The sequence below is a fragment of the Pleuronectes platessa genome, chromosome 9 (genome assembly GCF_947347685.1).
Source record: "Pleuronectes platessa chromosome 9, fPlePla1.1, whole genome shotgun sequence".
In the NCBI taxonomy this organism is placed as follows: domain Eukaryota; kingdom Metazoa; phylum Chordata; class Actinopteri; order Pleuronectiformes; family Pleuronectidae; genus Pleuronectes; species Pleuronectes platessa.
The window spans coordinates 18,856,116-19,000,294 of NC_070634.1; the positions used below are offsets into that span (position 1 = coordinate 18,856,116).

General features: G+C 41.1%; 6 protein-coding genes and 3 non-coding genes across 9 annotated transcripts; 2 read left to right on the top strand and 7 right to left on the bottom strand.

The window, feature by feature from the left end:
- Positions 1–20,194: 20,194 nt before the first annotated feature.
- mfsd8l1 (major facilitator superfamily domain containing 8-like 1) lies at positions 20,195–28,834 on the bottom strand. The gene is made up of 11 exons (XM_053430658.1): positions 28,581–28,834; positions 27,131–27,316; positions 26,859–26,921; positions 26,049–26,168; positions 25,836–25,915; positions 25,378–25,744; positions 24,502–24,575; positions 24,078–24,291; positions 23,721–23,843; positions 23,355–23,485; positions 20,195–22,082 (listed from the first exon to the last, which is right to left on the bottom strand). The coding sequence occupies exons 1-11, from the start codon at positions 28,654–28,656 to the stop codon at positions 22,002–22,004; spliced, it is 1,515 nt and encodes a 504-aa protein (XP_053286633.1). The 5' UTR covers positions 28,657–28,834; the 3' UTR covers positions 20,195–22,001.
- Positions 28,835–31,481: 2,647 nt separating this feature from the next.
- Positions 31,482–34,662, bottom strand: polr2h (RNA polymerase II, I and III subunit H). The gene is made up of 6 exons (XM_053430550.1): positions 34,465–34,662; positions 33,722–33,813; positions 33,331–33,414; positions 32,836–32,929; positions 32,583–32,666; positions 31,482–32,002 (listed from the first exon to the last, which is right to left on the bottom strand). Exons 2-6 carry the CDS (start codon positions 33,792–33,794, stop codon positions 31,885–31,887), a joined length of 453 nt encoding a protein of 150 aa, XP_053286525.1. The 5' UTR covers positions 33,795–33,813; positions 34,465–34,662; the 3' UTR covers positions 31,482–31,884.
- A 1,420-nt stretch (positions 34,663–36,082) lies between these two features.
- LOC128448544 (lisH domain-containing protein ARMC9) lies at positions 36,083–60,211 on the top strand. Its single transcript, XM_053431242.1, has 26 exons — positions 36,083–36,229; positions 37,032–37,121; positions 37,680–37,805; positions 38,185–38,355; positions 38,748–38,903; positions 39,009–39,101; positions 40,448–40,469; positions 41,203–41,360; positions 41,628–41,726; positions 42,623–42,658; positions 44,873–44,907; positions 44,994–45,105; positions 45,866–45,958; positions 47,207–47,297; positions 48,203–48,326; positions 48,817–48,956; positions 49,934–50,010; positions 50,290–50,364; positions 50,640–50,730; positions 50,901–50,953; positions 51,823–51,921; positions 52,811–52,926; positions 53,746–53,915; positions 54,382–54,487; positions 56,903–57,042; positions 59,583–60,211. The coding sequence occupies exons 2-26, from the start codon at positions 37,047–37,049 to the stop codon at positions 59,603–59,605; spliced, it is 2,481 nt and encodes an 826-aa protein (XP_053287217.1). The 5' UTR covers positions 36,083–36,229; positions 37,032–37,046; the 3' UTR covers positions 59,606–60,211.
- An 8,028-nt stretch (positions 60,212–68,239) lies between these two features.
- Positions 68,240–71,600, top strand: b3gnt7 (UDP-GlcNAc:betaGal beta-1,3-N-acetylglucosaminyltransferase 7). Its single transcript, XM_053430464.1, has 2 exons — positions 68,240–68,537; positions 69,750–71,600. Coding segments are annotated over exons 1-2 (1,236 nt in total). The 5' UTR covers positions 68,240–68,535; the 3' UTR covers positions 70,984–71,600.
- A 5,876-nt stretch (positions 71,601–77,476) lies between these two features.
- ncl (nucleolin) lies at positions 77,477–84,966 on the bottom strand. The gene is made up of 16 exons (XM_053430706.1): positions 84,807–84,966; positions 83,684–83,788; positions 83,489–83,594; positions 82,977–83,081; positions 82,435–82,653; positions 82,200–82,337; positions 81,866–81,949; positions 81,570–81,693; positions 80,806–80,942; positions 80,541–80,667; positions 80,286–80,422; positions 79,950–80,079; positions 79,510–79,652; positions 79,005–79,131; positions 78,449–78,768; positions 77,477–78,220 (listed from the first exon to the last, which is right to left on the bottom strand). Exons 1-16 carry the CDS (start codon positions 84,822–84,824, stop codon positions 78,159–78,161), a joined length of 2,082 nt encoding a protein of 693 aa, XP_053286681.1. The 5' UTR covers positions 84,825–84,966; the 3' UTR covers positions 77,477–78,158.
- Positions 79,210–79,347, bottom strand: LOC128448783 (small nucleolar RNA SNORA57). The gene has a single exon (XR_008339811.1). It is a non-coding gene; the product is annotated as a small nucleolar RNA SNORA57 (small nucleolar RNA).
- Positions 81,243–81,380, bottom strand: LOC128448770 (small nucleolar RNA SNORA57). The gene has a single exon (XR_008339799.1). It is a non-coding gene; the product is annotated as a small nucleolar RNA SNORA57 (small nucleolar RNA).
- On the bottom strand, positions 82,757–82,893 carry LOC128448772 (small nucleolar RNA SNORA57). Its single transcript, XR_008339800.1, has one exon. It is a non-coding gene; the product is annotated as a small nucleolar RNA SNORA57 (small nucleolar RNA).
- Positions 84,967–89,934: 4,968 nt separating the features above from the next.
- On the bottom strand, positions 89,935–93,637 carry nppc (natriuretic peptide C). Its single transcript, XM_053431462.1, has 3 exons — positions 93,398–93,637; positions 92,054–92,336; positions 89,935–90,466 (listed from the first exon to the last, which is right to left on the bottom strand). Exons 1-2 carry the CDS (start codon positions 93,488–93,490, stop codon positions 92,064–92,066), a joined length of 366 nt encoding a protein of 121 aa, XP_053287437.1. The 5' UTR covers positions 93,491–93,637; the 3' UTR covers positions 89,935–90,466; positions 92,054–92,063.
- Between the last annotated feature and the right edge of the window lie 50,542 nt (positions 93,638–144,179).

The window sequence follows — 144,179 nt, forward strand, 5'->3', positions numbered from 1 at the left end:
CAAAGATAAGACAGAAATGACAACTGATTTACAAATCTGACAAGTTGTAAGATATTCATTATTAATAGGCACTTGTTTTTTTTTCAAATACTGGTATTACCAGAGCAATATATCCCACACACAGCCCGAGACTAACATGCTGCTTTTCAGCATCTTTATTATATAGTTAAACAGGTGAAAACATAAACTCAACACAACTTAATTTGCCAGCATTTTCTGCATTTTCTCAGTTCAGTTTTTCAGCTTGTTACAGTCTCTGTCCCTGTCTCTGTCTCTGTCTGTCCTTTACGAGCTTCTCTCATGTGCGTCTCAGCCTTTGTGTGTCTCTGTCCCACGTGTGTCTCAGCTGTGCCCTGGTTCACCTGGAGCTGCTCTCTGAGCCACCTATTATATTATAGTAGTATATTGTACCATATCTTTTTAATATTTATAAGTAGTAAGAGTTGTGTAAGAGACATGGATGTTAATCTCTGTAAATTGTGTGTTTGTAATTCATACATTTTATATAAATATAGTTTTCTCATTATGAACTTTCCAAATCCACAGTAATATGTACTGAGTAAAACAAAAGGACAGAACAGAACAAAATATACAGCAGCTTAAATTTACTCCACATTATTTATGTTGAATAAAAATAAACAAACATTTACATTATATACATATAATCATAATAATATGACATTTATATGTAATATGTATTTGCCAAAAGCCACTATTGTATAAACTCAATACTCGTTGATAAGTATTAGTTATTTTTTTATTTTCAATTGCTTTTCCAACTTACAAATAATGACCTTTCTTTGTTTCTGTGTAATAAAGTCGGAGGTTCTGCTTCTGAATCAATTTCTTTAAATCAAGAGATGAAAAATAACGAATCTAACTTCAGGGATATCGCACTGTCCCCTGTAACCTGTCCTGAAGCATAGGAATGGATGGGTTCATTTGAATTTTAGCTGAAGTGAATATAATTTCCTATGAATCACTCTTTTATCCAAATTTTTGTTTGAAATAAGTTGTATATAACAATAAAAGTCCTCGAGTTCTCTTTATTATTGTTTAATTTCCATTGATTGGTTTTAATTGTAAATATCTTTGCAATAAAATTATTTCATCATTCAGAATTCCAGGAATTCCTCAATTAACTTGTTTTTGATCATTACAAATTCTTATTTTCATTTGTCCTTTTTTACTTTTTTGTATCACTACCCTTCTAAGGCACAACATGGGTCAAAAATGACCCGTATTCATTTCACATGTTATTTCATGCATGGCTGTGCTTCTTTGCTATATCTTTTAAAATCTATTTATTTAATCATTTAATATTACAAAGTATTAATTAAAATATCTTGTTTTTGATTACCACAAATCATTATTTTCATTTTCTCTGTCTTAATTTTTTAACTAAAATAGTTTTTGTATTACTACAACAAGTTTACACACGTGGGTCAAAAATTACCCCTTTATGCGAGTGTGAATTTGATAGGAACCTATGATATGTACATGTTTGTAGTTAGGAACATGTTTACTGTGGACAACTTTTCATATGCCACACTTTTCAGAACTACTTGTCAGAACGTAACGGGCTGCTTTTGCACATCTGATCTTGTAAGTCTTATTTTACAATTGTTTTACCTAAGAAAGTATTTGATATCCTGTGAAAAGATAACTGCACATAGTCTGGCATATGAAAAGTTGTCCACAGTAAACATGTTCCTACCTACAAACATTTACAAATCAAAGGTTCCTATCCAATTCACACTTGCATACCTGGGTCATTTTTGACCCATGTGTGTAAACTTGATGTGGTAATACAAAAACTATTTTATTTAAAAAATGAAGACAGAGAAAATAATGATTTGTGGTAATCAAAAACAAGATATTTTAATTAATACTTTGTAATATTAAATGATTAAATAAATAGATTTTACAAGATATAGCAAAGAAGCACAGCCATGCATGAAATAACATGTGAAATGAATACGGGTCGTTTTTGACACATGTTGACCCTAGTGATACAAAAATGATTTTTATTTAAAAAGTAAAAAAGGACAAATGAAAATAAGAATTTGTAATGATCAAAAACAAGTTAATTGAGGAACTCCTGGAATTCTGAATGATGAAGTAGGTTTATGGCAAAGATATTTACTATTAAAACTCCATCGGGTCATTTTTGACCCATGTGTATAAACTTGATGTAAAAATACTAAAAATCTTTTTGTTCATAAATTGAGAAAGATAAAATTAAAATAATGATTTATGGTAATCAAAAACAAGCTATTTAATGAATACTTTGAATATTAATTATGAAATAAATTGATTTCTAAAAATATAGCAAAGACACACTCAGCTGTGCATGAAATAACATTGTAGATCAAAACGGGTCATTTTTTACCCATGTTGTGCCTTAGAAGGGGTTTGCATAGCTTGTGTATCAAAGGGTTAATGATACTCAATCTTATCAGCAGCATGTGAACAATACGTATAGTCAATATTTTATTTAATAACATCTTTCACTGTCATTTCTGTGAGGAGGAACTCACTCTGACCTGAGGAACAGAACCAACGCGGCTCCTACGGCCATTAAAAGTCATTTCAAACTAGGGTCTTAAAGATATAAGAGCCTCTATCATCTGCATACAGACCCAGAAGCAAACCAGTAAATGTCTAGATATAAAAAAAAACTAAGGACGAGAAGATAAATGAGAACTTGGGGCAAAACCAAGAGTGAATGTTTTACAGTCAGTGATAAACGCACTTGGAGATACACATGTAAAGCTGAGACATTATAAAGGCTAAGATTGGAATGCAGATTCTGAGAAATTAAGCACAGCACATGAAAGCAAATGAGGTTTGTTTTAATGAAAACCAGACTCAACAAGGTCGACCCTCAAAGTTTATATTATGTAGCTTCATTTATTAATTCATCATTTGAGACCTTATTTGTGTCCAAACTGATCTGTGTCTGAGTGAGGAAAATATCATTACTAATTCAGGTAAATGCCTAAAATAAACATGATCAAGATATAAAGCAAATAACACCTGTTGCTTGATAGTTATAGTCAATGATCATGATATTTATTTAACTTGTGCTTTAGCTCGAACATAAATGCTAAGGAATAATTGTTATATGTTTACTGTAATTACTGTGCTTGCTTCATGGCAACATTTATTTATCAGTGATTTCTGCTTTGAGTTCAGCTTTAGTTTGTGTTTCTCCCTGGTTCCTCTTCATTTAGTTGATTTGAAAATCTGACATTAATATTTTAATAAAATGCTCAAGTGCTACATGAGATGCTCTCAGACAGAAATGGCCCTGAGTGGATCAGGATTATTATAAATGTAATTTAAATAACAAAGAGTGGGGGTTCCTCAGGGCTCTATTCCAGGCCCTTTGCACTTTGTATTTTACAAAGTTCTAGTTTGGTAATACTTTATACCAGTTATCTTGTGTAACACTCAACACTACATGTGATGTAGCTGATTTATAAATCTGTTATTTAAAGATTGTAAATGATCGATACTAAGACAAATACACACTTTTAAGTAGGAAAATGTACATGTAAATTATATATATATACAGAGCTCCCCTATCCAGCCTCTGCAGGTATTACCTATCGATCAGCAGATGTCATCTCTCAATCAGGCTATACTTATCAAGTGGAGTATAACTAATTTAGATGGAAATACTTATTTTTAACTATCTATCACATATTTACAACATTGATTAGAAGAAACAGTTTGTATAAGAAAAATGGCTGATAGAGCTAGAAAGAGCAGCAATGACAAATTAATTGAGGCTCAGTAATGGTAGAGTATGTAAGTAAACAAATTTTATATCAAGCAGTCTTGTTGTAACGCTTTAAGTAACCAGAGGTGTCAAGTTACGAAGTACAAATACTTCGTTACCTTACTTAAAGGGGACATAATATGAAAATTCCACTTTTTTACTGCTTCTATACATTCATTTGGGTATCTGGCATGTTTCTTAACCCAAAATCTCTGGAAATAAACAACTCACGCGGCTTGTTGTGCTTCCTCTATGTCAGGTCCCAAACCTTTTTTGCGCTTCGGACCGGTTGGATGTCAGAGAATATTTTCACGGACCAGCCTTTAAGGTGTGGCTACGGACCCTCACTACGGAGGCCCTCTGGTACCGCCTCTGGTGACATCGGAAGATTATTTTTTAATTTAACGACATCAACGAATTTTTAATGCGTGGCCTCAAATTAATTATTGCGTGGTAAGTTACTAGCAAGACGGACACGGACGGATATTCGTTAATTAAAAAATATTCCACCGATGTCACTAGAGGTGGATGTGGCGGATAAATACGAAAAAATAAAATGATTTACGGCTAGCATAAAAACTGGGATATTTTCTAGATATAATAATAATTGTGAACTGATGTGTATTCTTATGCAACTTTATTAGCAGCGTCCTCGTAACATGGCAATGAATAAATCACAAATAAAAAAATATATATAAAGTGCATGAAAACAAAAAGCTAACCACAACGCTGAATCAGTGGGAGCCCTGAGCCTGTTTCTCTGCAACAAGGCGGTCCTAATGGCTAATGGGTGACACCCAAGTGTGTTGCTGATGTCCAGTCTTGTATTTTGTATTGGTTGCCGTCACAGTAGAAAATCCCTGCTTCGCACAGATATGATGTCGGAAATGGCAACAGAGTTTTTACGAGCTGTTGTGGAGATCTCAGGGTATTCGGCCATGACTTTAATCCAGAACACCGGCAGAGTTGTTTTCTCGAACATACTTTAAGGCCGCCATCATTTGCAATCTCCAGCAACTGATCTTCCTTTTGCACAGACATGCTGGATTCACCTGGTTTGTTGACAAATGGGTCCGACAAATACCGCGTGGGTTTGTGTTTAGCGAAAAAATCACGTGACTGAGACAAGCGTCTTTACATGCGTAACTCGCAACTCTCCGAGTCATAACGGAGAGGATCCGGTCATTTTCCAAAATAAAATGCTGTTCAGAATCAGATAATAAATGAAACGGAAATAATGTAAATTGTTTGTTCTTTCTGTGCGGCCCGGTACCAAATTACCCACTGCCCGGGGGTTGGGGACCACTGGCCTAGTGCATCCCACATTTTTCAACATAACCTTTTTAATAAAACATTTTAGTCATTATTAGAAAAAAAATGGAAAAAGAATTCCCCTTACATTACTTTTAATTTTATACTTTAAGTAGTTTTGAAACCAGTACTTTTACACTTTTACTTAAGTAAAAAGCTTGAGTTGATACTTCTACTTGAGTAATGAATGTGAATACTTTTGATACCTCTGTCAGTAACGCTTTTATTACCAAAATATCAAAGCAACATCAATCAAACTTATAAAACTCACACTAATTAAATAACAGTTTTTGTTTATTTTAACTAACTAGTCCAGATTTGTTAACAGTCCATGGGAACAGAGAGGGGTGTGTCCGTTTGTTGCTCTTCACGAAGTCCAGTGAGGCGATCTTGCTGGTTTGTGGCTTCTGTTGTTGTGCATCTGGCAAGACTGGGCCATGGCTGCTCATGCTGAAGTCATAAGGTAGGCTCTCTGGGGGCTGCCTTTTGAAATGTTTTAGCAGTGTTGGGTCATCATTGATAAGTCATTATTAATAATGACCACACAGTGACCAACAGTAGCCGTAAGTTGGGTCCAGGGGCATGTTTCACACCTAGCTGTGTAGATGTGAATGAGTCTGGGAGGCTGACTTCAGGAAGCTCTCCTTTGTCTTCAATCTGATCTGATCTGCTACGACTTAAAACACGTGAAGCGGGATTTGAAAAATCGGCGAATCTTCTTGAAAACACCTGCAATAGAGGATGATAACTTTGTCTTTGGTTTATTTTGTGTCTTTTTCTGTCTGCACTCATTGAATTTAATTTCGGATGCTTCATTCATGTATATTCTGGACTTTTCCTTGTCCTTAGGTTGCATTAGTTTTTTCTTCGGACTGGATACAACTTTGATGAACGCAGCAGTGTCTTTGTGATTTGCAAGTGACTTATTGAATTTAGAATTGGATGTGTCTTTCATTTGAATTCTGGACTTTCCATTGCGCTTAGCTTTCTCTGGTGCTTTCTGCAGACTTCCTTCAGCATTGATGGAAGCAGTAGTTTCTTTCTGATGTGAAAGTGAATCCTTGGATTTGGTAGAGGATGCTACTTCAATACGCGTTGTAGACTTTGCCTTGGTCTTGGGTTTCACTGGTGGTTTCATCAGTCTACACTCCTTACTGGTGCTAGTGGCAGTTTCTTCCTGAACTGAATGCAAGTCATCCAAGTTAGTTTTGGCTGCTTCTTTCGTGTGAGTTTTCGACTTTCCATTGCGCTTCGGTTTCTCTTGTCCTTTCTTCAGATTGCCTTCAGCATTGATGGAAGCGGTAGTTTCTTTATGATGTGAAAGTGAATACTCGGATTTGGTAGAGGATCCTACTTCGATGCGCGTAGTACACTTTGCCTTGTTCTTGGGTTTCACTGGTGGTTTCATCAGTTTGCACTCCTCACTGGTGCAAGTGGCAGTTTCTTCCTGAACTGATTGCAAGTCATCCAAGTTAGTCTTGGCTGCTTCTTTTATGTGAGTTCTGGACTTTCCATTGCGCTTCAGTTTCTCTTGTCGTTTCTTCAGATTGCCTTCAGCATTGATGGAAGCGGTAGTTTCTTTATGATGTGAAAGTGAATCCTCGGATTTGGTAGGGGATCCTACTTCAATGCGCGTAGTACACTTTGCCTTGTTCTTGGGTTTCACTGGTGGTTTCATCAGTTTGCACTCCTTACTGGTGCAAGTGGCAGTTTCTTCTTGAACTGAAGGCAAGTCATCCAAGTTAGTATTGGCTGCTTCTTTCATATGAGTTCTGGACTTTCCAGTGCGCTTAAGTTTCTCTTGTCCTTTCTTCAGATTGCCTTCAGCATTAATGGAAGCGGTATTTTCTTTATGATGTGAAAGTGAATCCTCGGATTTGGTAGGGGATGCTACTTCAATGCCTGTAGTACACTTTGCCTTGTTCTTGGGTTTCACTGGTGGTTTCATCAATTTGCACTCCTTACTGGTGCAAGTGGCAGTTTCTTCCTTAACTGAAGGCAAGTCATCCAAGTTAGTATTTCCTGCTTCTTTCATATGAATTCTGGACTTTCCATTGCCCTTAGGTTTAACTGGTGCTTTCTTCAGAATGGATCGAGGTTTGATGTAAGCAGCAGTTTTTTTCTTTCCGGAAAGTGCTTCAGCGACTTTAGTAGTCGATGCTCCTTCACTCTGCACAACGAACGTTAACCTGCTCTTGGGTTTCACTGGTGGTTTTGTCATTGTGCACCCCTTACTGCTGCAAGCAGCAGTTTCTTCCTGAACTGAATGTGAGTCATCCAAGTTAGTATTTGATGCTTCTTTCTTGTGAATTGGGGACTTTAACTTAGACTTCACGGCTGGCTCCTCCCGTCTGTTTTCCTTATTGGTGTTAATAGAGGTTTCCCTATCGAGTCTTCCTTGTTGGGTCAAGTCACAATTTTGAGGGAAATGTTTTCTTTGAAAAAAACTATGCCAAAGTGCATTCTCTGTGGTGATTCTTTTTTCCGGATCTACTTCCATCATCTGCTTGAAAAGGTTTACAAAGGCTGGCATCTCCTCATTTTCAGCAGTATTCGGGCGATCCTTCATTATCTCATCAAGACTTTTAAACAAAAAAGAAGGGTGTTCATTGTGGGTTGTTGAAAGACCATTGACATGACAGTCACACTTTTCACGTAGCTCCCATGAAACCGATTGGACATTGTGAAAAAAAAAGTTTGTGCTGTAAATTCCAGACTTTAGCAGTTTGTCCTCTGGCTGGCCCTGCAAGCGCACCATTTCTCTTATTCGATCAAATTCGCACCTTGCTGAATAAAAGTCTTCGCCAAAGAACATGAAGGCTACAATACAGCCAAGAGACCACATGTCTACAGCCTCAGTTAGAGGGAGGCCCAGAATGACTTCAGGGGCCCTATAATCAAGGGTCTGTATTTTGTAGCCAGTGGTCAGTTTGTCGACAGGTAAAGCCAAACCAAAATCAATAAGCTTCACCTTGAAAGGCCAGCGTTTATGGTTAACCAACATCACGTTGTCTGGCTTGAGGTCCAGATGTACCAAACGTATTCTTCGGAGAGTGTTGAGAGCCATTACTAACTGTTGTGTGACTTCTTGAATCTCTTTCAGATGCATTGGCCTACCACTCTGAAGGATTAAATCATCAAGGGTCATGTCAAGCTTTTCAAATTCCAATATATAATTTTCCTTTGTTACGAAATGCCTGTTAAGGCTGGCTATGCTCTCATGTCCGCCATGCTTCCTGAGTTCGGTAAGAGCCTTCAACTCATTTTCAGCATACCAGCCAAATTTTTTGGGAATGACCTTCACAGCAACTATCTTCTTGGTGTCTAATGCAAAGCACTTGTATACTTTACCAACAGCCCCTGACCCTAGTTCCCTCAGAACCCTATATGTGTTGGAAAGAAAGTTTTTGGCTGACATTTTTGCTGCTATGAAAAGTTCAACAAAAGTAATTCCAACTGTTTGTAGCTAGCAGTTTGTTGATAGGCAGAAAAATATGTCTCACTATCTTCTTCCTCATTTGGTACTCATTAGGTCTATTCTCTTTGTTTATACTTCATAGTTCTTTATGAGGTTAGAATTGACCTTGATGTTATAGATTAAAACTTCCCTTTAACCCTTTGATTCAAAAGCTATGCACACCACTTCTAAGGCACATCATGGGTAAAAAATGACCCGTATTGACCTACAATGTTATGTCATGCAAGGCTGAGTGTTTCTTTGATATACTTTTGGAAATCAATTTATTTCATCATTTAATATTCAAAGTATTCATTAAATATCTTGTTTTTGTTTACTACAAATCATTATTTTCATTTTATCTTTCTCAATTTATGAACTATGTATTTTTACATTAAGTTTACACATATGGGTCAAAAATGACCCAGGAATGACCCGGATTTTAAGTCACGATTTCTGTGTAGATGTCTTCAGGTTGCGACTCTTGTCAGGCATGTCTAGTTTGGACTCTATTTGACCAAAAATGTCCAAGATACAGAAGCTCTTGTTTTGATGGCGTTTAACTTTGTTGCCACGCCAGGGTCACACAGTGTGACGAAAAATCGATCTTTGAGTAAGTTTAGATCTTCATCTTGTTGTGATGACACTCAACTAAATTTTAAGTTGATCTGATGAAAGCTCTACGACGGGAACATCAAAGTAAAAATGTGGAATATGGCCAAAATGGCCACTAAATCCAAAATGGCGGGCTTCCTGTTGCGTTTTTAATAATGCTCCTTTAGGCTTTTTTCACGTTACACCTTTGTCACGATTTTGGTAAAATCCTGTGTGGCCTGATGGAATCATACTTTTTATTAAAAGCTAAAGCTTCACGTGGCCTGGATACATAAGTTATTTACCACGGTAGTTTGCCTGGTGTGATCTGAAAATAGAATACTTGTAGAAACCCAATAATATAGTGCATAATATAATGATATAGTTTTTATTTGGTAGTTGTGTGATATTAAGATTAAACTCAACAGTGAATACTATTTAAATGGTTAGTGGTAATATGCAACACAAATTTTAGTGAACTCCGTGTTTCTGAGTTCTTTTCATTATTTTGTTTAATTTCTACCTCTGCTAAGAAAGTTATGGTTTCCTGTCGGCAGGATAACGCAAAAACTTCTGACAGATTTCCACAAAACTTTGTGCAAGGTTGGGACTTGGGCCAAGAGGAACGAGGAACACATTTTTGGGGGGCAGATCTTCACAAAGGTTGATTTTTTTCATAGCAAGCATTTTTTCTAATTTTCTGAGGAAGGATTTATGGATCTTGATGAAAAGATGTACCCTATCTGGCACATTTAAGGGACTGTCATCTATGAGAGCGTGCACCGGATTTAAATGTGGTTTCATAAGGGGACTGTTGTGGTCGCTACACTACTGTTTTTGCCACCTAGCACCTTGGGGTTCATCAGATTTGCAGGAAATTGCTGTTTCCCAGTCTAAAAAATTACAATCAGAATCTAAGCTTGTTTAAATCCTGACCACGATCATCCTTAACCAGACATTAAAAATACAGTAAACTACATGAATACATTGTCCAGTTCATTGTCCTTTACTATTTATAAAACATATTTAAATAACCACATGCAGCTGCCCGGTGACTTTTTAAAGAGGACGGATTCGATGTCATGTACTTTCTAGGTTGTAGTGTGCAGCTGTATCCCCTCGTCACGTGACTACAAAATGACCAGTTGTTCAAGGCCCTTTCATTTATTTTGAATATCCATTGTTAAGTCAGATCTAGAAGAAATTGTTTTTCAAAGTTGAGGTTGGAGGACTTGGACTACAGAGGATAAAGACTTGATGCATGAATCACGGATAAGGGACATACAGTGGAACAAGAGTTGGCAAAACAAAGAGCATTAGAGCAGCAGTGTTGTGACAAGTCTGCGAAGTAAACAAGAATGAAGTCATGGATCACCAAACCAAAGGAGACTTCATGAGGAGAATGACTAAATAGTGAAAGTCCCTTATAATCCCTTCTTGTTTGTTTGTGCCCAAAACCATTGCAGTCAATTTCTGACACAACAACATTATAGAGCATGAAAACTGGAGAAAAACGATTAAGTTGAAGTGAAATGGGAAACTGTGGCTGGATTATTGAATCCAGGAGGGTTAGGGGCATTTGTCTGTGGTTAATTTTTATCTTTTCTGAAAGTTTAGAACGAGGTTATTGAGAGGCCACAGCGGGGCGGTGTTATGAGGGGTGGTGTTATGCTGTGTAATTGTGCAGTATTTGTCTTGGCACCGCTCCGGTGTGATTGCACTGGTGTTATCTCAGCGCCGCATGAGAGCAACACTCTGCCGTAGCATTCTTTAATTTGACCAGACGTTAATTGGCCTGTTTTGCATCGCGAATGCTCTGCGCCGTGACGGCCGTGACGCGGGATGTCCGGCGCCCTCGCACCTCGCCCTCGCTGGACGAAAGCAGCGAGGTCGCAGGTGACAGCTGTGGGCGTGAGGCGAGACGGGAGAGGAGTGAGGGAAAGCAGAGGAGCGGGGGGGTCTCACGGCCGTGTCAGGGGTCCAGAGCTGGAGTTTGTCACCTGCTCGGCTTGGCATGCAGTAGGACTAAAGCCCCGCCGCCCCTAAACCCCCCCCCCCCCCCCTTGCTCTGTCTCCCTCCACCTCCCCCTAATTGGATTTAATGAGCGATTTAACAACACAGCACTGCCCGATCAAATCAAACTGCTACTGTCTGCCACGCTTAATCCTGGGTCACTGCTTTGTAAAGCCAGCGTGTCCTGGGACGCTCCACTCTGCGAGGCTCCTCACACCGTCTCCCCCCCTCCTCCCTCACCCCCTGTCTGTTTCTCTTACCGCCCACCCTGATGAAACCAGGACAGGCCTGAGAAAGCCCCATATCCATAAACCGCACTAAGTAAGTCTTTTTCACCAGGTCACTTGTATTTGGAGAAGGACGTCCTTGACTGGTGGTTGCTGAGCAGAGGGTGTGATCACGCCTATGGGTCAAAAGGACTCTCCGACACCTCGATGTCATCTCCAGAAGTTGGAGTTGGTGGAGACATGATAGACGAATGGTGACCTTGAGCAAAACGTTCCATTTGCATGTATATGAGAAGCTTGAGTCTGTGAGCTTTTACTCCATTTTTGAATTAATAGTTTTATAACCGCTGGTTTTCGTTTGTTGATTATTTCTATTCTATAATAGGCAATAAAAGGGTGAGCAACAATTTCTACAACATGTCAGCTGCCTTCATCTTCCCTGGATTCAATTTCTCCCCCAACCAAACGAACTTCAATGAAGTTAAAAGTAGAGTTTATTTAAATTTAACACATTTCAGACTTCTCCAATCCATCTACACTTAAAACTGCATCACCAAGTAACGATAAAGAAACTTTATTATGATGTTGAATGTGACTGAATTCGCAACTTGAAGCAACTTTCACACGTCTTAAAATGATTGATTTGTTTATGCCATGTGGGAATGGATGCAAAGCAATGGCTGCCTGCACAGGGCCGATTGTGGACTTAGAAAAACTCTGTAAGACTTCAGTCATCGTTTTTATGAGGAGTACATACGATCTGAAGTAAAAAGGATAAAAAGGCCAATTGAAGACACATTTATTCGCACATGGATGTTGTTTGAACTTCAGCACAAAGCATCTAAACACTCTGTGATCTACATGTTTCCCTTATTTTCTACTTTCCTCCGACTTTCTTCCAGTCTTAATAACTTCCAGTAGATCCAGGCTTCTGATTACAGCCCAACCGTGACTCGAACATGACTCCAAAGCTGCAGGTTTTTTCCCTCCTCGTTAAAATTTCTCACATTTATGACGTTAAATCCAAAACGGTCGGGCTTATGAAACACACTCATCACTTGACTGTTTGTGATATTTTCCCACTCCCACTCTCACAGATGTAGGATTACTTTCTCGGTGGGATGATAAAAGATTTTGGAGTTAAAGCGGTGGAGCCGGGAAGAATCCATGCATTGCGAGGGACGAAGACGGTGGCAGCTTCACGGCAAAGTCGTGGTTCAGCTGTGAGAGATTTGTCACCGCAGATTGGCAAAGCTGCTTCTCAATTTATAATGCCAAAAGCAGCTTAATTATTAGGTCAAAGGAGAAAGGCCCAGGAGCTAGGGGAGGGAGGGACTCGATGGGGTTGGTGCGAGGTTCAACATGTCATTATCCCTGCATTTGTTTGGGGGTGTGATTGCAAACGCACCAAGGTATTATTTTCTGAAAGCGTCCTAATCCATAACAACTCCTCCACCCCACCGTACAGACAGCCATGTTATAAATGCAATCATCTACACCTTTCATTTTACACTGTAAAACAAAATGAGTATTTTATGGAGGGATACCTTTTGTTGGTCCTCTTTCTTGGCTCATGTTATTGAAAATTTGTACATGAATATTCTAATATATTTGGAGGAAAACCTTTCTGTATTATAAAAACTGTGCGAAAGCAGTAGTGTTATTTTTTTATTTCATTTTATTAAACAAGGACAATGCACAAAAACACTAATCTGCAGTCTTTTGGCAGGTTAAACAACAAATACTAAAACATTGTTTTGCATACAACACCATCAAAGTCACTATCACACAAACAGTTATACAGACAAATCCACGAGTACACATCAACATATTCTAGCACATTCACTCAATATATCAGGGACAAATTGCCATTCAACACATTCAAAAGTCTGAATCTCGATCAGATTAATGTTGACACAGGTTCCAATTAAGATTCTGCACCTGATCCTGTGGGGGTCCTAACGGGAAAAACCTTTCTCAAAATTAAAATGTGGAGTTAAACAGGGATGAACTTACAAAGTAATGATTATTTCATCAGCCAATCCAATTTATCGCATGCTTAAATCCAAGTGAAAATTCATCCAGTGCTTAAATTTACATTTACCAGTGTATTGAGTGCTTCAATTTGTAAAGTAGGGGACATTTTATGGGGATGCTTGTAGATGTAATAATTTTATATAAATACCCCCCCCCCCCCCCCCCCCCTCAATTTACTGTATTACCAGTTTCTGTGGAAAACTGACCCTGCTGCAAATGTTGTAGATATTTCTAACGATGTATAGAGACGGAGTAAAGAGAAGCTGCAGTTTGTAGTCACAGTCTCTCACAGGTCACGGCCATTCGCACCTCAGAGAATCACAGCCACACAGATGATCAGGGGTCAGTCCGAGAGAAAACGTCTCTTTGCATTTTCTTTCTATTACAAAGTTCAATGTGTCAAATTTTCTAGTTATAGTCCATATTGACAAATCACACTTTGTCTCATGGGGCTAAAGTCATGTTGAGCTAGTTGTTACTAGAGTGGCATAGGAAGAACGCAGTTGATGTCTTGCTTAATCATTAAATTAAATGTTTACAGGCCTATATTTCATAAATCGGCTCGTTACACCTATATTGTAGAAATGAAATTTAAAATGTCACTGAGCTATATCTTCATTCAGGCGCATCAGAGCTTATAGATTATAAAAGTAAAGCCACAGTGGCCCATATTCTATTTCTGGCATTTCTACATTGTAAGCTAGATTGTCAACACACAGATGCTGAAATCCTGCCCGACAACTACAATATGTCACGAGCAAAAAAACAAAGCTGGCCTTACTGTTGTCATGTAACTCGAGTTGACCTTTCCAACCGAGCCATCGGCTGTGACACGTCTCGACAAACAGCACTGTTTGTCTGTGAGGGAGGAACATTATCTGTGGCTCAGTACCGATATAAAAGAACATGTTATATCGAGTTAATATAAGAAGTTCAAATGTTATCTAACGAGGAATTTAATTGTATTTAATTATTCAGAGCTATTATATGTGAACGTATCAGAATAAATGTGTGCATATACAGTGCCTTGCATAAGTATTCACCCCCCTTGGACTTTTTCCCATTATGTACTGTTACTAACTGGAATTCAAATAGACTTAAATAAACTTTTTCCCGTTTGATCAACAAAACATGCATAGTACTTTGATGGTGCAAAATAAATTTTATTGTGACACAAACAATAATGAGAACAAAAAAGTTGACATCTGTTGGGTGCATAAGTATTCACCCCCCTGTGTCAATACTTGGTAGAACCCCCTTTCGCTGCAATTACAGCTGCAAGTCTTTTGGGGTATGTCTCTACCAGCTTTGCACATCTAGAGATGGAAAGGTTTGTCCATTCTTCTTGGCAAAAAAGATGAAGCTCAGTCAGATTGGATGGAGACCGTCTGTGAACCGCAATCTTCAAGTCTTGCCATAGATTCTCTATTGGATTGAGGTCTGGGCTTTGACTGGGCCATTTTAAGACATTAACATTCTTTAATCCAAACCATTCCTTTGTAGCTCTGGCTGTATGTTTAGGGTCATTGTCCTGCTGGAAGATGAACCTCCGCCCCAGTCTCAAGTCTTTTGCAGACTGCATCAGATTTTCTTCAAGGATTTCCCTGTATTTGGCTCCATCCATCTTTCCCTCTATTCTGACCAGTTTCCCTGTACCTGCTGAAGAGAAGCATCCCCACAGCATGATGCTACCACCACCATGTTTCACTGTTGGGATGGTGTGCTCAGGGTGATGGGCAGTGTTGGGTTTTCGCCACACATAGCGTTTTGCATTGAGGCCAAAAAGTTCAATTTTGGTCTCATCTGACCAGAGCACCTTCTTCCACATGTTTGCTGTGTCTCCCACATGGCTTCTGGCAAACTCCAAACGGGATTTTTTATGGATCCCTTTCAACAATGGCTTTCTTCTTGCCACTCTTCCATAAAGGCCAGATTTGTGGAGTAGACGACTAATAGTTGTCCTGTGGACAGATTCTCCCACCTCAGCTGTGGATCTCTGCAACTCCTCCAGAGTAACCATGGGCCTCCTGGTTGCTTCTCTGATTAATTTTCTCCTTGTCCGACTCTTCAGTTTGGGTGGACGGCCTCCTCTTGGTAGGTTTGCGGTTGTGCCATATTCTTTCCATTTTCTTATGATGGATTTTATGGTGCTCAGAGAGATGTTCAAAGCTCTGGATATTTTTTTATAACCTAACCCTGATTCATATTTCTCCACAACTTTATCCCTGACCTGTTTGGTGAGCTCCTTGGTCTTCATGATGCTGTTTGTTCAGTAATGATCTCCAACAAACTCTGAGTCCGTCACAGAACAGGTGTATTTATACTGAGATTAAATTGCAGACAGGTGGACCCTATTTACTAATTATGTGACTTGCAAATGTGACTTGTGAATGCAATTGGTCGCACCAGATCTTTGTTAGGGGTTTCACAGTAAAGGGGGTGAATACATATGCACTCAACACTTTTCAGATTTTTATTTGTAAATAATTGTGAAATCCATGTAATATTTCCCCCCACTTCCAAATGATGCACTATTTTGTGTTGGTCCAATACATAAACTCACGATGAAATAAATTTTAATCTGTGGTTATACCATGACAAAATGTAGAAAAGTCCAAAGGGGGTGAATACTTATGCAAGGCACTGTATGTAGATGCAAATATTTAATGGGACAGGCATCATTTGAATTTTGTATCAAGTTTGTGATTCAAGCAAAAGCAGAGCAGAGTCTGTTGTGCTTGGGAGAGTAAACATAAAAGAAACCTTCTCACGTAATGAACATTGTTTGCATTATACATTCCCCTCTTTAAGCTCCGCTCCAGTTCATACTGTGCAGCAAACATCTGCACGCTCCTCTCTGTGTGATTATTATCGTACTATAGTCGTTATACCTCAATCTTTCATGTCCTCTGTTGTGCACGGAAGATCTGAAGAAGCCACTTAAAGTCAGAGCAATCTATGTGTGATGGTGGGAGCCTGTATCGCAAACCGACGCCCTGTTATTCACTGCAGTAGAACAGACACAAATATTCATGTGCATATATTAACTAGCTCCTGTGCAATCTACGGCAGAAGCCTCAAGCCGCCTTAATCTCCCTGCCAGTGCCCTGTCTCTCTTTTTTATTCTCTTTGCATTCCTCTCTCTCTCTTTTTTTTCCTGGATGCCGTTCTCATCCGCCCTCCCCGAGTTTGCCCAATTATCCCCTCGGTTCAGCGGCAGGGCACTGGGTCACGACACTGGCTTGATTTTCACACTGTTCCTTCTACTGAACGCCACATCAAGTTAATCAGGGTTAACAATTGCGGCAGTGCCTTGCTGAGCAGGGCTCCCATCGGCTTAGCGTGGCCTGGCTCGGGTGATACAGATGGGCGAGTAATCTGTTCTGGGAGCAGAGGGGACAGATGAGGGGCGGAGGTACATGGTGGTTAGCTGGGCGGGGTGTGGGCATGTGGGATAGTCGCGGTCAGGACGCAATTAAAACAGAGACACCAGACTGAGGAAAGTTTGTGATGAAAAGTGGAGATGAAAGTTTAAGATCTGGAGGCAGGACTGCACACAGAGAGGAATGACGTTGGACGGGAGTTGCTGGCAACCCCTAGTTTTTGAGAAGTACTGTAAGTTAGCGTTTTAAAGTTAAGTGACATAATGTACAACAATGATGTATTTTATAAGGTCTCACTGTTAAATAGCTGCTGCCTCCCACAACATCGGCTTTTTGGTTCTAACTACCAACATTCACCTTTTAGAATGAGCAACTGTAGATGCCTCAATAATAGACAACTTTCATGTGACCAACTGTTGGGGTAGAAGTGTGGGTATGTATCCATCTATGTATCAATCTATGTATCTATCTATCTATCTATCTATCTCATCAGAGAAATAGCAGAAGGTAGTAACGCTGCAGTAATGAAAAGCAGAAATTAGTATTCTCTTCCCAGAGTTTCAAACTAATTAACCAGTTTTTGAAGGTGTAAAAAAAAAAAAAGAAGAGACATAAGCATTTCAGATCTCTGCCGCTCTCATCCCATGGACCACACAGGTCAGGGACTTGAAACGGAACAAGTGCAATGTCAAAAGGTCAAAGAGACCATCAGAATTACAAATCCACACTAAGTGTATGATGTTGCGGGATCAAAGTGTCTGGGGGGAGGGGAAGAACGCAATTAGAAGAACTAGAAAACTTCCTGTGCTGAAGATGGCTGAAGCGTGACCCATCTGGCCAAACAGAAACTCTTAGAGCAATAGCAGCTGCCTAGCTTGCACAACACGGCCCAGGGTGCACCCGGCTATAGGCAGAGATAATTATTCATTCAGTCAGAAGAGGCATTACACCCTGCTTTCCAGACAGGACCAATGAAGAAGAAAAACTTTGCTTTTCACACAACCCTGGGTGACAGAAATGGAGCTGAGTTGGCCGCAGGACTTCCGTGTTTTCCAGGAACCAAACAAAACTCCCGCTCTTCACTTGACCTTTTCAACTGTGAAGAAGCCGGCCTGTAAAGAGTAACTTTGGAGTGTGAGCGTCGGGTGTTTTAACCTTAGTTGCGGCAGGTTTTCTGTACCAGTGCACCCTTTCACTCCCCCATTATACCACAGCTCCAGCACTCTGCTTCTCCCATCTCTTTCACGAGCGCCTCGCTTTGAAGATGTCGCACCTCTTCGGAGTGACGCATGTATTATTAAAGCGGGACCCGAGTGCGATCCATGCAGGGACACTCACACACGTTCACGGGTTTCTGTCACTGCCACCATTTTGATTTGAGCGTGGCCGCGGCAGTTTTTTGCACAAACATTAAGAATTTGTGACACCGGAGCACGAGTTAATATTTCATACTCCCGGCAGCTCAAAAGCTCAGAAGTTCTAACTTGAGAGCACTTCTTTCCATTTGTTACCCATCTCCTCTCGCTTCATGAAAGTCTTATTATGACCACGTTGATGGTATTATTCTTGAACTACTAAGTTGTCCCATGAACAGGGGAGGGGTCTTGTAAAGTGCACGAGAAAGGGCAAGAAAAAAGGTAAGGAAATGTGGGAAAAGTTGTGCCTGGTGCTACGCTGTGGCCCTGTCCACACTCCTGATTATAAAATATGTATGCAAGGCTGGGCGGCAAATGTCCTATAAGCTCAAGTGTCGCAGTGCATCATCCAAACTCATCCCAGCCCAGAGTGTGAGGGTCAATCTGTGATCAGGATCGAGATTGAAGGGAAAACAAAAACCAAAGTCCCACTGAACTCCACTTGCCCTCGTTGGCCCTTGCAGTCGCACGAAAATACAGTTCACCGAAAGTTCACGTCTGTTATCGTTGCCGATTTTTTTTGGGCTGTATGTGCCTCGTAACCATATCCCTGTGATTGGCAGTGGAGGAGGAGGAGCGAGCTCGCCGAACTTACCCTGACAACTATTGTTAATATGACACACGGCGTGTTCTCCACATCTGACCCTGATCTGCAGGGTCGCTGTTCGGTCAGACCGCCGCTGCAGGCCAAGTGCGGTGGATGTGTGTGTGTGGGTGGGGGTGTGATGAGGGATGAGTGGGCAATCCAGTTGAGAATTAAAAAAAAAAATTCTAAACCCCAAAATATCTCTGTTACTGGCTGTGTCATAACATTTCGGTGTCTGCCCCAACCAACATCAAGACGGGTTCAACGGGAGTTCACTGGGAAGGCTCCGCCCCCTCGCCACTACGTCAGGGGTGAGATGGCGTGTTGTCATGGCCAAGAAATACCTCGGTTACCCTCTCTCTGCTGGTTCCATCAGCGAGGCCACAGCGACGCACCGTGGTGCCGCCACCTCCACTTGATGAGGCCTGTAGCTTCAAAAATCTGATGCTTCCATTAGCACTTTTTATTTTTTTATTATAAATAATTTTTTTAAGTATATCAACTATAAAAGTACTGCATTTCTTGTTGGCTATTATTTTGTTCTATATGTAAATAATTATTAAATTCAGTTATTTTATCAGCAACTAAAAACATCATATACACAGTGAATGAATGAACTTCGTATGAATTAACTACTTTTTGCCTATTTACTAAATGTATGTGAATACGAAAATAAGAATTGTGTTTTTCGAAAATTATGCTTTTGGAATACAATGTTGCAAACACTTAGAATTTTTAGTGATTTTTTAATTATTAATTTAAGTCAAATGTATTCAGTTACAAGCTGACAATATTTTTGGGAATTATTTAAAACTTGCTTATTAAAACATACATACACTAATACAAAGATAAGATAATATAAAGATAAGAATTGTTTTTTATACTATTTCATTTAAAATTATTTAATTTGTGTTACATTTAGATAATTTAGCTAAATAATAATAAATTAAATAAGTTACCACCATCTCTGGTCAAAACAACCATTGGACCCGGTCATGTTGAAGGACCGAAAGGTTCAAGAAACAACAACAAGGCCAGAGTTTGATTACTTAAGTACTTTTTAATTTGTATTTAAATACAAAAGAAATGACCCCTAAGATTTTCCAAATATAATTTTGTTTTTGAAAATATAAAATTGTGCTAAATTCTAAGTGCAGTATACACTCTTCACTATCCTTGACATCATATATAAACAAATATATATATATGTTGTGCACTGTTACTTGAAAATTAAATCATCAAATATGAACAAATATCAATCACAATAAATAAATATTAAAAAAACATTTTCAATAAAATTCGTTTTGATGACTAAAGCAGGCAACACTTTATTTAATCTATTTAGAGCCTTTATATAGAAATATAAAAAACACCTAACATACATGAATATCAAGTATTTTATTTAACACAGCAATTATCACAATAAAGTATTAATGAAATATTCTTTGACCCCTTTATAAAAAAGTTGATACATATTTAACTAAAAAAATATATAAAAATTTAAAGAGGTAGTGTGAACATGTCATGATGAATACATGTCAGATGCCAATAAACACCCACATAATGATATCAAAGTTTAACTTTTATTATTGATTTTATTATACTACAATTATATACAGGTATTGTTATGAATATAGTATTTTTTTGCTTAGATCTTGTAATTACTGTGCACACAAGCTCAGTTTCCAGAGAAAAACAAAACACAAAAGCCAGTGAAATATGATGAAAGTTTGTTTTTGTAAGGACACAAGGAATAGAAAACGTTATGTATATGTTAGGTGGCCATAAAAAAACTTAATGAAGAAATATGTGACAAATAAAGAAATAAATACTCACATTTTTGTGAATATATAAGCTAAAAAGAATTATCAAGGTGTACAAAACAAAGTACAAATACAGTGATTGACATTTTTTTCCGCTTCAAAAACTAAAAGGCTATTTTTATTGCCGATAAAGATTCTTCCCCCCCCCCCCCCCCAAGTGTGTTTTTGGTAAAAGTGCAAACTAAATAACAAGAATCTTCATTCATCTCATCGGATTCATTAGTTATGGGAAACACATACAATAGATTGAAACAAAGACTAAGAGCGCCCACCAGTGTTAACAATATGTACTACACCGCCAACAAATAAATCACAAATTTGTATTTGCACTGCTCAGCTCTTTTCAAAGCAGAAAACTTGTTTTATTATTTAACAACCTTTATCATTTAAGAGCTACTTTCAATTCAGTTTGAATGAATATCTGCATTTGGTTTGTATATAGATGGTAGAAGGTCCCTTTATTTTTAGATTTAATTTACTAATAGATATGAAGTGTAACATCCAGTTGTGCATTAAAGCTTTTCATCACCATTAAACTGGTACAAAGTATATTAATTGAATTATGTTGGGTTAGTGTTAATCACATTAAACACATTGGTTCAATGATAGTTCACTCTGAAAAATGAAATAAATAAATACAACCTGCAAAGAAAATCTGAGTTTTTGTAAATATTTAGGTGTTTTCAAGCAGATAAACATATCACACGTAGGTGAAATGGACGTAGATTGAAATGTTACATCAAAGTTGAAATCATTTTATAGTCTCTGTTAAAGTAAAAATCTAGTCAGACCTTTAAATATTTCACTTTCCAGTCATCTTTACAGAAACTCAAGAAACTTACTTTAAATACACAGCTTATTTTATTTCAAATGTCTGTTTTTCCAAAATATAAAGTTATGATTAAATTAATAAAGTTATAAGATTATATATTGCAACACAAGGTCAGTTCAAATAAATCCAGAAACATTTAGCATGTGAATTAATTTAACAGTTAAACATAATTTGTGATTCTGCAGAATCCTAAAGGACTGCCGAGGCTTGCACAAGTGGTGCTACTGTGACGCTATATTTCCATGGGAAATATATAAATGTATATAAATATAAAACAGTACTTTCATCTGCCTCCACACACAAAGTCCAAGGTGGTGACAAGTGCTGTTGGGTGTGTGCCAAGAAAATACAAGTTAAGATGCAGGAAGACGGGATATAATACTAGTGGTATTTACCCGTCTCGTACAAATTCATATTTTACATTTATGAAAAACAAACATTATAGATTTTTACGAATGTGACACCAAGTCCTTCAGCACTGCATCCGTTATCATTTTGCAAACAGCTACCTTCCATGTTGATTGTTCCTGTTGGATTAAGCACGGCCGTCTGGGCCGTCAGTTTCCTCCTCAGCAGCAGGTTCAACCATACGGTCGAAGGAGAACGCCAGCATAATCTGTGTTGTGAATATTAGATCAGAATTAATACAATGCAAAATGCAATGAGCTGGTTTTTAATACCCCCCCTCCCAAAGTTTTTTTTACAGATTGAATCAAAGGTTTATTTTCCTCTTTGACATCGAGGTTTTAACAAAGAAACACAGGGGGAGAAACTGAGGAAAAATACATTAAATAAATAGTCAAACAACAAGTTTTGCACAGGCATTCACACAGTCAGCTGCAATATTCTCAGCCTCTTTTTATATCTAATACACGAATGCAAAGCTACTTAAAAAGTAAAATAATTCTATCAATCTGTGAAGTGAATCCTCAAAATGAAATACTTTGTGAACACAGATGTTCACAGAGTTCCTGTTGGACTCAATTTAGCAGAAAGAAACTGGGAGGTGAACTTCTTTTACCAGTCCAGCTTTTCTCCACTTATTTCTCAGGGACAGTGGAAGCATTTGGTTGTCGGGCTGTGGTTTCGCCCTCACGCTTCATTACAAGCTTTACAAGCATTTTAGTTATGCTTGTTTGTTCCCTAATCCGAGAGGAGCTGCTGGCTATAAAATGTGAACCTTCATCTCCTGATCCTAACTTTAAGCCCCTTTCTGCGGTTTGTTTGTTTCTTATTTGTTCCAATTAGAGTCTCAGTCATTTTTGTTCAGAAAAGGAACAAGATGCACGTTTAGACAGATTATGGTCATGGGCAATGAGGCCAAATCAATGAGAACTTGCAATTTTTATTCACATGAGCCCATAAACAATTGAGTCGGGTGAAAAGAGGGTTGATGATGAATCATTATCTGCTCAGCGAGTCATATCACTTGCACCTATTAAATGAAAATTATTTAGACAAATTAATGATCCTTTGTATGTAAAATTTGTGGAGATAATCAGAGTTTTTCTGGATTACATAATCCAGAAAATTGACCATATGAGTAACTTTGTAGTTTCTGTTTTTGAATAATTTATGTAGCTGGGTATCATTTACAAATGTACGATATTGGTGTCATTACAATACCTGACTTTTTTATCAAGACTTTATATTTAGGACTATAATTGTTTGCCTTCATAAAGTAAACTAAATCTAACATTCTGAACATGTATTTCGATTGGGTCAAATTTGTGCACAAAAATAATGCCACAACAGCAAAAACTGTGAGTGGAGATTAATTCCATTTAACTATTACATGGTTTAAATATTGGAAATTCTCCCAAAACAGTCACAACCATGATTCTTCACAGCCACACAGACTCTCTCCATCTCCTTTACGTTCACTCACCGTCAGCAGCACCAGCAGTCCCATCATCACCCCCAACATGATATAAATGTTCTCGGTGAGGCCCCCAGCCCACAGAGGGCCAAGGATGGTGGCTAGACCTCCCACTGAGCGACGCACTCCCTGACAGAAACCTGCAATCACCACACGAGACACAAACACTCACAAACTATAGACACACATTAAGGACACGCACACTGAGAACACAGTTTAAGGATCTTTTTACAGTTACATGTTGAAATGTCAGTGTCCAGTGACACCAGATTTAAACATGCTAATTTAAAAACCTTCGAACGATCTAGAAATAAAAAGGGACAAAAAAAGAAAATCAATGTTGCATTGCTTCTTCTAGATGGCGCTGTTTCTCACCTTGTGTTTTCTCACAGGTGATTTTGGAGAAGAGGGAAACCTGGGCCACAGCTACGAACGGCAAACCCAGAACCTGCAGAAACACCCCGATGATGAACTCAGTCAGCGGCCAAGGATAACCCCCTACAGAAAACAAGAGAAATGGTGAATTTAAAATAATACCTGCTCAACTGGAGGTGGTTTTGATCTACTCGGTCTTTGGTGTACCCAGATTTACAGTTTTTTCACTGAAGTCTGTATATGTGCCTAATGGAAAGGCCAGGTATCATTTGGCAGCTGGCAGCATCATTTACTGCGGCTAATGATTTGGATGCGCAACAAATATGCTGGGTTTGTGCAAATTCTGTGCCGTCTGACCTAGTGGGGTCGCCAGGAAGATGAGGCACCAGACGCCAGAGATGTTGCAGATGGCCAAACCCACGGCCAGGACCACCCGCTCCCCAACCCGCCGGCTCAGCCAGCGCACGAAGAAGAAGCCAGCGATCACCTCCACGCCACACAGACAGTACATCACGCTGTTCTCCAGCTCCCCGTAGCCAAAGTACTTCTGAGTCAGTGGAGTCACCATCGTCTGCAGAGGGAATGGTGAACATGTCACTGTCAATTTCTAACTCGTGTTCCAGGCACCGGTTCTACTGTTTTATTTCAATGAGTCAATATCTCAAAAAAATGGGACATTGCTGCAGGAGATTAAAAAAGGTGAAATCTGTCCACAGAAATATAAAGGGAACATAAATGAGTTTTATCTGTGTGTGTCTGTGTGTGTGTGTCTTTGCTGCACCTCCAGCGCTGTCTGATTGAAGAGGGTGATGAACTGAGCAGCCAACAGCACAACCACCTCTTCTCTCAGGAACTCTGCAGAGACACGAGGAGAAATTCAGAGAGAGATTGAGAGAAGAGTTAGAGACCAACCACAGGGTCAGAGCTGAGAGAGAACATGGAGCTGAACAAGTGATAAATTATGTTTTGTGCAGGGTACAAGGTAAATTATACTGTAGAGCCTGAACGATATGGATTTTTTAGGGTTGATGCGGATAATGGTATTAGGGAGTAAAAGACTCCCAATACCAATAAATCATCTGATATATTTTTATGAAAAAAATGTCTAATGGCAAAGAAATATTGATATTTTACAGTTGAACATCAAATTTATTATACATAATTATAAATATAAAAAGAAAAACACCACACAAACAAATGTATAGAATTTGAATTAAAAAAAATATTCCTTCTATGGAATTCAAATATAAATGCTTATTTGTTTATTCTGTGAATAAATTTGAATGTCAGCATCCTAAATGCTGATTATATCATGTGTGTGACAGGCTCAAATCAGTTGGGCTCCATCTACTGGTAGACTCACATACTTACACACCATATAAATCTAAATATGAATAAGTGGATAGCAACTGTCAGCCACCTGGCACGGAGGGGAAGTTCATCCAGGAACCTAAAACTGCAGTGGATGTATTTAAGTGGTTAAATTGCAAACACATTGTAAATGATATGGTGTGCAGTAAGGTGTTAAAGCTTGTGAACCAATTGGTTTGATTCTCTCAGAGGAAAATGTTGTGTAATATATCTATTTGACGTTCTATAAACTGACAGGATACTCCAAATCCAAATCTCACACAGAAAAGGTCCCACCGTCACTCACCTCGAGAGATGCTGAACTCCTTGATGGGCCTGGAGGACTCTCGGGTCTCTGATGGCGGGGGGGAGGGAGGAGGGGAGACATGACTCAGTGTGGAGTTAGAGGCAGCAAGGATGTTGTTTCTCCTGTGGTTGGGAGGCACCACTGAGCCGTAGGACCCCACCAGCTCCTGGGACGTCATTAAGGGCTTCACCTCATCGTTTTCCTCTTCCTCCTCCTCGTCTTCCAGGAGCCCTGACTCGCTCTCCTGGTCCCCGCTCTTAATTGCTGTGGAAGCTTCCTGTACTTTCTTTCTCTCCAGAGGGGGCAGGTCCGAGTACATGAAGACCACCACCAGCTGGAGGAGGATCCACATCAAGCACATGAACAGCTGCAGGAGGCAGAACGCGAGTGTTAGCTCTTCTTTGGTTGGGGGAAAGGAAAATGCCACGAAGGTCAAACTATAATATTTCTGACCTTACCCCAGGTGCAGTATATTTATTAACTACAAAAGGTCCCAGTTGGAAATTACACAGCCTCAGGAAGATGTTAAATGCTGGACCTGCGTCGACGACAGAGAGAAATGGAGAGGCTTTTAGGATGCTTGTGACATTTTATGCGTTAAGAATGCAAATGCAATCCATTGTACATCATAACAGTCTCAAATGATCAGCAGGGAGCAGAGGAGCACTGACCAATCAGAAGGCCGGCCTGTCGACACGCCATCACAGCAGCAAACACTGTGGCCCGGTCGTCTGGAGCCGTGCTCCTGGTCAGGACGCCGAAGATAGATGAGCCAGCACCTGTGCCGATGCCTGGAAAAAAAGAAAATCATTATAAACAGGAGCTCTGCACACTAGTGAGAGGGAAATACACATCCTGATTATATATTTTATAGCAGCTAAAGGTTAACTCCAGGCTCCAGATAATAAGGCCCTTTTTAAACATGGTCTTATTTACCTATGATGTTGGGTGTAAGTGATTAATAGTCTGTGTCATTGTGGTTGGTACTGTCGCTTCAGCAAGAAGGAGTTTGCATGGGGTTTTCTCCGGGTACACCGACTACCTCCAACAGTCCAACCAAATGCAGTTAGGAGTAAATTAGAAACTAATTGAATTGAGACTCTAAATTAACCACATGAGTTACACTGAGTGTGAATGGTTGTTCGTCAGCCCTGCGACACGCTGGTGATTTGTGTATCAGCCAGGATCAAGCAGGAGCAGTGTTTATCCGGCAACCAAAACGTGGCAGTGCAATGTAATCCAAATGCAGAATGACCTCTATTCGAACAATAACGATAAATAAGGGACCATGACTATACCAGGTATACTGTTCCTGCTCAATAGTGGACTGATCAAGAGCATCAGACACTTAGGCCAAGTTTACAAAACAATCGCTTCTACAATAAATTTGGGAGTTCAGTATTTATCAGGTAAGAAATAGCATTGTACTTGACAACCGCCTAACTAATTAACAAATTCAAAGAATCTGGCAGTAGACTCACCTGCTACCAATCTGCTTGCCAGTAAGAGCCACTTGGAGTAGCCCATGAAGTACATGAAATTACCTGGAGAGTGGAAACAAGTGGGAAAATAAGGTCAACGCTCATACGCACAATATTCACATAGGTACTTCAAATGGAGTTTGACATGGGATGTGTCAAGTGCATTCTTTGTTTTAAACTCTGAGGACAACATCGACAGGATGAATGAGTGTTAACTACAACTGTGGAGGTGGAAGTAAAGAGAACAGGAGTGGAGGAGAAAAAGGACAAACCGATTATCTCAAAGAGGTTGGCGAACAGGATGATCTTCTTGGTGGCTTGTGTTCTGTCGGACAAGTGGCCGAACAGCGGCCCCGTCAGGAGGCCACTCAGGCTGAATGCCGACAGGGCCAGACCCAGGAAGTAAGGCGCCGCATCTAGAGTCTGCAGGTACCTCCATATTGTGGGCAGGATCACAGCTGAGGAGACAGAAGACAAGGACACGTTCTTTCAACCTTCTACCTTTGTACTTTGTAAGGTTCGTCATCCGGATTTGATCAAAATAGAAATATGGAGGTGTTTTAAAACTTGTGTATGTTAATCTATCTACGTATGAGCGCTTGTGTTGTACTATGTCATGAATGAAAACCTAAAAATAAGGTGAGATGAGGGTGAAACAAGACAGTAGGTGACATCTGTTGGAAATCTTCACCACACCAGGAGAACTGCCTGAACACACTGCAAAGTTCAACTTGAGCTGCAGTCGTAGCTTTGCCGTTCGAAGCTTCCAGCCTTGGCGTCACACAGACAAAGACTAGTGCTTATCCAGTACAATCCAAATTTAATTTGTGGGTCAGAAGACACACAATGCGGGATTGCTAAGCAAAATTCCAGAGAGGAAATAATTGCACAACTTTTCTTGTTGTCTGAGTGAACTCCACAGTCGCACTCTTGATTCTTTATCACATGTTTCAGGACATTATCTCTACGCTGAGGGAGCAGAAAAACGTAGAAACCCCTGTGTACTGTAATATAATCGAGTAGTTCTGCAAATAATACCGTTTCTCTCAATAGAATGTACTAGGTGCTGACTTAACTCTTTGCAAAAAGGGAAGTGGTGCTGTTCTATGGGACCTCATTTCATCATAAGGCGTCTCCTGTGGATGTGCTAATCCATAGTCTGTTAGTGAGAAGCTCCTTACAAAATAAAGCCTCAATATATATGAACACGAGTCAAACACAAATAAAGTTGTAGTTTCAACAATAATTAGCATGTGTTGTGCTATAAGCAGCATCTATAGCAGGATTTTTTCATTTCTACTATAAGATATTACAAACCTGATTGTTGCTAATATCTAAAGGGAAACCCCCACCATGGTTTAGAGGAGTTCTACCAGAGCCGGTTTCAGGTGAGGACGATGTAACTGGTTTGATGTGTTTCTAACCTTCAGTCACACAAATTACACAAGAGAGGTCTTTAATAACTTGACTGTGCGTTTTTTGGGGGGGGGGGGGGGGGTGTTAAACAGCCTTACATGTGTCTGTTTTCAAACATGTGTTCAAACCAGACGAACAGAGACTTAAACGGTTAAATTACAAAACCTCCCCACAGACTCAAGGTGTGTCAGGGAGACGCACATTAATTAACCACTAATCAAACATCACCGTCATGGATTGTCCTGCGCCACCACAGCCACAACGTGCGTGTTTACGTTGACGGAGGAACAGAGAATCGAACCCTACCATACTCCACACCGCTCAGCAGGAATATCAGTCCTATGCTGCAGAACGTCAGCCTCCTCTTCCGTCGCTCGTCCATCTGCCGCTACCAAGTGTCCGAGCTGCGTCTGAGCTCGGTCATCATCCTCCGGACACGCGCGTAATGCTCAGTGCGCTGCTTCCAATTAGAGCCCGGGGAGAGGAGCGCTGCTGCGGCCGGGGACATGCTCCGCACAGGGACCCGGGTTGTTTCTGCTCCTGCACACCAGCACTGATCCTGAACCCGGCGGAAGTTCGTGTCTGTGACGCGCGCGACAGGGAGAGGTTTAAAGGTGGGAGAACCGGAGGAACCGACAACCAACCACACGGCCCGGTGGTGTGATCCTGCGCACTGCAACTACATCACTTCCGGTAGAGTCCAAATGCAACCTGACCCACTGACAGGCACTGAGCCTGGATCAGTTTCCTCTCTTTTCCTTCTTTTAATTTATATGAATATATAGATACATATTTAAATAAACTACATGTATACTAGTTTATATGATCTACATGCTGATTTACCTGTATATATGTTCTAGTATATACTGTTCATTTGACATTTTAGTACATTTAGTAAATGATATGTATAATTGCCTCCCTGCAAGTGATTTTTCTTATAGTAGAAATATCTTAGAATAAATATAAATATTATATTATATAAATAAATATATAAATGACAACAAAAACAGCACTGAGCCCCAATCAGTCCTCCATGGATTTGATGCAGTACATTCATTTATGCATTCAAAGGTGTTACAATTTAAAAAATAACCTAATTTACACCAAACAAAAGCAGCTTTCATGAGTCATTTTGAATATATATCATTTGATTTCCACAGCAACATGAATGTAAATCATTGAAAGACAGACTGGAAAATAGCCAGTAGTGTTGCAAAGAAATTCTTCAGTAAATAGATCAGAAGAAGGACTCAGTTATTTCCTTACATTTTTTTGTTTTGTCAAATCAAAAGAAAGAAATTAAGATTAAAATGTACAATGTACGATTCATAACGTGCACATGGAGTTACAGTGAAAAACATCAACATATGAGATCCAACACTGATGCCTGGAAATCCTTCAGTCACAGGAGAACAAACAATCTTATTTGAGTGTGACACAACGAATCAGATCTAATCCATGTTCTGTTGGATTCACATCTGTCGTCTGGGGAAACACACACTGAAATACACTTACCTCAGTATCATGTTCATGAAACCAGTTTGTCTTTTGCTCTGGGACACACTGCATGATCATGTTGGAAGTACCAATGAGAAGATGGTGAATTGTGGCCCTGAAGCGATGCACAATACTAAGAACAACAATACTCTGCAACCTGAGCTGCATTTAATGCTATTGCTAAGTATCAAATGAACAACAGAAGCTTATACATATTAGGATGTTAATACAATACAGATGTTAAAATAATAAAATCCTCAAAATTATGATGATTGTCACAATTTTGGCCTCGGTACCAGTCAATTATAGTTTGAATCTATCCACAGTTTTATCGTGGTGTTAATACGGATGTGATGTTTAACTTGGTATCAGAGTTTCTCAGACTGTTTATCAGAGCTTATTCTGCAGAACCTCTACATTGGAATGTACTTCTCAGGTACACATCAGGTGACTGCGTGAGTCACTGGCAGTGTGGTCCTCTCCGTCCTGTGACAACCATTACCACTGACACTGAGGAGCCTGTGTTGCACACAAGCGGCCTCTTCTCCCATAATTCAATTTCAATGTCCTGAGTGTCCACACTTTAGTTTGCTGCCCTCCAAGCAAATATAGATCAGTTGACTGTGGCATACTGGTGAACAATGTCCCAACTGGGAGCAATTTAATTAGATTTCCCAAAAATACTTGCCAGAGCTTCACGTCAACATCTCAAGTTCAATTTGTTTCAGGGCTGAGAGGCCATTTGGTCTGAGGATTGTTCACGAATGCAAAGCAATGCCCCCGTGGTCCTTCACCTGGCACGTATGGTCGACTGAGCCATTGTAGAAGAAAATACTTTGTTTTATTTCTCTCGAGATTTTCTTTACGCATCCAGATCAAGTTCCCGCATTTCTACATGACATCAAGCGTGTGTTAAATCAATAGATTTAATAGATCAGCTTCCCGTGTAAAACTCTGGAGCTACTTTCATTTGTACATGTAAATATAATGTCCCTGAATCCCCCACTGCAGCGAGAGGTATCAGGTCAGCAGGTCAGATTGGAACACATCTGTAATTTAGCCTGTCGGGGACTTCCTATTTTGTATTCACATTTTGCTGTCACGCAGTCCTCTTAAATAGCCCGGCCCACAACCTTGATTGTTCTACTTGCCTTGCTGTTGTTTTCTGTCATCATAATGCAGTGAATAAAACTCATCTGAACCAGCCACAAAACTTGGACCTGAATTAAATTGTATTTTTCCACACTTTCTTTCTTTAAATATACATTTTCAAAACACTTGAGTGAATGAACCATAAACTGTACATACAGTCTGTAGAACTGACTTAGAATACCAACTAAAAACTACTGCATGTGTAGCACAATATAAAATAATTATCTTCTAACATCATAAAGCTTTTCTGGCTGTCGTGCTCATCAGATCTGTATTTACTATAAATATCAAAATATTATATTAATTTTCTCTGGCTCAAGGGGTAGAGCGGGTCATCCACTGACCACAAGGTCACTGCTTCAATCCCAAGCTCCCTAAGTCTGCATTCTAAAGTTTCCTTGGGAAAGACAGAACTGTAACTTGGCCATGACAGCTGTGCTGCTCAGACAGTGTAGTAGAAAAAGCGCAGCATATACAAGTGCTTGTACTTTAGAGTGTTTTGAGTGGCTGATAAGACCAGAAAAGTGTCATATAAAAAAAAAAGAGACCTTTTACCACTTATGTTCAGAACACTGTATATTTGATGTTCAAGCTAGTACAAGTATCCTAGTTAGTTATGACAGTAAGCCAGCAAGACCCTGAGACTGATCTTAAGAGTCACTTTGTATAAAAGAAATCTTTATTTACAGGTTGCCAGTAGATGGAGGCTGCAGAACTTTTGAAGTGTCACAGTCTTTAGTCTGTCGTCCATCTCCTTGGAAAAAACATTTCTTATCTATGAGAATAAAAAAATGAAATATTTTCTCTACAGCCTCCACATGTTCCGTCAGCGAGATCCTCTTGGGGACGACCGTGCGCTGCAGACTCAGGAATATTAATGTTTTCAGTCTGCAGCTCGGACTGACCGGTTGACTGTGGCCGTCGGAGGACCGGGGGTTAGGTGGTTGAGCAGAGTAGGGGTTTAGAAGGCCAGTTTCTTCATAAGCAGGTAAACCCTGGCGTCCACCTCAAAGCCGTGAAGGTTGTTGGCATCTCCCTGCAGCCTCATGAGGAGGCCACCGTACGACACATAGGCCGATCTGAAAGAAGGAGCATGTCCGTGGATTAAAATGAGAGATTATGTTTATCCCAAGGGCTTATGTGTGCATACATTTGCCCTTAACATTCCATTACTAGTCACCAAATAGGTTAATGATTGCTTAATCAACCCCTGCATATCTTTCTTTATGAAAAAAATTAACAGCATATGAAAATGGAGACTGAAAAGGTAATTTTTTAAGTTATGCATCTTAAATGTATGGTAAATGTTATATATTGTTGTTCTGTTGTTTTTATATTGTTGTTTGTACAGTGCACCAACCACACCAAGGCAATTTCCTGTATGTGCAAATATACATGGCAATAAAAATAATTCTGATTCTGATTTTAGTGTAGTTAGAGTAGTAAAATGAATGTGTTACTGTAGTTATGTGTATGCACATCACCATGTAGAGGGGGCCAATCTGCTTGATATCAAATATGGGCAAGTAACACATCACATAAAAATGACATACCTAATCACAGTAATGCTAAATTCATTAGTCAGTCACTGCTAATTGTTATGTGTAATTATACTAATGGTGTTTTTGGCTACTCTATTAACAGTATAGTATCACTCACAGGCGTGTTGCTGCTTCTGTTGAAGTCTCGTCGCCTTCGATCTTGTAAACCTTCCCGTACATCACATAATCAAACTGGTCCGCTCTGCACATTTAAACAAAGAGAAAGCTTCATTATAAATCACCTAACAAAGCCTGCATATGGCATGGGACTGATACACTTAGAACACAAGGACAGATGTTATTGGATCATGAAAAATGAAATGTACACAAAACATGTGACGGTACTGATATATGAGAAGCAGGTGTCGTACCTGGACGGCCGGTCATCCTGAGGATTATACTCTCCATCATCTGGGGTTCCATCTTCATATAACGTACTGGCAATAACCAGTCGGAACTTATCACCTTAATGAAATGGAAGAAAATAACTGGGTTAATATCATTGTGCACTTGGACACTTTGGGTGTGTGGTGAGTTTGTCTTTTATTATTATTTGTTCCCTTATTTAATGGTTATCTCATAGCTAATTTGATTAGTTTACTCTGGTTGGAAGAGGAATATTGCACAGCTTGCTTGAAGGAATGCCAGAGTTTCGTACAAAAATCAAATGCTGTGGGATCCAGCGAGAATTATCAAAAGACTAATGTGACCAACCAGCGGCTTTACTTTGCAAACTTTATAAAAAGTTTGTTGTGGCCATACAGTGTAAACAGGCTAGTTTTACATTATATCAACAAAATTAATTTTTTTAATGGCTTCAAGTCCTGGACTTTGACTTAACAAAAGAACAAAGTTTTCCTACTTACCAAGATCAACAGGATAGATCTGAATGTTCACGTCCAAGATGAGGTCCATCTTGAAGGATTCACTTTCACAATGAAGACGAGACACTGTAGAAGATAGAAACAACCACGGCAGAGATTACATCATATGACATTTTAGACTGAAGGACATCACACTATAATATCTGAAACTAAATAAAAGTGAATACTATATGAATGGGAAATATATGAACATTACTAAAGAAAGAACCATGTTCAACAGCGAAAATTAAAAAAACTGATGCTGCATAAATGAAGGAGTAAACAGTATCTGTATTAATTTGGAGTAGTGTCTTCAAATCCTTATAAAGTCAGTATTCACTGCCGTGTTATCTCTGTTTGTATTTGCAGTGACAATAAAAAAATAGTTTTTTACCTCTGTCAAACTTCTTGCCATCTGGGTCGATGTCTTTTACATCAAAGATGTCCTCAAATAGAATTCCAGCCATCTCTGTTGTAGTCTATGAACTGTGAAAGAAAGAGAAAGATATATACAATTACGTCATTTTTAGGATAATAAAAAGTCCAACAAGAATATCATGAAATAGCTCGGAAACATTTTACTTGTTTCATCTTGTGATTAAGACTTAATGGTTTGTCAAAGATTAATAAGAAATCTACAGGTTTCATTAAGTCTGTCCTATAATAAAACTATAATCATGTATGATGGCAAAATAAATAAAGTCTCATTATAGTTCTATGTATAACATACAATTATTACCAAAATAAAACGAATTATGGACTTAGCCTTGAATATCTATACGCCACTCTATAAAATGCATGTTTCTGAATAGTACAGACAATGACAACTACTCATGATTTAATTCGTCCACAATTGGAAAGTTTACAGTGATTTCCTAGCCCAGACGTGGGTCATTTACTAACACTAGAACATATTTGTATACAAACCAAAGAACTGAATGAGATGAAGCTACTTTAAAAACAGAGGCTGTTCACTCCCACAGACCAACAACACGAGCATAAACACGTAAACAGACACACGCTGCATCAACCACACAAAGTTACTGCTTCTTCTTCATAGAGTTTAGTACAAGGTGTCTGCAGCTCAGGCTAGCTGTTAGCATTAGCATGTTGTTCCCCACACTTCCTGAAACTTACCTGGTAAAAGACGCAGCTCTGGTTTTACGCTTCACACACAGCGACTCGTCACAGTCAGTCGGTCACTCTTTGTTGTTGCGTTGCTTGAAAACTTACACGACTTGATTTTCATTCATTACAACGTGAACCGCGCTGTGCCGCGCAGGAACAATGTGCGCGACCTGTGACGTCAGGGAACTGCTTCCGGGTCAACATCTCGTTCGTGCGAGTATTGCTGATTGTATGATTGAATTGGTTATATGGCGAACCGCGCTCATATTAACCAGAACGCAAGCAATTTAGTGAACATGGTAAATTTTATTTTTACCATCGCTATGTCGATTTCATTGCTGAGCGCTGGAAACACACACGTTTGTACTAAGCCAATAAATAATGAGGGGACGATTTACCTGAGGGCCCGTGTGACTTTTAAACAAATATCACAATATGGTTTATCGGAGAAACACGTGGGTCCCATCGACTGTATATAAAGTGGGACCACACGCTAAGGAGTGGGCTGAGTTGTCATCATTTACGACACTCGCCTCCACGTTCCGGCAGCCATTGTCCCGCTCGTTTGGTTGCTAGGTGTCCTGTTTGTGTACGGTTGCTAGCTAGAGGCTAGCGGCCTATGCTAGCTCAGCCCCGAGAGACAGAGAGCTCACATCGAGGCAGCTCGTGGAGGCACTTCCGGTGGCAACAGACACTGCCACTGACTTGTGAAGGCAGTTGCTGCGATGTGAGGCAGCTGTCAGTTGTCACAGCTGTATGGGGACATCTACCGCTGTTTGTGACGCATTCCCTGAGATGTATACGTAGTGTTACATGTTTAGAAGCGTGTGACTGTTCTGAGCACCAAGAACAAGTGATCTGTTTTTCTTCACTTGTGTTGTCAAACATGGGCGATGCAACCAAATCAAATCAAATCAAAGTTTACCAGTTTCTGATGCCAACGGGAATGGTGTGTCTTTCTGTGTAATCACCTTTACCCAGGCATCATTTTTAGATGTTGATAGAGAGCTGTTGTCAGACCGATGTACAACAATCTGGTTCTACACGAAGGTGGAAAGACTTGGCAATGATGTCAATGGAACATGATGCTCAATGACAGAAACTGGAACTCTGCTTTCTCTTCGATGACCAACATACGAATACTCTTTTGGATATATTGATATTTTTTTATATTAAAGTCTCTTTAACCGAGTCCTTACGACAACACATTTGCTATCTTGACACATGTCAAACCTATTGCAGCTCTGTAGCCCTTTTTAAGGTCCCATTATTTACATTTACCTTAACATATCATTAGAAGAGACAACGCTATAATGTAATGCTTTAATTTAGTTATTATGATCTGCATTTGCACAAATTACTCAAACATAAACAAATCAAAGCCATTATTTACACATTTTGAACGTGTATCTGTCATCAAAAGAAAAAATATATATTTTTCAAGTTATATTTGGTAACCTTGGTGACGATGTACTTGAAATTTGTACTGGGTGGCCAGGAAAGTATAAATACCAGTCCCCCAAACACCCAAAAACTTGTTGCACTAGTGGCAGCTACTTTTAACCAGTGTGGCATCAAAGGCAGCTGCCTTGACGTGTATCAATGGCAGTTTCTGGTGACACCGGAAGTGCCTCTCCGAACTACCGCTGCCACGAATCGAGCTTGTCCTCACTGAGCCTGTGAACCTGGACGAAAATGGAGTGTGTGTGTGTGTCTCAGTGAGGAATTAACGCGATGTAAGCGTTTATGAAGAAGTTATAGACGAGCAACAGAGGTGAGGATGAGATTTCTATACGATGTTAACGTAAGGTAACGTATCTATGTGATTAGCTTGTACGCATGTAGCTACTAGCTTGCTGTGTCCCCATAGGTCGATATTATTACTGAAGTTGACCGTTAGTGAGGATGTGACCATTCAAAGAGCCACAGCTGTGTTTGTGTGAGCGTCCTGCTGAGCCTGCGGGGGGGGGGGGGGGGGGGGCAGGACAGGACAAATAGAGAGAGTGTATCACACAGTGGGCTTTATTACAAATTGGAGTGTACGACTTCTCCCCTCTGTCAACAGGTGAACCCTCAAAACCATGAGCCCTGTAGTTCCTGTCCACACCAAAACTCTCTTTTTGGCAAAGCTTATATTCATGTTTATTTATTTTAGTCAAGTTCCTAACTGTACCTTTCCAGTTAGGAACATTTGCATGCTGGTGTCTTTTCTCGTCTTTTGTATTGAGTCCCGTTCTTTGCTCTGTTCACAATGCTGCCGTAACACAATAATTCCACAATTTGGCATCAATAAAGTCCATCTATCCATCTGTCTATCCATCTATCCATCTATCCATCTGTTTATCTATCCATCTATCCATCTATCCATCTATCCACCTGTCTATCTATCTATCCATCTATCCATCTATCCATCTGTCTATCTATCTATCAAAGGGCATTTGTTTAGACTAATCATTAGACTTTGTGTTTCACATACTAAAACTCAGGTAAAGCTGAAACACAAAGGTCTTAATGCAGCATTCATCTTCTTAACCACACAAAACACACATGTCATATTTCGAGTATTTGTTTTGAAGGTTTTGAGCTCTCAGATGAGTTCCCAGGAGGCAGCCAAGATGGGGGACCTCTTGAAAACTGAAACAGATCTTCTTGGGATGATTAAGGAGGTAAATAAAAACTTAGATTATTAATACACCAGGAGTAATGCATAGACCAGAGTGAGCATCAACAGACATCAAATTCAACAAGTTCCACACATTTTCTTTAAAGGTTCAGTGTGTAGAAATTAGTGACATCCAGGGGAGAAGTTTCTTGTTGCGGCTGAATACCCCTCACCTCACCCTCCCCTTCCAAACAGGACAGCGAACCTGTGGTAGAGTTCGGTCTTCATAAAAACTCAAAAGGTGTTTAGTTTGTTCTTCTGTAAAAAACATGGGCCTTCGTAGAGAGGACCTTCTCCCGATGTAAATATACAGTATTTAAGTATAAAGGGGCCATTCTAGGGTATAGAAAACAACAACTAATACAATTTAGAGGATCCCACACCAGTGAAAACATCACCAGGATTATTTTATATTCAATTTCTGCCAACAGATTCCTTTCACCTCAATCTTATACACTGGACCTTCTACGCAGGATATAGAGAATGTTTAATTTTTAAGATTTTAAACAGCGATCCATTCTGCACTGGTTAAGGTTGAGTTAATGCAACTTTCTTTTTCTAGTACCTTAAATTTGAGGAATTTGAAGAGACTATTGAAAGTTTCGACAAGGACTGCAAAAGCAAAGGAAAGCTCGTCTCCGAACCTCAAGGAGGCACTCAAAGAGACTCAAAGATCAGAGCCATTCAGGTAAATGATTCAATTCTCAGAACCTGTTGTTTCCACTGGTTGGTCGATTATTTGTGAAGGTCTTTGAGCAGGAAGCTGGTGAAAATTTGTCCCCAAACTGCTAATTATTAACATGCAGGAAATGAAACTGAAATATTATACTATGTTTTTAATCAGTTTTATGAAGCTCAGCAGTTCATTCTTTTTCTGAAGTTATTCTTTTAGTAATTTTGTTTTATCTGTAAATATTGGGCTTTTTTTTAGTCTTCAGCTATTATTGAGTCATTTTTAAATAAAATAATTACGAAACAAAGCAACTTTCTACATGATGGATGACATCTTTCCAGCTTTGTTGATTTCTTCCGCAACCCAATCCTTTTCTTGACTGTGGCTTTTCTAGAAAGACCTTCTTTGCTCTTTTGATGATGGAGATCAACAAGTGTTCTTCGAATTGTGGACAGAGAACATTCCTTCTGATGTAAAAGACATAGATGCCGAGGCTCTGAGGCTGGAGTTCTACCTTAACATCCATTTCTCCATCTACCCTCTGAGGAGGCACCCTCTTCAACATGTATGTAAATCCAATCTATTTGTCGAAATTATCTTATAACAAGTTTAAATTATCTTATAACAAGTTTAAATTAATTTAAAATTGTTTAAATTATTTTGGATTAGATTATCCACATACAAAATCTAACTGCCCTGAAGCCACAGGTGCAGTGTTTCACCCTGTCCACTAAGCTGTGCTGCAGGCTTCTCTGTATGTTCTATCTAATGTTGTTGCACTAGTAAGTAATGATCTGTACCGGAACATGCCTTTCATTGTGTAGTCAGCAGCTTCTTAGCTTTTTGTTGGTGGCAGAGAAAGTGAGATAATCGCTGCTGAAGAGAAGCATCACTGACATATTTAGTTGGGCAAATTAAGATAAATCCATTAACTTGAGTTCCTAAATCTGTCTCCAGGACAGAGCCGAGTTCGAGAAGAGGATTGCCCTCTTCAGAAAGTACCTGGATACTCGAGGAGCAGCGCTGAGTCAGTCTGCAGAGTTCCTGCCTTACTATGCCTTGCCTTACGTTCCCAACCCCACCGTCCACTCCTCCTTCAAATATCTTTTCCATGTGAGCAGTTGATTATTAAACATTACCCAGTTAGCTATTGACAATTAGTTTTCACATTTGCAACATTACTGCTCAGTGAATGATCCTAACTGCATTTGTATTTAGGATTCCTGGATACCACAGTTGAAGAATAAGCTGGAGCAGTTTCTGACGGCGACACTGAAGCCGACCTTCGTTCCCAGGTTGCTGGATTTATATGTATCCTCTATCATGGAACACTGACAAGTCACTGCTGAGAAAATCATCCGAGTGGGAGACTTTATATTTATGTTTCGAGACAAAGTAACACCATCATTTTGCTTCAGTGTCTTTGCTGCTTACAGTGACTTGATATGAATTGCAGTCACGTAAATGTAACAGTTTCAAAAACTCTCTTCGTTGCTAATGACTTAAACTTCACCAGAGCTTAATAGTGAGTAAAAAAAAAATTACTCAGTTAACGAGGCGCTCAATTCAACTTCTGACACAGTCATTGATTTGGTTCCTTGGCAGTGGTGTCCTGCTAAATCGCCCATTTCGTAACTCCCCGGAACACCTGACAGCCCTCACAGAGGCGGCTTACAAAACAGCACAACATTAAGTCAAAGTTGTATCGACTCTTCAAAAGGACAAAAAAAGGTCTTTCAATTAATAAATCAGCCGGTGGGGATAAACACAACAGAACCTAGAGGGGAATAACTCAGGGATTTAACACAGGCCAAGAACGGAATGTTTTCCATCCCTTCTCACAGATGAAAACTCAAATAAACAGCCTTTCTGTAGGTGACAAAAGAATTCATCCAAATTCACTGTTGCCCAGATCTAGTTGTAATATCCTGCACTCAACTCCTGCCTGATTTGCATTTGTAAATGGCTATATCTGAGCATGGCATGACCCAATCTGGCACTAACTCAGCCTAATCCCTTCACAGTAGAAGGGCATAAACTGTGGCTTTTACAGGACACTCATCAGATCAAACTTCCTCCTGGCACATTCAGGAAACTAAACCCTTCCCTTAGTGGCAGACGATTGAAGCATAAATCACATCACAGCCATCATCTAACCAAAACAAATAATTGGACTGGTTTGTACATATATAAAGAGTGTGGTTATTTAACATAATCTTTCAATGTGCAAACTCTTCAGCGGGCAGCACTTTTGGCAGCTGGTACATTCTTGCACAGGAAATGAACTGTGGGTGAAGTGGGTGCATGCGGATGATTGAAATGCATGTGAGGAATCAACTCAGTCGTAACCTGGCTGTTTACATGCACGCTGACTGACGGCTGTGTTTGCCTTGGGAGAGGCAATGTTTGAGTACATAGTTACCGTAATTGTGAACTAATGTTAACAACTTTCCATGACGAAGTGTCCCCCCCCCCCCCCCCAAACAGGACCTATCAATTAACAATCTTTGTCATAGGTCAATCTTAATCTTGATTCATGCACTTAAATTGTTTGTATAGCTCTTGATGGGAGAGGTGAGGAAAGATACACATTAGAAATGTTTGACCAATGTTCAGTTGAGTTTCAATGTGTATTCTTTAACATCACCATCCATAAGGAGGACGGAAAGAGTACAAAAGGTAAATATCCATCTCAATTTTTCATTTTACAGTGTATTGCAAATACTATATCTTATCTGCCACTATGTTGAACTTGAGAGACACCAAAAGCAGACTGCCAATACAACAAACATTATTAATTGAGTCAATGATTTCTTGAGGAAGAGCCGTAACTGTTACCTTTCATTTCACTCTCTAATCTATATTCTGCAAAGGACCCAAAGTGCTCACCTCTCTGAAATCTGAGCACCACACATAAAATGTATAGATTAATAATCCAGGGTAAAGAGAACTATCCCTAACCAAAAACACAAAAGACAAAGATGTATTTCATGGCTTTCGTACATCTCCCAATACCCATAAGAGCCGAAGCTGATTAAAATCGGTGGGTACTGCAGAGTCATTTGACCTGGGAATGAATATCGATAGAATCCATTCCATTGCAGACAAAAGCCGGATGTCAGGGTGGGTCATTGGGTGTTTTGATCCGTCGGAAAAGGCGCTCTAGTGGATTTATATAATGCACATTTACAATTTTTCTTTTTGGTTAATTGACTTTCCTGCGATGAAACTGCGATTAATGATTAAAGAAGATTTGTACTGAAGATAAATTCGGTCCGTTTTATAGTGGGTTGCAGACAAAGTGTATAAACGTTGATAATCAGACCGCTGCACAAAGACATATCACTTGAATGTATTTTATTCCTGTGTTTGTTTTTCCTGCAATCTTTTATCTCCCTGTGTGTTTGTGAAGAGAGCATGCAGCAGTTACAGCTCCAACTCAGTGAATCAGAACGGCGCGTCGCCAACTGTGTGCGGAAGTTCAACAAGATGCAGTCCGACTACCGCAACCTGGTTGGAATCACTGCCGAGCTGGTCGACTCTCTGGTGGCCACTGTCAGCGGAAAATTGGTAGTTCAGCTCGACTGTGGGCCAACAAACACACGTTCTAACTCATGAGCTAGAGGCACAAACTACTAGAGACACAAACACTAATACTAATGAGCCAGTGAATGGCATACACACACACAAACACCTGACAGACACTAGTTTTTCTCATATATGCCCTGCATATACATACATTATTTATTAACATGACACATGTGTTATAAAAAAAAACAAGTTTTGCGCTTCCTCCCTCTTCCCAAAAAGCTCATGGGGCACTCTGTGTGTTTGCAGATCTCCCCCGAGTACTTGCAGAGTGTGTGTGTTCGTCTGCTCAACAACCAGATGAAGCAAGGCGTGGTGCAGAGCACGGACTTCACCAGACCCGGCACTGTGAGTGAGAGCATACAGCCTCCTTCTCCCTCACACCTCACTGCTAGAAACCAAACAATGTAAATAATAATGGGCGACGAGACTCTCCTCCAGGTACAAGCCAAATTATCTATTATTATATTTGCTGATCACATCAGATTCTGCTCAGTAGCCATCAGGGGCTGGAGCCGCGTGTAGAGGTCCTGCCAATGCACGCCGTCGACCAACAGACAACATTTTAAAGCAAGCTTACTGTAAATATGAACAAACGAATATTCTCAAATGGTGCGAGATGTCGTCCGTCTCTATCTACTGTCTATGGGTACAGCTAGGCCCCCAAGGTAGAACAGTTTCATCACATTCCTACAGGAGAGGTTAAAGCTGCTCCTAGGGGCCGTACGTCACAGATACATAAGTTGTGTTTGAAGAGGAATTTAAAAGATGTTTTAAAAAGGAGTGTCTCGCTGTGATAAAGTTTCCGTTTGCCCTCTGTACATTGCGCTGCTTTGTAGTAATCCCTCCACGTAGTAATCCTGCAGTTTAATTCCTGGAAGAAGATGACTGGATCCTGGTTTTAGTTGGAGGACCTGCTGCAAAATTTTAAAGACGCAAATCTGAACAATTCCAAACACGAGTCTTTTGAAGTTCAACCATTTTTATATATAGCAAATGACATGTAGCATATTTCCGTTGCTGTTTTTTCAATACTGTTAAAACTGTGGCTGTACGACACAGATGCACAAAAAGCGGTCCCCCGATTGAAACAAAAGTTTCCACTCTGAAACTTCAACAATCACACTTCCTGTCAGTGGCTGTCATCGTGCTGTTGAACTCTAGCTTGTGAAATTCTCTCTGTTTTGAACTGAACAACTTCTTTCTGTGTGTTTGTGCGTGTGTGATGCTTTTTGTCCACAAAGGGATATTACTCTATGAGTCCTTATGATGATGGCTATGTAAGTTTCATATGTTTTCATCTTTACTCCCTGTCATCGCTCGGGCCCCCACCTCTCGTCCTGCTTGTGCCTCGAAGTGTCTCCTCCACCTCCTCCTCTCCTCGTCTTCCTGTCTACCTCCCTCATCCCGTACTAATACATTTCCTTGCCTGCCTTTCTAGTCAGTCTATAACCCTCACCATCTTCCTCTGGTCCTTAATACATATGTTGACCTTGTTTAACGGGATGTATGCCTTTGTTGTAAAAATGGCAGATGTTGTCTGGTCACCAGTTCAGCCGAACGAGAGCATCACTTAAACAAGGTGCCTCATCATTACAATCACTTGTTACTAAAGGTCATTGTTAAGTCACCTTATCGGTGACCAGTCGTACTTTTTATGCCAAATGTTCTCAGGTTCAGTTTTCTCCTCTCACTGTTTATTTCAAGGTTCAGTTTTTGTGAGAACTTAGAAACTGTTAGAGAACCGTAAGGGCCAACACAAGGTGAAGCCAGTTCTCTCACACTCAGGTTGACAGACAGGGTGGATTCAATTACAGTGATTTGAACAGACAACAAGAACACTTTATAATTGTGGTGGTTTATATCAGGCTATTGGGTTCAACATATGATAATGTTAATTGGTATATGACTGATTTATGGTCCTTTTTACTGACTACTAACATGGAGGAGGAAGTGCGGCCACCAGCCACCAGGTGGGGATATAAGACTCTTGGGCTCTTATATTCATTTTGATAACTTTCCTGAAAGTATTATATGAGAACAACAGGAGCTTTTGCAAAGACAAATTATTAGTTTATATTAGTTAGCTCCTTATTGCTGAGAACCAGTTGGACATGTTGAATGAACATTTCTGGTAACCTGAATATAATATATGTGTCCCGGTTGTAGCTGAGAGCTGAGTCAATGCCACATTTATTCTCAAATACACAAGCAACCGTTCCTCTTATCACATCATAAAACCATAACTGACCATAATTATCAGATCATATTAGCTATAATGAAGTTTGACAAATCTTTTTTGGCACTCGTGCCAGAGTTTATCAGGCTGAAGGGAATAAAGCTGCATCAGAGCAGGGAGCCGAGCCGTCTACTTAGACAATTACACTAACAATGGGTGGCCTCCCGTGGTCCCCATGGTCATAAAGGAGTAAATAGTGAGAGACGTGCTTAAGAGCTAAGCGGGATAGAGTCACTTCTTGTGTAAATTGTGCTTTGTCAGAGAATTCAGGTCAAGCCTTTGCTTTGTGTCAGTGGCTGAAATCTGAGATGTGACCTTAAAAATCAATGTGTTACCAAAAACTTTAAAAATCCTCCCGAAGTGGAACTGATTTAGGTTGTAGATTTAAGTGATTTTCTTGTTTAAAAAAGCACAGATAAAAGAAAATAATTCTCTTTCTGCAGTATGTATCTGTGATAAACCTAATTTGGAGACCATTCTGCTGCAGTGTCAGAGATTCCAGGGAAACTCATCCCTTTGTCCCAAGGCATTCTTCAGGGCAGCTACATTTTTGTGTAGAGGAAAGAATCCAGGTTTCAGTGTTCTCCTCCTCTTCCATATTACCTGATGCACAGCAAAGAAAAAATGTGCCCAGACCACCCGAGACCTCAACAGACATAGATCGCTCCCCTGACCTTTCACTGCCTCAGGTTGGGTTTCAGGTCTCAAAATTCCTCTTTTAATCCTTAAAAAACAGTGGTAATTAATCGTCTTTCACAGCAAACACACACAAACCACCCACCCACCACAATAATATACTCGCCAGCGTTTACTTTTTTCCTGAAATAACTACATACAGCTTTGCGGTACAAGTTAACTGAGGCGTTACAAAAGAAGGGATCACTGTTTTCCACTAATTCATTCTCTGTGGTAGTTTTTATCTATCGAGTTATCACCTTTTTGTCACTGACTGCATGGGCGATGTTGCTAAACAGTACAACACTGTATGCCTGGGGATCCAGCATGTACCAAGAGCATGAACGCATGAAAAAACCTAAACACAAATGACTTATTTAGACAGCTAACTTGATTGTTTTACATGGAAAACACGACTGGGTGAGTTGAGCTACCAAAGGGACGTCATGATATAACATGGGTTTTATTTCCCATTTTGTTAAAGTTCAAAAGTGATAAATGTAGTTTGAAATCATGAAATACTACAATACATTCTGCTCATCATTGTCCTTTTTCTCCTTTTCCCCCTTCTACCTCGCAGGCCTCCTCACTGCTCCGAGCAAGCATCGCTCCACAGTAAGTGTTCAAATTGATAGTTTTTTTTTTCTGTATCCAGTTTCCTGATAAAACATGAATGACGTGTTTTTTAAATGAATGTCCAGGAGACCCAAGGAGGGGCAGATATTCCCCTCCCTCGACTACGAGAAGCTGAAGAAAGACCTGGTTGAAGGTGCAGACAGACTCCAGTCTCTGCTGCTTCAGGCCCTGCGCTGGGTGAGGATTCAGAGTCCTATTTGTCTTACTGCATGGTTCACACATTCACAGTCTTTTATCTGTAATATCTTCAACCCCTGCTCCTGGTCAAACACTGATGGACAAATTACCGTGCAACCTAGTGGGCGAATGGCGTATGTGTCAGGGAAGAACCCGCTAAATATTTGTGCAGGCCTGAATTAGGGGGTGGATCCAGGACCATTTTTCCTCACTTTAAAAAAAATCTTTTGAGATAGGGTGCTTTAACATTTTCAAAGTTTCCTAGGGAATAATGAATGGATCTTAATGGAAAACTTTGGCCATGTTTAGTGGACTGACATCTCTTATTGTGTGAAATTTGGTGCAACTTGATTGAATTGAAAGCCCAAAGTTATTCAGGGTGGATTTAAAAAAAGGTCTTTCAACATGTTTGGGTAGGGGCCCTCTGCAATTAGGGTGACAGGATCACAATCGGCTTGGTTGGCCAAGTATGTACACATACAAGCAATTTGACTCCAGTGAGACTCAGGGAAGACTTAATGAATCATCCTTGCTCTTTCAAGATAAACAGTATATTATCCACTGAACTACTGGTAGTAACACAATAGCTAGTGTGTTCCAGAAGGTGTAGGTGTGATATTGTCCTACTATTGTAAAAGGTAGTGTCATTAGAGGGTTGTAAGGAGAAGAATAGAATAAGTTAAGGAGAGGAGACTCGCATTCACAGTCAGTTTGCGAGTCCAGACTTGATAGTTGTGTTCGTTTCTCATATTTTTTTCAGAGGCTGACTCGCTCGCTACATAATGAACAGAGAGAATCCGTGCTTCAGGCCTATATCAGCAATGATCTGCTGGAATGCTACAGCACTAAACAGGTGGGACCTAAAGCTTTTATTCGAATGACATTGCATGGTGTTTGTCATATTCTAGTGTATGTTTTTTTTTTTTGTCTAATGGCTACAAAAAAAATTCTTTAGCACATTTCTCCTAAATGACTTCGAATCTAAGATGAAGTTAGATAGTTACATACGAGTAAAAAAAACACTAAATATATTAAACAAAATCTTCTTTTAAAAAAGGTCTTAAGAGATTTAAAACAAGTTAAGGATGTTGCCTGTCTGATTTCAATAGGTGAACTGTTCCATAGTTAGGGTGCAACCATCAGAGCCAAAGTAAAAAAATAACTTCTTGTCCACTGACCACATTGTCTAATTAATCCCATGGCTCTAATTTCATGCCGATCTGATCTGGTGAATTGGCACATTTTGTTGGTGCACACAACGAAACGACACAACGTGTGGGTGACGAGCGAACTGCATATAGCATCCAGATAATCACCCATATCCTTCTGGGATACTGTACAAGTGATACTGTATTTTATTACTTTACACTTTGACATATGATTGAAAATAACTTAAGAAGGAAGAATGGTAAAAACTTGTAGAAACCAACCTCTATGGATATCTAAGTCACATGTTCCCAGCCATAGATTGAGTCGCGTTCTTGAGCAAATTGTCCATTTTACTGAAAAAAGGCCAGAACACAAACATAATATTCTAATTTCCACCCTCTCAAAAGGTTTTAAGAAGACTTAGAATCACATGTTCTTTTTCTTACACACTTTATTGTTTTGTCCCTTTCACGTTCCCCTCACCTAGCCTTTTACCCCTTGGGCCTGATGTTCAAGATAATCCCTTTAACACAGAGTAACTGATCCTCACCTCACAGATGGCTTTTTGGCCTACGTCCTTGCTACGGTGCTCCAAGCCACCTCTGAATGACACTAGAATCATTCACTGCAGAGAGACACAATAACAGTGTTCGACTGTCACTGTCTTGTAATCAAATCACAACTAACCACACAACTTATGTAGAAGTAGTTCTATGTGATTACAGCTTTGCATTAGTTTTAGTAATTTTCCACTTTCCAAATCTCCTTCAATCTGCTATAATGTCCTTATGTGGAAAAAAACTGATACATAAACAGATACATAAATCACTTTAATAAACCTGCTGAGACACAAAGGAGGAGTGATTGGCATTTGGCAGAAGATGTTAATTGTGACTGTTTCTTTAAATTTTAGACGTCACCTTAAACAACCCCACATTCTGTGTCTCCATAGAAAACCGTGGTCCATCTGTTGAGGTCAAAGAACGAGATTGTCCGGCAATACATGGCTCGCCTCATCAATGCATTCGCCTCCCTTGCAGAGGGTAAGTGCTACGCTGCCATTACATTTGGTTTAGCATCTTTTTTTCTTTCGTAAGATGAGTCAGTGTCTGAAATGGATGCATTGGAAGATGTTTGAAACTGACCATGATGTACAGTTTCATGGTCTGACCTGGCCGACCCGGCTTCTATCACAAAGCCATTAATGATTCTCTGCAACACAATGTCAGTAGCTGTGGAGGAAATCTTGTAAAGAGGCAATGTTGTCAAGACAAGTATCATTTGTGCTGAGACATAACTTTAGTTTCTACAGCCAGCAGTAATAATTTACTGTCAACAACAAGGACAAGTTGAAGTGGTTGCTCAGGAAACATGTGACACTGCTAAATCCTGGACTCCTTAGAGCTATATTCTTTCTCAGTAACTAATGGAGGTTGAAATGGTAGAAATATCTGCTTTTGGTTTCGTTAAGGTAATAATTCTAGTGTGTTGTCAGGAGTGCAACCGATTTATCAGTTGGGCAATAAAGATCGGCCGATAAGAGCCTTACACAGACATGGGTATAATATGGAAACTTTTAATTTACAGAAATAATGCAGGACATGTGCATTCATATATTTCTTAATTCAAAATTTGACATATCTGGTTGTATTTGTAGTTATTTATGATAAGTATATAGTTTAACTGAGAAATATCAAGCATCAGCAACATGTTTTTGTCACAAAGGTTTTTAAGGCTTCTTAACCATTTTTGTATATGTTTATCAGCATCATAAATATTTACTTCCTAATATTGGAACCAAATTACCACCACCTTTTCAGTGTTGAGTCAAGCTGTTTACTTTATATATATATATATATGTTTTTTGTTTAATATTGTGCACTGAAGCATTAAAATAAACTAGTCCTTGTCCTTCCTTTGGATTATAATCTCATTTTAATGTTTCCAGGTCGGGTCTACCTCTCCCAAATCCCCACTCTTCTGAAACTTCTGACAGAGATTTTCAAGCAGGAGGAGAAAGACTCCCTAGTGAGAGAGATCGTGCTCATTGCCCTGGAGAAACTCACCCTCAGGTACATTTTTAAATGACCAGTGTTTGTATTGCAGTTTCCTTAATGGTAACCAGTCATCACCTCATCTAAGTCTAAGGTCAAGTTTTAAACTAAACCAGTGACAAAGAAATCTTAATGAGAGGTTGACATAAATTGAATTTATTTCACTTAGGGTAATTTGAAATCCTCTTTTAATTGAATTGCATGTTTGGCTTTTCTTCCTCAAAATGGTAATTTCGAATTATTTTGACTTGTAGTTTGACAAGAGTCATAATAAACCTACAATAACATGCCATTAGGAACCTTACAGTGTTATCCCTAAATAAAATGCTTTTAAATTCTCTAATGTTAAATTTAAACAGCAAAATGTGTTAATAATTCGTCTCTCAAAATTAGATGAGACAGAAAAATTCTTGTTCTGTTAAGGAACACATGTATCTCTGTTTTAATTCATTTAACGAATATAGGAGAAGATGGTGAATATCCCTCGTGCATAATCATGTCATTGTAGGAGGAGCCTGCAGATGGCCATGATTGCAGACAATCTGATTGGCTGGCTGGTGGATGAGCTGCAGGACCCAGACTGCCTGAATGACATTAACCTGGAGTTCAGTGCAGCTGTGCTAATGAACCTGTGTCTGCACACAAAAGGTATCTCACTTTTAACAGTATCTCATTTTGGGTAAAGCACACAAGGGAAAGTGGAGGCCAATTAATGGGGTAGTTAATTATTTGGGGACTGTTGCTTGCATCTGAGTATTTTCCAATCAACCATAGGAGACTCAAAGAAATTGCTGGTCCTATCCAAGAAAATGACTGGCACAAAAATATAATATATATATATATATATATATATATAATATAACGTGTTCATTTGCGACATTTAGAGATACTGGACATTTTGTATAGCCTTTTGACAGAGCCAAACTCCTGTTTCCCTTTGTTTCCAGTCGATAGGCTAAGGTAAGCCAAGCTAATCAACTTCTGGCTGTAGCCTAATATTTACAATGCCTGAGAGCGGTATCACCAGAAAGAGTAAATATGTGTACAATTGGCACAACCTTAATCCAACATCCTATTCTTTATACAGTATTTGTATGGCACTGCAATAGGCCATTATGTCATATAAATCAATGTTATGTCTTTCTAAGCACTATAATAGTCTCTCTATCTAACTTTGATCCTTTTCGAAGATTTTATTACGGGCAGAGAAAAGGCCATTATCGTTTTATGTTTGAATGCAAAGCAGAAAGTTAGTGTTGTTTTCTCTTAGTTCATATCTATATCTTAATTCCATTCTGCCCGCTTTAATACACATATGCAGTGAACAAAGATATACTCTATTTTTCAGTACTTCCTTTATTTTGTCTCTGTTGCCCCGGGGTCTGCTTTGTATAAAATACACAGTGAGATAGTGCATTTCATGTTTGAGTGGTTTTACTATTTTTACTCACAGAAAGAAAACACTGCTCGGCTGGAGGGATTCATTAATTATTAATCTGAGTGAAAGGAGATCGTATCTTAAATCAGATTTTATTGGACGAGCAGGAAAGACTTCTGGGTTATTAAATTGAATCCTGTGTGTGTGTGTGTGTGTGCGTGTGTGTTGGATGGGTGTGTTTTAACAGGAAAAAAGAAGTGTGCAGAGAACGCCAAGCATGTGCTGAAGGTTCTTACTGACCTCCTCGGACATGAGAACCAAAGGGTGAAGCACACAGCTCTCATTGTTTGCACATAGATGTGGTACAACCACCATGTACACAACAGGCACATACATTCACAGAGGGTGTAAAACATGGATACAACATACACAAGCCTGAAAACACATTTGCACACACATCTTGAGACAACAACAGAATTAATGTTTGTACAGGATTCACAGAATACACACAAAAACATGAATCGTTTCCCCTGTAGCATTTTTGAATGAATATGTCTATACCACTCTAGACCATAAAGATAGATGTCGCTTTGCCTTCCTCAGATTCAACAATATGTGAACGGAGCCCTGTACAGCATCCTGTCCATTCCCTCTTTGAGACAGGCAGCCAGAGAGATGGTGAGATAGCACAGAAAAAGACACAGTTTGAGTTTGTCTTCCCTCATGTCATCACACAGCCGGTGTTTGGGGGGGAAATAACAGGTCTTCACAGTGCTGAGATACAGTCGCCGTACCCTGACACTGCTGGGTTTTTACTCGTGGTCAATCAAAATGAACTCACTCGCATGGTTTACAATGATCCCGTTTGCCAACAGCTCAATGTAATCAGAGTGTGTGTTCTCTGAACATTCAGTCCCTGATCTTTATGTGACGTGTTTCCCTCACGTGAGCAGGGTGTCGAGGAGATTCTTCGCTGCTACAGCAAAGGGGAGAACCCAGTCCTTAACAGACAGATTGAATACATCATCAAACAACTGAACTCAAGTGAGTGAATTCTATTCTTATATATACAAAATATATATTTTATTAATATATAATGTATTATAATTTACAGTATATGTGCCTTTTGGATTTGTATTGCTATGAGAGGCAGTGAATGAAGATTACTGTTTTGGGGAATTCTACTTACTGGTCTCTGTTTCTGTTCCAACCAGCTGAAGAAGAGGGGCCAGAATCAGACGACGAAGAGGAAGAGGACGAAAATGATGTAAGTCCACCTCTCAACCCATTAGACACTGATAAGCTGGTGCTTTACACCAACATGGTATACGTCCATCATTATGTTATTCAGCAGAACCATAGGAATATGTTTCCACCGACAAATCAAAAGATTGAGGAAGAGAGACAATCACGGTAAGAGGAATCGCGACAACAAAAGAGCACCTCGTATTTTGAGACCTGTAGATGGCAATCTCAGCGTGACACAGATATTGGGTGTCACCCACCTGTGTGTGTGTGTGTGTGTGTGTGTGTGTGTGTGTGTGTGTGTGTGTGTGTGTGTGTGTGTGTGTGTGTGTGTGTGTGTGTGTGTGTGTGTGTGTGTGTGTGTGTGTGTGTGTGTGTGTGTGTGTCAGTGTTTGGGGTGATGATCCTGGTAGATTAAGTGAGAATGTGGGTTATCAAGATAAGGTACATGGTAGTAAGTTGAAAGAAATGGCTCTCAAGTTGTCCCAGTGGCATAGACCACAATGTTCTCTTGTTAGTACTTTGAGTCGGTGCCAAGCATTGTTTTTGTGTTTAAACAGCTTTGTAGCCTCATATCAATGTTATTGAGAACAAGTTCATTTGAACCATGTTGAGTATCCTTGTTTGTCAAAGCACCTCAGGGGCTTTAACTTTTTGCTGTTTAACAATAGGTTTAAAAACAAGCCAGAGGCCATTGTGTTGGCTGGGCTGATTTCTGTATTAGATTTTAAACTGTCAACAAATCTAGATATTAAAACAATCTGAATAGTTGACACTGCTCAAATTAAGATGTCTTTTAAGACCTTTATGTTTCATATGGTCCCGAAAAACACGGTATGTCCCCCACAAATTACATCATTTTAACTGCTTCATTATTTCAACCTGTGACAGGAGGATATATTGGAGACCTATTGCGACATAGAGGAAGTTCTCCAACCGCAGCCCAGGGAACTGTCTGGAGAGAGTCTGCTCACCACCGAGTACCTGGGAGTAAGTGATCATATATATATTTATATATGTGTGTATATGCACTGTTTGTACAACTCAACTAAAGATGTCACTGGTAGCTACACACAGATAATGTTGAACCCTCAATTAACATCAGGAACTCGCAACAGTTTCTGACTAAAGGCGTACTGCTGACAAACCCGCGGCTCAATACCTATTTTTGGATATTGTGTCTGCTACACAATTCCTGCTTTGTACATCAGATAAGGGGAACTGAAACGATGTACTGGGTTTCATGACACTGCTGCTAAATACTAGCGTGGACGATATCATCAGCATATAAAATGGCTTATATTTCCATCAACGTGAAGATGTGAACGAGACCATTTTGTTTTCTTAAGGAAAGAATATCGCCCCCCCCCCCAAAAGGCAGAATTCATAATGTGCAGTGACAGTAGTATTATTGCTGCAGGACAGTTTGAGGAGGTGAAAACACAGATATACTTTTCAACTTTTTTTCTGAATTTCTACTGGAGACGTTCCATCCAGTTGGTTTTAATGGAGCTTAACAGTCACCTCCCACTTTTGGAATGGTTGTTTATCCGGAAGTAAATTTGCATTTTATTTTCTCCATTGACGTTTCAGAAAACCGAAGAAAAAAAGGTAAAGGTACGAGACTGTGTACATAATAATTTTACAGTGAGAAAACCTGGCATCCCATAAAACATTGGTTGATTTTCAGACTTTCTTTTCCTCATCTGTAAAAAAGGATGAGGATTGTGGGTAGTGTAGTACTTCTCCTTGGCATCATAAATAAAACATATAAAGTACTTGTGTCCAGCCCATGACATAGTGCTTTCTCACATCATGATACCGCAGGGTCAAACCTACGCTGCTGTTACGTTACTAATCCTGTGTTGTTTTTGTGTAGATCATGACCAACATGTCTAAAGTGAAGAGGAAATCCATCCCTATGACGCAGCCAAGTGCTGACGAACCACTACAGCGCCCAGTCACACCAAGTTCTCATCGTAATGTCAACGCCGCGTAAGTGAAATACACGCAGAGTTCAACTTAGGCTGCAGCCACTCTAATACCGCAGACCATGTTTCCTTCTGCATTTGACAATGATACTGTTTACATCGTCATGTGGAGGCCCAGTGGTCACATGATAGCATTCTCAGGCGTGGAAAGGGATTACAATGATGCAGAGCTAAAACGTCTGTGTGGACAGAGATCTTGTTAGTTTGAAAACTCTGCTTTCAGACAAAAACATAGTAGTTAATTGTACACATTATATTTGACCACACAACTCTATATTTATGAAGAAACCAGAGAGTGGCCTCGTTTTTCTCGAGGCTTTATTTAACAGCACAAATAGATCGTGACCGTTCTGCCTTTTGTTCGGCCACATGGATAATAAAGTTGAACTGGTGCAGTAGGTCACAGCAAGAAAGGGTTCAAATGCGCTTTGGCTAAAAGAGACCGTGTTATTTTAGCGTAATGGATATGACAGCAATGAGGGATCAGTGTCCTACACATGACCTCGTCCACGAGATAGGACATCAACTCACAGCAGATTATTGACACACTGGTCTTATAACCTGCTAGCAATATTTATCTTTATTGATTTTTATATTTCAAACATTGAGCTGTTTTCAGACATATGTAGATGTCTCCTATAACATACTTAATGATTTCGCAAGATTTTGCACAAATAGTGCAGCATCACAGCACCACAATCCTAAATTACGGAAATTAATTATACTAAGATATTGTGCAAATTGAGCCGAGTTATTGCAGGGGAAATGAGAGATCTTACAGGACCTGAGTCATGTTGTTTGTGTTTGTGTGTATCATGTGTAGTGACTATCGAGCTGGTAGTCCGTGGTGTGGGGTCAGCAGGGACAGTGAAAACTCTCTGAGTCGACAGAAGAGCGAGGATGGAAGCCTTGTGCCCTCCAGGTTCAACTCCAGACCTCCTACGCGCTCCGGCAGTCGCCCCAGCACTTCTGACTCCCTACGTCACAGCATCGGTGGGTAGATCTGGTCCCGCCTTGGCCTTGTGTCCTTCCTCATTTGGTTTTGAACATAAACCAAATAATGCAGCTATGAACATGTCTAGAAGTGTGGTTGTGGCTGTTCATCAGATGTTTTCAGTCAGATATCTCCTGCTTCCTACACCATGCAATTAAAATCAGCGGCCTACCGTATTTACTTTCCCTCCCACCTGTTGCCCTTTAGTTAGTTTGTTTTGGCATTTTGATGTAATGCCAAGTGTCTATGAGGAACAGAAGGAAACTTCCTCAGAGAGCACCAGGGATAAGGACTCAGCAAAATGGCTTTCCATAAAAAACAAACGTCAGCCTGGCATAAAGTTTGTTTTGAGCTTAAGTTAAATTTGATATCCAACCGATTTGGTATCAATCAAAAGTGAGTGTGATGATGTTCTAATAACCCCCCCCCCCCCCCTCTCGCTTGCAAAAAACGCAAAACCCTCAGACTCACAGTGTGGCCGGTTGTCCCAGGATTCAGAGCTGGACGGCCCGTACGAAGCACCGGCCACAAAGGGACGCTCCCTCGAGGAACACAATGGAGACTTTTCCAGGTAAAGTGACACACAAACGTTAATCGAACACACATACATAATGAGACTGTTTGTGTGGAGATGGCTGAAACCCGTCTAGATGTGCTCCCCAAGAAGCTCCATTTGATTGTAATGTCTTACAATAGATTGACACTGTCGTCCAATGGTTTCCCATCACAGAAGTTGGAAACTGAGGCCTCCTGCTTCACTGTTCAGCAAACACCCACAACTTTGAATATTAAGAGCGAAAAACATCGTAACGGACATCAGCTCAGGGACTGATGCAAATATAAACAAACAACCTATCACTGCCGAGGCTCCCTTAAAACCCTGAGATGTGTGTGTTAGTGTGTGTAAGTGTGCTTTAGTGTGCGATAGTGTGTGTGTGTGTGTGTGTGTGTGTGGAGACTTGGCCAGAGTGTTGTTTGACACCGATCGGTGACTCAGCACTGCCAAGCTGCTCTGTGAGGCTGTGACATGCGTTTAAACGAGGACCCACAAAGAGACCTATTCAGCAGAACCTACCCCTGTTTCTCTGCTCCTTAAAATCCCTTGAGAACTTGACTACTGAATCCCACCCAGCAGTAATGAGTCCCAGGAAACTACTTCAGTGGTTCCCCCCACCCCTTCCCCCAGGAACGTAAAACACCTCTACAATACAGCCTTGCTGAGTCCGACTCCAGTCACCTCATTTCACCCCAGTTTGGAGACGGAGATTTGTATAGTGGGAAGACAGGGATTTCAGGATCGTCATTGATGTTTAGGGGAATAGAATCTTGGCAACACAGCGAGTTGGCAATGATTGAAGGGGCAGATGTCTATGTTGGCCTTTTGTTTTGAGGTTAATGAACATATTTTGTTCTTTTCTAGCACATTCACTTCCACGGAGTAGCACGTTGGGTGTCCAGGCTAGTTTCCATCCAGACGTCACATTTAGAAACCGGAGTCTTGTCACCATGTTGCTCTTGTGGTGGCTGAATTTATGGGACGGAATTGAGTGGTTCAAAGCGATATTTACCTCCACCGGGGAGGATTTGTTCTTTCCCCCCCCCTCCATTGGTTGTTTGTCAGCAGAAAAACAACACAACACATTTCCACGAAACTCTGGAGAAGGGGGACATAGGCCAGGAGAGACCCTATAAAATCTTGGTATTTGTCTTGAAAGGAAAGAATTTGTTTTCTTTTTCTTTACTACTACGAAATAAAAGGATTTTGTGACATTTTCATGAATGCTTGATTGAATTTAAGGGACCTGATGAACCATAGCGGAGGTATGTGCTCATTCTAGTGATGGCAGTTTAGTTTTGTTTATCCAAAAATCGATGATGTTAACGAGGCTGCCTGTGCACACTCACAAAGGTCACTCACATTCAGCAGATTCAGAGTGACCGGTGCCAAAGTGTTTTGTTTCATGGCTATTACCAATTCTCAGTCTCCCTTATCATGCATCTCAAGATATGTTGAATTTGACAGTTGTTACTGTTTTACTGTAACAATACAGATTTAGCACATACTGTAGGTTGATCACTGACTAAAACGCTGGAAGCTAACCAGGTCGAAGCTCTGGCTCTATGTGAATTTCAAAGCTTGAAGGAAGGTAACCTTTTTCTTTTCTTGTTTTTTTGGTGAAACTTTAGTACAAAGAGCACTCGGCGCACCTTAGTAAATATCATTTATAGGGAGTCGCAAAGGAACAAATATCGGACTCTTGAAAGTTGGACCTTAGTTAATCTGTTTTGATTTGAGGTTATGTATTCAGCCATGTCAGTTTCCTTGTTGGCTGGTATTTAAGAAAGATTACACAGATGGATTACCACTGACTAACCAACTTGGTGGAAGGACAGGCATCACTACGAGATGGGCCTTTTTGCAATTCTCCGGGAATAATTCCGGACCTTGATGAAAAACATTTTGGTATATTTACGGTACTGTTTGATTTCTGTAAGTGTGTCCAAACCTGATTGAATTTAAGGGGACTATCAGGCTTTGGTTGAGGTCTGCGCTCTAATATCTGCCATTCTAGTACAGAAATACATACATGCTGCCGCTCAACATTTAAACATTATATTTTATACTTATTTGAAAACATAAACACATCATATGAATCTACAATATTATAGAAATGCCACATGTATTAAGTCCGCACCTACAGAATGTGGACGACTCGATGAGTAGCTGCCCCTTCTTGTTATTACAGGGCCATCGATATCATAGTCTGGCTCTGGGGCTCTTTGTTGAAACAAGAGAAACTGATTGTGTCAAGTGTCAAAAGCAAGAAGCCTGTGTGAGAGCTGTGTTGTACCCAGGGCATCCATGACCTCTGTGCTGTGACACCGTCTGTGGAACAAGATCTGCAGAAATGTGAGCTGTAAAAGTTATAAAGCATAAATCCTAATTTATTTCCTTTCTATCCTACTCCTCTTTATCTGTCGACAGTGAGAATTTTAACACCGGGTTTATAAGCAGGCACGAAATTCCTCGGTCAAGCACGGAGGGCGGCCTGAACAGCCTGGCCCCTCAGTTTTCCCAGCCAGGAACCGCCAGCTCAGCGGAAGGAGGCGGACCGCACAGTGGAAGTAAGTGAGGCGGCCTGCGCTGGTGAATATCGGCTCCAGCTGTTTTCTGTGTCTGACGCTCACACTGAAAAATATAACTTTGGAAGTCCATGTTTGTTTGTATTTAGCAGAAAATCAAGTTAGCTAAGAAACTTGATTGATCAAGCTGTAATTGAAGATGAGCTAACTACCCATCAGTCCCCTGTCCCATTTTAAAGCATGAAACTTGAACTCATCCACCATCAGGTAGATAATGTGAAGCGAATGTGTCTCACCACCTATTTTGCATCCCTGTAATATCCTGATAGTCCTGCTTCATCACCTGTTCTACCAGAAGAGTTCACTACAGTTCAGTATTGAGAAGCAGATTCCTCAATAGAACTGACAGAGAATAAATGATCAAAGATCCCTTCAGTTTCTGCCCTCCTCATTATTTTGACTTTCTCCTTTACAATCCCAGAAAAATATGATACCCGCAGCATGATGAGTCACAGAACTGGAGCAGAGACAGAGTGTAGATGCAGGAATGGGCATTTTGATGTTGCGTGAGCATATACGTTGATTGTTTAGGCCGCAGGGTCTTTGTCAGACGTCTATGAATCCTGATGGCTCTAAGAAGACCAGGAAAGGTTTAAGCTTTAGATGTTTGTCGTGGTTATATTCATTCGAGGTTAGAAAAAGTATCAAATAAGTGAATGAGAATTCATTTGTAGTCTGCTAAAATCCATTCGAAACACGTGGCAATTCCAACCATCACACGATGCTTGCATTTAGCAAAAAATCATCTTTTACAAAATATGAAAAGCTAATCGTTATGTTTTTTTTTTTCAACAAAGGCACAAGTCAGACCAACATGGCCGTGTCTCCCATTTATGTGCTGTCAGCTTCAAGTCCTAGACACAGAAGTTGAGTCACTGCAGGGAGGACTGCCTGGTCGGCTGCTCTGGGGCTCTGAGTCGGGTGATAACATCTCCCGATGCTCTCATGCGTCCGAATTGAATTTGATGAGCGATTACCTCCGGCTCTTACGCTGGCTGCTCTTACCAGAGAGCCTGTAATAGTGGCTAATGGTCACTCCGAGCCACCACATCCTCGTCCTGTGTGCGTTGTACTCTTGAGGTCTGGCAAGTGTCAGGCAACTATTGATTCATCGGGAAGTCACTTAATTGTTGCTCCGCTCAAAGGGCAATAAGTAGACGTGGACGGCACAACAAACAAAGTCAAACCTACTTTTCCTGTGAGCTTCCAAAGATTTTATTGACACGCACCTGTATTTGTTTTTCCTGCGGCTGCTGCAAACTGTGGCCTCTAATCCTGGTCGAGATATAACTTGAAACTGTAAATCAGAAATTGAAGTCTTTACATGTGTGGAAAAGAGTTGTATTTGTAAAAGAGTGGTTTCAGTTATATTTGATACTGTAGGAGATATTGGTGAACTCATGCAAACACACTGGTTAGCGGAGAGGCCATGCAGTCGGCCATCTTGATAAGCCACTTCATCATTCAGACAACGACTCTATTCACATGTAAAGAAAAGTACCGACTGTTGACATTAGTCTGATTACAATGTTTACATGAGTTTCTAATTCAATATTGTAATCATTTCCCTGTTAACGTGTTACAGGGCGTAGTCTGATTGTGTCTTACATCAACTTAAGATCCTATTACGCTCGAGCGGGTTGCGGGTTGTCCACAATATGTTTTCTGCTTTGTATCTTGTACACAGATATTCACCACAGCACTGATGTAATGAGTTAAGTAAAAATCAAAAATCGTTTTTAATGCACTTGAATGGAGCCTCTGCCGACTGTCCGGCGTCATTATGCGTAATTTGTGTTGCTCGGCCGCGTCTCGCTGCAGAGAGGAAACATCTACACGTCGAGGCAGAACGCGTCTGCTGTGACTGACAGGGACGCTCCTTTTCACCGAGGAGAGATAGAGGAGGCGTTTGTGTAGCTGACAGGGGTGGGGGGGCCACCCACGCAGCCGGCACAAACACGGAGGGGAGCTGCTGCTGCTGCCCTGTCTTGTAGAGAGGATGGAAAGAAAAGGAGAAGTGACTGAGCTCACGTGATGACAGCTCTGTGTTGTCTGGAGGTTTAGAAGGTGGAGGACCTGCGGCAGGATCTCTGAGCACTGTCGCTCTGCTCCTGATCGATAAATGTGATGAGGAAACCAGATTTATCTTTTTCCTCAGATAAGTAGGGAAGCTTAGAAACTAATCTGAATCAAACCTCCAGGGCACGATTAGGATGTTCAGCAGCTAAACATTTAATATCGAAACAGTTTGCGTATCAGTAAACTCTGGAGTGAATACTTTAAAGGGCTTTTAACAAACAGTTGAACTTTGATGTGGAGAAAAACAGAATCACATTCGCAAATAATGATTCCAAGATGTGTTTCTTTTTAGATGCCGTAAAAGATATGAGAAAGAAATGATCTTTTCACTGATATGTGGAAATCTTGACTATCCTGTACCGTCTCTTCTCCTTTAATCCCCACACATCCCTCCCTCCTGTCCTCCCTCCCTCCCTCCCTCCCCCGCCCCTCTCTTCCCCCAGGCAGCCAGTCAAACAGGAGGTGAAGAGGGAGCTGTCACCGGGGAGTAGCGCTATCTCCCCACGAGCATCGGGCTTCCTGTAACACCATACCCCCAGGTTGCGATCAGGGTCAGAGCTACAGAGATGTTCGAGGATCGGCAGCGAGGGTGGAGAAGGAGGAGGAGGAGGAGGAGGAGGGGCTGGAACAATGTGAAGGATTGTGGCTCTGTGTTTTCCTCCTCCCTCGTCTTTAGCGCAGACTTCCTTCTGTAACATGATATGCAGCCGGGCACTGATCACAACCCCCAGCCGTGCAGCACTGTTCACCTTGTAGCCTGAGCTAACCTCCCAGTTCCTCCTCTCCCTCATCCAGGCGGTAGTTGTCACACCTAAATATTCCCACAGTTGGATAACTGTAACCCATTAATGTCACTTGACTGTATCACAGATTGGTTTTTGGATGTTTCTCACGACTTATGGATGTTTCAAAATCTTTCTATGACTTTCACAAAGTTGAATTATTTAAGAGCAGCCGCAGCTGTTTTCTTTTAATCGATTCTACGCCTATGGGGGGGGAATAAACACCTCATTTGTAAATGTCTCATCTTGATTCTACAAATTTATAATCCTCTGAATTTCCGTCATGTTCTGTATGAGATCAGGATCAGGTCCTCACATATCTTGTCAGGCTAGTGCGTATTTTAAATGATAATAGAAACGGCTTGTTATTGTTGATATACAGAAAACTACCATCTATACAACATCTGACAACGAACTTGAAATAATGTAAATGTCCTAAATCCAGTTTTGCAGGTGTCTTGATGTATATTTATGTTTACGACTGCATGCATTTGTGCATTTGCATTGAAAGAAACTGATTTTGATATGTTGTCGGTGGTTTTAAATAAATATGTCATCTCAGTTCAGTTGTGTATGTCTATATACATTACATATATGATATCTTATACAAATACTCAGTAACATTTGTAGAAGCAGCCTTTGATCTGTCTCGCAGCTTCCATCTGCAGTTCACTCATAAATCACCTTCGTCTATATGATCCCTGTCAGAGTCACTGGCATGTTTGTCTTCCTCTGCCTGGAGGAACAAACTAACTCCACTCACTGAGGCAGCTGCCCCCTTGGGGATGCTCTACAGTCCTCGTTACAGATTTAGTTCAGAATTATCATCGGCGTTTCTGCCTCATACTTCCACTCTGTTCTACTCCTGCACTGTGGTGCTTGGTGCAGTGGCAGCTCTGAGAGAAAGTGGACCGTGGCACTGGGTTACAACAGGGCGACCTGATACAGGTACATGAGTATTATATGGGACCCCACAGCAGAAGAAACAAAGCCCTTCTCTGTTTTAAAATCCTGAATCTGTGACTAGACTCAAGTCATGTGAAGTTGGATATAGGACATGGTGTGTGTGTATGTGTGCTCTTGTACAGCTTCTTTGTGAGGACCAGTTTGAGCCTACAACCTACGGAGTGAGGACATTTTGGGAAAGTAGGGACTGGGCGGTCCTCACTTGTGTAACCCCCCTTTAATGGACTGTTTGGGGGTGAAGACTTGGTTTTCGGGTTAGGTTAGAGTTAGATAAGTTAGGTTAAGGGTTAGGGTTACGCATTTAGTTGGGATGGTTAGGTTTAGGGGCTGGGGAATGCATAATGCCGATGAGTGTCCCCACTAAGATAGCTGTACAAATCTCTGTTGTGGACGTCAGAGAGGTCAGAGCGAGCCTAATGATAGTGAAAGTGGTGTGTCAGATATAGTTTGTTTTTGTTGGAAACTTGCAGCGTGGTGAAGAAGCAGGTTGGACAGAACAACAGGATGGAGCAGAATAATGTGATTCAAAAAAAAGTAGGAACACCCAATTTTGCATTGTTAAAAAACAATCCTGCGTCCGCCCCTTTGTCTAGATCCCAACCAATCGGCTTCTGTGTTTGCCAATGTCCCCTGCTACCCCCAGGAGTGAGACCTGTCCCCGTATCTGTTGTAACTTCAGTGCTGACCCTCCTGTCAACTCTCTGGTGTTAAGGGTGACTTACCAGGACACGTGAATAGAACAGAGCCGTTGTTACTGTTAATGGTCTTTTCATCCGTCTACTGGAACACGTCTAAATATTCACTGAGAAAAGGCGTATTTCACAGGTCACACTGGAGCTAAGCTACCTCACTAAAAGACTGTTTCACGAGGCCCATCCAGCTCACTTCCTGTGATCATGAAGTTCGCACCAACTTTTTAACACCAATGACTCCCCCCCCCCCCCCCCCCCCCCCCCTAACATACAGTGTAAAGGCTGCAGGACTGACTAGCTGTGGCCCGGCAGTGCTCACTATCTCTACACTCGGTCCCTGGAGAGATGACATGTTCAGAGATTAATATTGTGGACGCTGCCAGCGAGGAGCAGCACAATGTGAGGAAACGGGCTGCACATGAAACACTGACGCACTTGCAGCCAGGTGGCCGTGTAACCCCCCCCCTCGAGCTGGTCCTGTCCAGCTAACTCTGTGACAGGGAGGAAAATGCTGCTCGCTATCAAAACACGAGTGTGGATGAAGACTGGGCCACGGAGATATGGGACATTTCAAACTGTTCGTGTGGCTTTTATCAGACGGATGATTCAGACTGTATCCGCCCCTCTCAGTCTTTTAAAAAGTCCCTCGAGACGAGCTGTGAAACGTTACATTCTTCAGAGGCCGTAGAGGTGCATTGTGTAAGATTAATTAGGATTAAATGGATCTATTGACAGAAATTCAATATTAAATATTTCTAGAGATGTGTTCTAGAATGGGCCCTTTGTGTTTAAATGCTTTATATTTACATCAGGGCGGGTCCTCTCTATGGAGGCAGCCATGTTTGTTGTAGTATCTCAGACTGGACAAACTAAAAAAAACTTTGAGTTTTTATGAAAACTGAAGGTTACAACAGGTTCTCTTTCATGTTTTGAAGCTCAGGGTGATGTGAGGGGTCTTCAGCTGCAACATGACACTCCACCACTTTATGTCACTAAATTCTACACACTGCAACTTTAAGGTGGGTTTGCCATATTACTCTATTTTGAGACCCTGTCTTGAAAAAGGTTCCTGACAGAATCCCAAACAAGGTACTAAACTGAACCAACTGCAAAAGGGATTAAGAGGAACAAGGGGTTAAAAGAGGTCCTATGAAGTTAATTCAGCTCTTAGTGTCCATCAGTCCAACACCATCTAATTGTGCCTTTTGAAAACCCTGGTCTCATCCACGATCATGGAAATTTCACAACACATATTTCACAGATGAGATCCCAGGAAATACCCCGGCCTTGTTGGTTGGATTGTTTGTCAGCAGCCTTACACAAAATTTACAGATTTCCTCAAAACTTGGTTGAACCTTTGTGCGGCTCTATTGGGCCTTGATGGAGGTGTCTCCTCTATTCTGCACCACATCTCTACGATTTATCTGCTGAGACAAAAGTGTCCTCCGAAGAGTCCCAAGTGTCAACAGGATCACCCACACGCTCCTCAGATGTGTTTATCTGTAGGCAGCCATGTGGTCAGCTGATAAAATTTGACGCCAACCACGAGGAGACAGTGTCTCCGTCTCCGTCTCCTGAACCTCCTGTTTCCTCCCGACCGGTCCTTTTGAACAGGGGCATCGAAATGACCCCCACAGTTGACCTCTGGTTGTAAACACTTGAAGTTGTGGGACTTTTCCTTTGCCCTGCTGTTTTGGTTGGTGCCCTAAGACACTGGTTTAAAATCAACATCATTACATATTGATGGAGCACATTCTTGTCAAGGCGCTGGATGATTTCAAAAAGAGGCCACTCAATAAACAGAGCAAAATCTAAAGCATATTTGCAATTGGCCTTTTACTTTTTTGACCTTCTCAGGAATGTCCTCGCAAACTGCCCATTAACCTTTGAAGTGAATACCGCTGCACCTTTTCTCTATGTACACCAGTGCAAATAGTGGGTTAATGTTTTGTGGGACGTGGTAAACGTCAGTCAGAGGCGGTTTATTCAGTAATGGAAAAAAAGACTGATCACTGATCGATATGACCGATACTAATAATAATTTATAAATAAATCAGTCTGTCAACGAAACGCGTAAGTCGCCGTCCCCCGGCTTATCTGCACGTAGCTCGGGGGACCTACTGTGGACAACACAGGCGTCTCGGGAACTGACAGTTCACTCATTTGCTTCATCTGGAGCTTTTCACCTCATCTGCTGGATTTGGCTGCTAGATGTTCAAAGGTTCTACATCGTGAGCAATCAGAGGATGTCAGATCCCAGATCTCACTGGAAACGTGTGCTGCTCTTTAGGGCCGGGAAGCGAACCAGAGGAGCGTCTGACACAACACCTTGTTAGTCGTCATCCTTGAAGTATTTTCCTGTGTAAAGCCATAAAACTCTTTTGTAGATAAAAACTCCAAAGATAAAGCATAAATCTCACCTCTGTTATCACCTACTGTAACTGGGTGTTGCTGCCCTCTGAGCGCCGGGGCCAGTTATTAGCCCATTACAACTTAAGTGCGTCATACTGATGCACAAAAAGACACAACAGTCAGGGTTACGTTTCGGATTGACAGTTCAACATGTTCGGCTTTAGAAACTGAAGTCAACCAAACCGGCCACAGCTGATGAAGGTCATGAATTATGGGTTAAAGCTCTGGATTTCCCCAAATATCCTCATTTAATCATTGACATCATTCTTGTGACTCTACCTGTGGTTATGTAACGGGAGTGAATCAGTCATGTGTTCATATCACTTCTCCTTTCTTCTATGGGGCCTTCTCGGAGAGGAGCGTCCTCAGTTGACGGCTGAGTGAATAAATGAAAATCCCCTCGAGCCACTTTTTTCTACTCCACAAGTAAATTCTTTCATGGTGACTGAGGAGCCGGCACTCGGGGGCCCCTCACTTATCCGACCGGAGGAAGGATGAGCTCATTCATTCCAGTCAAGACAGTTCACGTGAGTGGGACGGACCAAAGGTGTTGCTCTCCCTTCAGGTGTGTGGAGCACAACAAGGGGATTAGCGCAGACTTCCGCTGAGCCTGAAGCAGCAGCCACGTTTTTTTTTTCTATTTCTTATCAACACTCCAACTATAGGTGCGAAGGAGAAAACTGTCGCTGATGGCATAACAGAGGGGGGGGGGGGGGGGGGCGGAGTTTGACAAGGATTGGTCAAATGATGTCACTCCAGCTGTAAAGGACAAGATTCCCCCACTCTGCTACAGTTTCCCAGCAAACAGGACTCATTAATCAAAAGTCATCAATGAGATAAGAGAGGATCTTTGGACCTTTGTGTTATAGCTCTATACATGTGCCACCTGACTCGTTAAAACTCTACAGTTTATCTTTACTGAAAAAACGCTGCTATCGAGATTCCAGCGTGAAGGATGAAGACAGAGCTAATTTGTTTAGTTTAGTTAAAGATGTTAAATATTAAATAACAAATATTTATATATTTATCTTTCTCATAGTGTATTCATCATTCTTATATCATACCTTACCTCTTAATACTGTTCATATTCCATTTCTATTTCTAACTGTACTTCCTAATTATTTACATATTCCACTATGCCTTTTTTTTGCCTTTTTTTGCACTTCTGGTTAGATGCTGAACTGCATTTCGTTGTATATGTACTTGTACTGGGCAATGACAATAAAGTTGAATCTAATCTAATTTCTGTTTTTTTTTTCATCACAAAAATCCTGCTCAGGGTAAAATGCTTTGAAATCAGACTTCGGTCGAGCAAAGAGAAAATTTGAAAGATTCAGCAGGTTGATTTGAACGCAGCCTCCTCGTGTCAAACCCTGAACATTCATGACTCTGTGCAATGAAAGTCAAACATTCAAGAGAGGCAGGCATCGACCAAAATATATTTGTGAGTAAGTGGGGAATCTGAATTTAAGGGTAAGCGGTTTATTGATAAATATATATAGGTCACTTTGGGTGTAGCGGAATCAGGTGTTAATACAAGATTGATATATATTTCAACAGGCAGACAGGGAGCAACATTTAAAGTCTAAAGACTAAACTAAAACTAGAATGATGAGCTGAAAGATGCCAAATGGCTCCGTAGAGCTGCAGACAAATGCACGGTGGAATGATGATGTTCAGTGGTCGCGTAACGATGACTGAGGCCTTTCCCACGGGATCAATTTGAAATGTAAATACATCGATCAGTGCCGCTTTAAATTTGCTGTTTTCAGTCACAAACCCTGCGATTTGCACAGGAACATTAAACATTACAATCGACCACACTGCAGCAACAGAGGTCACATCCTGACACCATCCTGGCTGTTTCCCCCTGTTCCACATCATCCAGGAGATGTAGCCTCAAAGACATGTGGGAATGTGGCGTCCATCACCGATTCTCTCCTCTGCAGCGGCACTCACAGAGCGAGAATCCACAGAGAGAGAGGGGGGGGGGGGGGGGGGGGCAAAACGGGAAAAAACACGGCCGGCAGGCAACAGGATGCACATGGCCCTGAGAAGGACGGCGGGTAGGATCCAGGAAACGGAGAGAGAAGGAGAGGAAGGAGAGATTTTTTTGGACCACAGCTGTGTTGGAAATGAAAAAAAAAGCACAGGTAGTCATTTTGTTGTTCTCTGCGCAGACCAGTAAGAGACGGAGGAACCCAGTTTGCCACCAGCAGCGAGGGTTGAGTGCGGTTGTGGTCGTGACAGCTGTGCAATCAGCTTGTCCACCATCGCCAGTCCTCGGCCTGTTCTCAAGCAGAGACCTCAGTCCCCCTCAGGACAGTGACAGGACTCTGCACTATCTCTCTGACTGGACGTTAATCTGTCTTTCCTTTTGATTTTCATTACCTGTAAGCACTCGTGCGTCATGTACTCAGAATCCATTCATAGCACTATGATGGCCCCTCAAACAAATGAAATCCTTTGTCAAACATTGGCTGTGAAAGACTTACAAGCTGATAAAAACCTAGAATGTTTGCTCTGTCACAACTTATTACCACATGGCCGCCTCAGTGACGTCAGAAATATACCTTGACCGTACACGACCGAGTGATATTAATGGTTTAGTAAATCATTATGATACCATTACTTGTTTAGGATTAACCCTGAGGGCCAATAATAAAAGCAGACTAATCTTATCCAAATTATTTATTACACTTCCTGAAGTTTCGCTTGAGCAAATATAGAGAACTGAGTCATTTTCCTATTCAGACACAAAGTGAGAAGCAGTCTCAGAGGGGCAGCGAGTACAGCGTGCGTGTGTGTGTGTGGTCTGCGGAGGTTTTAAAAGAGGATCTGAGTAAGGGAGTGAGTTCAGTGCTGAGAAGCTCACATCTGCATCACACACACACATACACCCCCACACACACACACACACACACACACACACACACCCATACACGAAGTGTTTACTCAAAGTTTGAATATCAAATGTATCGTGGGTCCAAATGGCCCCGAATCCGACCCGGGCCTTCCTTGGACCCTCGATGAGGTTGATAAGATAAAACGCTTTTCTAGATACTAGTTTGACAGTCAGACTTCTGGATCCCTGGGACTACAGTAGATGGATTAGATTTGTTTAAAAAGCTTCAGTATTCATACTTTACACAAAATGATGATAGACTTTTATTTATTAATATATATTACTATACTATATATAAAGGCCAAGTTCCATATTACGACTTTTTTTACAATTTTGATGACGAGTTGACGAATGTAATGGGAAACCGTATATTTCCTGCTTCCCAACTGGCAGCACGGCGACTCGTGTTTCTGGTCACCAACTGATTGTCAGTCATCAAGTGTTCACTTTCGTTTCCTCCACAGTCGTTCAGTTCTGTTCCCCTGAAAAGAAAGAAGAGGGGAAGAAGCCCGTGGCTCACCTTGACTGCTGAGTCTGCAACGTGTGACCATGATGGGTCATTTCACCACATTTCCCATTTCACAACCCAGCGGCCAACCGGCGGAATATGAGGAAACTTCATATTCGGCAACATGATATCAGTTTGTGACGCAGTATTATGGATACCTTGAAATAGATAAAAATGCAAGTTACTATTAGTGAAAGTATTATTGGCCTGTAGTAGTGCTGGTTTGAGGCTTTCTTTCTGAAACGGTCATAGTGCCCTGCAGTAACTGAGCCACAGCGAGTATACAGACCTAATGCAGGACCCAGCTCACAGAAGCCTGAGGCTGTTCACCAGCTGTATTCAAACCTCAGTGAGAACTGTGAGTCCTACTGTGGATCAGGTCTTGTGTTCTTTGATTCTGTCTCCAGGAGGAAGGGGACAAAAACGAAAATAGCCAATGTATCCTGTTTTTTTCCATAGATGTAGTTTACACTAAAGATGGAGTTCCTTGGGTAAATTAGTTATTTTATTATTATTATTCAAATTTTGTGAAATGATGTAATTATCAAACCTTTAAGATCTCTTTTTTATTATCTTTGGACTTTTTTGTATAGTTCATATATAAGCATAATAAATATATATATATAAAAGCATTTATATATATTTAATACGGATAATACTATAGTTCAATGACGATAAGAGTGTTCATGTATAAAAACATTAGAAGTTGGAGCAGGTTAGAAACCGTATGGTCTCCTCCCTGTTCGGTCGCGTGTCCTCGTCCCATGCGCGTGCAAGCGCTTGCGTGCGTGTGTGTGTGTGTGGTCTGCGAAGGTTTTAAAAGAGGATCTGAGTAAGGGAGTGACTTCAGTGCTGAGAAGCTCACATCTGCATCACACACACACATACACCCACACACACACACACACACACACACACACTCACACACCCACACACGCCGTCAACACCTCGTTTCGATGGAAAGGATTATCTTTATCATTTTGTCCAGAAGCAGAAGAAACAAAAAGTGAAAGCTCTCTTTTCCACTTTGTTACTTTTATCTCGATCCTCGTCAGAAGGCTGTGATATCTATTGATTGATTGATTTGTTGGTTTGTCGCCTGAGAGCGGGATCGTCGGAGGAACAGAGAAAATGTAAGTAGCATCTTCTTCTTCATTGTAGATAAATGAGTTGTTCTACCCGACATGTTCCATCCTCCTTCGTTTGGTGGAGTTTCCATCCTGAGGTTGTAGCGGACAAGTCCAGAGCTTAACTGGAAGTCAGTGCTCAAAATGCTGTAATAAGCTTGAAATCAAATTCAAACTAAAGTCTTATAAGAACATCGATGATTCTTACGATTGTTAAAGCAGATTGTGAAACCTCTTAAAGAGAGACCATTCATTTCACGGAAAAAAATATTAGGCACTGTATGATTTTGTTTTGTCTAATTTCAACTTGCTGTTGAAGATTGCTATATCCTAAACATGTTTAATGATCAGAAAATGTATATGATACATTTTTTAGGGTATTTCAGGTTTTAAAAGCTGCTCTAACTTTGTCTCAAGATGTTTAGAGTAACTGTCCCAGATAAAAGTAATTTTAATCAAGATGAGTATTTTTAAAGGCGTCTTGGCCCAACCTGATTTTTGACGTGGATTTACCTTGTTTGTGGTTATTTTGTGTGTGTGTTTGTGTGTGTTTGTGTGTGCCTGGGGGGGTGGGGGGGTGGGTGCCTCTACCTTTCCTTCAAAGGTAGAGGGGCCCAACCCCTGGGAGAATCTTCTCAGGGGTCGTGACTGAAGACGAGCCCCGGCATGACATGATGGAAATGTGAGAGTTTGAGTTGCAGGAGGTTCTACCTCATTTTTTCCGAGTGCATTCTGCACCTCATCCAGAAGTGACAGTTACTGAGTAGAAGTGACCAGCGCTGTGCTTTATCCGAGTGTGTTTAAAAACAAACTCAAGGAACCACATGTTTATCCATAAGGGTAAAAGCAGGACAACTCAGAGGAAGCAACATTTACATGATTAGTTATTATGTTTGCGTTGCAAAAGCTGCTCACAGAGAGAACGCTGTATTATAGAGCTATAAAATCTTAATGACTTTCAACATATCATCCAGAATTCAAATGAAATGAGCAGGGATTAAACTCTAAGAGATCATTTGTTAAGTCTGGGCTGTTTGATATACTTTGAGTAACTTTTAGGAATGTATTGTGTGGATTTGAACTTCCTCCACACGGTGCAACATGGAATTAATCATTAAATTGCTTTGTTTTTGCTTTCCGTCCACCCAGAGGGCTTCTGTGGGAGATATCTGTGCCCTACGTATCCGACTGACATCTGTGATCCTTGTCTTCCCCCAGGTTCATTAACAGGGATCGCTGGAGGGTCTACAAGAGGGTGAGCCTGGTGTTTTTCCTGGCTGCGGTGGCGCTGACGGTCGTCCAGCGGGGGAGCATCAACATCGGGGCACCCTTCGAACTCCAGAGGCAGGCTCGCATGGAGGGAGTGGAGCCCGACGCTGCAGCGGAGGAGAAGATGGACTCGTCCCCGGGGAGGAAACACTTCTGGAAAGCTATGAAACGCCCCCCACAGCCCAAGGCCCGCAGGACCACACGGAACCAACCGACAATCACTGCATCCTGGGATATAACCAGCTCCAACTGCAGCGTCAACCACAACCTCTCCAGCCAGGACTGGTTCAAGGGCCTGGAGGACAATTTCAAGCAGTTCATGCTTTATCGCCACTGCCGTTACTTTCCAATGGTCCACAACCACCCAGAGAAGTGTGGAGGGGACATTTATCTGCTCATGGTAATTAAATCCATGGCCACCCAGCACGACCGCAGGGAGGTCATCCGAAAAACCTGGGGCAAACAGCAGGTGGTGGACGGCAAGAGGATAAAGACCCTCTTCCTTCTCGGTAAACCCTCCAACGAGGCAGAGCGGGCGAACCATCAGAAGCTGGTGGAGTACGAGAACCAAATCTACGGGGACATCCTCCAGTGGGATTTCCTGGATAGCTTCTTCAACCTCACACTGAAGGAGACTCACTTCCTCAAGTGGTTCCACACTTACTGTCCCGGTGTGCGCTACGTCTTCAAAGGGGACGACGACGTGTTCGTCAGCCTGGACAACATCATCGAGTACCTGGAGGGCAGCGACCATGACAGGGACCTGTTTGTGGGGCACGTGATTGTAAATGCGAGGCCCATACGTAATAAAGATAGCAAATACTACATACCCCTGGCTCTGTATAATAAGACACTATACCCTCCGTATGCAGGCGGGGGAGGTTTTCTGATGGATGGGAGCCTGGCGAGGAGGCTTTACCCGGTCGCCGAAACCCTGGAGCTGTACCCCATCGACGATGTCTTCTTGGGCATGTGTCTGGAGGTGCTTCGGGTCACTCCCGTAAAACACAGTGCCTTTAAGACGTTCGGGCTGGTGAGAAATAAGAGCAGTAAGATGAACCGAGAACCCTGTTTCTTTAAGAGCATGATTGTGGTGCACAAGCTGCTCCCAGCAGACCTCATGCACATGTGGAAGCTGGTGAACGGGGACCTGGTCTGCTCACAGAAGGTGAAGATCCTATAGCTGAACGAGAACACCAGGTGAGGACAGCACAGGCAATGCTGAGCTACCCCTGGGTGGAAACTAAAGGGAAGTGCGGTGGAGTGCTGGAGGGAAACTTCCCAGTAAACTCTCCTTTGTGTGGAGAGGGACCAGTAAAATATTAGATTTTACCTTTTCCGGACAGTAATGTCCTTTTAAAAAAGTCAGGTAAATTATAGATTTTTTTTTTTTTTAAAAGACTGACCTAGAATTGTGTATTTATATTGGCATTTAAAAAAAACACTCACTGTCTGTTTGGACTTTCATCTTTGGTTTCTTTTTTTTTATTGAAATAACCATTATAGCATTATCTGCAAATACATTACACGTTCTTCCTGAACATTTTTAATCAGTTTTCATTTGGCAGATCGCTCAATTGTTTGGTATGTGACTGTCTTGACCTGGACTTCTTCTACTCCTAAAGGCTTCTACTGGAAATGTGTAAACCTGTTACATGTGTGCTGTCTGTGCATTTGAATGTGCTGATATACTTGACATGGAGTCTTTAGGGGTTTTGCAATGACACTGTGAACTAAAACTACTGCTGGTACGAGCATATGCCATGTTAATTTAATCGCCCCCCCCCCCCCCCCCCCCCCTCCCCCCAGTAAAAAGGGGGCATGCGTGGAGGTTTTCTTGTGTTTAATTTAAAAGCATATTAATTATTATTGTAGCGGGGGGATGATTATGTCTGGGTGATGTAAATATGTGTAAAAAACAATCTAAATGTATAGAGAATGTCACTTGTAAATAAACAACTTGACAAACTGGTCTTTTCCATCCGTGATTGGCTGTTTCTGTGTTGGGCCTTATCAGCATTGAACATCTATGTGAAGATCCATAACAGGTCACTCCACAATAGTGCCCAGTGTTGACATAGGGGGTATCGGTTACGCAACTTAACAGCAAAGAATGCTGGTACAAACAACCACGGCAGACATAATGGTGCACTCAAAACTGTGTATTATATAAAATTTGAATTTGAACCGTGATTCAGGAACTATGGGATAATTTGATCTAACCCACGGGCTATTTGGTATTTGTTTTCAGAGCGCGTGACATTTCACACTGTTTATGTTAAGAGTCTCTGCCGGAATAGTGTGCGTCTTTTCACCGGGCAGGACCGTTGACACTAATAACACCAGGTAACAGGGGGGGGGGGGGTATTGTTCCGAGCTCGGAGTTGGCCCAAAAAGACAAAGAGGGCAACGCAAAACAAAAATCTTCCTGTTGTTCCTCACAAATCTCCCCCAGGACAAAGACAAGAAAGCCCATAGAGAAACCGGATCTGGTCTGTGTTGTGTTTCATGCGGGGTGCACTCGGCAAAACAGAAGAACAGCTTAAGAAGGTTTATCTCTTTCTATAGCCCTCGTTGCCCAACACGAAGTACGGTGATGTGGAGTCAAACTTATCCCGAACGGGAGCTGAATCGTCTCCATTTTTGTGCGCTGATCAATGTGGCTTATGCGACATGAATCACATGATCATCTGAGACGAACAAAACACAAGTGGACACAGCGATAGGAGGCAGATCTTTTATTCACATGTTTAAACTCATTGGTTCTCGTGTAACTTTTTCACGGTAGCCATTTTGACATGAAACAGTAGGTGAACATGTGTTACTGATCACAGTGGGAGGAACTAACAAGACAAACCTTCACGGAAGATTTCCCGTTTGCATCCCCAGCATGAGGAGGATGTACCAGTTGGATCCTTTGTCACTCCAGTGGATGGAAGGAGGCATTTGTCAGCTGCATTGCTGAGGCCTTTGAAATGGGACGGCCATGTCGCACCACCGTGACGCCATCAGGCTCCCAATGCAGCCTCTGAAGTCTTCGGCCCACACACCCAACAACTGGGGTTTAACCTAAATAGAGAGGAAGCTATTGATGTGATTGGCAACACCTGCATTCACCTACTGTTTCATGTCAAAATGGCTGGTGGTGACAAAGGTCTATTTCCTCTGTTGTATGGGTTTCAATGGAGTGGGGGGGGGGGCAGTTACTGGCAACGCAAGGGCGTAAATTGAGGTGTCAAGTATGTCATGGGAAGATGTGAATTCTTCTACTGGTTCACATTGGAAGAAAATAATCTAGTTAAGGATGTTACGCGTGAGATAGTGTGTGGCAACTTGAATCATGTCAGATATGATGTCGCAAATACAAAGGTTGTCAAATGAGTGCGTGGCCACTGATCTTTGAGGCGATGGTAATAGAGTAGAAATCATTACAAATAATTTATACAGAGTTGATACATAGTCCATGCATAGCTGATAAGCCCAATAAACTGTACTTCCATAGCAATGGGTCAATGGGTCATTTCTTTCAGGTAGTCAGTACATTACTCAATACTTGTTGATGATTTAAGGTGTGACAGATGAAAAAAATGAAGAAAACAAATATCACCTGGTGAAAAAGCAGTGACGCACATAAAGAAGACACGACTGAAGATGTCAAGAGGGTGTGAGGGGATAAGACAACGATATCTGTGTATCTCGCAATCTCAACAAAGGTGAAGTCAAGTAGGTAAGATTCCAGTAAATTAAAGTAAGTCAATGTGATATCTGGTAACTCATCTGTGTGTGTTCCTGTGGGACTACCCTGAACAAATACAGATTAAAAAAAGGTACATTGGGATGTTAAAGTTTTATAGTAGGAAGTCATAGGTTTAATTGCCATTGCTACAGTGCGTCCTGTATGAGTCTCTGGGATTCAGGGTCGTTAACCGATGAAAGAAAAAGTCTCATCCACTTCCTCAATTTTCTGGAGACCAAATCTGCAACTAAAGAGGTGAATAAATACACAATGAAGATAACAACTCACAATTCGTGCCCTGCCTTTGTGTAACACATGAGCTTTGAACGGTGGTACTGAATTTTGTGCGAGTACATAACCAACTTTCCAACTTGCAGGGAAAACCAGGAGCTGTGTATTTGTTAACACAAATGGGAGGAAGCTTTTGATGTCAGCCTGGTCAATCGATCAGCTGGAAGGGACTGCAAGCTTTCACACTTCTCCTTGAGTTTCCTCAAAGGCCTCCGGAGCACCAACATAGGGTTGGAGATGGGAACGTTGTTACATGGGTTAAAATATACATTCCTCAACCTACAGGCTGCTGACAACAGCTTTTTTATAAACTCAGTCATCACAGGGCGTCTTATAAAACATGTGACAGTTATTACCAATGATTTATAGAGCTATCGTAGATTGCTCCTGGATGCTTTACTTCCATATCACTAGATCTGACACTCAATAAAAATAGCATAGTTAATGGATGTGTTTCGAGAATACTCAAGCTTTATCTTTTACAGTGTGGAAACAAATGCCTGAAGAGCAAGACTTTATCTTCTAAAAGAGCTCACAAGCGTGAAAAGGCATTTACATCCTGAAATCAATTGGAAAACCTGAGACTGAATAACTAAATATTCATCATAAACATCGTGAATAAACAGAGATTGATTTGAAACTGATACAACAAATTAGTTGTGAGGTTGTGTCCAACATAAACTAATAGCTCTGAAAACCACTATCAGGTAGAACAAGGCTTCTGTGTCTGTGAAGACCTTTTGACTCATTGCACTGAGCTTCGCAAACCAACTAACTTCCTCTTCCTCTTTTGTCGAGCCCTGTTATCTTACAGTGTATGCAGACAGGAATTTCACTGTAATTACAATGTTAATTTATCCCATGTGATGCATATATGCTCCAGTCAGGTTCTAATGTGGCTCTGGGGCTATTTGAAAGACACATTTGATTGAATTAGATTGTAAGTGATCAAAATGTTAAAGGTCAGAACAATAATGATTTTTGCAGTAGTTGTTCTCCAAACTTACCACAGTGGGTTCTTTATTAAATTTATTCAGGAAATAGATCATCATTTGTTTAGCCGCTCAGCAGATAAACATCTCATCACATCGGATCACATCGGAAAACAGACCAAGCCAATGTGACTTCATAGTACATCTGTACTATGGGACACTGTGTATGACAAAAGTCCATTGTGAAGAGTATTCTGAGCATTATACTCCCATTTACAGAGAGACCATTTTAGACCAGCCACTACACAAACAAGATAGTGCAGCAGGCTCTGTCCTCTTCACAAAGCCTATATATATCTCTTGAACAACAAGAGTAAACTAAAGAGTAAACTGTGAAGCACGCTGGCATTGCTTCTTGTATTGTGCTGAAACAGATAACGATTTTTCTGAGAACCTGTTCCTCATTTAATTATTTTGAATTTACAAGACTGCCTGCAATTCCTGTCACTGGCTGCATCAAGATTTGTTTAGCTAGATAACACAGCTCTACAGCTCGCCCTTGTGGATGCGACTGTTGAGGCAGGAGACGGAATAGAACCAACACACGTGTCCTTATGGTGCACTGACAAAACGCCACAGAGACACAACAGCATGACCTCTGTCACTGTTCGAGGGCGACTCTACAGTTATTCAGTGGTGCCATCATCAGGGCCTCCAGCACAGAGCAAGGCGGTGGGATAACAGCAGACTGACACCCCTGAGTGGTGGTGCTCCTCTTACCAGTAAGGAATCAGAGTGTTAAGGCCTCAGTATGCTTCTCCGAGTCCGTTTCGGAATGACGGACGGACGGATCGGACGGACCCTTTTTGATTTATAGTTCTACGAGCCTTTTTATTGTGAAAACAATTCACCGCCAGAACAGTAGATGGCGAAACGGAAGTCGAGCTTAGACAAGCCTGCCTCATGAGGTATATAGAAGAAGTCCACGCTGGTTTATTTACGTCCTCCCGGCTCCTCAAACACAGTGAACGATGGTAACAGAAAAATGATGTTGATGACGCGACAGTTTTTGCTGAATAAAGTGACACCCAGCGGGTCAAAATGCTTTTGTTATCGTGTCTTAGCGCAGCGGTTCCCCGGTCTTGTTTCCAAACTGCGTTGCTAATTCAACAGCTGCAACAGCTTGAAGCTACACGGAGGCAGCTAGCTCCCCCCAACTTCCACACACAGTCAGCACGGACACCCGATACTAGCTACTACCAAGTGTTTGCTTCTAACCTGACGGTGTTTGAGAAACAGTGTCATGAGCCGTGGGATTAAAGTCAGCGGGTTTTTGCGCTGTTCCCACCGCAGTTAGCATGGTGGCTAGCCCGCTAGCCCCGTTATTAAAGTTCGTTATAACCGTATGTGACCGTACACACATGCTGTAAGTGCTCTAACCAGCCACCGTCAGCCGGACAACGCCGCTGGCTTAACACACTTGTCACATTAATCATAGAGTCGTAGTTGTGATTTTGGTTTATTGTGATGTAGGGAATGGAACAGGAAGGTTCCATTCCGAAATGCTGGCGTTAGCGGACCAATCACAGCCAAGTGCTATCCGTGGGCTGTCCGTCATTTCGACGTATAGTTAGAAAAATGAGCGCGGCACGAAAAGCTCTCCGAGGAGCCTCGGAGAGGCACGGAGAGGGCGTTCCACGTTGGAGAGGGCGGTCCTATCTGTCCGTGTCCGTCAAAACGCAGAAGCATACATTGGCCTTTAGTGTGTTTGTTAACAGCCAGTCAAATCTAAAGCATTCGACACACATTTGTTTATTCTGAATCTGACCTTTAAGGTGTCGACCAGGCTGTTGCAATGAGCATGTTCTGATTATATATGAGGTGCAGTTTTCTTTTAAAATACCTGCAGGAAGGCATCACTGAAGCACAATATCATTTACTGTATTTGCAATCAGCAAAGAGGAACTAGAATGACACAATAGCGCATATCTCTGCACAAACCATATTTAAATTCACTAGACCTGGATTTTCATATGGCTTCACACACCAAAAAGTAACACTCACATCAGCCTGTTTAATGTGCCAGACGTTCTATCACTCACCTGATTCCAATATTTATTGCTTGAGCAATGGATAGAAATGGTCAAAGTGAAATAATCTTCCAGGATTGGCACCAATTTAAGAATTCTTCCCTTAGATTAATTAATTAAATTAAATTAAATTAAATTAATTGGCAATTTTTAATCACTAACTTTCAATTTGGTTATGTTGATACCCTCAGAAATGAGAAGTTTTCCTTCAATAAAGCCGAAGGAGACAACTAACTTCAGGGCACCGTGGTTGAAATGACTGGTCCTAGAAACCGGTGCAGATAGTGCTGAGCACCCCCTTGTGGGCAGAACATAAAGTGGCTGACTAACTGATATCAGTGACTGCCACCTAGTGAACATTGCAATTTCATCCAATCAACAGCTTGTATATTTTTTAGGCTCAAAGAAACGGCCATCTTTGATGAATTCTTTATGGTAGATTAGTTTATAAATGGAAACAGGTTTTATAGCTCATCAATTTCCACTTGGTTGATTCAGTTAGAAAAAAAAAAAACTCCAGCAGTGTTGAAGTACTCTGATGACAATCTTGACAGAAGCAGAACTGGTTTCAAGGATGTTGTATTGCAGAGGCAGCAAGTAGCTTATTGACGAGTGCAATGACAGACATTTAAAAATCACCACCTACAAGGTTTTATTCAATCACATGAAAATCTTGAGATTCTCTGATGGGAAAAAATTAGTCAATGCACTACAAATATTTTATGTTACATAGATACGGTTCATTCAACCTCTGACTCGGACACGGACTGTGCCCCACCAAACAAACATGACATGAACAGCTTTGCCATGTTCTTAATATCCAACTCTCCAGTCTATCAAAATATGCTTTGCACAATACAGTAAAACGTGGCACCTAACGCCAACTAAAAGACGGAAAAAAATAAAAACAAAAACATATGGATACAAGTGTATTTTTTTTACAAAAGGTAAAATGAAATCATACAAACTGTTTAAATTTACACAATGCATCTGACGAAGACTCATATTTTTTCACAGCAAACTTGTTTGCCAGACCATTCCGTTTTACTCCTTCGGTAAAGTAAGCTAATAAGGGCGAGAGGTGCAGTTTGCATTTGGGACATTCAGTACTCGCACGTACTACTCGAGTTGAAAAGGTCAAAAGTACCATTCTGGCACACAAGGATGGGGAAAGTTGCAGGATCTAAATAAAGGGCTAAAATGCCCATAAACAGTTAAATATTTATCAATGACGCTTTGTGGAATGTCCAAAAGCTCTGACAACTGATGAAACCAGAGTCCATTCAAAAAAGTAAAATAGACTAATGGCTTAGTCATCAAACTTGATTTTCTTCCCCTGGGGTTTGGCGAATCCACCGCCACCTCTTCCACCTAAAACGAAAAGACAACTCGGTTCAACTGCCAGCACAGATATACAACAAAAGTTATATCAATGGTTGATGTAATGAAAATAGATTGATTTTAATAATCGTGAGCCCCTTAAAACGGGTATTGATCATTGCTCATCAAAATCAGAAATCATACTGCCAACTTATCTACTTTAGTATTAGAGTTCTTTTTACTATGCTCCCCGCTCCTCAAAGCAACCATGACCCTTACCTCCAAATCCACCACGGCCTCCTCTGCTGCCACCACCACGGCCGCGATCACCGAATCCGCCACGGCCTCCTCTGCCGCCACGGCCGCGATCACCGAATCCACCACGACCTCCTCTGCCGCCGCCACCACGACCGCCGAATCCACCTCCTCCGAATCCACCTCCGCCAAATCCACCACCACCTCGGCCTCCACGGAAGCCACCTTCGCCCTTAGGCCTGGCATAGTCCAGGGTCACTCTGCTGCCATCGATCTCACCGCTATCCATTGCCTCCTTGGCAGCTTTGCAGTCGTCTTCATTGTCGAAGTCAACAAAGCCAAAGCTGTAAGTTTAGAAAAATAACACCAGTTAGAGATTCGTTTTTTTCTTTTAGCTGCATCTAGGTGTATTGTGTTGTTTATTTCACATCAGACATAGGCAACTTCCACTGAGGAAGCTGTCGGTTTAACTGTGAGTTTGCTCTACTTCTCAAACGAATCCACTCTGTCACTCGTGGACAGAGCAGTTTTCACAAGAAGCGTCAACAGTCAGAGGGAACATGAACGACTCTTCACTTACCCTTTAGATGATCCAGTATCTCTGTCTGTGACTATCCTGGCTGCGACAGCGCCGTCAAATGAGTCTTTAAGGGTGGAATCGTTCGTGTCCTCAGAGAGACCCTTGACAAAGAGGGTTTTTGTTGGACCTGGACAGGGAAGCAAATAATTTAAAATCTATAGATTGTTAAACCTCATTAGACTGCATCTAAAGCTAGAAGAGGCATGAATGTCACAGCGATTGAGGATAGAACCGGCAGACGATAACACACACCGGTACCGAAGACATAGCATTGTATTCACTTTTCCTCCGTACATTTCACACTTGGGTACTTAACAACCACATGTGTGCCAAGAAATGGAGGGTATGTGGATATATCTACCTAGGTTAAAAACAATCTGTGGTGGTGAAATGGTTTAGTCCAATATGAACAGAACACCAGGTCTTACCATAATCATTTAACATTTTTTTTATCTGATTTGTTCTAGAATTTCAGTATGACCACATGTTCAGTTTGATAACCTACCACTGTTTCCTCTTCCTCCGTCTCTGCCAGCAGCGTTCTGGCTGTACTCCAGTCTGATCGACCGGCCTTCGATTTCTGAGTTGTTGAGGTTGTCCATTGCGTCCTTAGCTTCTTCTGCGGTTTCAAACTCTACAAAAGCAAAACTAAGAAAAGAGGTTTACATTAGTTGAACGTCTACATATTACAAATAATAATATACATCTGTTTGAAATAATATTTCTGGTTGGTGGACAGCAGAAAAATGCAACACCCATATGCAACTAGGGCAAGCCCTTTCTAACTTTGCAGTGGCTCTGCTTCTTGTGAGACTCCTACAAAATCATGGGTATGATTAAGAGGAGCTCATGAGAATGTTGCATTGGAGATTACATTTTAAAGAAATAAAAAAAAAATCCATTGGATGAAATAGTCCCCTGAGGTTAATATAATCCAATGCTTACCCTTTGGGTCTGCCATCTTTCTGTGGAATCCTTATGGACACAGCTTTCTCAAATGATGCTTGCAAGACTTCCTCTGTGGCACTGAAGGCAAGATTATTGACGACCAGTGTTTTACTGGAGGCTCCCGTTACTACAAGGAGAGAAGGGAGGAGATGACCATTAGCTTCAGATAGGGCAAATCACTTATCAAGCTTAACAGTACATTTCAGTGCACTAAAGTACAGTAAGCATTCAGCACCAACTCCCAGAATTATGAGTCAATTAATAACACAACTTTCTATTACTCCTGTCTTTGATATCCAAAGTTATCATAGCTTAATAACATTTTTAATTTACCTGGTGCCTTGGCTCCTTTCTGGCTCTTGTCTCCAACAAAATCAACCATGATGGATCTCCCCTGGACATCAGCTCCCTGGGCCTCTTCCAGCATCTTCTCTGCTTCGGCCTCAGATTTGAACTCGATGTAGGCAATGCTGTCAACAGAAAGTTAAAGATTACTTCTACAAGCAAAAACTAGATTGTGTTTTAATGCAAATGTTGTGGTGTAATCTTCAGCGAAAGGTTAATTAGCAGTAAATTGCTTGCTCTTACCCTCTGTTGGAACCGTTCTGGCCGGGAGGTAACCTGACATCAACTGAATCTGCAAAAACTTCCTTCAGGTCCTCAGGCGTTGCAGAGAAGGGGAGGTTCTTCACAAACAGTGTGCGTGCATCTCTCTCTGTGGACATAAGACAATGTCAGCAACGGTAATATTGGATCAAAATTCTTTCATAACTTTAATCAACTGCCAAGAATGAATGCCTGAAGTGCACTAGCGCTTTATCAGATGTGCAAAACACTTTGATGGGAGTCATACCTTTCTTTCCTTCCTGAGAGTTCTCTTTGCTGCGGGCCCTGTCCAACTTCAGCTCCTGACCCATGACCTTCTTGCCATTGAGCTCCAGTGCCTTCTGCATGTCCTCCTCAGTATTAAACTCCACATAGCCGAATTTCCTGGTGAGGCAAGACATTAACAATTACACTCTTGCTTGAAAAGGGAAAGACGATTCATTCCGTGGCTTATTAATCTATGCTCCATAACTGACTTAAGGGATGACAGCGGGAAAACACTTTTCCACAAGAGGACAACTATGAAAAGTCAGATCAACACCAACTATCAGTAGTATTGATCTGTGCATGTATACAACACCCTAGATTAAGTATAAATTGCCACCAGGAGTGATTGCTGAATCTTTAGAAGTTTCCTATGCCATCTCTGACCGACTAAACATAGATTAGAGCAAGCAGAGGCATGAATGTCACAGCGATTGAGGATAGAACCGGCAGACGATAACACACACCGGTACCGAAGACATAGCATTGTAGTCACTTTTCCTCCGTACATTTCACACTTGGGTACTTAACAACCACATGTGTGCCAAGAAATGGAGGGTATGTGGATATATCCACCTAGGTTAAAAACAATCTGTGGTGGTGAAATGGTTTAGTCCAGTATGCACAGAACACTATGCTACAGGTCTTATCATCATCATTTACCATTTTTTAATAAGTTTCCTATGCCATTTCTGACCAACTGTAAACATAGATTGAAGCTTTAAATGTGTTTTATTGGTTGCTTACTTGGATCCACCTAACCGCACATCAGCAACATCAAGTTCGTTCTTCTCGAAGAACTTCCTCAGGGCTGATTTGATCTCGTCAAAATCTTTGTTGGAGTTTAAGTTTCCGATAAACAGACAGAATTCTGAAAAATAAGAGTGAAGTTCAGGTTAGTTTCTTTTTGTGGAAGATTCTCTTGATTAAATAAATTGTCTGAGATTCAGAATAATAAGGTGACATCACAATTCAGTATTAAGTCCCTTGTTTGTCATCATAAAATGTTGAAATTTGATTGCGGGGGCAGGTCATACTCTTACCTTCTCCTTCTGCCTTAGCTTTTTTAGCTGGGGGTGTGTCCTTTTTGCTATCGGCCTTCCTCTTTCCAGAAGCCACTGGGGTTTCTGTGGAATTATGAGGGTATCATAATTAAATCATGCACAATGGTTGATATCATTTCAGAACAGTGAGTATCTACAATATGTGCAGTAGAGACTTTTCAAATTAAACGCCAAAAACTTGAACGTGTCACTGCCACCATCAAAACATTAAGTGAAGTATTTGCTTTTGGAATAATAGTTTGTCCATCCATCCCGTAGGCTTTCAAATTGTAGAAGGCCCCGTAGAAATTTTAACCCCATCAGCGAAACTCACCCTCCTCATCATCATCATCTTCTTCGTCATCATCATCATCCTCCTCATCTTCATCAGAGTCCTCCTTGGCCTTGACCATGCCTGCCTTCTTTCCTTTAGCAGCTGGAGCAGGAGCAGTGTCCATCTCCTCCTCAGAGTCTATAAAAACAGTAATTTTGACAAAATCAGACTTCAATCTTTGACATCACACATCATCCGTTTAATTCTCTTGTTGATCATCCTACGAGGTCCTTACCATCTTCCTCCTCATCAGATTCCTCCTTAGCGGCAGCCTTTGCAGCGGGTTTGGCAGCTGCTTTAGCTGCCTTCTTGGGAGGTGGGGCCTCTTCTTCAGACTCCTCATCATCATCCTCCTCCTCATCATCGGACTCTTCGGCCTTTGCTGGCGCCTTGGCAGCAGGTTTAGCCTTTCCTGCCTTTTTGGGTGGTGGGGCCTCTTCTTCTGACTCATCGTCTAGACACAACACACATTGATAATAGTGACTTTAACAAAAATGTATAACATTTCTTTTTTGAAACCATCCTCATTAGACTGCATCAAAAGCTAGCAGAGGCATGAATGTCACAGCGATTGAGGATAGAACCGGCAGACGATAACACACACCGGTACCGAAGACATAGCATTGTAGTCACTTTTCCTCCGTCATTTCACACATGGGTACTTAACAACAACATGTGTGTCAAGAAATGGAGGGTATTTGGATATATCTACCTAGGTTAAAAATAATCTTGTTTTTTATTCTGACATTGCGCAGAACACCATGCTGCAGGTCTTACCATCCTCATCAGACTCCTCGGCCTTGGCAGGGGCGGCCTTGGCTTTAGCTGGTGTTGCTTTAGCAGGGGTCTTCTTTGGTGGGGGGGCTTCCTCTTCAGACTCTTCTGTAGAATGAACACAATATTAAAATCAATTTGATGCAGGCTAAACCCACAAGTCAATACAAGATATTGGTACACTTATTAAAACAACCTGATTGTAATGATTTGATATTCAAGGAATGCAGTGCGACAGTCTACATTCATAAAACTATGCCCATCCAGAAAACTCAAGTAGCTTTGCTTATGATGACTGTGGAAATTGTTGAAAGGTGTAGGTTAAGTGTTTACAGCACCCCCCTCAGGTCACCTCATTATCACAGGCTACAACTCTAACTCAGTGTCTTTCAAGCAGACGTGCCAGCAGTGAATCAATTACAAAAAATGAGCAAATACACTAATGTTTGTCAAGTAGTTAAACTTTGGTTAACTTAAAAAAAATTGCCATGCAATGGTTAATAACGATTTCTCACCAGAATCGTCATCATCTTCACTTTCTGCTTTTTTGGCAGTAGTGCCATTTTTCGCCGGTGTGGCTTTAGCTGGAGTTGCTTTCTTTACCACTTTAGCTGGAGCAATCTAATTGAAGAAAGGGAAAATGGGTCAGGTTACATATATTGTGAAAAACACCCAAAAACATTTAAATTGCTAATGTGAATATACCGCACCTCTTCCTCTTCACTGCTCTCCTCCTCACTTGACTCATCCTCCACATCTTTGGGGGGTGGAGCGGCCTTCTTCTTCTGAGCTCCTTGCTTGGTTGCTGCTGCTGCCTGGAAGGTAAAAGCAAAAAGGCAAAATTAGAATAAGAACAGTTAAAAGCACAATCCAGTTGAGTATACTCAAGATAATATAATCCAGGGGGCTAATCAAGCGTGTTTGCTAACATGGGGGGAGGCTACACCATGTGGTACACAGATAAGACAAACTCTCACTTTGTTTAAATAACAATTCTTTTTAATAATTTAAACAATTATTGATTAAGTATGTTTAGCATGAGCCGAGTTCGGCTGGCCGCTTGGCGGGTGGATCTGTGGGCTGTGGTTTGTCCACCTCGTGTGTCACTCGGAGCAGGCGCACAGCCCACGTGGAGCCCAGGAGGTGGGGAAGCTAACACGCTGGGTAGCGCTGCAGCTGGAAAACGAGCTTTTAAAAACCCCACGAATAAAGTGAAAAAATGCTCTTAGCTTAAATGTTCAACGCTTTTGTCAAAAACCGAAATACGGGACTATATTAAGTGCGTCAACAACTCGAAGTTAAGTCGCTTCCGCCCGCGCTGATGACCACCATGCTAATGCTAACAGTTTACCAACTACGCGTTAGCTATATTCGTACCGATCGTGCGTGTTTAGCAGCACCTGGGCCGCGGGATAACCGATCAGATGGTTTGTTTAATTAAATCCATCAACTGCGTATGTTGGGCAACTCGCCGATTAAGTCGAGAGCGCGCATGTGTTTGCCATTTTGTGGAGGCCAGAGAACCGTCTGGTAAAAAGGCACCAACATGGCTGCTGCACATAGAGAAGAAACGTCGAGTGCAGATGGGAAATTTCGCCATTTTAAATTCACCCGATCAAAACACGCACATCTCCCGCATGGGTTTAACGCACATAAAACAACGAGCCGCGCGAGGAGAGGAGACATTTTGAACCTTTCTCACGTTCTGGTTTTCCGCTGACAAACAGCGGCGGCGGAGGCCTCGCGCTAAAACCCATCTTTGTGCATGTCACGGTCCACACGCCGTTTCGGGTTAAACAGAAGCGTGTGTGTGTGTGCGGTGCGTTCTCTTACCTTTGCCAACTTCACCATGGTGTTGTCGTGTGTTTCTGCCGCACACAATGAACGGGATGTATGTAGACTGGTAGCGGAGCGTCTATCTCATGCACGTGGCTCGACTGACTCTCTGGGACATTGGGCAGGAAAGAGAGACGGAGGCGGAGACGCGCTCCTTACTCTCCTGCCCTGCGCGCTCCCGCCGACACCGCCCACTCGACCGCGTCTCGCCCAATCAGCCAGCCGGGGTCGACTGCTCCGTGCACGCGCCGCGCCTCCTCAGATACATGAGACGTGGGATTCGAACGCCGCACGAAAACAAAACACGCCTTTGTTAAAGTGCGACGACGAAACGTGTTCGTGAAATAAAAAAACACGATGTTTCACGTGAAATAACGTCAAACGCATCAAAACCACCGACGCTCTTTAGATCTTCAAACGCACAAAGGAAAGTCTCCATCTTGTCCTGTGTCGTCAAAAAGAACAAGACACAGGCTGACTTTATCTCCACGTGGTAGTTTTTATGGAACATTATATATATATATTTATTGTTAGAAAAACTACATTTCAAAGCAACTACGCTTCTATTTGTTGTCTGTTTTCGCAGCACAAAGCGTCTTTATGTCCCTTGCAGCTGTTTATGTGAACCACGTGGTCTGGGCCATTTGCCGTGAACCACATGTGGCTCTCACCACGTGGAGTAGTACTGCGTTGTAAACTGTGTTGCCCAATAGTAGTTGTATAAGTACCTTTTATGAAGTACTTTTCGAATTTGAAGTGCTAGAGTACTTTGACACAGTACTTCACTTGGGCTGCTGTGTACTTCTATTTATAAGAGGAAAATATGGGCAAATATTTAATCAAGATACAATTTTTTATATCAGTCAATGTTAATAATTTTCACAACGAATGACATGTTTCTATTTAGTTTATGTTTAAAGATCATTGTGAGTGAGTCTTTTTTTATGAGCAGAGACAGTTTACAAATCAGAGGTTGATGTGTTGAACCCACTCACTGTGCTTACACAATGCATAAGAATTATAGATATATAGTGAACCTTTGCTATATAATATAAATAATCCATTGTCAGTTTACAGCAACAAAGAACAAATTTAGAGGTGGCATTCTGAAAACAAAGCAAATTTATTAAAAAAAAACTTTAAAATCCCAATTAGACACAAACAAATACATATGAATACTTTAATCTAAAATGAGGAGCTTTTAGTTTCTGCACAGAATGGATATTGCACTTAAAAACAATAGGAATTTTATGTAAATATATCATATAACTGAGGTGGTAGAGTTTAGAGTTCTGTCGACCTAGTGAAAAAAATTGTTTCTTGAGATATTTGTTTGACTTTAGTTGTACAGCCTTCTTATTATATCATGGTGTTATAATTATTGACATTGTTTGATTGCCCAGTCCAAAGGAAAACAATGAACTTGTTTTTTATGTATAGTATTTGTGATAAAGCACACACTGCCTGTGTGTGAGTGTGTGTGTGAGGTAGAAAGTACTCCAGTCAGTTTATTCCCAGGGGAAATGAGCAGCACATTTGAGTAATTAACCCTCAACACCACACAGAGGCAGCATTGCATTTTACATCCCTTCACTTACTTCACAGAGCGCTGGGCAGAGGATTCCATCCCTCCTCCACCAACATGTCTCTTTGCACATATATTACTGGAGTCTCCCACAGACATAAGCCCACCAGCAGTTTATTATTGTATTGATGTATAATGTTAATGATGATAAAGTGGTGCATATAATAAGTATTTTTCAGGTATTTAAACGTGGTGTTGTTCATTCTTCCTGACTCCTGTGGGACATTTAAATCAACGTCATCAGTGTCTGTCTGTCTGTCTGTCTGTCTGTCTGTCTGTCTGTCTGTCTGTCTGTCTGTCTGTCTGTCTGTCTGTCTGTCTGTCTGTGTTCAATCACAAGTAGAAATGTCTGTGGTGAAGATGGGTTGTCCGACTCTAACCAACTGTTAAAGAAGCTTCTCATGAAACTGCTCAAGAACATATATGTGATCCTTATCCTCTCATAAATTCTTATCACTTTAGTACTTATCTTCCTTGTGTTTTGTGTGTTTCAACGCAAATTATTACCTATAATATTACCTCCACTAAGCAGGTTAAATGTGCTTCTGGGTCTGTTTGTTGTTGTTTTCTTGGGGATAACTTAAAACGTACTGAGACGATTCCCGCCAAACTTGGTGGAGGGATGGAGCCAAAGAAGAACCCATTACATTTTGTTGCTAAATTTCCATTTGGTGATGACTGAAGGGCGGCTCCATGATTCTTTTCACTTTTTCTAACTGTGTTTTATGACAAATAAATTATTTGGGGTTTTGAGGTCACTTCCCCTTGTTGTTCTATACTTAAAAAACTTGACGACCATGTGTAGGATTGTTCGTACCTAGGCTGACATATGCGCTCTACTGACACTCATTCTTGTTGAATAAGACCCTTTCTTTACGTGTTTTTCAAAGAGAAAAGTGAATCAATCCAATGACAGATTGGTTGATGGGAAGATACCTTCTCATGGGTCAAGTTGGTTTGGTTGTTGCAGCAGGACGTAGCAGACAATGATTATACAGTTTCAGCAAAAGTGATCTAAACAGTGTAGTCGACATCGACGTGTTTCAGCATTTAAATTTCCTTACATTTGAGTGTTTATTTGTTTTGAAAATCCAAAGTATGTGAGTTGAATTCCCTCTATCTATATGACAGAACATGTGTGTATCGATTACTGTCGCCTTAATGCGTTTAATTGCCTTTTTTCAAAGGAACTATGCTGAATTAGCAGACTGGAAGAAAGCGATTCTCCTCCTCAAACTTTCTCTACACCCTGTCTGCACCTGTTGTTCACTGCTGCTGCCAGGGAGGGAATCAATTGAGTGAATCCAATCAATAGGAAGAGAATAGAGTGGAATAGATTACACGAGGGATTTGAGGTGGGAAGGGACACCGGAAAGTTCACATTTATTTCTACACATGGAGGTAAGTCCTTCTCAAAATGCCAATATTTATTGCCGGTGTATTAGTACCCCACATATATGTTATGTGGGGTAGTTTGTAGAAATCAAAAAATGAATAGCTGCATTACATGATTATAATCATGTAATCTTGCCAGCATGTGGGTTGGGCAAAAAAAAAAACGATGACACACTGGAATGGCACTCAGTAGAGAACATAGCTCTGTAAAGGCCCAACAGTCAAGGGCCCTATATTCAATCAAGCTGCACAATTGCAATTTTCATCAAGATCAATTTTGAAGAAGGGGAAAAAAATTGTCAATCATCCCCCTGATGCGGATCTTCACCAAAATGTAATTGCTTCTTCCCTGACCAATACAAACCATGAACTTACTGTTAGGCTTCAAACATAATAAGGTAACAGCATCAAATTTTCATATTTTTTACCCATTTTCGCCCAAAATGGTTCAAATAAAGATACTCAAGCAACACAAGAAGGGTCATAAAACCTCTGGTGTTTGTTGTGGTGTCCGGGGCAGAAGGATTCAGTTTCATTCTGGTTTTTTTGTGTTTTTTTCAATGGGGAGGTCAGATCTTTGAAGGCCTTTGACCCAATGTTTTAATGAATACTAGAAATATCAGCCTAACAAACACGGAGCACTGGTGAGGATTCTTCTCTTCTTCTCAGCCGCTCTTCTCTTCAGCTTGTAAGAAGCTTGAGTGATGGGTGTTATCATGATTGCCCACATTGCTTGTTCTCTGTTCTCTGGATGTTTTATGACCCATGTTCAATGTGTACACCAAATATACAAGGTGTGTGTTATCTTTGTGTATCTCAGTGTAATTGTAGCCTCTATTGTCACCAGTCTGTAATGAGCAGGTCCAGTGCTGTTGTCCCTCTTTCCCATTGAACCACATCACCTGTTTGTGTGTGTGTGTAAAATGGGGTTTATTGTCTCATTTAGTCAGTGACTGCTTAATTAGTGAAGAAACATGCTGATCATAATAAATTGCATTTCCGTTTAGAAAACCTTGCTGTATTGTTATTATTATTTGTGATTTTTCTTTGGACTAAATAATCACCAGCTGAGGCACTCAACCTGACATGTCATTGTTCTACATAGATTGCTTAATGGTATTTTTATTAATCTGTTTACTTTGGATATTGTTGTTCAAGGTTCTATTCAAATAAGAAAGCTTTAAGCTGCGGAGGTGTGAGGACGAAGAGGATGAAGAGGATCCAAGTTCCAAGAGTCTCTGCAACACAAACTTAGAAGCCACAGCGCAGAGAATCTCTTCATCTCCTCTTCTTCATCTTCTGGAGCCACACGACATCACAGACATGTCTGATTTCGAGACTCCGGCCCACTGAATTCCTTACTTTACTAAGCTTTATAGTGTGGCTCTCATTCTAGGTCATTGTGTGACTATAAAATGTAATTGTACAATGTTAAATTATAAACTTCATCTGCCTCAGACAGTAGATTATTTAAAAAATGGCTTGAAACTCTTTGTTTTTGGTAGATTATGTTAAACTATTAAAATATGATGTCATCCATTCAGCTCCAACTCTCTGAGGTTCAGGTCAAATGTAGAAAAAAAGTCATCTAACTTGGCCTTAAACAGAATAATCCTCTCTTAGTATTGGTTTTGTAGACACTCACTCTGCATATATTAAATGCTATGCCTCAGGTTAGCGATATTACTCTCACTTGTGCCCATATTGGTGTAGAAACACCACAATAACATATTCTCACAAATCTGAAGTAGGTTTAAAATATTCGGATGGTCAGGCTGTTTCCCGCAGGTACCGTGCAGAATGTGTTCCATCCAGCCATCCATTATCTATATCGCTTATCCTTTGAGGATCTCAGGAGCCAATCTGATATTTGGCGAGAAGCTTCCTGGTCAGTTTGAAACATATTACAGGGCTGACATGTGGAGACAGACCATCATTCACCCTCACATTCACACATTTGGTCAATTTAGAGTCTTCAATTAACCTAACCCCCATTCTGCATGTCTCTAGACTGTGGGAGGAAGCTGGAGCATCTGGAGAAAACACACACTCTAACACATCGCATCACCATGCTGATCCCAGAGAAGGCTCAGTTAATAGAATTCACCAGTTCCATTGAAACATAAAACCCTGAGAGGAAACATGTAAGTGCACATGGAATGTTCTTTTTATCATTTTTGAAAACATTGACAACTATTTGAGACAAAAGAAAAGTTACAAACAGAATTGACCTGCAGTTTGCGTCCATTTTCAAAATGTTACATAAATAAAACTCATATTTATAAATATCTCTTTTTTATAAACATATAAATAGTTTTTAAAACATAAATACATTTATGCAGGGGAAGATGAAGTACATGAATGTACAGCGGCAGCAGCAACAAATGTACAGCTTTGCAGTTTGTAGTTTTTACACCTTTGCCCGCCATCTTGTCGTATGCGTCTGCAATTTTATCTGTTGACCACTCTGTATGGTATACATACATGTATAGATGTATATATACTGAATACTTATTTTGTATATATGTATATGATGGTTTTGTAGCATTGTCATCTCAGTCTTTGTTTTTATGCTGGTCGTGTTGACTTTCGTACCGAAAATCTGTCACTTGGTGAGTTTGTCTTGGTTTTGTTTGTCAGTTGAGAACAAACTGAACCAAAACTGTCGTCCAGAGATCTGGAGAAAGAGAAGAAAAGGGAGAAGCAAGGTTAGACGCAGGTTTCAGGTGATGCTACAATCAACACAAGTTCTTTTTCCTTCAGATTTTGTCTCATCTAATGTCCGTTCTTCAGCCTCTGGTCCATCTGAAAATCTCCAAATGTACTTTCTAAGTGTTGCTGCGTTCAAATCGTCTCCCTGACTCTCCTCTGACCAACATGAGCCCGACACAGACGTCCACATGCGTGATACGCTGCGGCGCACGGGGGAGGACAGATAGGTGTCGACCGATGAAAAACACTCATTCTCATTTAAGTTTAGTCAGAAAATCCCACTCCCCCATCAGGACTTCACAGCCACAACAAGGCTGTGAAGCCCCAGGAGTGACTGTGCGTCACCCACAGCTTCCTCATTACTTTACTTCCCCCCCACCAGCCCCCTTTTGTTGTTTTTATCAAAATCCCCTGGTTTCAGAGAAAAGGTTTTCCAGAACGCTCCTGGCCACCACAGGGTGCTGTGCGCATAAAAGTGTGGGGGTCTGCCCGTCTGCATCCCCACTTCCCCCGGCTCTCCCTGTCCCGTCTTTTTTCTCCTTCAACTTGATGTAACCCTGTAGTTTCCTGCATGAACCAGGCGGGACCATTCATGGTGATGTGCATTAACACAACAGAGTTCCTAAACACCCGCACTGTTTCTCATACATCAGTCTGCATTAGACTAAGTGGGCTATCCAAATGTCTTATAGGGGGTTTCTGTCCAAGGACACACAGACACGGACGCACACACACGGCAAACACACACACACACACACACACACACACAAGGACGCATACACACACAGACACAAACACAGACACATAAATGCAGCTTAACAACATCTCAAGAATCAACTCTTTTGATAGGGGGGGGGGGGGGGGGGGTAATGACAAAATTCCAAATGTCCATATGTGCTTAATGTGATTCCTTCCACCAAGCCGACCTTTGACCTGACCTTTGACACAGTCCAACCACAGTCACCACTCTCCACTTGCTGCACTGTACAATGACACCACTAAGACCTGATTTTCATTCTGAACTGGCTTTAATTTTGGAGGCACAGCATAGTGTCCTGAGACGACGTAAAAAAATCAACATAATCTCACTGGAACATCTTTTCTCCATTTTGTTCTTTAATTTCGCTTTTTCTCTCTTTCCTTCTCGCGCCCCCTCCCCCTCCTTTCTATTGGTTCCTGTTTTGGCGTCTGGAGACCAACAAAGACCGTACAGAACAACAGTGTCAATGCCTTCTTCCGTTCATTTTACCCTGTTCTTCATCTCTTTTCTTTTCTTCCATTCATCCTTCAAGGTACAGGGATCTTGACCAGTGACAAACAGAAGCTATAAGTTCTCCATCCTTATTTTCCATATTTCTTTACTCAAATCCCTCTTTCATTCTGTCTTCTGTCTCATTCTTTTGTACCATCCTTCCCACACATTCCTTATTCCCATTTTCAAACCATTCATTCATCCATTTTATGACATTCTAACTTCCTTTTAGCCACCATGCTTCTGTTCATATATCAGAATGTCAGGTCACAGTGAAAGCTGGCATTGTTATGAACTCACCATCACTCTCCTAGCAGCCCATGCCGCTGATGGTCCCTATCCTGTCCATCTTGTGTCCGAAGCAGCCACTCCGCGACGAGGAGCCCCCTTTCTTGTTCCCCGACTTGTGTCTCCTCGGTGCGGGTTGGTCGTTAAGCAGGCGAGCCCACATCCCTCTGGCGCGGGTGTCTATGCGTAAATCTCGCAGTGATCGTAACCGAGAGCTCACAGCATCTAGCCGCCTCTCCCTCTCCTCCGACTCCAGAAAGTCCGCCAGCTCCTCGCCCAGCAAACTTCTAAGAGACTGGAACACACATTGAAAAAGACATAATGAATAAAATGATGTATCCCTTTGGGCAATAGGTTTGCGCAATGATGTGTGCTTTGATCAAATTGAAATAAGCGCTTTGTGCTTGTTTGAACAGAGCAGTTTGCATAGCGTTAGATTCTTTTAAACCTGAGCCTGGTGCATGTTTACGCACCTCCAAACATCGTGTGCAGTGACCGAAAGGAAGGAACCGGAGTTTTTGTGTGTGCCATTTTACGCACGGGACCGCAGGAGTAACTGATGTAGAATGGCTCTATCTGACCCAAAGGACATTTCTAATAAAACCTGAGAGTCATTTCTTAAAGCGGTTTATTTCCCCAGGTGTGTTTGAAGTTTGAACCTTCATTCTACAATGTGCACGAGTCGGCTCTGTTACTTCAGAAATCGCTGTTGCCGTCATTGAAACGGCACAGGTGCGTGGAAACTGGGCTCCTCTGGTCTGAACGCTGAAGCATCAACTTTCTTGTCATCTCAAACTGTAGTCATGTTACTAAAACCATCATTGAAATTCTAAGTTCTGAAGAATTTGTGTTATTTAGTCGCTTCTGTGGACCTTTACGCACAAAACGTTCAGCTTTTGACGCACAATTGGAAAAGATCCTGTCCAAGCTGAACCTGATCAGTTCCATCCCAGAAAGTTGCTCATGATAGTTGCTAAAACATTTATTTTATTTTAATACCTCACCCATACCAGGCTTTAACTTATTGTATGTCTTAGGCTTGCCACTTTACTCCAATGCGCGCTAAAATGCAAAAACTAACAAATGATGCTGGAGAGAAAAAACACGGTAACGCTGTGTGGATTTTATATCTCTGAAATATGCTCTATAAGTAAATAAGTAAATTCCAAGATTATAAAAAGAAATCATGAAAGTTTTAGACTGGAGAAAGTGAGAAAATTGACATAAATCTGAAAAAAATTATGCGTAAAAGAAATGGAACCACGTAACAGCCTCTCACTCCCGACCCAGCTCCCATCAGCTAACAGTGTGAAGCCTCAGTTCTCACTAATAAGACCATAAGAAACTTCTCCTTACCTTCTGCTGCGTCTGAGATAAAGGTTTTGCGCCCATCCTTACTGAAAGCAGCGTGACCATAAGTCCACAAGCTACCAAGTACGACAAGTTCATTCTGACAGGTCTGGTATTCTCTAAGAGATTCCTCTGCGCTGAAGTTCGGAACAGCAGCCAGTCAGCTGTTACAAATAAGAGGCTTCAGTCCGTCCTTTACTCCAAAGCTGCTCAAGTGCTCCTCTAACCCTGTGTATTGGTCCTCAGCCCTTTATAGCCAGCCCATGGTGATGTCATGACAACCTGCGTAATGGTCCTCCTTCCTCGCCAGCCGCTGTTTTCTCTACCTGCCTCTGAGCGCGTCATGCCAGGGATTAATTAAATGATCCAAGCTCCGGTCATCGGGTCTTTGGAGGAAACAAGATAGGCTATGAGCGATCAAAACGCACCGTCTCCTATGTGTCTTTTCTCCTCCAACTTTCAGACCTCTGGCTGAGGTTTCAAAGGCTCCTGCGTAAAGAGCTGAAGAGTGACTTTGGCAGAGACGGGACTCCTGAAGATGCCAGCCGCCTGCCCTGCTAAACATCTGAACAAGTCAGATTCCCTTCTGTGCTAGCGAGGATGACATGTTTTTTTTCTTGATAGTGTATATTTCAAATAGTGGAATTAAATATTGTAGCTAATTTTCAAAGAGGTTCCAGGAATGCACTATATACGATCACATGTAGTTTTCCTAATCTAAAACCTTTTTTGAACACGCAACTCATAAACCAGCAGGTCCTCACAACACTGGATTGTGATGGGTTGTACCACAGAAGTGAGTCACATTGAGCAAGAAGCCTCATCATAAAGAAATACTAATGTGTCTGGATGGATGATGGAATGAGTTCATCTGGGATTTCTTTCTGGTTTTGTGGATCTTGGGAGTTCTTGCAGTTTGGTTTTCACTGCAGTGAGACCTGCATCACACAATGTGCTTAGTGGAACCGCAGAACAAAACAGACCCACGCTGCAGCTCAGACTGAGTGTTTTGACTGGGGTCGCCTCAGATGTATGTGTGTTTGTGTGTGTGTCTCTCTCCATACAGACACCTGCGCACACACACAAAGAAGCATGGTTTAAACAGAAGAACACATTATATAAGAGCTCTTTGAAGCCTGGTGGTATAAAATCTTTTAATGACATTATTCTGTGCCCGAAGAAATATCTAAGAAAGATTTAATTTTAAAGTAAAAGGCTAAAGATCCAAAGAGTCTTAACCATTTCCCAAAGTTTTTTTATATCAACACAAAAGCTTCTTGGGTCTCGTGCCACAGTTTGTCATTTCAGGGATGATGGAAATTTTTGAAAAATCCTTTTCGTAGCACCTGAAAAGAAGAGGTTTCACTGCGTAGATGTTTTTTTTCTTTCTCCACAGTGAAACAAAGAGGATAGAACTCTAAAGACCCACAGTCTGATACAGTTTTGACATTGATTCTCAATTCCCTTATGACAGGAAGGTGTTTATTTAAAGGTATTAAACATTACGTACGGGCACATTTATAGCTTTATTTAGAGGAATAATGTGTTTAAATAAGTTGCACATTACAGAACATCTCAACCCCCTCAGACTGATCCCCTTCTTGATGTGATCCCTGTGAGTCGAAGCACACTGTCTTTTTACAGCGGCCACTTTTTGCAGTGTGGAAGGATGTCTGGGTGCTGCAGAGGGGAGCTGCAGTCGCAGGCAGCACCGTCTGTGTTGGAACACAGAGTGGCAGTATTTGCTGTGCTGAAAAGAAAATACCCCTCGTATAGTCGCCTGCTTATTGGCTCAGTTCCAGCCTGTGAAAAGAAGTCATTGCTCACAGTTGGTCACGAGTTTATGAAGATTAGGACTCTGTAATTGTTTGATAGAAAATCCATAAATCCATAATGTTCTGAGGATTTGTCATATATATGTCACCGCCACAGTTTGAACGGTATTTTATATTTGATTATAGAAAGTTTACTGCATTTTCCTTCAATTCAAAGTTGATGTTTGTATATTGAGGCCAATATACTGAGCTCAATCAATCTGCACATCATCACTGCCATCTTACTTTGGTTGCACCACCAGGGCATGAGGGATGAGGACAAGTGTCACCTACTGTCTTCCAAGTTACGATAAGTGTGATCTTATTGAATGTTTTCATGAAAGTTAAATTGTTATGACTACATGGAGAAATGTGTCAAAAGTCAGGCGAGCATCTTCTAGCGCGTCTTCTCAAAAACCTTACTGTGATGAATGTGGATAAGTTGATAGGGTATCCCAATCGATTAATGTCTTCGGGTCTTTTTTCTGCTGAGTTACTCTCGATGGACAAAGATCAGAAACTCAACTGGACAATATCTGATACTTACTGTGATGAGATGCTTCCTGAGTAAGCGCTCCCCTCATTTACTTGGGACAAAAGACTAATTTTACATTGATTGCAGTGTAATGAAAGGATCAGAGTATCCAGAAGTGATTCTCTGAGCTGTGGATTGTGACAAAAGTGGCTTATACCTCAATCTGCAACTGTACATTTTCCTGCTATGGTGTAAACTTAGGTGTTTTGCCTCTACCTTCCCCCCTCCCCTGCATCTCTAATATTCTCTTCTTATCTCTCCTCAACTTTGTCGTCCTGCTTGTAGTTCTTTGACAAAGTTCCAGTTTTGATGATCATCTATTCATCCATGTAAGCACAGGAATATAGAATAATTGCTGGACTGAATCTTTTCAGCAAATAGCAACCAGATTCAAACCTCTCATGAACAGGGAGACACTCTTGCTTTTTTTTATGTCAAAAGCTCAAGATGGCAAGACGACTGCAGTTACTGACTGACATGCTCACGATATGTTTTCTGGTGAGCTGGGGAAAGTTAGATGCAAAGGCCCAATGAAAGATTCTCACATGTTCACATGCAGTTTTCCAGACCTGGACTTGCCCTGTCATCGAGAATTCGGCCAAAAATGACAGGCTCCGTGCTCCTTTGCAGCTTTTTGTGGCAGTGCAGTGCTGCGGTGCCAGCTATCATCAGGAGAGATGCTTTTGTTTCCCATACTTAAGGCGAAAGGAAGCCTCATTGACCTCTTTCTAAGAACTAATTGAGGGGTTGTCCCGTTCAGCAACTGCAGCTGGAAAATCTCACTCACCCACTGAGGTACCTGTAGTGAGAGGGAGCAGAGGATGCTGCCTCCGATGGGAGAACCGCTTCATATCTCACTTATTTGTGCAGTAAACTTCCCTCTCACAGTGACAACCACGTGGAGCTGGCGAACTCTGCTGACCTCGAGTCTGTGACGAGCATTTCTTTCTAATTGCTAATCCCTTTATTTTGATTTTTAACGAGTGACACATTCTTCCTTAATGCCGCAAGTGTCGTGTCACATGTTTGTCTTTTTTAGGGCCGTTTAACAATGTTACACACTTTTCCCGATGACATCACACGGGTTACTGAGAGCACCTATTTTGCTCTGTCCTTTTGTTTCCTCCCTCGCTCGCTCTGCCCTCGCCACAACGTCTTATCCGCTTAATTTTCAATAAACTTGTTTAGCTTTCATGTGGCCGAGAGAAAGAATGAAGCAAGGCGACTGGTTTGCATCAGGCAGCCGTACAAACCAGTGGAGCGGCCGCGTGTTGCAGGAGCCCTCGCAGTGAGTGTCTATGGGAGGATTGAGTGTCTTGGTTTCTTCTCTGGGGTTAGTGTAAGACAAACTACAAGGCTGTTACGGTCCTATAAATAACAGTTTTATTGCATGGGGAATTTTAATGCTTTTTACACAAGTGCTCTGAAGGCTTTCTCGTGTGCCAACTATGGACTTGCTTTCAGTGGCGAGGGACAGTTACTCAAGACTCATGTATTCACACATACCAGGGTCATATTGAACTTTGTTCGGGGATTAAACGAGCAAACAAATTTTGCATTTGTTTTACTTTGAGTGAAAGAAAAGAACAAATTAGATTTTCATGTAAGATTAACCGATACAAATGAAGTTTCGTGCAGGTAAAAACTATTTGACTGGATCTCTCCGGTGCAAAACTGGTGTCGTAAGTTGTGTAAACTTCTTATTGGTGTATATGATGAGCCTAAATTTGGATATGTGATGTCTGCATTAAGACTTTGAAGCAACACACAGACACAGATTCCTTTTTGGCTTAGTTTCTCCTTGGAAGGAGGTGCAAAATTACATGAAATTTGTATTCTCAAATGGACCATATGTGTTTCACGAACACAAGACCAGTGCTGAGTCACATATCTTGTTTTGTGTTTTTCTCAGTGGACGGATACAACAACCCTCTTATGCACAAATCTTTTTATTTTTGCAGTTTATCCATTGGAATGGGAAAAAAGAAGACTTGAAACAGTGAAATAACCTTTCAACTGTTTAAGCACAGAAATAAGCACTGGTGTATATGAATTAACAAAATGTGTGAATACATACACAGGAAATGTGACATTTACATTTCTTAGCTTTTAGATTTTGACTGTTTGCTTTTCACATATGAAGAGCGCAGGATGAGGTTGTCGAAGTCAGACGCATTCACAGTATCAGGATTTTTTTTACTGATGTAGGATTTTATCATAAATTGCTCCCAAATCTTTTTGTCTGTCTTCTTAAAGTATGGCACCTAATTTGAGAACTTTCAGAAATTGTCTTGCTGTATTCTCCCACAGGCTCACCCAGACATTTTCTAGACGTTTTACTGGAGAGACGCTTGGAAAAGCTCTAGAAAATGTCCTGAGCAAGTGACATTTACTTTCTCAAATACAGGCCCCCGGAGTTCAGTGCATATCTATAGAAGCTGCAGTGACACACTTCTTTCTCATCTCACTTTAGGATAAAATTGATGATACCACAGATTTCACCTCCTCTTCGTTCCCTATGGTCTGTCTATGGCGTCAGTATTTTCTGTTGCAATATCTTCTAAGGTCAGAGTCACTTTTCTTCGCAACCAGGACAATAAACTTCAAGGAACTCTTATGAAAGTCGGGACAACTGGAAATTGCCAAGGACCCCAATCATTCAGACAAGGATGCCTGGAGATCTTCGGGCCTTAATTTAGCAATTAACTGCCCTTCGCCGTTGTAAACCTGCAGTTCTACATATTGTTTTTGATGGATAATAAGACGCCCTGTCCGTTATATGTCGCAGGTGCAACAGTCTGGCAGATGACTCTTCATCAGACCAGTGGAACCCTCCAGAACATTGTTCAGTGTTGCTCATGCATGAAGCCAAACACAAAGGACAAAGAAGCCACAACTGGAATACAGTCATATGAGTTTTATTGCGTCTCCAGAACATAAGCTCGTGTTTTTACTTTATTGTAATTCCATAACCAAAATATGCCAATGACTTTGGTGCAGACGCTGAGATGATTAGTAGCAGGAAAAGTTAAATCACGCACAAACAGCTGTCTTTAAATTGTCTGTGCAGACGTAAGATCTCATGTTCTCATCGAACAGCTGGAATGCAGGTGAAATTCGTAAAATTCCAAGAAACACCTGAAAAGGTTGAAGTTTTTAATTACGAAAAATGCTGCTCTACCTGTAATGACACTTTTACACCATGTAATATACAGATTATAACATATTTTTAACTCTTTTGACTAAAAAAATCTACAGATTCTTCCCTGTGTGTCATGTTTTTGCTCCCACGTCATGTTGCCTCATTTGGAAAAACATTCCGATCCGGAGGCACGAAAGAAAGAATATATGAAAGACGCTCTTAGGTCAGAGGCTATTCTTGTACATATTTTGTTTTCGGCACCACAAGAGATGCTGTCTGGCTCTTATTTTACTGGGTTTGTGTTTTGCAGCTGAAATGACTGCGATGGCACATACACACAAATTGCTCACATCGCTAAATACTGAGCCAACGATAACGGTGTGACAGCATGTTTCTCCTAATGGCATCTCTCTTTTTTATAAATAGCTTCAATCATCATGATAATTTTTCAGAGATTAAAATTTCCCCAGTTATTATTACACTGCCAAAGTTACCATTACTATTAAAATCATAAAAGTGGATATATATATACAGACTGTTTTAAAGAGCATTTATTCCAGCGTTCACAGCCGTTGCCACACATACTTGGTGGCAGAGATGTTTTTCTAAGCCACTCTAACACTGGTGTGTCACTTGTGTTTCTCAACCCATGTGGAAAAACGCATGTTTGGGGTTTGGGTGGCACAACCCTCGACAAAACCACATGGAAACAGGACATTTCATCGCAGATATATAATCTTGGATCAAGGTTTCAAATAATTTGCTTGACTGCGAGTGAAGTGTTGTTTTTTTTTGCGAGTCCAACGCTGCCACACAAACACAGTAAAACACAGTGTTTCCCTAATTATTATATTTTTTTTATTGAGGACAGTTCTTCCCCCAAAAATCTAAATCTATGAGTAATTTCTTTTAAAACTCGCCGTTAGTCATGCGGATGTAAAATATGTGATTTATGGTTTTGCAAGTATTAAAAGCCATTTTAACTGAGCTCAACAGAATCCAATGCTCAACTAGCACCATTCCACTGAAACCCAATCCTATAATCATTGGTGTGATGCAAGGTACATTCAAGTACACTCATAGACTGCTGTCTGTCACAGGAGATCAAAAAGATGGCAGATCTTGTGGGAAACAAGTGAGTTGATTCGCTTCCCAGGCACCAATGAAAAAGTTCCATTCAACACAGCAGCGTTTAAGCAGAAAATTGAGCAAGCAGAGACAACAGAGGTGTACTATAATTACTTCACCTACGAACGAAAAACAGCTTCCTACTCCGTGGGACGAACAATTTAAATATCACTCCTACTGAAACGTCTGAGGAGCAACTTGCACGCAGGACGTGATGTAACCCGGAATCAGCTGAAGTTAAACTCCAGAGCCGCAGATGCTTCACGTGAGGTCACTACTTCACTCCAGTGAAAAACAACAAGGAATGTGTGTCAGGACGACCACAAAGGAAAATTCAAAGGCTTGGTGAAGGGGTTTGAGGGCATCGAGCTAATGTTCCGAACCGAGAGTTGCTGAAAGTGAGTCAACAAGCAAAGGCTCTTGGACGCAGTAATTTAGCCGTGTTTTTATTGAGTAATGAAAATCAGGTATTAAAAGTCACTCTTGTGAAGTGATGTAAAAATAAAAATTAGACCTGAGTATTTGGAGCTGGTGTTCTCTCACCAAAAACAGCAAAGGGCTAAAAACAAAATCATATAAAAATTTAAATAGAAGAATGTTAGTGTGCACACATTTGATTATTGGCCCAGAGCAATGCCTCATTAAAAAGAATGAGGAGACTTGTGTATAAACGTAACTTTATACTGATTTATACTCGTACTAAAACGTTGATACTTGACATGTGATCTATTCGAGGGTTAAGGACAGAGGATGTCACACCTTGAACATACTGTTTAAGCCCATGAGGTAAATTGGGATTTGCAAATATACAACCACATTTATTGATAAATAATCATATTTGCTATTTCTCGCAAATATTTTACATTTAAGTATTAAATACAACTGGGTTTACAATATTCTGAGATTGATTTTGTTATCAATAGTTAACCAGAGGATTATGTTTGTAGTTTAGTTGAGTGACTGACTGAGGAGGTGGGGTCTTTCAGTCCACTTGTCTTTTTGAACTGTACCACAAATGACTACAACATGACTGTTTGATATACACTATAGCTTCGCACATATTCCACTATCACTGGCAATTGCTGCTCCCTTAATTTCTATCAGACATTTTCTGATATACAATTACTTTAAACATTAACACACATTTCATTGTGTTACAAACTGTTTCTTCTTATCAATGTCGTGAATATTGTCATTTAGTTGATTTGTTGAGTTACACTCCGTCCTGAGAGAGAGATCCTTCACATGTGGCTCTGTGGTTTCTAACTTTTTGGTAGTTTTTCCTCACTCTCGTTGAGGGTTAAGGACGGAGGATGTTGCTCCTTGTTTAGACCCATGAGGAAAATTGTGCTTTGTGAATATGGGCTCTACAATCAAGATCGGATTCATTGATTGATTCAAAACCCCATCTATTGAGCTTACATTTTCTTTTTACATTTTAAATGCTTGAAAATGTTTGATATATGGCATTTTTATTGTGATAAAATGACTGAAATAATGAATTGTATAGTGTAGCAGGTTTATGTCTGGGATTTGCAGGTTTAAACCCGGGAAGAACAGAAATAAATCTTTGTCAGAAACGTTTTGAAAAACACTTTCCGTCTTTAGGAACGACCGATACGATACTCGTTAGCAAAGTTTATTTATATCAAAAGTTGCTCAGAGCAAATATGCAGTTTTAGGTGAGGCTGAACCTGCGATGAAAAAACCCTCTTTTGAACTTGCATCGTTTTACATGCTGTAAAGTGTATTGTGCACAAAATCTTACTTGTATGGCCTCAATTTCTGATAATATACTCACTTTGCAGTCATGTTGAAAGACACCTATCATTGTCAGACGGTGAGAGGAGTGGATTTTTTTTGTTGCTAATACCAGTGAAGGATTTTTCCTCATGTCACCATAACCTACATTGCCAGATGCCAGTGAGGGAACGTTCTGGCTGAGTGGAAATGAGGTGCCATTATGGCTTTGCCTTTCACTGAAACCTGCATTTAGGAGTCTCGCTGCCACTAGGAGCTGTGATAGCCACTCGCACACCAGGGCAATTCAACCCAGTGGCGTGGTGACCATGTGAGGTCTAACCCAAATCAGACAAACCTTCCCCAGTCTGGCGATGGGGTTTTCAAAATAATCCTCCCTCCTAACGTCCATGTGCCTCCTATTTAGTGGGAGATCTATGACGTCAAGTTAGGTAGACCTGCGCAGAGGCCACACAGGTCTATAATGAGCGAGTTAGCACAGAGCAAAATACAGACTCCTTTCATTTACAGTGTGCGAGCGATTTGCTTGTTCTGTAATTTCTGTGTTCTTTTGCGTTTGTGTCAGTGAATACAACACATTCCAAATGTTTAGGGAGTCTGTATTTGGCTCTTAAAGTAATTTGCCCCAGGACTCAGGATTTATTATTCTATGATCTTGCAGATGTAATATTGTTTAATCTTGTTTATTTGATTTAATTGTACGATTTACCGAAGTTGAATGCCTCATTTACCTTTGTGTGACTGCAAACACCGGCACCGCACGGTGACAGGGGCAGAGGTCTGGACTCCCAGCCCGTCAACAGAGCCCTCCTGGCCTGAGACCTGAGAGAAAACGTTTCTAGCTTGATGGCAGTTAACTTTACAGTCAGGAGCTAATTCAATAAAGATCTTTTTTCACCCGGTGCGCCTCTGCCGCCGAGCCTAAAGTGAGAGAGGATGGGAGACAGTAACCCAAGCGCTGTGAAAGGGCGTCTGATTTGCTACATTAAAGGAAAACTCAAGCTGCCGTCAAGCAGCGTTAAGTAGCGCTCTCATAAACTCCTGTCACATACTATATACTGGCTGTGAATGAACTTCACCCCAACCTCAAGGTGACCTCTCCGCCTGTACTCTAATTCAGAGGTCAACGACAGTTCCAGACAGAGTGGTCAGCGTCCTTCCACAGATATTATTTGTTATTTTATCTGACTGGCGTTGCACAGAATCACTAATCCTCCCCCTCCCAAATTAATTGTAACCATTATACGGACTAATAACCACAGGCATTGCCGTCAAGCGGCGAGTGAGGTCATCCAGGATTACACTTAAGGGAAAGTGGGGTGGCACTGTGAACAAATGGGCAGTAACTTGACGTAAAGTCACAGTCACAGCGGTAGAGGACAGGATATAAAGAGGTGGGCATAATAAAAACCAGAAATAGCCAGAACCAGGAAAGCCATACAATCTGGCTCTGGACCAGCTGTCTTATTAAACAATATTTATGTGCCAGTTTCCTGAAATCGCACGACACACTCACTGAAACATGGCAAAGGTTTATATGTAAGAGTGAGGAACAAAGTAATATTTGATTAAGTTGAAAGACGGAGCTTAAATCAGTTATATTGTCGTTCTCCTTGCGCAAACAAGTGTCAGTATAAAGGTAGTTTGGATAAATATCATGAATTAAACGAATCAAAGCATTGTAATAAAAAAGTAAATTTAGCTTCATATAGTATAGTATCATTTCTGAAGGCTCTTACGACCCCTGACCACAACTGATCCCTCGTTTACGTCAATAGTAACAGTTGTTTTTCCCAATTAACGTAAAATTCGTAAATTTTTACGATTGAGGAAATAAATGTCTTGTTCCTGGTATCATTGCTTCACCTGTTAAACATAATAACTGCAAACAATACACTCTTACCTTGAAAAAAATCTAAATGTTGATAGTAATCGTATTGTTCGGTACGAGAACAATATGTGTGTTATATGCTTATTTTTTAGCTGTCTACTTATATTTGCAGGAAACGGACTCAACTTGGAAACAAATATCGGTATACTATATGCGTTTTGGCTAATTCATGGTTGTTCATTATGAAACAAATAATGTTTTTGATCTGTTTAGTTTAAGGCTAACACAGTCAGCTGTTTAACTAGCCACCAACTAAGTGAAATTACCATGAAAGAGCTTTGTCTTTTTAGTTTGTAGTATTTTGCCAGAGCAGGTGTGGGGGTTACAGCATCAGCTCACTCAGTGTTAGTATAAAGTTGGGTACATACAATTTAGCGAGTATTTCGTCTTTCTTTTAATTTGCAATAACACTCTGTTTGTTTGTACCAAGCTCCACTGGCTAAGGTGTATAGCCTGCAGGAAGTGGTCTTTTAAGCCCAGCCCACAGGAAGCGGAGGAGGCCAAAGGCAGATTGAAGAGGGGAGCGACTAGATTTAGAATGGGTTGTGACATCTTTGTTTGACTTCTTTATTACTTGTTTAAAGTAAATCCTATTAGTTTGTGTATATTCTTATTTTGATTGGTTGTTTATGTTTGTATGTTGATAGTTTATATGGGTATTTAATGTTGTGTGTTTGATTAGGTTTCCCCTGTGTGCCTGACTGGACTAGTCCACCTGTGTATGCTAGTTATGTTGAAGCTGAAGTTGCCCTATTTCTGAGTTGACCTCTAGATGACTTTTTACACCTTTGGCTTTCTGCTTGATCTCTAACAACAAGAACTTGGTGTGTGTTGGTTTCCTCCCCTCACCAGTCTCACTGTCTAAGGGCACAACACATGACGCCAACACATCCTGGACAAACATCTCTGCTGAGTGGAGACCAAACTCCTGGTAAGACACGCAACAAGCTAGATACCTCACAAACTTCATTTAGTAACTATGACATCATTCAATGTCACTCATTACTAAAGGATAAAGGGGTTATAATAATGTAAACATTGATGATTTGTGCCACGCTTAAATCCTAGCTTTGCGCTAAGCTAGCTCTCTTAGAGCAGGTGGTTCCACTTTCTGAAGGAAATAAACACTTTTAACCACAACAGAGCCCGTTTCTGACTTGAACTCTGTGAGGACAAACAGAACCCGACTTTGTCCCGACTTTTAATATGGACACAGCAGGAAAACCTTCAGTCAGACGTGTTCACAACAACAGGAGAATCTCTGTAAGCTCATTCGGACATTATCCAGAGGTTCTTACTTGGAGCCTGGCAGGAAAACTTAAGGTCCAGAGACGATTGTGTTCTCACATACAACCCATCCGGATAATTCCAGGAGATAATCCAGGGTTCACATCATGACTGAAATCAGCTCAGTGGTGTTCAAAAGTGCTAGCAGCACCACGGGAGAGGCGGTGGTCTAGTGGCAGAAACTTGGACTATGGGCAGAAAAGGGCTCTGATTCGTCTCTGGTTCGACTCCACGGAGATAGCCTGGATGCCAGACGAACTTAGCCCCGCCCACAACAATTTGGTCGGGCAGTTCGGTCTGGAGTCGCTCCATTGGGAAAAAATTATGGCCCGACCGGGCCAATCAGATTGTCAGGGCGGGCTTTATACGATGATTGACAGATGATCAACGGTAACGTAATCAACCACGTCATCACAGTGCCCTCGGGTTGAATTCGTTTTCAACAAACATGCCTGCCGCTGGCGAGCTGAGATGTGTAGATGCTGCCATTGAGTCTGTTTTAGAAGACATCGACAGCGCATTCATTTTGAAAGAGGAACACAGAACGTGGAGGCGACGCCAAAGCACCGCGCTAATCCCTATCGCGCCGGCGCTTGGCTGTTCACAACGGACACTGAAGCAACGCTGAACCGACGGGCAGCGCTAATAATATCACCCGTTGATCCAGTAGATCGCTGCACGGCTTTGTGCCAGTCACACCGGAGGCTGAAGCACCACGCTGCGCCAAGGCTGCCTCGCGGTGCTTCAGCCTCCGGTGTGACCGGCACAAAGTTTTAACATGGGAGTGGATGGGAGCCAGCTGTTATTTAAGGCTTGGCGCTGCACTGAAGCGTCCGGTGTGAACCCGGGTCTCACAATGCGTTGCTTAGCATACGTCACATACTACGTTGCTCTGATTGGTTGTAGGTCTATCCAATTGAGCGAAGAGGAATTTTACTTCCTGGTCAGTTGAAACACGCCCCATCATTTTTTCCCAATGGAGCGACTCCAGACCGAACTGCCCGACCAAAATGTTGTGGACGGGGCTAAGTTCGTCTGGCATCCAGGCTACCACGGAGAGACAACAAAAGACGAACCTGAATTGATCTGTCCAAAAATCCAACAGTCTCCCTACCCTGTCTAGTGCCCCTGAGCAAGGCACCTTACTCCCCCAACATCTGCTCCCCGAGCGCCGTACATGGTTGCTCACTGCTCTGTGTGTCCTGCACCAGATGGGTCAAAAGCAGAAGTTAAAATTCCCTACCTGCATGAGTGTGCCTTTGCATGTCTGTGCATGTTTTTGGGACTAATAAATGCATCTTAATCTTAATTAATCTTAATATTAGTTTTGTCAGTTTGAAAAAGGCCTGGAGTTTAGATTCTATTCACAAAAAATTTGTTTGTTTAACCCCTGACAGACTGTGGCACTACTTCAATATTAAATAAGTTAAAAAGTAATACCTAATTATGTTACTTTGACTTTGTCTCTCTGGAACATGGGTTGACTTACAAACTGCTGAGGTCACAGATGAGACCAACGCTGTAAACAAGGGAATTGAAAGGTGAGCTCAGCTTTCTTAGTTCATTGAAGTTCTCTTCTCAAAGAGAGGATGGCCTCCTGCAAGTAAATTTATTTGTATTCTTACAGCTGAATGATGAAGTTCTGCTGACACGTCACGATTGCTTTTTGATCCATCAGGGTTCTAGCATTAGCCCTGTGATGAAAGTATTTTCTCCAACTTCAGTGTCAGATTGGAGGTGATGTATTTAGCCAGGGAGGTACAGGGGACTGTGTCTCCTTAGCCAGGCCTGACGCCTTAACCAGGCTTTTACAGTAGGAAGGAGTGAAGCACACCGAGGTTTACCACCATGCTTGGATCACCAGTTTAATGGAGGCTCGCCCTTGCCCACATTCAAACCCTGCATCTCTTAGCTCCCTTCCGGCAGCTGGGGTATACTGGGGAGCGTTACCATGGAAAAGCTGTTAAACTGGCCAGGCTCGTGAGGCTGAGGAACAAGTTTCCATCATACTCTTGCTAGCTACAAAAAAGATTAACTGCTATAGACTTCTCTACAGTAAGATAGTGCTGTTAATCGTGATGTGGGTTTTTACCGTGCACGTTGGAGGTTTTGCCCGCGTTTTGTTTCCTGTCTAGTTCCGGTGTTGTGGCTACAGGTGTGTGCATGGTCAGGTCTCTTTCCTCCTCACGTGTCAGCCGACCCACAAGGGGTCTGAAGGAGCTTGTTTTTTTGCATTGTCTCCATGTTGCTAAGCAGAACGACTTTTCCGTTGGCCCGGATTTACCAGTCGTTCTTAAAGACAAGGGTCTGTCAGCTCTTTTTCATTACCGACTAATCTGCAGGATTTGTAACTTAAACAACATAAAAAGGCCCAAATCAGTCGAAGAGAGTGATTTTCCGCAAAGCAACTGTATGTATGTAATTGGCCAAGTCATACATCATGCTTGTTCCTCCATGAGTGGGCCCCATGTTTTGCTGTTGTTTGTAAAATCCAATAACGTTCGCAATGATTCAGACTATGTCCCGCTCTGTTGTGTGTGCGTGTGTCTGTTTGTCATTTTCAGGAAATGAGTCCCACTGTGTTTACTCACCTCAACGTATTATTGGTAAATACAATATCCCAGAAAAAGGAAAAAATCTAACCTTTATTTATTCAGATTAGTTTAGCCGAGAGGGAAACTCTTTTCCTGGAAGCGCTGAGGTCAGGATAAGATCTTCTCTTTGAGTTTTCCCACCTATATTGAATCTTTTGGGCATTTTCTTTTCATCTATTGTCCGGACAGATTAAGAAAAGAAACAGGAAAGAGAGAAGAGAAAAAATAAGGAGTTGTCACAAGCTTTATTCTCAAGCCTTCAGCCCATCACTGACCCACACAAGAGTCTCATATTAATTATGTCTTTAGTAACTGTAATTCCATCATCATATGGAAGCTTTCATAGCTACTTGAAAATGTAAACGTTGCCCACCATTCAATTAACTATAGCTGTTGTTTAGTTAGTTGTATCCTTACCTACCCTCTCACCTGCATGAGAACACTGAATTATTGTTGGCTTTAAATATCAATTATTTAAAAGAGCCAGCAACCAATTTGAAATCTTTCCAGACTCCTACTTATGAAATATTGAAAGCTCCTTTGTTATCATTGCTTTTTTTTTTCTTCTTTGCAGGACCCCTAGGCTTTGAAATTATATTGTGGCATTTTGCTGGCGCAGTGATAACAGGTAGATATCAATCTTGCATTTCTAAAAATGTACGCCACACTCCTTTGCTTGGCTTTTGGTGTGTAAGATGAGCACTGTAATGATTACTCTGTTGCTCAACACCTGTCAGTCTAGTTTAGGTTCTCAAATATTCTGGCTTGCAGAATATGTTCTGTTTGTTCTGCGGCAGCAGCGGAGGCAGTGTCTCGGCCTCTGATTGCTCAGTTCAGTTGTCTTCCTGAAGGCATTATAGCAGCAGCAAGGGGCCAACTCTTATGCTACAGTCACACATTCGTTCTCCCAGATCCTCCAGAGACATTACACATGTTCAAATTGCGGATTCATACACAAAGGAACCATTAATCTTTCAACATCGTAGGCACCTTACTAGGGGTCTTGACTGATATATCTTGTTCTGTCCCATCAATTATCTAGACTGTAGCGTTCTGCCATATATTCTGTTTCATAGTGATGTTTATGCATCAAAATGTACAGTACATATTATATAATTGTACAGAAACAAAAGAGTTGTGTGATTGCAATCAGGGACGACAGCTATTGACAACAGATATTACGTAAATGCTGTGTTAAATGCTCGGATCCTTTGCCTTCCACAGAAAGTTTTATTTTCCTCATCCACTGTGAACATTTGCATTAAGTGTAAGGCAAGACCATGTCTGCTCTCATTTTTTTTGTCATACTATGACATTGAGCTATGCAACATATTATAAAGACATTATCTTACTCCAGCCACAATCATGCCTACATTGTTTTTCTTATCCCTTCACCTAGTTCACTGCTGAACTCCAGTTCCTCAAAGTGTGTCTTTCTCATCAATGAGATGAGGTATTAATATTTGGTAACCGCACACGTTGTGATAAATTCTTTTTGCATGTTTATCTGCTCCATGACTCACAATGTTTCTTTAGGGCCTTACGTTGTAGATTTAATATGAATATTTAAAAAACACTCCACTTAATTCAGAGCATGTTAACATGTGGCGAGTAGTCCTATCCAGAGTGACTTCCAGAGACTAAGTGGTTTCAGCATCTTGCAGAGGGGCTTTAGGCCAGGATGTACGGCTGTTACTGCAATTGAACCCTTGTCCTCTACATGATGGGACGGTCACCGTAACCACTGGGCCACCCTGCCACCCTGAATAATCATTATTAGGTTCTCCAAATAAGCAATATACTTTTGGAACGGAAGGGAAACCTTTCGGTGGACGTTGAGTGGGTGGCTGTAAAAGCAAGACTTATTCTTTTTATTAGACCTGAAGCTGCCCTCACATCTGGGCGGAGCTTTTTCCTAAATTATTGCCATCGTTTGTCGCTGCACAACCAGCTCGAAGGGGACGTTTGTTCCTAAAACAATACAGCACCGGATGGTTGTGTCAAACACCGGAGAGGTGAGGTTCCTTTGGCACGTAATTAGCCATGAAGCAGTTTGGTGACAGCATTACTCCTTAGTCACTGTGAGCTAATATTAGGTTACCTTACCTCAGTGGCAAATTCACGTTCACCTTTTAATGGATGCATGCTAATATAAAGCTATTCTGTGGCCACCATTGCCTATGTGTCCTGGGATGTTATCCTATTAGCAAGACCCTGATCCAAGATCCACCAGCTGCTCACTCAAGCGTTGGAGAAAATATTTTTTTTAAAGCTTTATGATTGCAACACTGACAAAACCTGCAGTGATTAGTTTTGTCATCAAACATTAACCCAACCTCCAAAAACTCGTCAGCAGAGAGGCTATAGCTTCTGCCCTGAGGCTGTTATTGTTTTAATTATGATGTGGGGGGGGGGAAACATTGACAATAGCAGAAACACAGGCCAAAAAATATCATTTTGGTGGTGGGATGTGTTTTTTACGGCTCATATACATTCTCAGCATCATCACCTCAGTAATAAGATTATCAGTTTCCTCAAAACTAAGAGGTTTAAAAAAGGTCAGACCTCATCCTCATTCTGTTCATCATTAATGTGCCCATGCCTTGAATATTGAAGCTTATCAAAATTAAAATGTAATTCTATTCTTTTCTTTTTGTTACACAGTGCTCTTCTCAAACATGAAGCATTTTAGGACGCATTTTAAGTCACCAGAGTCCAAAATATAATAACTATGAATAACTATTTGTAGCAGAGGATTTATAATATACTCTACTCTTATAGTATACTCAATATAAAAACCAGGAGATTTAGATTGACATTACAGGCCACATTCACAAACACGTTCCTACAGTATATCTATGTTTTAAACAACACCCATCAGGGGCAATCTGGAGTTCAGTGCACACAGACACTTTGACATATTAAAGCTCATAATCGAACCACCAACCTTTTGATTAGGGGATGACCCTCCCTCTTTCCTTTATACTCTGCATGGTTTCACTAATACGCATGATGGTTTGGTGTATTAGAAGAAGGGTTTAGAGGTTTGACATTTAATATAGTCCATAAAAGTCCTGTCAATATCACATGTTTGGGTGTGCAGTGTGTGTTTTTGTGTTGACGTGGATTTAGTAGGGATGAGGGGAAAAATCGATTCAGTGACGAATCGCGATTCTTGTGAATGACGATTTTAAATCGTCATGGCTGCCTCTTTTTTTTTAAACATATATTTATGGTTTTATATGGGGGGGGGGAGAGTTACCTCAACCCAGAGCATGTTGAGCAGTTCTTGTTTTTGCACAAGAATCTAGCTTTGCATAGCCTACTTTTTGTTTATTTCAAAGTCTATATTTTAAGTAAACTTGTATTCATTCTATTTAATTTAACTTTTATTTATTATTTAAAAGTAGCCTAAGTGGTATACATTTCTTAATCTGTCAGTTTGTGTGCAGTTGACAGGGACTACACAATAATAGGGCACATTTTTATTTATATTCTCTATTGGCTGCCCGGCAGTCATTAAGTTAATGTTAATATTTGAAATAAAACATGTTAAGCTCTTAGTGAATTTAACTGTGTTGTGTTTGAAGGTATGATTCAACTGTTTTCCATGGTCCAGTATTTAAAAATAATAAATAACCAAAAGAAATCGTAATATCGAATCGCAATACTTACAGAATCGCATTACATATCGTATCGCCACCTAAGTATCGTGATAGTATCGTATCGGGAGGTCCCAGACGATTCCCGTCCCTAGGATATAGTATATATGGTCGCATGCCTTGTGTTTACATGGCACGGTAAAAGCCTAATATAGACCTCTCAAGGTTGCACATATAGTTTGTAGGGGAATTGTCATGTCTGACTGCATCTGATCTTGTGTGTGCACTGTTTACATACACAGGAAGAGCTTGTTTCAGAGCAGAGCCCTGTAAGCCTTAACCTAAGTCTGCTTGTGTGGCCGCTTCAGTGAAGTGCTGTGTCAGCCGAGGTCCGCCAAACTACTGCTGGCAGTCAGCCATGTGCTCGGAGTGTTTCTGCTGCCTGTGCCATGTTGTCTCCTGCCCTGCTGTATCCTCCCTGAGGGAGATTCTCCTGCCTCCTCCCCATTCCTTCTCATTCTCTTTCTGCTTCTGACTGACAGACCCTTGGGGTTTCACATTTCTGCATCACCATTGTTCAGATACAAGTCGTAGCCATGTGAAACGAAAACATTTTAAGTCCCATTGGCTGAATCAAACCTCAGTGGGCAAGCAGAACAACCTCAATTTTCTGGCTAAGTTACCTCAAAATGTCATCAAGGGAGAAATGCACAATTGAGAAGAGGTAGGAAGCACAGTGGCTGAGGTTGCTGAGAAAAATCAATGTATTGCTGAACTCAGGACGTTCAAGAGTGAGCATAGTGTCACAGGAATAAAGTGGTTGTGTTGGTGACGATTATAACACATGAGGGATGCAAAACAAAAAATATATATACAAAAGGAGGATGAAAAAAAGTTACAACACGTAGAACACGTACATTTCTCTGCTGATGGGTAATTCAAGAATGAGTGATACAAGCAGTAACTTTCATTCATCAAGTCAATACATAACTATATGGGGTGATTTTTTCTCCTCCTGCTGGGGTTTGCGTCAGTTTTGCTTTGAAGAAACGTTGGAATAACTAAAGCTAACCTGCTTTGTTCCCTTATAGCCTCACCTCTAACTAAACAGATTTAAATGACTGAAATGATGTTTACCATAAACAGACAAAAGACAAAAGATAAAGCCACTACAATTACTACAGCCAAAGCTGTACTGTGAATAAATAATAATTAAAGGATGAGATGGGTCATGTGTTGACTTCTTGTTCTCTGCTGCCCACCACAGTACTGTTATGTCATTTATTTTCACTCTTTTTGAGTTGAAAGTTATTTGGTCAACTGACTGGACAGGAAACAAGGCAAAGAAAAACATGAAAACTTTAGATCTCCTTTAGATCCGCTGAAACACTTGACAAGGAGAGGCTCCTCGGAGGGCTATCAAAGGTTATAGGAAACACGGCTGGAGACCTGCGCTCTTCCTGTGTGATCTGTTTGGAGAGTCATCTGAGGTAGACCATTTGTTCTGGGTGGGAATGTTGATTTGAACTAAATAAAGGGCTGGAAACCCAATAGCGGTGCCTCAAATAGGAAGAAACACCCGAAAGGCGTCTGACTTGTGCAATTTGGCAGAGAATAAAAGAGTTGGTGTCATTAAAAGCAAGACTATTAGTTGATATTACGTAATTCTGGATTGCTCTGTACAAACATCAATTTGGAGGGCATTGTTGAAGAGGGAAATGATCAATGCCAGAGTTTGGATTGACATCAGTACATCTCACTGGTGGCGAGAGCCTGTCTGTGGGGAGTTTGCCGGTTCACCCCATGTCTGCGTGGGTACTTTTGGGTGACTGTGTTCCTCATTACAGTCCAAAGACATGCAGCTTTGGTTAATTAAAGACTCTAGATTGTGACATGTTGGCTCTGCTATATTCTGCCGACCTTTCCAGGTTGCCCCCCCAAAAAACTCAAAACAAATGTTAAATGCCAAGCAGGGGCCAAATTAAGATGTCTATTGAGGTCTTTGAAGGGAAAAAACTACTTTTCTGACATATTGGAGACGACTGTAGGTGTTATCAATTCAAAACGACCTTTGCAGTTCAACAGTTGGTCAGAGAGAAAAGAAACCAACAACAGACTTCAGATGGTGCCTCTCTAATTTAGGAACAAATTGACTTGTTTATTTTTTCGAAGTTTGATCATCATCACTTTCCGCAAAACAAAATTAAACAAACAGGCTGTGGAAAGGGAGTCTGAGGCCATGATGGCATTTTTGGAAGCTGAGGAGTCGGAGCATGAGTCAACAAGAACAATTAAGACGACAGAGCATCAAAACATACTTTCTGCTTTACTAGTTGACACTGTTTAGAAGTTTGTGGCAGGGAGCCCAGAGATAGGTTCGGATACGGGAAACACACCACCACGCCACGTAATAACCATAAACAACTTTACTCTGGCTGCTTGTTTTGTCTTCAGGTTGAAGATTTAATTAGCCTTAATTCTTCCTTGCCCTTTCCATTACTGTTTCTCTTAAAGAGGAGAATGCATGAGGGGTATTTTACTGGAAATCGCCAAACAAAACCACCAGGAGTCAGGTAATGAAGTTACCTGTTGAGTTGTTGATGAAGACTTTACTTTTGCACTCAGCTCCTGCTGTTTTAACGTAAGCCACTATAAATCTGTTTGTCTTTAATGAGGGTGACACATTTTCCTGTTTGTATCATACGCTCTTCCTCTCTTTCCATAATATGGAAATTTTCCACACTCGAGTGGGAAGCGGCAACAATTTTGGGCAAATAGGCCGAAAGAGGTATTATCAAACAATGCACAGGGATAGTAGTTACAGTTATCATTGTAATGTGTCGATATCACCAAAGAACAACAGATATTTAATGATCATTATGGAAAAGGATAGTAAATAGAGGATTTGAGAGCAATAGATCACAAAAACAAATCTCTAACACAGCCAACGATTATTGAAAACTGCAAATCCCAAAACAAATGTCCAAATGTCCTTACTTGAGTGATGTCACACAAGTGGTATAATTTTCTGAGGTTAATAGAGTTTTAAGCTGGACAACTATTGCAACGTAGCCATGTCCACCTGTGACCCCTTGTCACAGTTGCATAAGCCCATGCGTCACAATCAGGTAAATCAAAGCGGACATTTCCTTCTGAAATAGTTTCATTTGATATACTTTAAGATGCTTAAAGAAGCATCAGGAGATCATGTGCTTTTCTAATTCCTATCTTGTTACCCATTGCAACCCTTAATATTTAATCCAGCGACTCAAATGTTTGACAATCATCCCCTTTCTGGCCCTAACAAAAATTAATTTGAAAAGAAAGACTATAAATTTCTCCTGAAAGAGGCTATTTTGGGAGAGGAAATGTTAGTGTGTCTCTGCAAATCAGCACGTATCCAGCCACCGCACTCTTGGACGAATATGCCAGCCTGCATCACTTCACTTGACTCAGTGCCTGTCGCAAAGAAATCGAACTCTCTGGTCCCGCCCTCGTTGGTGAACCACAACTTTTCGACAGGAAAACGGACAGCAGGAAAAAGCTCATCAAACTCCTCTTAACATCTTTGGAAACTGTTACTCAGACAATGATATTCGACTAATCCGACTTCAGCGTCATCCAGCACATCACCATACAGCTTACCAGACGGTTTAGGCACTCGCTCCGAGAAGACATGGCTGCGTCAGGTTCAAATCATCTTCTGTTACACTAACCATGCTTGGCACCGTGACTTCTGTGAAACTGGTGTGACTAGCATGAGGTCTAGCCACAAGAGGCTAGCCCGACTGGCATGGGCTTAATCGCAACCATGTGTGTAATCACAAAATGTGTAGTTTCACTCTGGTTTCATGACATATGGTTATGGCAGCAGTGATGATATAACATGCTGAAAGAAATGTACTGCATTTGGTTTTTGTGTCTGTTTGTGCTCATCTGGTTAAAAGTTCAAGTGGTAATCCACAAGATCCTTATTTTGTCATTCTGGCAGCATCTTTGGTGTGAAGCGTTCATTGCTGTGGTGTCTCTGTGCTGCTCTTCCCAGAGTTCACTTGTCAATCAAATAATGCGGCTTTCGGCTGTGTTGTCTTTTCCTTGGATTTCGGTCGATGCCAGTGCAGCTACGATAGGTGGCTATAGATCTGTAGAGTGGTGGCTCTTCTATTTTTGTCTATATTCATCTGTTTATTCAGAAGAAACCACAGCAGCCAGAAACACGAACATTACTTCCACTGCACCACATGGATTATCTTTAAACACCTACCAGACAGAGATTTCTAAGAACAACAAATCAAAAAGCTTTAATGACCCTGGCTTAGTCACCGTGGTGCTATATCAAATGGGAACAGAATGAAGCCAAATGGAAATGTTGGTATATTAAGGTTTTCAGCAACAGCTGTAATAGACATGCAAATTTCAAAACTGAATAGAAAACCATTTTACTGATTTTACTGGAATTAAAACAGTATCGGTCAGATAAAATGCCCAAAAGGACTTTTGTTTATGATCAAGTGACTCTCAGGGCCAGACGAGTAACAGACACTGATGGAGTAGAGATATAAGTTCTCCCTTCTAACATCATGGGTAACGTGAGATCAACGTAGAGAAAGATCGATGAGCTGGCAGCGTTAGTGGGAAATCAGAGGAACTTCCATGAGTATGCTGCTGTGTGTTTCACAGTGATATATTTTATGCACCCTCTCACCTGGCTACTGTGTGTGACATCATTCCCTCTGTTGCTGCAGGTTTCAGAGCTTTGCAGACAAGAGCTATCTTCATGATTATCAGGAACTTCAGGAGCCCTAAATCCTGAAAAGCTTTTTATGAATTCAATATGGTGATATGAATTGCTATTTCCGTAGCTTGAAAAGCAACAACCCCATATTTCTGGAAATACCCCTGCTGTAATTTGTATGTCTTGCACAGGGGGATCATGTCCCTATTCTTAGAAGCTGGATAGTGTACAACCATCTATTTGAATCACAAAAAATCTGAGCTGAGGACAGTGATTCAGTTGTTTTGAACCAGGCTAGACTGAAGACTGACAGAGCATTACTGGAAGCTAAGAGGGCTGAGGTAATCTTAGTGGCGTCATTGATATGATCAGTAACCAGGTAACACTAATTGCTTACAATTGCCCCGCGTCTGAAAGATAGAGCTTCATGTAGTGATGAATGTGCACAGATTCATTATCACTATCAAAGCATATCCATCTTCCTTTTAACAGCCGACACCAAAAGTCGGCCCAAGTTGATTTACATTGCGACACTCTGCACACCCTCGAGGCAAGGAAAACTGAAGGATCAGTCCATCACCATTTCTCATGTCTCATCAAAACTGCTGAGTCAAGATGGGTCTTTTGTTTGCCTGCTATAGCAAGCTGTAACAGTCCCTCTGTGTAGTGCAACCTAGAAATCCCACAGCAACAGATCAACTTTCTTCCTGCCGGATTCTCTGGGTCAGTTTTGTGGTGGTCCACGCTCACGGACGGAGTCACACCCCCTCCCGCCTGTCGCCCCTCCATGTCGTTCTGTTCAGACGTTTCTGTTTTCTGTCAGCTAGGTTTTCCATATACCTGTTTTTGTGCAGCTGTGTTGCCCTCTGTGGAACCTGGTACACTGTGGGCTCTGTGCTAATGTGCTTCAGAGAACTGTATTCAAGTCCAATTATGCTTGTGTTCAACCCCCGTCACCCACTGACACAAACATACAGGCACAAACGCACATACAGTGGAGGCTATAATGCCAGGCAATGGTGTGGGGGGAAGCATGGAGGGTGTATGTGTTGAGAAATATTCCTGGAAAAAACTTTGAGAATTCATTGATACTCGGGATTATTGCAGAAATGCAAGCAATGCAAAGAGTATTTAGGTTTTTTTATGTCAATAAAGGTATTGTTCAAGTTAGACTCTTAAGTGAAAGCATATTGACACCTGCAACAATTAATCACAGGAATGTAATGCTATTGAATGAATGTTTATTTTTACAAATACCCAGATTCAGAAATTCCCAGGAATGCTTTACTTTAAACCCTGGAAATAGACCTAACCCTAACCCTACATCTACCTAAGCTATGTCATTCACAGTAAGTCACTCTATCAATAATATAAATCCTACTTTATATTTGCGGAGTTTATGTTTAGATGCAGATTCAAATAATGATGACTGTTACTAAATTGAATCACTTTGTAACAGGCTGTGGGGAAATTACACAATGGTGTTTCCTCCCAAACCTTACGTGATAAACATTCGACTCAGAGATAAGCAGATGGTTTCTCACTAGGAGTGGTTAGCAGTTGATTCCAGAAACACCAAGACCATGATATGACACGTGTTCCGGGTAAATCTTACATGAAGTCCGAGGAGTGGGAAATGTCAGCACGAGACGCTTCCTGTACAGTCATTATTCCGGCCAAATAATCTTCCATATTGATTCGGTTCAAGGGTTTCATTGTTTTGTTTCAGAGGAAACAGCTGTGTTTATCTATTAAGGTCATATATCTTAAGTTAAAATTGTATTCCAGTCAGTTTCAGACTTTATAAACACTATATTTTTTGTCTCTGAATCCACAACAATGGTGATTTCCCAAATTTAGAATTAAGGATGCCAAGACACCAAGGCCTTCTGATATTTTCGGACATTGCAATTATAAAGGTTGCTATGAGGCCCCAGTTAGAGGTCGTTGTTAGGCCTGAGTAAGAGGAAATCAGTGTGGTTTCCTCTTTTAAAAGATATAGAGCAGGAAAAGCTCCACCAGATCCTTACACATCAGGAACATTAACAATGCTGAGGAGGTGGGGAACACTGGACCTCTTTGATAACTCCCACCCCAAGGAATAGTCCTTTTCCACAACCTTGTCCCACCGTGTTTTTACCTCCCAAGATAATAGATTGACTAACCCTTTGGACATGTGTCAGATCGTTTGCCGTAATGCTACATTTAGTTCATCACTAAAAAGAAAGTCCTTCTATAGCTCTTAAATATACATCATTTTCTATCAATCTAGTGTAGCAAAATAAAAATAATGTCTAGTAATGTGTGCAGCCGAGAGCTGGGGCAGTTAGCCAGTTTTGCTAAATCTATCCAACAGAAATGTCAATACATCCAACAAATTTTAGTCTTACAAGGAAATAATTAAAAACAGGAAATACGACTCGTGAAATCAAACACCATGAAGCTCAGCTTTAAGTTAGCAACAGCAACCACCAGTGACAACCTTAACTTTTCTGCCTCTGGACTTCTACAGCTCCTGCAGCATTGGAGGTTTGACTGGCCCAGTGATTCCAGATGAGGGTCTAATTGTCTCAAACCAACCACAACACATGAGCAGTATACATATTGCTTCATTCTGGGGCTTGTATGCATGTTTACATGACAAATCACTGAAAAAGTTATTCAAATTGTTCTGTACACAAACCACATTTGAGAAGAAGTAAAACCCACATCAGCACTTTCACCATTACAGAATGTTGAATGGAGAAATGAGGTTCACTGCTGCTAAATTGCAAAACCTTGAGGGGGGGCAGAGACATATCCACAGTATTAAACATTATTATAGGATGTACAAAAGCTCTGTAGGCTTTAAAATGAACCCAAACCATAAAAAACAAAGCACTTGGCATTAAAAGCAATGGCCTGAACAGATATAGTCTATAAAAATCTGAATAGTAATTTTATTGGACACTCAAATTCAACCCGGGTTTGCATTGTAATAGATGAATGCCATTACTCGTCCAGTTTCTACATGTGGAAATGGGTGCAGGTATGGGAATAACAGACTGGACCATTCAAGATAGAATCTGTGTAAGAGATGAGATATTTTAATGGAATCTGAGGGAAGGGTGCAGCTCTAACTAACCTGCCTGTGGTGATTTTGGACTCCATGAGATAAGCCAAGGAGACATAATGTTTTTCCTGCTCTTCCTATTAATGCAGCGTAATAGCCAGTATTCACTTGGAGTCCAATCTACTTCTGCGGCTTGACAGTGAATATTGGAAAAACAATGAAATGGAGGGTTAGCAAATCAAATCATAATAGTCATTATTTGATCTCAGTTGCAGATGCTGCAACTGGATTTTTTTTCTCCCTTTACATATTACAGAATTATAACTTAACATGTAATCTGTCGCTTTACATATCTGATGAACTTTATCATCTGTTTTTATCATTTATATAACCAGGCTGGTCTCTGTATGCTTCATGATGTTCTGTGTGCTATGACGCAGTTTATGGGATGCGGCTATTTTTAGACATTAAGTATAGTAAAAAAACATTGCATGTGATCCAGCTTCACCCACATTTGTAGGTGGTTTAGGACGAGGTCCAGAAACACTTAAGAAAGCAGAAGCAATGCAGTGCAAAAACCCAAAAGAGCTTTTCTATGTCATGAGCCACATAAGATGAGGTTTATTTGACAACTAACGACCAGAGAGGCAGACGAGTAAGGAAGTGAATACTGAACTGGAAAAATACAAATGGTTTTACGACTCAAAATGTCAGACTGCAACTGCACTGATTTGTGATACAGGTTTTAAGATCCAGAGGCTCTCACATGATGCCTTCATCCGTCTGACATATCTGTGTCATATTTAAGGATGCAAACTATCTTGCCTCTAGATAAATGTTTAGTATATTATAGCCTTTATCACTAACTACTGTTCTTGACGATCAAAACGTCAAATTAAAACACTGATTTCATCTTTAACAGAGTAGAGTTTAAAAAAGGGTTGGAGAGGGTCTCAACAGACTGGTGAACTAGCTGGAAAGTTCTATTGCTTTCTCTGGCGGAGGACCACTTCCTCTTCCAGTGTGTGTGCTGTGTCCCAGGTGAGCTGTTCTCGACCTCAGAGCTCCGTATTAAAACACATGCGGCAGACCACATTGGGCAACATTCACCAGCCACTTAAAACTTAACTCAGACTCATTGCTTTAAGTTTTTTTTCTTCTTTGATTGTTTTTCGTAAGGAATATCGCACGTCCGTCAGCTGGTATTGTAGTTTACAATGACCTGTACTGATTGGTTTTTTGTTGCCATTGTTAGTCAATGGCAAATTTTGGATAAGCATCTGTTACTACCCCATTCATTTATTTGAACACTACTGAACTCTGAATGAATATGCATGCCCTCGTTTTTTTTCTTTACTCCATAGTGTAGCTAAAATGACGACAGTAAACGCTAGGGAACGGATTTCGTGTATTAAGTGTGATTCTTTATGCCTCAGCAAGTAAATCTATAAATAAAAACTCCCATGTATGTCCTAATGCTTATTATGTAATCGAAGTAAAGGGTTTATTCAGTTTTTCCCTTTTGGAAGGCATGTGCTATGGTTCTCAGCGATTGTCCTCTTGAGCTGGAGACAGACACAGGACCTTCATCGCCAATGGACACTCCCCCATGCAATCTCATGTCCAGATTTCAGTGTCACATTGGAGAAGTTAATTGGCATTAACCCTGAACGCAGAAGATCAAGATTTGCCCTGCCTGCTGATGTAATGTGCTCCGCTGGGAAAGAGCCAAAAGTGGCAGTCTGACAAAGGAGTTAATTCCTATAAACTCTAGTCTCACACAGAGCAGCCAGCATTGAAACATAACAGTAAGCCAATGCTCTGTATGCTATTGTCCTCTCAGGCTTTTATAATATTGGATACTTAAATGTAAGATGAGAGGCGGTGGACTAGTGGCAGAAACTTGGACTATGGGCAGAAAAGGTCTCTGGTTCGTCTCTGGTTCAACTCCACGGAGAAACAACAAAAAGACGAACCTGGATTGATTTGTCCAAAAATCCAAGAGGATTCTCCCTACCCTGTCTAGTGGCCCTGAGCAAGGCACCTTACTCCCCAAACATCTGCTCCCCATGTCTGTACATGGCTGCTCACTGCTCGGTGTGTCCTTCACCAGATGGGTTAAAAGCAGAGGTTAAATTTCCCTACCTGCATGAGTGTGCCTGTGCATGTGTTTGGGACAAATAAATGTATCTTAATCTTAATCTTATATTTAAAATAAATAGTAGTAACAACAGTGTCTCCAGCAGGTTAACTATTTTTCCCTTTTTACTTTGCAATTTTGCAGTGAGTTGCCATTTTTCATGCAACATATGAACGCCTTTTGTAAGGCTACAAATATTTTCCAGTATTGTCAATGTCACTGTTCAATGCTTACAGAAATGTCTAAAGTGATCATTCAATGCAGATTTTGCACAGTTATGTCGGAGCGTTGATGAAGGCATACAATGCACTAACCCAACCCAAGCCGGCCTTTGTTTATGGTAACCATTTCTGCCATTTACTGAGTAACTAATGACTCACTAGTGTGGCTCAAGATGTGGTGTCCTTCTATTGCAAACATAAACCTATGAGATAATCAAACCTCTGGATCACCATGGAACCGGCCGAGGAGTGGCTTAGGGTAGACCCACTTTGTTTTGGAATCCAAAATCGCTATTTGTCTCATCTGCCCTTGGCTATTGTCAACTGCCAGAACACAGCAGACATCCGTAATGTAAAACAGACCCGAGGCGAACCTTCCAGGAGTTTCCCTTGAAGCGTCTGTCGCTTGTTGTTGATGAGATGGGTAGAGGAGAAATGGCCAACTGCCTGGCTACTACCATCAATCGATGGTCCAGCAATGAAGTGCTTTGGTTTTTGCATTAGGCTGCAGGAATGAAGTCAAGCTGGGGCTGTGCAAAGTTCTTATCTTGGGGTTTTAGGTCTGCTGTTGGCCCAGCCAACAGGAAGGGAATGGTGACACAAATTCCCTGTTCATACTCCCATGACGACAGTCTCTGTGCTTGCCATTAGGTGAACACTGCCCCGTTTCCTTCCCCACAAAACTGGAATAAAGGTTAAAGTGCTATTTATACTTAAAACCTGAGTGAAGCTTGACACTAAAAGGGCCACATCTTTCCGTAACCCACAGTCATTAAGAAGGACGTTTGTGTGTGTGGTTGAGTACTTTATCACAGCTTATTCAGTGGTTTGCACGATGACCAGTAAACCAAGCCCTCAAGTTGTGAGAGCATATTGGCATCTGATGGAGTAACCACACATGTCTTTAAGTGAGTCAGAGTGACGACCACACTCTTACGGTGGAACTATCCTGTTGGTATTATGTTGATATAAGCACCTGCTGTGTTATTAACACAACATTTAGTTAATAAGCTGACAAATAACAGTTTGAAAGTCTTTCTTATAAAGCTTACAAGTTACAGGAACATTTGCAATCATACAACTTGTATTACTGTGAGGATAAGCAGCCTTTGGGCTCTACCAGGCCCAGTTCAGTGTTGTAATCACTTACAACGTGTGTCAATGTGTTACATTTCAGCAGGGGATCCAAAGCAATTTGTTAAGGTTAGCACTCCTTTTACAGCTACATGCAGGCAAGTGAATGGAAATCATAGCTTGACCTCGTAAAATCACCCTGGATTCGAGTCTCTCTGGCCTGATGAAGCAAATTCAAATTGAGCTTTTAACATGTTGCATTTAAAGCATGGAAAGTAATGACATTTATTTATTATTCAATGTCTTTTCATTGCCCAATTGTGTGACAAGAACAGTGATTTGAACAATGAATGTTTAAATAGTCTCAAATTTGCCACAATACATCTATTCTGACATCATTTATTGTCAAAAGTGATTGCAAGAATAAGGGGTGATGTCCTATAAGAAATTAAACCCCCTTCAACAGATTTTTCTAAAATATGATTTATGTGAATGGAAATGTACATAGTATTTGTTAACAATGGCATGAAGTTGACAGTAGTGTTAAGTTTATGTGTTTGTAATAACACAATAATTTATTTTTATTTTTCACTGGTAACCCTCATGAGTGATTTTGGCACTTGAGTCGGGTCTTAGAGGGGACGGCCACTGAGAACAAAGTACTGGGAAACGTCAATGCTCACATAGTTAGTAAATTTTGGTTACTAGAGTGGCAGGTGATCAGAACCCGAGGAACATTGTTGTTGGTATCTGAACTCATTTGGAAAAAACATCAATAATCTACATTGAACTGTAGTTGTGTAGTAGGATCTGCATTTATATATCTTAGACAGTCGAAGAGGTGAGTTGCCAAACGATAACCGCCTGATGTTGAGTTGCGTCAGACAGACAGACTTTTTTTCTTTGTGGTTCCTTGCCAGCACACGGATCTCCTGAATCAGCAGAGATATTGGTCCGTCTGAATGTATGTGTGTGGAAAAAGTTTGCTAAGGTCAATGAGTGCACGTTTCAGTTGGCCCCAAAGAAGTCCTGGCAAACTGTCAGAATACTTTGGAAGGCCTAGTCTTGCCCAGACTTCTCAGCGAAGCAGAGCTGCTGAGGATATACTGTTTTCGAGCAGTAGAAGGACACTTTTCAAGGAACTCCTAAAGTTAATTTATACATGTTAATCCCCTTGGACTGAGGGAACTGAGAGCATTGCAGTGTCGGAGTCATAGGTCAAGATGTGATTCACCCCCAGACGCCTAATGTTTCATCAGTCTATGATGTACACAGAGGGTTGCAGTCATGGGTCAATCTATTGAGGTGCATCACCTGTAGGAGGCCGTGGTACATCATAACATTTGGAACAACTTGAGGGGGGTATCCTCCTGATGTACTGAAGGGGGACTTGAACCTGAAAGTGAAGTGTTAATAACCAAAGGCTAAATTATAAGACAGTGGACAGCACCCCCATTAAACACTGAAGAAACCTATCAAGGTGGCTCAGGCGTCTGATCGGAATGCCCCCAATACACCTCCCCTTGGAGCATTGGGATCTCTTCCAGGATCATCAAATGGAGTATTTATAACATTAAGTCTGGGTCATATTCTGGTGTTTTTTGCCAGAGAATGTTTTGATCTAAAGGAGTCCATTGGGCTTGTAGGATTTATCAGCGTGGATTTAAAAAATACAGTGAATCGAGAGGCAGACACTAAACTTCACCAGTTTTTCTCAGTGTGCTGTCAGGTTCCCTTACTTGTGTGCTCACTGATTTACTTGTCATATCTAACAATATGATTCCAGAATGAAAGAGCGCTGGATTTCCAATGCAAGGATGCATCTAGGTTGGCAGGACTGAAAGGAAAACCCCAAAATCCATTACAAGAACAACAAATCATGTCAGAGCTAGCTGGAACAAACAAATATATCTACAGTTTAAAGTTCGGGGCTGATTGAAGGAGCCCAGAAAGGGAACATTTATGAGTCTTAATTTAGGATACAATGCCAAGCACACAACACATAAAAGAAAATCTATGAATGTGTAACTGGATGTAGTTGAAGCAGAGCAATGGATTTTCTTCCTCTGCTGATGAATATGCTTGGTAACAAATGGATTCTGTAAAACACAAGTGCAATAACAATCTAACCCCTGACTTCTTAACGATAAAGCCTTTCAGTAAGAATTGAGATAGTGTGATCGGGTACTTTGACATGAAAAAAGGACTCAATAATTACTTCCATACTTTGTCAGTGGGAAACCAACACTGTAAATATGAGTGATTCAGGGAAGCCTCCTGAAAGACAACCTATAAGAACCAGTGGATGTTATAACAAGCGTATATATAGTACATAGTTCTTTGAAGACGGTTCTTTTATCTACAAACTCTCCAAACATTACTCTACAGCCCCTTTGTAATGGCAATCTGAAGAACGTATTCCCGCTCCCTTGATTTCCTTTTTTTTTTACAGTGCAGTGACCTGTGCTCTCAAGTACCAAGAGTTGTGAGTAAATTACAGGCCTGATAAAAAAGGAGGGAACGTCTGGCTGGGGTCTTTTCTCACTAGATTATGATAACAAGACCTCCTGGCACTGGACTCGCAAGTCACTTTGGATTGAAGGAAAAAAAACTGCCCTCTCATAATGATTCGTTCAAACGCCCCTCCTGCAGTTGGCAGCCGGCCCAGTATTGTTTTCTCCCTCGTGCACTTTGATATCTTTGCAAGTACGAGAGACTTCGTTTTTGTTTTGCTACTGATTGTGCGTTTCGATGATTAGCTTTTCAAAAGAGGAGATGACTGCATGGAGCTGCACAGCACATAGAGGCTGTTCAGATGGGAATAAGACAATCCCATCTACTCTCCAGTGAAACCCAGTTTCATTTAAAATGTCAAAGGCGAGATTTACTCTACTGAGACCACCAGTTTTTTTTTTTACAGTCGTCCAAACTTGACAAACTAAACACCTTTTGAGTTTTTATGACAACTGAAGGCTACCACAGGTTCTCTCTCATTTTTTAAGGGGAGGGCAAGGTGAGGGGTATCCAGCTGCAACATGCGACTTCACCACTAGATGTCACTAAATTCCGTACACTGACCCTTTAATATTAAAGTAGCTCGCTCCTTCGGGTTCCAAACACCAAGCTCCGCACCATGGGCGACCGGGCCTTTTGCTCAGCTGCGCCCCGCCTATGGAACGGTCTCCCTGACCACCTGAGGGCAACACAGACCCTAGACTCTTTTAAGACTGGCCTAAAAACCTTTTTATTCAAGAAGGCGTTTTTACTTTGAGTTGAGTTTTTATTTTTTTATTTTTATGACTTTGATTTTAACTATGTGGCACTCTGAGATTCTCGGATGAAGAGTGCCTTACAAATAAAATGTATTATTATTATTATTAAAGCCAATTAAACAGCATAATCTTCAGGTCATTCATCTATATCCCTTACGGGGAAATTATATAGACACTCATGCAGGCTTTTCATCAATTAAAATGGAATGACAATGGACAGCAGCAAGGTTAATCTGTTTTTCTACTGTGCCATTTGAGAGCATAGTATAAATCCACCACTGACGCCATAGTACAAATCCACCATGATGTCACTGTTAGCCTGGCAGAGGTACTTTAAAACCGTGAGCACCAAAGTCTGTCAAACAGCTGGAATGCTCTCATGTGTTGGGTTAAACACCGAAGTTGGAGGCTCAGTAAGTAGCTCTATCTTCCTTTAAAGAGTGTTTGTAAGTAATATCATTAGGCCAAAACGACAGCAGGTAATTAGGTACAATGTGGCTAATTGCTCTAATTACCTGATTTTAAAAATGATCGTCTCAAAGGGACATGCCAGTCTCTAGGATTTGGAACGAGACACAGCTGTCGGCAACTGTTGCTTTATACGAGATAGGCCTAATTACAGAGCAATTCACACAAATTACTGTCTGTCTAATGCACATGCAGCTGCGGGAGGAAAGGAAATGTGGAGAAGCAGTGGATGACGTGTGAGGATTCAACCGTGTAAATGCTCAAGAGAAATCCTTACAGCTGATAAAAGGGGACATCAGAAGAAGCTTAATTTACCTGTGCCATGCAGATACAGGTACAGAACCAGGTAATCCCCTCTGAGAGCCGTCCATTATTCCAGCTGCTGATGACAGAAGGGAGAGCCCGGTTTTACACACCGAGGCGTGAACTTCTCTGCTCATTTTGATATTGGATAATTTGATAAAAGGTTCATCATTGGATTCCAAATTTTCTATTTATTTAGCATATTTAGTTTTTGGTCATATTCCATGCAAATGAATTAACAATAATCTTAATTAATTTGTAACACCATTATTATATAAGAAGTTCGAAAATCCAGACTGTGTACTGTCTGAACCAAGACGGCACAGCTTGCCTGGAAAATTAAAATTTGTCTTCAACAATTGTCGTACTGATTTTTCTATTTGTCGGCATGATCAAGAAAAAATAATGACATTAGATCATGTTTTTGTTATAATTGGGTCCGGACATTTAACAGACATAACGTTTCACAAATGTTTCATGAACGTATCATGAAAAGGCAGCAGGACATTGTCCGAGTCAGATGCATTTACCATTACCATAATTTTGCGACCCTATCGATAATTCCCTAGACTTTGTACATTGGTGCTGGTAGGAGAAACTCCGGAGAATGTCCGGAGCAGCTGACTCGGACATTTGGATTCTCACATATTCAAGAGAATATCCGGATCATTTTCAGAGTCCAGTGCACGTTTGAAAGTTGCAACAATAAAACCCATGAACTTTCTGAAATCCATATCAATAAACATTTGTATGGCTTTTAAGTTTATTTTTTTCTTTACATAAACAACATGAAACTTTGTGCCATTTTCTGTCACTAGCATGTAAGTTGCCTATGGCTAAGTGAGATCAATGCATTTAAAAGTGGAGTTGGGGCTAGGGGCCTGCGATTAATTCCTCTGAGGATATGACCTCAGTCACCAAAACACTGGAGGCATGTTGAGCCACTTACCACGAGGGAACTTAAGTAAGACCGAACTGTAAGTGGTGAGCACATTATTAGCGCTGATAGGAAAATTAGTGCTGATTCACTGAGATTTCCCTATGGACTCATGCAATGATGACTCTCTCAAAACTGACTGCCCCTGTCTGTGGGTTTGTGTGCCAAGATGGTGCGTGTGTCATGTTTGTGTTTAGTTACCGGAAGTATGGAGGGAACTTGCAGGCCAGTCAGTCAGTCATGCTTGTCTTCGTCATGTGTGTGATCCAAGAGCCTCATCAGGGCAAGTCTTAGAATATCTTCAGGATCTGCAGGCATTACAGGACTCCCTAATTTGTTCCATACAACCTTCGAAGTAGGAAATTTCTCGTCAGACTTCCAATCTGCCTTCACTTAATTCTCAGGTAGGGCTCCCTGTGGCTGCTATGCACTTGAATGCAAACAGGCTTTAAACAGGTCTGATAGGTGTGTGTGTATGTGTGTGTGTCTGTGTGCAGGCTTGTGCATTTTTTGTGTGCATTATGTATTATGTGATTATTATACTGAGTAATCAAGCAAATCAAGCTTTTTTTCCCGAATATACATATTGGAATCCTGAGTACAATTTAACATTACTACATTTACTACATGTTTATGTTATGATTATAACTTTTAAAAGTTTAAACCTTGTCGATAAGAATTATTATTTGACCTGCCAGGTTAGTGATGAGTGGCCTCATAACACCAATCAGCCTCAGCTGCCATTGTTATGGAGAAAATAGACAAAGCAGCAAAATCTGAGAATTCTCCCAAAGATTCATGAAAATGTCATTTCATGAACATTTGTTAAAAGTTCAATCTTTTCTGTGAATTTTTCTTTCTTGCATTTATTTTATATATTAATATTTTATTAGTATGTTAAACATCTTCGAAAACAAAGAAAATTCCAACTTTTGTATTGCCCCCAAGTGAATATTGAGAATATTTTTTTCCTGATGATTTAACACCCATCCATGCAGTGAGAGAGCTCCGCGACTCATCACCCAACACCATCAATGCAAAAGCCAGAACTTTATGTTTTCCTCTGAATCCCCACGAACAACAACCACTCCTTCTTTATATTGATAGTAGCACATCTATTACAACATTAAGTAAACCAGCGAAAGTTTTTACCCTTTAGCTGTGCGGGGCTGCATTACACTCAGCATTTCGTCTTCTGTGCATGATCTTTCTGACATTTGCTGTGACACATGTATTGTTGAAGGATCTTAATAGAACCAATTAAGTATAAAAAGCTGAAAAAGGTTTAAAGACATGTAAATCCTACAATTTCATCTGTTGTCATTGTTAAACCAAACTTCCAGCTTGCACTAGTTTGTCTGTTTGTTAACTAGCAGTTGAGCCAGGGTGATTACATACATGTCATTGGACCCTGCGGTAGAGTTTCTGAAGTGAAATACGTTAAACAAAAATGGTACAGATGTGAAATCTATTTCCTTCACATATGGAATCAACGTGTTTCTCAACATGCATTTCATTCACTCTCAGGTAACAGATCTATTTTAAGGCTCATTCATAATCACACCCAGCCTTTGCCTGCATTACCTGCCCCCTCTGACATTTAGCTCTTTATCATGAGAAAATATTACCCAACACAAAGGAAAGTAAATTATTCCAAATGTGTACTTTAGATATGGATCCTAACAGGAGATGACATGTCTAGGTGATGTCTACATATCGGATTCCTGCTGTGGCAAGATGTAGGAGTTAACCCAAAGCTTGGCTGTGTGTAGGCTATATTTTCTTTCTGTGGTCATGAATAGGTCCTTTATTTTGTGTCTGTTCCATGGCAATCTTCCCTTCACACAAAATATAAATATAAAAACCTAAGTGCTCTTGTTCATTGTACATGGTGTATATGGGGAGGTCATTCACTCTAGTGACATTAGCTCATTAATATTGCAAGTTTTTTTTTAGATGACCTCCACGTGACCACAAACAGCAAGACTGCATATCTGTCTTTATTTATACCTTTACCGAAATAGCACCAATCGGGGAAGTATTCTCACTGTGAAAGCGCTCGGGGATTCCCTCAACTCTCTGCTCATTTCCAGCAGCCCCCCTAAAATATACAACTACTGCTCTTTGCTCATTATGTGCTCGACAAGGGGTGCCTCCTTGTTGGATTTTCCACTTCTAGTGCTGAAAAACAACCCCTCCTTGCAACCCCTTGGATACTTTTTGAAAGGCGAGTGTAGGTCCAGGTCTGGTGGCATTTGAGAGGCTTCCAATGCTCTGTGTTTACATGTTCTAGTGGCACTTTCTCTACAGATACGGGAGGGCTGGGTAAAAGAGGGGGAAAAAGACACCCACACTGCAGTTTGTTAAATGTTAGCATTCTTTCCACGCACCTTCGTGCAGTGTTTGGCCCGTACCTGCCATTTGTTTATTATTGAGTCAGCAGTTTGGTTCATTTAACAGGGGATTCCGTTTTCCCCCCGTAAATGGTTTGTGTTAAACTGTGTTTGCACTTCAGACAGTTGTTGTTAATTAGTCCAGGAAGGGGTTGCCCATGATTTGCATGCAAAGAACCAAAATTTGCGTGGAACTCAAACTGCACAGAGTGTTTTCCTGACCTGAGATGATGCACAAGTCCACATCAGACTTTCTGTGGTAAGGCTGTGTAGAATTTGCGTATCAAACAGGCTGGAGAGTAACACATGCAGAGACCTGACATTCACATTGCCCCCCACACAGCTCGGCAACGTAAGTGTGAATGCCAATGGTACAGTCGGTGTAGGATTTCCTATTTTTCCTTGTCAGCAGTGAATAACATAAACATAATGGCTATCGAACTTGGCAGCTCTCAGCCGGCGTTGACTTCAGCTGCCGTTGAGCCTGGTGGCTTTCTGATGAGGCTCGGGCCTGACGTGTTGGTTTTTATCAGTTCGCTGCCTGCCAGCTGTGGAAGCCTCTTTGTCTCAATCCCGGTCTTTAATGGGGAACAGTGGCATTGAGGAAATAATGAATCATGCTTCTAATTGATGTCTTTTATGGAGGACTGAAATGCATGTTTCTTTATTGGTTCAGCAAACCGAAATAGTTGTATCCTGTTGCTGTCTGAGTGGCGAGTGAAATTAATTGTCACTCTACATATATATATATATAATGCACTGAAAATTTCCCGGGAAAACATAGGACACAGTCATTTTCACTCACCATAACCTAAAGATATTTTAACAACATAAAAAATAGGCACGAGTTCTGAGTAGCAAGTACAAAGCAGATTCCCCTTGGTGTGAAGTCTGTAGTGCTTTTTAATTGATACCAGTACTTTATTTCTTAATAACCCATCTGAGATTAGAAGCAGCCTTAATGGAATCCCCCTTTGGCTTCCAGGGGAAAGAATTTGTTGGGTTGAAATCTGTTTTTGATACGGGAAGACAAATAATCAGGTCATTAACAGTTACCATAAAGTGTGTCGGAAATTTGAGCAAAACACATGGAAAAAGCTGATTGTTGTTAGACTGGAGGTAGCTGTGTGGCAAAGAAGCTCTTAAAACAAATTAAGCTTCTATAAATAGTGTGGGGCCGAAAGACAGAAAGAAGGTAGAACATCAAGTATGGTAGGTTTATACTCTTGGAGGTGAATTTGATGATATATATTGAACATGTCACAATGTACATGTGCATTAAGCAGCAAAAGTGATCACAAAATGTTTTTCTACAAGAGTGAGAAACAGACACAATGTGACAGGGGTTTGGTTTCTCCTGCCCTTTGTTCGGTGTGTATCTTTAAGATTGCAGCATGGCAGCTCCCGATAAAGCCACTGAATAAGTTGATCCACCCTCGTGCTCATTATTCCAGCATACGTAGCACAGAGTCAGAAGGTCCTGGGTGTGAACAGACCCGGCGAGAGGACAAAGCCCTCAGAGCCACAAGGTCGTTATCTGCTTGAGCCACTTCCCCTCGGAGTCACAAGGCCTTTTGTTGTTTAGCTTTTCAACCCCGGTATCCCATTAAAAGGATTTGATGACTGAGAATTACTACTACATCTTGTGACGACACACAGGTGCCTTTTTATTTTACCCACTGCAAGGAATTTGTTATGGGTAAATAAGCAATGGTTCGTTATTTTCACTGGGTTTCAAGAATGGAAATTAGATTTTCTTTAAATGAAATGTCCTCCATCGGAGACAAGTTACCACTGTCATTCCAAAAGACTGACCGTATTGCTTTACCTCTCTTTTCAGTCTGATCCACTGTATTGTAGAGAAACCACACTCGTACATTTTTAGCCAAACCTTGTCCAAAGTGGATATGAATAGCAGTTTTGAATTCATAATGTCTTCTGATTGGATCCTGTGCCTTTGCACATTATCAGGATATGATAGCATCGGGCATCTGCTGCCTGCGTTACTGAATGGAACCTATTACCGTCTAAGAAAAAGAGTTCCATTGATTAACTATGGATTACACAACAGGTAGTTACGGCCAAGCTATCTGAGTTTTCACATAAACATTAAAGACTATTTTTTTTATTGTAGACACAAACAGGCAAATAGAAGCAGAACCAAAAAAACTACATTTTTCTGTTAAGTGATCATTTATTAGATAATAATGATGAAAAGACGGCTCGTAACTGTAAAGGTCATGTGTCTGATTCATGGAACAACGAGGATAAAGGAGTACGGGATGGAACAGGATATGGGTTCCACTCCATCAGGACTTATTACTGAGCTGCCCTTGAGCAAGGCACTGTTGACTGCTTTAGTAGATCATCACAGCCTCTTTCGCAGGCTACTGGAACAACCTTTCAAGGATCAATAAAGGCTTTAGTGCAGATGTATTGTGTTATCTAGAGAGCAGACCACCACTGCTCCAAACTCATCACAGGCGCTCCAAAAGGGACTTTAAATACAGCCCCAGAAATACCCACTAAATCTCTGGCATCCTCTAGTTTAACAGTAGGCAATGTACTTCTTGCCTCCCGGGGAGGATTTTAACAGGCCTGTATTAAACTGATAAAAGTCAGACACCACCTCATTATGGCAACTTGAAGTCTGCTCTGTTTGCAGTGAAGGAGGCAAGCACACATTATGCTGTTAAAATTAATTTACCAAAACATTTGAATGTGATCTGGATTAATTTCCTTTTAAGAAAGGGTTCTCCCTGCTGCGGCATTTGCCACTCTCTAAATCAAAACCATTGTACCTGTAAAACTCTGAGACTGCTCGTGGTTTTCACAGTGAGTGGTTACACTGCTGGTTGATGTGCTAATGCACAGGGAGAAGGGGAGTCCTGGGCAGGTTTTCAAGCAGTTACGGGGTAAGTTTCCATTTGGATTCCATGAGGCGACTGTTTATGGCGGTGTTTCCCTGTGAGCCTGTAGTACCGCCGCACCACTTGTTTTGTTTTGTTTTTGTTCTGGATATCGGAAAGAGTGTGTTTCCAACATAGACGGGCCATGGACCCCTTGATGATGCCTTGTCCTTCACAACCACTCCCAGATGCTGAGCGAGTTTTACGAATACACACTTTCCTCATTATTTGGGGCTTAACTTGTTTGGCACAACACCGGCTATGTTCACCAAAGTACATAAATGAGTACGTTTTAATTGTATAATGTGGGAAAGTCAGAACCTTCAGATATTGGCTGGACTTCAGAGATTGTGAGCTGAACAATGTCATACAGAGCGTATATAGGAAAACAATACACGTTAGAGACTCTCTCAGTGGAAGACCCTCATCAAATCAGTTCCCTAGCTATGGGAAATGGGTTCAAATGTATTTTAAAAGAAGGCGCAGTGGGTTCTTGGCCCATGAAAATCCGTTCTGTAGTTTCTGCATAAATCGTGCAGACAAACAGACAAGGGGAAAAAACACAACCTCCTTGGTGGAAGGAAACTTTACACTTTGACTATACAGGTTCCACCTTCCCTTCTTTTTAATAGAGAGACACAAGCTGCACTTAGATACAACATCGATTCTGGATCTGGATTTATAAATTATACATAACTTATATACTAAACGACTTTTTTGTAAGGTTATGGATGCTTTTCCACAAATCACAGTGTCTCCCTCACAAAATTAGAGAGGATTTACAGGGGATCAGTTTGGGAAAGTGAAAGTGTCTTTTGCCGCAGGCAGCAGTTTCTTTTAATGATTTGTGATGGTTATAAAAGTGATTTTCATTCTGTCACGAACCTGTTTTTATCTCCAGCAGCCTCTTTATGTTTCATTCTCTCTTTAAATCACATACACTGTCGTACTGTAGCCAGCACTCTTGCAGCTTTTTGCTGTCATTGTCATCACCACAGACACGTAGTGACTTAGTACTGACCCTAATGTTATATTTTCTGTGATATATATGTTATTTGACGCTGTATCTTCTGGAATCAAGGTGAATTCAATTGTGTCTGTCCTGATGTTTTCTATTTCTGTGATTTCTGTCAATACGATCAACTTTCATGAACCCATCAAATAAATCTGCATGAGAAATTAAGGCTGTGAGTGTGTAGAGAAGATTTAGTTTTGTAAGAAAAGAAAAACAGAAAAGAAAGATTCTGAGTTAGTCTATGAGCAAATCAGTGTTGAAGTTACATAAAGAAATAAGTTATTTTGTGACCTTTGTACAGGTTTAATTATATTTGATGAGCCTCTGGACAATAATGGTATTTAATGTGTTGTCTATGTATCCTTGCCATTACATGAAATCACACACTAGGGGGAACTTTAAGATTTAATGTAGTCCTCTTGTTTTCATCTGTAACCTCAAACCAAGTATCTCTGCACAAACTAAACAATGAATACTTTTGCACAAATTGTATTGAAACTGCCTTTTTTGTTTGTACAAATAATATAAGGACAGATTATTACTACAAACCTTAGAATTATTTGTGAAAATCACTTTTCAAGGTCAAAAATTTGCTCAACATGATCTGAGCTCATGCTCGGAAACTAGTCTTTCAAATAAAATTCAGATGCATTTTCTGCTGTGCTATAATGACAAGCAAATGTTATGTGTCTGTCAAAATGGATATGATGTCAAATCTGAAAACAAAATCAGGCTTTTTGTGTTTGTACAAAAAACCTGTTCAGTGCAGTTGCTGCCGTTTAGAAGCCATCTTTGTGATAACTTGTTCAAGGTGGAGTCAGTTCAGCTCAAGCTCTCCATCATGGCCCCGCATCATTACGCTGTTTGATCTCACCTCTTAAGCGGCGCTGGGTTGTGTGTCTCCTGACATGTACGGGGAGCTGGGACCTTCACAACAAACAGGTGATTAGCATCGGAGGGGAAACAAATAGCCGACCTGGTTCAGAACCAGCGCTCCTGCCTTATGGGGAAGATTACTGGCATGTGGGGCCAATTGGCTGACAATGGCCCCGTCCAGGGTTTGAATGGCAGATGATTGCTGACAGATGGGAGCCTCTGAGTCCAAGAAGAAAGCAATCAGGTGGGAGAGGAGGCCGGGGGTGTGGGGGGTCGATGGGAGGAGGGCAGCACCGTGGTTGCTACCGGGTGGATGAAAGTACGGTATGATGTCAGCCTGACTCAGCGTACACATCCACACTTACCGAGGCCTTAAGCTAGGCTGATGTAATGTGGGGCAGGGTTATGTTTTGCCGTGGGGGGTGTAAGGGTCACGAGGAGCAACTGAACTGGATAACTGTAGACGGGCGCCACCAGAAGCTGCCTAGCTTAAAGGGTAAGCATGCTATCAGGTGAGGCCATCTTTCAGAGCTTCCTTCTGGTGCTGCTGCAACATCTGTTGCCTGCTGTTTACTTTGATCACTGTTTTCCTCAATTTATTTACTTTTTTCCAGCAGAAAGGTTACTTCATTTGGACAAATGTCTGGGTTTAGTGTCGGCTTGTTTACTCAGTCAGTCGGTGTTGTACACCTCTGATAACCCACAGCTGCAGAACGATCTGTGAACATGAGCCTGTTTACATGTGTCCTTCATCAGTTGACGTTTTTTTTAGATAAAAAGTACAACAAGAACCCGGCAAGTTTATACAATGTCATGTGAATTCTCAAGGTTTGTTTTCCTTTAAAAGTGATTGGCTGGAGGAGAACTACAGGAATATGGTCAAACAGGGCAATCATGACACAGGACAGATCATCAGAAAAGTGACATAATAAAAGATTAATTACACTCATTATGTCAGCATTTCTAAGGAACGCTGACCGACCAGTGGCACCAAATGACTGAAAGGAGGCAAAATATGTCTCTGTGGTTTGTAAGGATCGTTGAGGAGCAAAGAGAGAAACGTTTCCACGAACTGTTGAGATTTAATGCTGCTGAAGGTTTTTTTATTATATCAGTGAACTTTCCTGAACTCTTTGTTCTAGAACAGAAACATTTCCTTCTGGACTGATGGGAATGCGGACATTTGATTGATGTGGTTGCTTGTCGGGATGTGCAATATGACTTCCTGTTCCTGTCATTTGGACCCCACTGCTTTCTATCACGTGCCACTGATGCATGAACGTGTTAATTCTGATCATGAGGAAGACTCCAACCAGGCAAGCTGTTTGTTGTAGTTCTCCCTTTGCCTGAGTAAGTTTTCACCAGGACTTTGGCTTCCTCCCACAGTCAAACACATCCAGTTTAGTCTAATCGTAAACTATAAAGAGGTCATTTGTGACATTGGCTCCACCCCCCAACCCTTTAAAGACAAGGGATATGCATAATGGATGGATGAAGGTTTGGTTTAGATTCATTCGACTGTTTTCTGATACGTGAGAACAACAACTGAGCACATGCCTACGATGCCCAGTCAACAGTGATGAAACATGGAGCTTCTGGGAAATGCGACATAGAAGCAAATGCAATTACAGCTTGAGATGCAGCTATAATTAAACATTTCCAAGGGAGTGGCCGTTCACCTGGAATGCCTCCCGAGTGGAAGTAACACTGAGCGCCTCATCAGCATGGCGCCATAATGATTTTAACACTGGCCTTTATTCCGGCTGTTACCATAGCAGAGTCTGGATCCATACAGCTGGCAATTACTTTAGAGACAGACCAGAATAGATAGAGCGCGAGAAAGAGAGAGACGGAGAGAGAGTGAGATAGCTTGATCGAGACCGTGACACACAAGGAAGGCAGAGGAGAGAGAGAGAGAGAGAGGGGCGGTCTAACCAACCCTCAGGTGTCAGGATATGGATTCCTGCCAGGGGTGGAAACCGTAATGAGTATTCTCAATTCAAGAAAACAAGCGTTAATTTGTAAAACACTGTGTAAGTCATCTAAAAGCTGCTGCGTTAGTGTTTAACCCAAAGAAACACATGATTACATAATTACAGGATTTCCATTTGACAATGATGGAGAGTTTCAGCTAAAGCCCACTGATTAAAAAGTATAAAATAAACTTCATAAACCTCATTTAATTCTTATACCATCCCACTTATCAAATGGGTGGTTGTGCCTCCCCGTCTGCTCAATTCAACATTTTGATGTAAAACACTATCTAATTTAAACTCTACAGATTAATACATATAAAACAAGTTAATGCAGATGACACAACACACTTGACACTGAACATTGAAAGATATACTCGATCATAAATACAAAAGTATTTGTAATTATTCACTCAGGTATCTCACGTATCAATCTGCTCTGCTGCTCAGAACACAAGGAAAAGATGAAGTCATTTCACACAGTTTATTCCAGCATAAACATGTGCTGTGATTTCCAGGTGTTTTTCTATCAGACAAACGTCAACCATCGATCATATTAACTGTTAATTTTCCCACCATGCCAAAATTACCGATCAACAACCCCCCCCCCCCCCCCCCCCCCCCAAAAAAAATGGTCTTCTTTATGTTAGTGTTACAGCGAGGTTACGACACATAAAAAGTAATATACAGAGAAGCATGGCCCACTTCCCTCCACCATTTCCTTCGGCGCCACCACTTTCATTTATCAAAAAACCAGAAGATGTCCAACAGCAATAATTTCAGAGATTCACATAAAAGTATTTTTAGAACACGATTATGGCAGTTGGTACACACTTTCCACCGAGTGAAGGGGGTCTGCACTTCGCAAAATGTTTCTTTTTCTTTGCACAAAAATGTGACTGATTCCAACTGCCTCGCGCAGGACTCGCTGGCCCTGCTGTTCTGTAGCTGAGCAACATGCAAACACACAAAGCTTCATTTGTAAAGCAGACGGATCAGTTATATGATACCCTTCCACTTCAGTCATGGTCTGGGTTCCTGGTTTTCTGGTGCATGGCAGTTGGGCAAAAAATGGAAAATATGAATTCAATTTATTGTATTTTTCAGCTTTTCTGCATCTGAAAATAACTTTCCATTCACCGTGCCACCGTATATTTAGCATGGAGTTGTCACTTTCCAATTCGTTCTCAGCTGGAATTGAACAAATTTGGACAAACCATAGAAATGTTGCCACCCATTTCAGTTTAGGCTGAATTTAATGGGCAGAATCAGTTTTTACATGCACATGTTAATCAGGTAAATTGGTTTCCTGTTTTTCATACTGGCTGCTTTATCAGCTTTCAGTCAAATATGGTCAGCAGTACTACAATAGGCTAATTAAAATAAAAACTAAAGTCTATTTTCCCGAATGGGCATCACCATTATAACATCTATCAAATGTTAGGCAACAGGAAAATTTGATAACAAAAACAGAAAACACAGAAAACAACGAAATCAAGTAGAAACAACCCAAAAACAAAAAGCTTCTTGCTTGAATTTCTTATCTTTATTCCCCTTGCACACACTCAACCTTCCAAGATGGTTTCAGTTAGGAAACAGGTATTTCTGGTTAGGATACATAGGTATATTATATGTGGGAGTGCACAAGACTGAATGTAGAGTAATACCATTACAGGAAGTTGATTTGGAACCTGCAGCCCATCAAATGATTCATGTAAATGGTTTTACAGCTACATCTACAGAGCAGGAGCACATTTGAAACGAATCACTTTACCATCAGCTGAGGCAATTTAAAGACTGAACTGTGACAAGAAAGGCAAAAACAAAAACACAATAGACCCACAACAAGCAACGACAGATTGATTTTATCATCGCACTCATCGAAAGCAAAATTAAATTAATTTTAAGACTTTACACAACAGACGTCACAGTGCATATGTCAGGATGTCGGGAGGCCGTGCACATTATCCGATGCGGCCGTGCACTTGCAGTGGCGTTTGATCTTTTGAGAAAAGGAAACATTACCTCAGTCATTCAGCAGAAAAAATACAGACTCTGGTCAGTTGTTTACATTTGATTTTTCACCGAAAAGGTGAAGAAAAGAGAGCGAGAGAGGGAGATTGTGGTTGAAAGAAAATGTGGAAGGCGGCTCAGATGAACTAATATTTCAGTAAATGTAAAATCAGCTGGGTTTATTTTAAAGCAGCCCTCTATTTTTGTAGTAATTTGCGCTGCTCATTTCATAATGTTAGTCTTGGAGCCGGCTCGGTGAGAGTGCAGAGCCGTGTTAGATTAGCCATCTGCGCAGTGTAAACACAGAGCCATTCCGCTCGGAGAAAATAGGGTGCAGAGATGAGATGGTGTTAGCGCTATCTTGTTAATGTCACATGTAAGATCAACCCCGTTACCGTGGGCTCCTCATCCACACATCACGGTGACAGAGAGGCAATGGACGCTGGAAGAGTCAATGCCCTGCACGTCTATAATTAAATCATATGTGCGCACCTACCTACGTCCGGGCACGGCCACATCAACCTTCTCTGCTCTGAGAACCTGATGAGCACATGGCGAGGGCGTTGTCCCGGGAAGAAAAAACCCAGAGTTTTCTCAGAGCCTTCTGGGTTTGTAGAGCTGCGTTTTAGGTGGTCCTGCGGAAAGTCAGGCACCGGAGGGCTCGCGGGGTCTGTACAGTGTTGGACCCCCTCCCCTCCCACCCCCCTCCAGTGCTGGTGTAAAGGCTAAATGTTATTTTTCTCTCCTTTCTCTCCCTCGTTATTCAACATGTTTTTTTTCTCTCACAGTTGCCTTAATGAGACATCGAAAAGAGCGCCGAGCCGCGGCTGGAGCGCCTGGTGTACAGTAACGCATTGGGTCGGAGGCTTTGATGAAGTAAAAGAGTCTTTGTTGAAGTTGAACATCTCCGGCACGATGTAGGACAACGCTGCGGCAGGTCGGGTTTGGTTTTATAACGGGATTACAGCTTTGTATGTTGTACGAAGGCCTCGGGTTCCCAGCTTGGTAACCAAAGACCAAATTAGGGTGCAGCAGGGTGACTACGAGTTCAGCAAAGGTTACACATTAGGGTTTCCATTGTGGATGTACTCCTGAGCACGACAACAGCAGACTTCCTCATTATTACATCCCTCTGGATAAGCAGAAAAGGTGGACATACAACGAGATGAGATGGTTATCGTGAAGTGTAGCAGAAAGTGCTTTAAAGTCTCCTCGTGCTCTCTCGTGTAATATGAGATGAACGAGCAGCCATGAAAAATCTCTTCATTTCCTCTTCTCTTCCTCTCACACTCGGGGAACTTTGAAGTCTGAGTCCATCTTGCTGACACAATGTCCTTTCCAGCCAGGAAAGGGAGGGGTTTCATTGTTTCTCAGACCGTATATAAAGTTCAATATCGGAGGCTGAGGTTTGTTATTTATTTTTTTACTCCGACCTATATTTTAAGAGGCACGTTGGTTAATGTATTCATACTCACATGGAAAGCTATGCATGGATGCTGATGTGCAATTTCCTCGTCGGCTCATGTAAGGGTCAAAATGACATAAATTAGAGATATGATGCAAGTATTATTAGTATTTGTATATGTTAGGAACCTTTTGTTTGTATAAGGGTTTAACTGCTTCTCAAATATGAATGGAAGATTTAGACTTTTCACAGGACAGTGGCTATTCTCAGTGTTAGTGCTGATGTAACCAGGCTGGAGCCTTCAGAGACAAGGCCCTGACCAGTTTAAGTTAACCAAAATGTATGAGAATATCATGGGAGTGTCATAAACGTTTGAAATGTTTGACATAGTAGAAGAACCTGAGAGCAGCACCATAGTCGATGAGGGTAGACCACTTGCATTTTGGGAAAATGCATGTGTTCTGTGTGGCACCGTTGCACGTGTTGACAAATGGCTGAAAGCTTAAATTCAACACTGTCAGAATTATTTACCTTAACCTGACATAAACTGTTTTCAAAACATTAACTATATATCTGGAATATTTATTCTGGACATTTTCTGGCTGAAGAACGCAGCAGAAGATTTTTCCAATTCAGAAGAGTTCTCGACAACAGGAAAATGTCTGTAACACTCAGACAAGAGGTGGCACCTGGGTAGAGCATGAAGAAGCAAGAACATAAAGTACAGGGAGCTCAATAACAACAGGACGAATTGCTTTGTCACAAAACAATTCACTATGGTGATTTATTGTTATTGATCAAAACGTCTGCATTATGATATTTATTATCAAGCCGTACTTTAGACCAACCTTCCTGAGTCATTTTCCTGTGCATACATCATCTCAAAGTGTGGTCGTATTTAACAGGATTTCATTGATCATCTTAAGCATACATCACTTTCTCTGTATGTGCGTGGATTGCATAGCACTTGCCTGAAAGCTACACAGCAGAGTGGACAACATATCCTTCCACTCCTCCTAATACTGTTACAGAGGAATCCGATTATTTGATTTCATGTCGCAAACACATTGCAGACAATTTGCCATATCATGTTTCTCCTTGACTTCACTTTCCTCCTTAACAGGTTAAGTCATTTCATTTGTTTGTGTCCGTGGATCATCTTCATGCTGTGTTACTAGAGAGCACTGATTTTCTTTCACTCTGCCAGTTCCCCATGAGCTCATTCTAAGCTTGTTAAAAAGAGATGTTCCTTGTAAATAGTCTCTGAATATTTCCACAGTGGAATGACCCCACCAGAGATCACTGTACTTGATCACACAGTGAGAGGACACCCAGTCAGGGGTTGGCCTGGTGACACAAACAGAGGAGATGATTTGGTTTGCGCATAGACAACTTTTTTTGGTATTATTATTATTGTGTGGATGCTGGTTAGCAACAGCGAGCAACAGTTTTCCTGGTTGGGTCGTTGTATACTGTTTCTTATATTGGTGCCGCGATGAGCTCAAGGGAGGAAACTGCGGGTAATTATCAATACAGGGTTGACTAATCTCTGATAGTAAATTAAACCACAGCATTTGTTTTAAAGATTATGCTGTAGATGACGTCTGCAGTCGTCCAAGTCTTAAGTTTACGTAGTGACTGATTTACTGATGATGTGTTTCACAGACTGAAAACATTGATTATTTACTTGGGGTTAACGTCACAGTGTCACAGCCCATACAGATCAGAAATAGGCTGGTGAGTTATCCCTGCTCACAGAAGCGTGTGTTTTAAATACAGCAATATAATGACAAAAAATACATGTAGAAAATTCACAGATTATCGTCTGTAATAAATACCATGTTAGTATATTTTAATGTACATGAGAATTAACTCCAAATGAGCTATTTGTATCTTCCCTGTGGACTTTTACTGATTGCAATCCATTGACACTACTTTTTCCATACTGTGTCGCACCAAACCAAAGTGACACGTAAACACACAAATCAGTGGGGAACTCCTCGGTGAGAGTAGAGAGGACAGAGAAAGATGGAACCATGGTGTCACACAGCTGCTGGGACCCGCAGAGAGACTTACGTTCATCACAGAGGCTGAATAATGACCTCGGCTGGTTCTTTTCATCACTAAATTACAGCCATTAGCGTCAGATTCATCATCATCATCATCCCTCTTAACGTGAGGGAGACCATGTCTTGTTGTTCTCCAACAGCCCCACGTTCTTTCATTCTCCCTGACTGATTTCCTCTTTGCAAGTGACCCGGGGGGGTATCTCATACTAGCACAATCACACCTATTGCCAGAGTGACACAGGTGACCTCTTAAAGGACACTGAGCAGAACATCTCTCTGCCACTTGTGCATGCAGAACACTTGTGCAACCATCTCACCAGGTCGGTTCGGGCCACATTTCATACCTGTAGTGGCTGCAGTCAAACCCTGCACTCTGTGTCGTAGCTATTATAAATCAAACCTTGCCTTTTTGGTTGGAAGGGCTTTGTCCTCTCAATGGAAGACATTTAACTTAACCTTATATGCACCGGAGAAAAGAGACCGTGTAGGTGGCTCAGATACGACTCTACTTCAGAAAAAGGCATCTGGAGTTTGAAGAGAGACAAGGGAAACACTTACCCTCATGTGGCTGCTGGTGCAAGATCTGAGAGTCACTGCTTCAGCATCCTCCACTTAAGTATGCCGAAGTGCTGCAGCACATGCAAAGAGAGATTTGTGTAAGAGACCACAGACTGGAGATTGACATTGAACCGCATCATGTGAAGATGCAAGTTGCTTTAGTTTGTAAACCTCATTCATGTAAGTGGGCCTAATCGCAAGGGTGTTACAGTCCCACAACCGAGGGGTCTCCCTTGCTGCAAAGAGCAGTAAATGGGAATGGGGCACCAGTGAAAAGGAGCATGAATAATTAGCCATTACATAAATGTTCATATTTGTTTTTTCAGTGTTATTATGTAGAACTCACATCTCAGCAAAGTTTAGTTGTCCACTTAACCTTCTTAGCCTCAGGCAACCCCTCATCCCAATGTGATATGACGTTGCATAACAACGCTGAGCCGCTTTCTGTTTCTTACTCTAACACCTGTCGACTGTGTTTTATAATATCAGAGCAGACATGAGGTGTAACATCAAAACTTTTATATTTTCTCCAGACTGAGGACCCTTTCACAAATCATCCGACAAATGATCTGATGATGTGAGAGATGTCTCTGCCAACCCATGCAAAACTTTATGTGTGTACACTGGGATCTGTTACACACCACCCGTGAACCCCAGATGCACAAACACAGAAACAGTAATGCGATCCGCCATCTTTTCCCCACTAGGCGGATTTATGCACATAAATCATTTCCTACCCTGTGTTTTGGGGGATTTGCAGCAATAATAGGCCATCGCTGCCATTCCCATCCTGTTCCCTCAGTGTAGTCCCTGGGAAAAAACTCACAGGTCTTAACTTTTGGTCACATTGGGTTCTCACTTGCAACGTTACCTTTTCTTAACCTCATGGCCCCTAAACCTAATCATGTGTCTATGAAGTTACCTGACTAATCTAATCTCGGAGAGCTTTGAAACAGCGGCAGGCCCGTGTGTAACAATGTTTTGGAACATGTCCATATGACCCCTTTCTGCTGTTTGATCGTGTTGGTTTTACTGAGAGGGCCGGCTGGTAAAACAGGGAGACTGCTTGTGCAATAATATGGCCACTGTCACGTTTAATAGACTTCTTGGTTGTGTGTGTCATTTGCAGCTGTGAGGTTCATCACTGATTTGTCTATGGGAACCAGGGATGTGTAAAGGGGCCGAATTCCCACAATAACGGAGAAAAGATTTTGTTATTCTTTCTGATTTTCAGTCAGACTATGAAAATACCATGCCATGTTGATATCGTTAATGCATGACACTTAACTACTGCTACTACTACTTAAATTTATAATAATAATAATATTAATAAAAAAAAAAAATCATAATAATTTGAATCACTTTCATGAAATCGGTTCAGTATTTTTTTGTGTAATCCTGCTATATTACAAACAAACAGCAATGAAAACGGAATGTCATTGTCAGAGGTAATAATAACGATATTTATTTATAGAGCACTTTTAAGTGCCTCACAAAACAACAATCAAGAAATTTATAGTATTTAAAAAAACAGCTCAACGAAAATAGAAATTAAACAAGAGTACAAAAGTAAAATCACAAAATCAAAATTCAAGTAAATTCAGCACAGGCTTTCCAAGAA

What these genes read in the sequence shown, in the direction of transcription:
- mfsd8l1 (XM_053430658.1), bottom strand. Translation starts at nt 28,656, where the DNA reads ATGGACGAGCGACGGAAGAGGAGGCTGACGTTCTGCAGCATAGGACTG. An exon ending in ATAAATATACTGCACCTGGG is followed by an intron (nt 25,745 to 25,835) that starts GTAAGGTCAGAA and finishes TGCCTCCTGCAG; the next exon opens with CTGTTCATGTGCTTGATGTG. An exon ending in GACTGCTGGTGCTGCTGACG is followed by an intron (nt 22,083 to 23,354) that starts GTGAGTGAACGT and finishes TTCACAACACAG; the next exon opens with ATTATGCTGGCGTTCTCCTT.
- polr2h (XM_053430550.1), bottom strand. Translation starts at nt 33,794, where the DNA reads ATGGCTGGAATTCTATTTGAGGACATCTTTGATGTAAAAGACATCGAC. An exon ending in TGGCAAGAAGTTTGACAGAG is followed by an intron (nt 33,415 to 33,721) that starts GTAAAAAACTAT and finishes TATCTTCTACAG; the next exon opens with TGTCTCGTCTTCATTGTGAA. An exon ending in ACAGAAGCAGCAACACGCCT is followed by an intron (nt 32,003 to 32,582) that starts GTGAGTGATACT and finishes TCCTTCTTTCAG; the next exon opens with ATCGGCCTATGTGTCGTACG.
- LOC128448544 (XM_053431242.1), top strand. Translation starts at nt 37,047, where the DNA reads ATGAGTTCCCAGGAGGCAGCCAAGATGGGGGACCTCTTGAAAACTGAA. An exon ending in TTCTTGGGATGATTAAGGAG is followed by an intron (nt 37,122 to 37,679) that starts GTAAATAAAAAC and finishes TTCTTTTTCTAG; the next exon opens with TACCTTAAATTTGAGGAATT. An exon ending in CCAGGTTGCTGGATTTATAT is followed by an intron (nt 39,102 to 40,447) that starts GTATCCTCTATC and finishes ACCATCCATAAG; the next exon opens with GAGGACGGAAAGAGTACAAA.
- ncl (XM_053430706.1), bottom strand. An exon ending in GTGCGGTTAGGTGGATCCAA is followed by an intron (nt 80,943 to 81,569) that starts GTAAGCAACCAA and finishes TTGCCTCACCAG; the next exon opens with GAAATTCGGCTATGTGGAGT. An exon ending in CAGAACGGTTCCAACAGAGG is followed by an intron (nt 80,423 to 80,540) that starts GTAAGAGCAAGC and finishes TTCTGTTGACAG; the next exon opens with CATTGCCTACATCGAGTTCA.
- nppc (XM_053431462.1), bottom strand. Translation starts at nt 93,490, where the DNA reads ATGAACTTGTCGTACTTGGTAGCTTGTGGACTTATGGTCACGCTGCTT. An exon ending in TATCTCAGACGCAGCAGAAG is followed by an intron (nt 92,337 to 93,397) that starts GTAAGGAGAAGT and finishes TGTGTGTTCCAG; the next exon opens with TCTCTTAGAAGTTTGCTGGG.